We start from the raw sequence: 120,698 nt of genomic DNA on the forward strand, positions 1-120,698 counted from the left end.
TTTCGGCCCACTTGAGTATTGGATCTGGCTTTTTTTTTTTTCCTTCAATTACTTAAATAATCTCACAAAACGGTTGGACGCGGTGGATTTCTCACAAGCATCACAGTGAGCCACCTGGGTTCCGAGGGCAGGAAGAAATCCGCGTCCGAGAAATTGAAAATAAAAAGCGTTCGGTGCATTGGTAGAGTATGGGAATCCATACACATTCATTGAAATTCTGTGCACTTGGAACAAATATTTATCAATCTAAACCGTCCATATTGTGGTTCCCACTTATTTTTTGGATAGAAAAGAAATGGTATGTCTCAAATATTGGTTGATTTGGTTTTATACAACTGAATGTCAGTTACACACTGGCTGTCGGCAATAGTATGGATTATCATACTAATCTAGCGTATAGAAAACTCGTCAGATAGATTCTAGCCACGTGAGATGCCGGATCTCTACTCCGTTGAATAATATTATTATAGCATTATTGAGGGGCCCACCACGGTGTCGGTATGGGACGCGGATTGGGTACTCCCCCGCCTATCTCGAGCTGGGGACAGGCTGACTGAGGGGCCACCATGATGTACGGTTTTATCCACACTGTCTATCCATTTTTTTCATGTCAATTTAGGTTACAAGCCCAAAAACGAGGCAGATTCAAGACTCAGGTGGACCTCAAAATGAGGATTAAATGCTTACCACTGAAAACTTCCCAAGGGATACACAAGTTTTTGATCACGCTGGTATTTTTGTTTTCCCTTTATCCATATCTCCGGGACCATACTAATAGGTTTGATGGAAAATAAATATTACTGTCGTCCCGGGAAGGTTTCAATGACAGACATGTTTAGCCCCCTCCCCTTATATGGTGTGGCCCACTTAAACATTGGATTTGCCTAATTTTTGGCTTATAGTTTAAAATGACATGGAAAAGTATATGTACGTTGTGAATAAAATTTATACATCACAGTGGACCCTTAGTTTTTAATCCTAAAAGGAGCTAATCTACTTCAAATAGATGCTTTCAAACCACTCTCGAACTTCTGTGCTTTGCGGGTTTCGTCAGACACCAGAAAAATTGCAAAACGTGACAACTCTGTGAACTTGGTGTTATACTGACGTACTGTCATATTGCCTTGCTTCAAACTCATGAATTCTTCAGTCTTTTGATTTTGTACGTAAAGAGGATAGTATTTTTCATCGAATTCCTTACAGAATGAGGTCTAGGTCTATACTTCAACTCCTGGATTCGCTCTAACGATTGAATCCCACTATTGGTCTGCTTCTCCTAATATATAAATGGCTAGTTCCACTTTATGGTATTCGTCACACTTCATAGCCGTAAAGATCTTTTCAATCTACTTCTTTCAACCTTTTGCCTCGCTTAAATCAGACCCGCCCTTGAATATAGGCAGCCTCTACCTTTTGAATATTTTGAATAAGGCCCCAATCCCTTCATAGGTAACAGGCGCCACTGGGTTCAAACTTTGCGCCTGATTTTGCCTGACCTGATGTCCTACGATGGTTGTAAGTTATCCTATAACCCTGAGGATCTCACCAATAAGTGGTCCATTTTCAGTAACGTCAGGTCCAATTGTTCCTAACGAGATTCCAGCATTCATATTGGGTTCCGCCATGACCTATAATTATTTAGACAAATAAGCTTTAGTATACTAACATGTAAGCGAGACACGACACCTTAAGCTTTTTTTTTTAAAAAGGATATTGTTATGAGAATGCATCCTAAGTTAAAGTTTATATGTTAAAATCTCTCATAGGTCTTCATTTTGATCTTTAACATGGTCTTTAATACCAACTTGTCATTCCCTCGAAATTTAGGTACCCGAGTACGACCTGAATCCCAAGTTCGTGAGTTTTAATACATTGATATTTATTACAATTCACGTACTTTCTTCAAATTTAATAGATTTTCAAAGTCATTTAAAAGTAAAATACTATTGAAATATAATGTTTACTAAATTCAACTCCGTTAATAGTTTTTTTTTTATGATTAGAGGTCGTGATGGCAGGGCTTAACCTTTTGTAATTAGCATTTTTGTGTTTTTTATTTTTTTGTGATCACGTAGGCTTGCCCAGTTCTTTTTTCTGGGCATGCCCGAATGTAACCCGGTTAGTTTTGTGAATGAATAGAAACATCTTTCTTAAAAAAAAGTATGTGTATACGCGCACTCTCTTTATTCATACACCTGAGATTAATCGTTCATTCAATAACCAGCTCAAATCTAACAGTGAAATACATACTAAACCCAACTGTATAGGATATGCGGTCACCCACTCATTCATCCATTTTTAGAATTATAGTTTAATCATTTAAGTCGTTTATCTGATGATCTGCCGATTTGATCAACTAAAAAACACATCTTGTACCTATTTTAACATGAAAGTAACCGTACATAACTTGTATAGTGAATTAGACTTTTAATCATTTGATTATTTCACATATATCTTATCATCCAACTGTACATTATACATGTATCCGACAATTGGGACACCCATAAATCAAATAAAAATCATTATGATGATTCTTACATTTCTTCGGATAAATTTATTGAAGTACTTCTTATATTAGAATATGATTTAATAAGTTTTAGAGGTCCACAAGCCATATACATATTTTGATGGAAAACTTATAATTTTTAAAAGAGGAGAAAGCCACACATGTATCCATACATACAACCGTATATCTGACACCCCATATCTCACAACTGGGTAACACATTCATAAAATTAACTATACATCTTCCTCTCTTCTCATTGAGGTATCACATAGTCCACTTAAATCTTATTTTCAATACATCCAACCATCTATTCAATACGCCACTTCGAGCGCAACGTGTTATGATTACAGATATGCCCCGATTCCCGTGCACGCCGCCTTATCTGGCATTGATGACAAATAGACTCGACGCCCTAGGCACAAGATAGCCCAACTTGACTAAGACCGACCTAATTCTTAAGCCTACTATGCGTACCCAAAAGTAGGGGGCTTACTATTATGAGAAAAATGGATCGACTAATAAGGTAAGGTAAGGTTGAGACTCTGTGTACTTTGCCTGGTCAGTCAGGCTTAACTTTCGGCTCCAAACCAAGTAAGAAATGAGATCAGTCTCGACCTTTCGACATCCTCGAGAACAAGTCGAAAATCCCATTAATTTGCCAGATGTCAAGAGGAACTCGATGAAGATCTAGGAACATGACCACAACACGGATCTGCCCGAGATCTTAGTCGAAGATCTCGGAAGATCCTCACGACATGTACGTGATCCAAATCTATCTACAATACCCATCTACCAAACAGGGAGATGCATTTTTTGTAGTAAATGAAACTAATGGTGGTGGGTGTTTCACTTACACGAGATGCCATTTATAAGGAAGTCTTTTTTTTTTTTTTTTTTTCACATGTGTGTACTACGTATGGTGGAACTCCTCTGTTATAAATAGGGCCATGGGTATAGGCATGAGAAGTGAAAGTATAAGAAAATGGTAATAGAGAAAAATAAAAATAAGAGAAAATAATAAGATGTTTTGTAAAGTTTTTGTCAAGGTGGGTGATCCATCCTTGATCTAAAATTTTTATAGTCGTTTTTATTTAAAATTATTATTTATTATTATAGTTAATTGATTTTAGATTTAAATTTTATAAGAAATTATTGTTTATCATTGATATTTTTATTGCTGAAATATGTAGAATTTTTTTTCTTAATAAAATCAAAGAAAAATCTAAATTGAATTTTTAAATTATTGAATTTAATACGAAATAATTTTAAATTATTTAAATTATATAGGAATTAAATTAGAAATTATTCTAAATCCTACTTAAGTTATATTTTAAATTAATTCCGCAGATGTAAATTTGTAAATCGACTAAAGTTATTAATTTTAAATTTTTTTATTCAATACTAATTAGAAATAATATATCAAAATAATTCATACTAATTAAAAATAATGATATTTATAATATTAGGTAAATTTTAATAATAATTAAAGTTCAAACTTAATAATTTTAAATAGATTATTTCAGATTTTATTAATATATTACTAAATTAATTAAATTAGAATGGTTAAATCTAAATAATATATTAATTTATTTGAATTTGAGATTTAACATGGGTTACTTTTAGGAGGAGTGCCTATGTTTTACTAATTTACAATTTCATAAAGAAATTTTAATTCGAATTTAAATAAAATTTAAATTTTGATAAATTAATCATTAACTTATATTTTTTTAAAAAAAATTAATTCTGAATTTATAATAGAGGATTTTAATTATCTAATTAAAATAATTACTGAGTTAATAGCTATCGAACCTTACGACTTACATGCATAATGTTATAATGATGAAAAATATGTGATGTAATAATATGTAGTTTGTAACTAATTGGTAGTAAGTTGCACATTTGATAATTAAGATTTGAATGGATTGTGGTCAATCATATCATGTACATATTTATTTTTAATTAAGAATGGATGTTGGAATGCAGGTGTGTAGCCCTAGGGATGTCCCTAAATGGTATAAGCAGGTAGGGCGATTGTGTCCCTTGGGTGAAAGTCCCTAAAGTCAGCTAGTAGGGCGATTGTGTCCCTTGGGTAGTAGACCCTAAAGCCAGCAGGTAGGGTGATCATGTCTCTTGGGTGAAAGACCTTAAAATCCACTGGATCCTTTGGGGTCTCCTTTGTGTACGACGTATGAGTACAATTGTGTGCGCGGACATACGCCAGATGTACAACTGGAGCAGTAGTCTGACCAGCTAACATATAAATGGGTCCCTCACCTCGAGTTACTATTTTGTGGGCGTTAATGCAATATGACCATCCACTTGGGTACGATGTTGTAAAAGATAATGGTTATTTAATTTTGTTATTTATATAACTCATGGAAAGTTTGGCATTCGGAGCATCTTTACAATTCCAGTATTGTATTCATCTCATCTTTTAAGATTCAGTACTTTAATTTGTATTTTAAAATTTAAACAAAGTATTTTCATTATTTGTATATTTTGTGTAATTATACAAAATTCGGATTTGGGTTGGATACGATCCCACGAGCTGTTATGCTCACCCCCACATTAACAGTGTATCAGGGCTCAGAGTTAGTTAAGGGTGAAATGGAGCGACGAACTAACCATTTATCTAGTGATAGCGATCTTTTCTATTTGTGTTAAAAAAAATGCATAGTGAAAAAAAAAAGAAGTGAGTCTAAACTTTGTATTAGATGAATATTTGATTTATTGTAATGTAGTTTTTGATTAAATTTGTGGTTGATAATGTTAATTTTTTATTTTTATTTTATTATTTATTATTATTATTATTATTTTAAATCACAACTTGAGATTTGGAGTTGGGTCTGTCCAACTCAAGCACCGAATTTTGGGGCGTGACAGGTTTAGAATCACATGTGTGTATTGCGTATGATGGGACCTCCATATTATAAATAGGGTGGTGTACGCACAAGAAGGGAAAATGTGAGAAAATGATAATAGAAAAAAATAAAATAAAATGGTTATCTTTAAATGACATTTTGTGTAATTGAAACACCCACCTTCTTTAGTTTCATTTATTACAAAAATATGTATCACGTGTGTGTATGGAGAGATGCATGTGGTGCGTGGTTGTGCACGTGCATGGTTGTGCATGTGCATAGCACCCATGTATGAGCAATGTATTACTCAAAAATTAAAATGTTAAAATTATATCAAATTTTTTTTATATAAACAATAGAGAAAAATATAATACGGATAATAAAAGAACATGAATTTAAGCGCTAGAATTGTAAATATGTTATGCACGTGATACATTCCATGAATTCTCATAAACAATTTTCCTCATCTGTTCGCCCACACAATTGTACTCATACGCCGTATACAAATGAGACTCGAAAGGATCTAAATGAGTTATATGGTCTTTCACCCAAAGGATACAATCATCTTATTTGCTGGCTTTATGGTCTTCCATTCAAGGGACACGATCGCCCTACTTGTTTACATTACACTCAATATATCAATCGCAATGCTCAATGAATGCTAGACATGTATGTAAGATGAATTATTACTTTACAATTAAAAATTCTAAATATAAACATAAAGCTATCATGGATTTATTCTCATGCTTTTGTTACTCTTAAAATAAGATTCCTAATTTATTATAATAATCAATAATTAATTGATTGAATTCTCAATATATCAATAATATAAATTTTTATTTCTAATTAATAATTCTATATATAATTTCATTGAAACTTTAATAATTAAAATTCTTAAATAAAATATTTTTAATTTACTATTATTAAATTTATGAATTTTTTTGATAATGTATAAGAAATTTTTTTATTAAATTTTAACTTTAATTAAATCAAAATTTTCACTTAAATCAAAATTTTCAAATATATATATATATATATATATATATATATATATATATATATATATATATATATACACACACACACTTTTAATATATATATATATATATATATTAACATAAAAGTAAATTATTTTTATTTTTATTCATTAAATTGTAAATTTTAAAATTTATTTAAATTATAATAAAAACTTAACAAATAAAATTTTCGATTATTCTGATATTAATTTAAAATTTCATGAATTTATACAAACCAATTATTTTAACAATTAAGGAATTAATTTATATTTAAATTTAACTTTGAATAAAATTCATTTAAATCAATCAAATTATAATCTAACAAATTTATTAAATAAATTCCAAATGTTGTGAATTCGATTAGTTTAAAAAGAAACAAATGTTAAATTATTAATTTATAAAAGGTTAAAATTAAAATCAGCTTTGGGAATCATAGAAATTACCAATAATTTGAATATTAAATTAAAATTTTACTATGAACCAAAATCGATTTAATTCAATAATTGTTTCAAGGTATATTTCAAATTTTGAACAATGAAGTAAAATAATTAAATAAAAAGATCAATCACATAAATAATTAATTTAAGGAATATTACTATTAAAATTTGGAATAAGATGACACAATAATAAGCTTAAATTTTAAACTTTAAGTTAAGATCACCTACTTGATTTGAAGTGTTGGACCAAACCTTGCGCAGTACAAACCCAACATATATACTCAATGTACACAATGTTAAAAATCAAGTCTTGAGTGACTCACACCTATGCACCATGCACGCACTGACTTTTTTTTTTAATGATTCTAAGGGTGGGCCCACACTCAAACTCTATTGGACCCACACTCATGCCGAAAGCTCATGGCTAAAGCCTATTTATAGGACCTATGTCATAAATGTGCGTGCACGTGCTTCATATGTGAAGCAAAATATGAGTCTTGGTGTCTTATGCATAAAAGAAAATGAATTTTTAAAGCTCCTATATTAATTACTAATTTCAATACTACATTCAATGCCAACACTACATAAGCACATCTCATGTTGAGGTTCACTCTAATACCTCAATTCCTTGCTAAAATATTTTGCACATAAGTGAGTTATGTAGTTAGAATATCGTTCATTAGATATATGCTTAGATGGTTTAAATCATGATTGGTTTAGATTTCTAAATAGGTAGTCCACATGGCATATTCAAACTCAGCAGTCCAGATGGTACAGTTCGTCACTGGATGGTTTTGATTGGTTGGACCATATATTGGAAAGTAAGCCAAGAACTGAACTCTTTGGACAGTTGTGATTAATGTGAGGATACATTGGCTAGTTGATGAAGGTGAGTACAATGAGATTTGAATGGTCCAGATTAGTAGAGTGCATCAAGTTCTAGCATTATCTGTGTCTCTCTAACGTAATCTCCATAAATTTTTATTATTTTTTTTAATAAATAGTGTAGGTTGTTGGATTTCCCATGTTTCTATTTATATTCATTTATTTATTCTCTTTTTCACATGTGTGTCACATGTATGCGTCATGTGAAGGGTATATGGTGTGTGTGGTTTGGTTTGCTATGTGCATACATGGTGGATTGGTTAAAATTTATCGAGGTCATTATAAAAAATCTCATCAGTATTTGTAATGTTAAAAGAGAATCATATGTTCTATTATGCAATTTCCTTGGTAGTATTAACACCTTAAGAAGAGGATTCATCATTGATCTTTGTCAAGGTTATATAGACAAAATGTTTATTGAAATTTATTTCGGCCAAAGTGAACTCATAATTTGGATAGTGACAAAAAGTGTCAACTGTCGAATACTTCCTTTAGTTTTCTTCACGTAGAAGCTATTCGTATCTAGTTACTCTATCAAATATATCGATCAAATCTTCGAAGTCCATTCTTCACATTTCTTTCAAAGGTCAATGTCTAAACCTTCTATAGCTAGTTTAACAAATTGTGCTTTTGGGAGAAATACATAACATTGTTCTTTGCTTTCGTGAATCAGGTTATATATCTATCTACTAATTCGTTGGGCAATTGTCTTAGGCACAATAAATCAACTAAAGAAAACTCAGGTTCAGTTCAGAAGAACTGTGCATGAAACATTTCCTCCATATCTTGCCAACTTTTGACTAAATTCGGCAGCAAGTTAATATACCATAAAAATGCAGTATCGGTCAATGAATTTGCGAACCATTTTAGCTTCACATATTCATTGGTCGAAAAGTTCCAATATTGAATAGTGAATTGGACAATGTGCTTAATAGTAAATTGGCCTATATTCTCAGGAAAAAAAAGTGTAAACTCCAAAATCTTACATCCTCTTGGCACCTTAGGAAGCCGGTCAACCCAATCTGGGTATAGCTTATAATAAACAGGCCGTTAGTACAACGACCATGACATTGGTTTACTTCATTTATTAGGTTAACTAGCTCATATTGGCCTATCGGTGGGGGTAAAGTTGCCACCCTTGGGTCTTAAGGATCTTGAATAAAACCACTATGTACAATTATATATATAATGACTATGACGGAGAAAAAAAAAAGAAGCAAGAACTTAAGGGCGTGTTTAGCCCACAAAATTATACGGGATTAGGAGGGATAGTATCGTAATATCCTTCCCACCCTTTTTCGCTACATGTTTGGGCGGGTAGATATCTGTCTATCCAGTGGATCGAGTTGGGGATTTTGGGCAGATTGCGAAATCCCTCCTTGGAGACAATGCTTGGATTGCTACCAGCATCGAGCCCATCCCACAAGACTTCCTCGATCCATCGTATGGATCGACGAGATGGGAGGATTCAGGTTGATGTGGCTGGGCGAGATGGCGGGAGTGGAAATGTTGGCACCAAATGAGGGTTTATTTATAGAGATCTTTCTATTTAGTTGTGGTCCTCGGAGGTGCTTCGGTGGAGGCGAGGTGAGCAACAACAACACCAAACCCTATTCCGGCCAAGGTGTCACTCCCCAAACCCGGAAATCGGACTCACAGGAATCTCGATTGCCAAATCCAGTGTGATTTTTAGTGCGATGCTTTCCTATAATCGGTTTTTGTGAAATTTTTGTTAGAAATTGGGGGTTTTCTTCCTACATGTTCTGATTGGTAGTTCAATTGATTTTCGGGACTATATGCATTTTTTCCTCTACAAAATTTGGAGGTTTGTGATTAAGTATAAGTAAGAAAAGTCACTTAGAGGTCGTTTGATACTATGGATTTTATTTTTTATTTTTTATTTTTTTTTTTTTTTGGGGGAGAGATTTGAGGGGATTTCAAATCTTTTCGGGATTCTATGGATTATTTTTGAAATAATGGAGGTTGGCTGCCTAGAAGATCTACATGGTAGTTCTTTTGAAGAAAGGGACTGACATGTTCTTGTAAATTTTGGTGGGATGATTTCTCGGACTATATTTTATACGTGTATCGAAATCATGAGCTTGCAAATGTGATATGGGTGGGTTTCATGCATGTGGTCATTGAAGCCAATATGTGTTACTTGCATGGTAATCATGAGCTTCTCTATATTTTTAATCTACATGTGTTAAAACCCATAGATTCCTGTAAATCTGGCAAGAGTTAGACATACAGAGATTGTTTCATCTCATTGTGGCCAGACTCATGTTACTATAGAATCATACTGTTGTTCATGTTCCATTCATCATGTTCATGCTTCATTGTGGCCAGACATATAAAGATTGTTTCATCTCCTTCATGTTCATGACTCAACTGTGTAGCATTGGTGATGCATTTTCTTTGCTTTGTATATTATAATTAAACTATAGGTATAAGTGGTAGTGTTTTAGATTCAAGAATAATATTTTTCAACTTTCTTTATGGTGGGTGATTTTATCACATGGGTATCATTTGGTGTGGTCAACTGGATATCTAGGCCTGCTTCAGGTAGATTGTGATTTTATAACTACTGCTCCATTTGGTGTGGTCCACTGGATATCTGGACCTGCTACACGTGTAGGTGATTTTAATTCCCCGAATCATTTGGTGTGGTCCACTGGATATCTGCACCATATTCATTTTTTGAATAATGTCATTTACACCATCTGTCAATTATATTGGACAGTGTGGATACTGCAGTCTTCATTTGGTGTGGTCCCCTCGAGACCATTTTTCTGAGAATTTCCGGTGTCCGGTGTACCACACGCAGCATGCATTTTGAGTTGGAAAATCAACCTTGGCACCTTAGGAAGCCGGTCAACCCAATCTGGGTATAGCTTATAATAAACAGGCCGTTAGTACAACGACCATGACATTGGTTTACTTCATTTATTAGGTTAACTAGCTCATATTGGCCTATCGGTGGGGGTAAAGTTGCCACCCTTGGGTCTTAAGGATCTAGGTTAACCATCTGATGAGGTTGCATACCTTAGGCAGGTTGCCCCATAGGAATCTACTCCTTAAGTGTTTCATTGTTCGGCATGAATTGTGCCTTTAAGGCCATGTCAAGATTCGTCTCATTTTTGTTCTGACTGTTGGGTTAGCCATTATATCCATTTCTTCTAATGCCTACTCGAGGTTACATATTTTGTCCCATCAGACCTAGATCCGGACGAATGTTGCATAGAGGGATAATCGGCAGTTCCGGATGAACATTTCCAAACTGGGATAAATCCACGTTATAATGACGGTAATCATGGAACTTGTCATTGAGAAATGTCAAAAGCTTATTGAAAGCTTTGACCTGAGCTCTTGCTTGCTCAGATTGCACCCTCCCTTATTATGTTAGTTGCTGTAAGCTAACATTAATAATACCTAAAATCCTATTGAACTATTCTACAGAGTTGTTTTGTAATGATGATCCTACCTCTGAGGGGAGGATTCAGAACTTCTAGATCGGACATCATTTGGAATGCTTCATGGGCTTGATTTAAGTTCTTAATCATCAATATTACCACTATTTTGAGTGGATCATCTACTCATATTGTTATAATATTCAATCAACAACTACATATTTGTCCCATCAGGCGTGATAGGAAGGTGTTGGTCTCAAATTCGGCCACACAGGACATTGTGAGGTTTGCAGGAGTGTCAGAACTGATTAGGTCCAATTCAAACCATGACCACTGACCCTGGCATTAAGATAGAGTGATGCTTGGTTGAGGTTCAAACAATTATCTATTTTACCAAATATCGGGTGCGCTATCAAACGACTTACGAAGGTTAGGGCTCTTCCTCCAATGGGTTATTTTTTTCCCTTTAAAATCAAGGACTTTCGAAGGTACAACAATTGTATACTTGAATAAATGAAAAATAGATGGAAGATGAGTACAGAAATGGGCGATACTTACCACTACAACGAGATTACCTACTTGACCGAGAGCAACATGGTGCTTTATGGAGTAGCATACTGATGAGCAAGATTAAATTTGGTCGACCCAACAAACGAGCATAGGTGAACGATTCTTAAAACTAAGATATTCCTTTAGATTTGGCACACAGGTGCAGATGGAGGGAATTACAACTATTGGCTACAACTAAAGTCAGTCCGGCGTATGTGTAAGGACGGACTGAACTACTCATAGAAACTAAACATCTTACGGTTGATGAGTGGTAAGAATGATAAGCTAAGTTAAGATAAATAGCATTGCGTTGGTTGATAGTTAATTGAATTTTTTGAATTTGATCGTGAATTCTTTTCTTCGTATATGCCTTCGATATTTATAATCTTCTTTGATAAAGCACGAGGATAACCGGTTGTCCAATTAGTAGCACTTTCATGTGTAATTAGTTGTAAAAGAGCGATTATCCTTTATCAATCGTGTTTTACTTTCGTCAAATACCAGTAATGTACTTTAACTCTAATGTAGCCTTAACGGTTTATCGTACTTACCCAGAGATTACGTAGACGTCAAAGTGCTTCAAAGATATGACTAATCCTCTTGTATTTCTAGCACGTGCCGAAGAAAATATCTAAAGAGACATGTGGCTTATTCTACGTCGTTAATCTAATTTTGCCATATCTTAGTGCAAATACTATGTATGACTTGGAACCAGTTGAGAAGGGTTGCCCCACACTACGAATAAAGCCTTTCACAGGAAGTCTTATGTTGGGATGCTTGGTGAGGCCCACAGTGATGTTTGTGAGAAATCTACACCATCCAGAGATCATTTTAAGACATGGGGCCAAAAATGAAGTGGATCCAAAACTCAGGTGGGCCATACAATAGGAAACAGTGTAGATTCAATGACCACCTTTTGAAACATTCATATGGCCACAAAGTTTCATATCTAGCGAAGTTTTTAGAGTTTTCATTTCATCCTAGTGAAATGAACTTATAAACGGTTTGATGGCATATAAATATCAAGGTAGATCCCAAGAAGGTTTCAACATAGAAAACTGTTTCCTCGTTTTCCCTCTCGTCCGGCCCACTTGAGTTTTGGATTCAAATCATTTTTGTTAGATGCCCTAAAATGCATCCCCACAATGGTTGGACTGTGTGGATCACAAACATCACGGCCTCACCTAGCACCCAGGGCAGGAAATCCGTGTCCCAAGTTCGTTGGATCTCATCGTAAGGTATGTGTTAAATCCAAACCGTCCATCCATTTGGTGAGATAGTCTTAAGGCATGATTCAAAAAATAAGATAGATGCAATGATCAAGTGGACCACACAGTGGGGCATTGAACGTCTACCATTGAAACCTTTTGGGGTCACAGAAGTTTTGGATCAATATGATATTTTTTTCCTCTTCATCCATATCTTTGTGACCCTACGAACAGATTGGATGGAAATTAAACGTTATGGTAGGCCCTACAAATGTTTTAACGGTGAGAATCATTGTCCCAATGTTATTTGTAGTGTGGTCCACTTGAGCTTTGGATATGAATCATTTTTTAGATCATGCCCTAAAATGATCTCTCCAAATGGATGAACAGTGTGGATATTAATAAATACATCATTTTGGAGCCACGTCACTTTGATCAACCATACATCACGGTGGATATTAATACTAGAGATTGAGTGGCGTCAGCGTGCGTCTTCGCGGACGCGGATTGCGTCCTAGCCCCGTCCGTCTCCAGCTGGGAACGGGCAGGAGATTTTAGCGGCCACCATGATGTATGAGTTTTATCCACACCGTCCATTCATTCTTTTAATATATTATTTTAGTGTTTAAGTCCAAAATTAAGGCAGATACTGTTGGAAATTATACAGATTAATGTATTTCTGTATAATATGGAAACCGAAAAGTGCAAAATAATCAGAAATTAGGACAAGCTTATTCGTAAAGTTACATATATAGGTGGATGAAGAGAAAAAATAAATATCAGCTCCATCCAAAACTTCGGTGGCCCCAATAAGTTTTCAATGGTAAGAGTTTAATCCCCATTTTATAATCCAGTTGAGCTTTGGATTTGTCTCATGTTTTGTTTTATACGAAAAAATGGATGAACGATGTAGATAAGACCTATACATAACAGGTGGCTAGTCAAAGCTCTTAACCGTTCCCAACTGTAGGCGGCGGGGTAGGACGTAATCCGTCCCGCCTTCGCACGACACCAGCCAATCCACTTTCGATCCTTACGTATAAGAACATCAGCATGACTATGACTGTTAGTACGATAAGATTTCATTGGACGGCATGCATTGACATGACTTTTTTATCCCTACGTATAACAACGTAAACAAATAGCTTCTATTCCTTCCACATGAAGTGTGTAATCTGACCTCACGAACAGGTTGGATATTAAATAAATATCATGGTTGGCTCATTAAGGTTTCAACAATGGATTTTACTGTACTCATTGTTTTCTTCGGCGTGGTCAAATTGAGGTTTAGATCCATATCATTTTTAGGTTCATGCACTAAAATGATCTCACAAAATGAATGGACGGTATGGATATAACAAATACATAATAAAAGGTCCACAAAACTTTGCCACGTCAACGCATGCAAACCTTTTCAAGAGGCAATATATTCTGCCGCTACTCAATCCACGTCCATTTGGGAGGCATCTCAATCTCATGGTGGGCCACCCTTATGTAAAGATTGGATGCCATGAGAACATCAGATGGGCCCCACTTGCAAGAGTTGTACGATACAATTACTGTAAAAGGAAGCGGATTGCGTCATATCCTACCCGGACGGATTATCCATTCCGTCCATCTAAATTTATAGATAATTATATAGGATAAGATAAAAACATGAGGCAGAACCAAGACTTAAGTGGGCCACAAAGTGGGGATTAAAGGACCACCATTAAAAGCTTCTTGGGAGCTGCAGAAGTTTCGGATCAAGCTGATATTTGTTTTTTTCACTTCATGCAGGTCTAAATGACCTTATGAATAGGTTGGATTGTAATAAAACATCACAGTGCCCCTTAGATAGGTTTCAATGGTAGGTGTGATTATCACCACTGCTTCCTTTAGTGTGGTCCACTGGAGATATGGACCTGCTTCATTTTTTGTATGATGCCATAAAATAATCTGTTAATAGGTATGGACAGCGTGGATAAGAATTTTAAATCATGGCGGACCCCACAGAGCTCTGTCCGGACGGGTTAGCGTCCAGCCGGGTAGGACGGAAGCCGCTTCTACTGTCAAAACGCTGTAAGAGATTCTGCCCCTTAATTAAATTTGTACCTTTCTTCTACAAACGTGCTGCTATTATTCTTCCAACTACCACAAAAAAAGGGGGGCGTTTTCAGCTAAAAGTAGGTGTATGATGGTGGGGCCCACATGTAGATATGATACTGCCAAATGCAACAACCACGCTCCAAGCTGACCATCTCAGGAAGGCCCACCCATGTGCCGAAAAATACCCATGTGGGGTTAGTCCACCCACACGTGTCGAGGCCTACAACCGCACGATAATAAGGGTCATCGGCATGCAGCGCTTCATGGGGGCTGCATGTAGAGATGGCAGGATAATTGGAACCGTCCATTATTTCAATGTCCAATGGTTGTGCGGTAAGGATGATGTTGATCAACGATTTGTGCATTTGATGTTTTTGTTGGGAATTTCCTTTCATTGGTCCACATTTAGGGACAAAGATCAATGGTCAAGATCATCAGTTTGGGACTTTTTTTAATCTTTTCTAGGACCCACTTACATAGAACCCAACATGTGAAGCATTACTATCATTGGCTCAGATCGTGGACCACAATGGTGCGAGAGAACCTACTCATCAGGTCAGCCCCAATGTCCAGATTCTGTGGGTAGAAAAGCAGCCCAATTCGTATATGTGGTGGGCCACACAAGTAAATTGAATCTGGACCATCAATCTTTTTTTATAAACCATCGGTTTCTTGCTTAGTAGCAGTAGCCTTTTGTGAGATTGGAGCTGACCATCGGGTGGGCCCCACAATGTAGTTTCCCCTGAAATGAAATCGTGCCTCTCTGCTGTTCTGGGGCCTCCCATGATGTCTGTGACATCCACTCCATTTAACAATTGCGTCAATTCAGGTTAGGCCGTGATCTAATAAAAATAGGCATATCTAAATGTGAAGTGGGCCACACAAAAAACAAAGGAATGGGGGATAGAAATGCCAACCATTAAAACCTTCCTGGAGCCCACCAAGGTTTTGAATTATGCTTTTTTTTTTCTTTTTTCTTTTTTTTCTTGATCTGGGTGTTACTTATCTTATGAAAGGATTGGATAAAGAACATGATGAATCCTAAAAAGGCTTAAGTGGATATCTGATTTGTCTCTATTCTTTCTTATTGTATGGTTAGAATTGCACACGAGTGGCATCGACCAGCTCGGTTGGAGTTGGCCAGCAAGCGATCCCAGCTCGAACTCAACTCAGCTCGGTCCTTGTATCTTGCTTAGTTTGATCAACAGCTCAAGTCATCACATGCTGAGTTTGAGTTGAGCTTGAGCTCAATCTCTCAATTCGAGTTCAAGCTTACGAGCTGAGTTTGAGTTTAGATTTTAAGATTCTTAATATATATAATATATAATATATAATTTATTTAAATATAAATATTTACAAAATATTTATATTAAGTGAACCCGTTCCGAGTCGAATCAATTTGAACCGAGTTGAGTCGAATCAAGCTCAATTTAGCTCGAACTCGGCTCAAAATTCTTTCGAGCAAAACAAAATCAACTCAACTCACTTGAACTCAACTCCAAACAGAGTCGAATCCAGCTTTTCGAGTCAAGCAAGTTAATTGAGCTAACTCAATTTGTGTACCGCTCTATCGTATAGTATTAAAATTTAAAATTTAGAGCAACATCTTAACATAGGCATATACAATGAGAAAATGCCACAAGCTTATAATGGACCGCACAAAGCCTTTTGTTGAAGCATGGCATATATTGAATGCACTTACATGGCTGACCAAGCAAGACAACCAGCATGATTTTTGGCCCCAAGACTATATGGTGAAGCCTTCCTGATTTGTGAGGCCCACTGAGTTTTTGGATCGAGCTGATATTTGTGTTTATGCTTCAGCCGGCAGGACTTACCTAATGAAGCTAATACATAAAAATCACACTAAATTTGGAAAGGTTTCAATGGCAGACCTCATAGTTTACTACTCTATAGATAGTATGAGTTTTAAATTTTAGACTAACATCCTAAGCATATATAAACAGCATTCACAGAACAAGCATCACAGGCATCACACTGGCCCACATATCTTTTTTTTTTTTTCGTGACCCATTGGTATTGGAAAAGCTCTATGAGCCCTACCATAATGTGTTTTTTATTCATGCCATCCATCTACGTTGTCTGAACCCAAAAATGAGGCCAATCTAAAGCTTAAGTGGACCACACCATAGGAAGCAAGGGGGATAGTGACACTCACTGTTGTTTTAGCGACGAAAATTTTCGTCGCTAAATTCGTCGCTAAAAGACCGAAGTCAAAGGGTTTTATCGGCGAAAAATTCGAATCGTCGCTAAAGGCAAGTTAAAAAAACTTTACAAGACTTTTAGCAGCGAAAATATTCACTGCTAAAAATATTCAATCCACTTTTAGCGACGAAAAATTTCGTCGCTAAAAAAACATTACAAGACTTTTAGCAGCGAAAATTTTCGCTACTAAAAATATTCGTTCCACTTTTAGCTACCAAAATTTTCGTAAATTTTGCAAATACTTTTAGCTACGAAAATTTTCGGTGTAAAAAATATTTGCAAAACTTTTAGCTACAAAACTTTTCGTCGCAAAAAATATTTTCTAAAGCTTTTAGCTACGAATATTTTCGTCGTTAAAAAATATTTGCAAAACGTTTAGCTACGAAAATTTTCGTTGCTAAAAAAATTTGCATAACTTTTAGCTACGAAAATATTCGTCGGCAAAAAAATTTGCATAACTTTTAGCTACGAAACTTTTCGTTGCTAAAAGTCTCTTTTTAAAAATAAAATTCCAGCACAAAATTCCTGATATACACCTGTTACAATATATTTCATCATATTCATCCTGATGTACAACTATTATAATATTTCATCATATTTACATTCACATCCATCTAAACCCAAACTAGTAAATCCATCCAAACATAAACTAAATTCATCCAAACACAAACAATCTCATCCACATCACATTTATTCACACATAAATACATATAAGCTTAACAGATGGATTTTTTATAAGAGAGAAGTACCAGATCCTGATGATCATGACATACATAATGTCCAGATGCGACTGTCCGTACAAGTTGGATCCATATGTTTCTGCGATCCAAACCACTGATTAGTTGCAAAGTGGATCGTCCATTATACAGGACCTCATTCGTCCGTGTGTATGGGAGATTGGAAAATGTGTATGGTGACAATGACAACCAGGGGTAACAAAAAAGTTTTACTAAGGCACCTTGCAATTCTCATAAGTAGCTTTGACAATCTCCTTATTCAGCAATCTTGATTTAACTTTCTCCAAGAACTTCAAGTGTAGCTCATGAAAATTAGCTTTAATCCATACACTTTCTTTTCATTTTTCTCTTCAATTTTGGTTCTTTCTTTCTTTTTTCTGGTTTTAGTGTTTTGGCTAATGTGAAACTAGAGTGGAAGTCTTTTGAAAATGTTATGGATTCATGTGTTCGTTCATGGAGCATTTGATCAGGCTCCTGAACCAAATAAAGTTTGAGACTGATATGGCTGCCTTTAATGAAGAGTTTCTTTTCTACATGATCTCATTACATACCATATGTTTTGATGGAATGCAGGTCGTATATATAAGAGCTATCATGCAAAGGCTCATCCCCATCCTTGGATGGCATGCATGCCAGACATCCAGACCATTCATTAGGTAGCCCACACTATATATGAACATGACTTGGACCAATATAAAAAAGATCACTCTTCTATGAGAAAAAGAAGCCCATTTCTCCAAACTCAATGTGCATGCCTTACTTTTCACTGCATGTTTTCCATTTTGATCATGCGCACATTACATAACATGTTCATCAAATTCAAGAACAAGGTTTATTATCTGATCAAGCTCAGTAACTTCGAGTGTCGATAACAAAATATGAGATAACAAAATATGAGCAGAGGATGAGCATTTGAAGCAAGAGTATGCTAAATCTTTTATGTACAACATTTGATTGATCAATATTTCCAGAGTTGTGAAATTTATACATTTATAATCTACTGGAGTAATCAGTTAATGAGTTGAGCACTTTACCAGGTGTGCATGGACATTCCCTCAACTAGAAAATGCACATTCCCTCAGCTAGGAAATATGAAGAGAAACATTAGAAAATCAAACAATTGCAATCATGAAGAGAGTTGTTGATGGTTCTTACAAAATGGGTCTTGAAAATCAAACAATTGCAACTGTCGGCAATTCTTACATAAATTTCAAAATGGGTTTTGACAGATCATGTCATCATACATAGCTCAAACTTCTCAATTAGATAAGCATCTAGGTATGAGACTAGCATTTTGTCCAACATGTCACGGGTAACTGCTCTAAGAGTTGTACTAATCTGGAAATTGTCATGGGTTACTGCTTTAAGAGTCACCAGATTGTGTCACGTGAGCTTGTGATATATCTGAAAATTGCCTATTGCCTGTAATCAATGGATGATACATCACTTATGATTTTGTTTCACCGATTGCTCTAATAGATCAACATCTAAAAGCTAGCTTATGAGTTCTCATATCTTACTGTTGAAAGCTAGTTGCATGAGACCATTAAATCAAGAGAAATACCATTAAACAAAACACGTGCCACCAGGAGTTAATTTTTCTGAGGCTTAAACCCCAATCAAGAGAAATACCTTTAAACCAGCAGAATTCTAGAACTGATTTTGCACCAGTTGGTTTCCACCTTTTAGTAGACTATACTACAATGATAGTTCACCACCTATTTCTAAGTTCCAAAAGAAACAATAGCCTCCATAGTAAACTAGCTCAAACTTGATGCCATGCCTCATAAAAGCCCTAAAATATTTAAAAACATAGTTTTAAAACTCGACTCAAAAATGAGATCACCTGTAGTTGGATAGGGCATGCAATCTATCTCATCCTTGATAGCAATTGGAACTCCGTCCAAAACTGAGATTGGTTTGCCTATAAAAGGCCATAATGAGCACTTACACAGGTAAGAGTACAACAAAAAATCTTACATCGTGAGTTGAATTTTCAGTGGATGATCCAACTTATGAGTGTTTATTTGTTAGCATTGATAGTAGAAAGTGCGTCCTATCATTTAAACAGTTTGTATCATTGGAAAACAAACCACTTTTCCCAAGTCCTAATACATTGGATTGTGATACATTGGGATGTACTCCAATAGACTTCTTGTTTGATTTTAGAATGGCATCCAAGGCACCTGAAATATTCTTTTCAATGTTTTAAGTTTATCTTTATAGAATCATTCCTCCAAAAAAGATGGCCTATATGAGCTTGATTACAGCTTTCAAAACAATTAATTTATTCACTATGAGACTAGAAAGTTTTTATGCTGCCATTTTCAAAAATTCCATTTTTTTCTCTAGTTGGTTGACACACTGGATTGTAACAAGGCTCTTGTTTGATCTTAGAGAAGTATGTGAGGCATCTTAAATATTCTTTTCAATATTTTAAATTCATCTACATAGAATAATCCCTCTAGAATTTTGTACAGCTACTGGAACACATTCTCAACCTCACGTAGGACCTCTCTTTATGAGAAACTAAACGACACATCAAAGAAAATTTAAGCTTGATACCAAAAAATGAGCTCGAAATAAATCTCGGGTGAACCACACCACAGGAAAACAATAGTGATTGAATGTCCCCCATTAAAAATCGGCCCTTCGGCCACAGATTAAACAGGAAAATTAACAACAACAACCAAAAAAAAAAAAAAGAGAAACAAGAAAAGGAAGAAAAGGAAGCTTAAACAGGAAAATTAGCATTAGTCAATGATAAAAGCATTTTTAAATAGTTAAATATAAGTACAAATGAAGTTTCTCAAATAGACAGCCATGATCTTAGTACTCGGCAGAATCCCCCATTGACACAGTTCAGATGCACAACAGAAACACAATACCAGCAAGAAGACGGATGAGCCCTGCTGTAAGCATTCCTGGTCCGAAAATCAAGGCAATCTAATTGCAAGGTGGGCCACGCTTGTACATTGAGTATAATTGTCGATCTTACTTTTCCAACCATCCATTTTCTCATACATGTGAGGCCGACTTGATGGCCAGATTTTTATGACTAGGGCATTCAAATGGTGCACCTGATCAATGGCCCAGATGTCAGACTATGTCCAAACTCTCCTCATGTGAATTTCCTTTACCAGTTCTCAAGCTCTAAGATAGAACCCAACACTTGTCAGTTAGGCCTTTTCCAACCATTCCTTTTCTCATACATGTGTGGGCCACTTATTATGATGTCATTGGAAACAAAATAAAGAATTACATGACAATTGCATTGGCATTTATATAAACAGCAATAACAAACATCTCACCATTAAATCCACGGACAGTTGCAACAACAATGTCTTTGGTTCGAGCTTTGGAAACTTCCGCAGTCTCGCAGTCTTCTCCAAAGATCTGATATGAGAATTCGAGAGATTGAGATAAGAGGATATAGTGGAAAGACACGCCTACTAACACAGGGCGCTTGTTCACAGTAATCGGGACCATTGATTTTGTGCGCCACCACATGAATGGGCCATATCCAATGAGTTTGGACTGACATTCAATAGGCAAAACTTATATGGCGACAGTTGTCTGATTGCTGCAATCTTCAAACTATGGCCCATCCAAGTTGTGGTCCACCAGATCAACAGCCCTAATCACCATACATGTTTGCATTGGGAGAAAGGAAGAGAAGATTCGACAGAGAGTGGGACGTACCAAAGTCAAATTTGGTGGAATGGTTGGAGATTCAGATGGAATTGCCGGAGATTCTCCTAGGGCTGGATTTTGCGTTCTCTGGGACAGGGGTCTTGCTTGAATTGGGGTTTGAGATGAGTTGATTTGGGGGTGTGTGAGGCCGAGGAGGATCAGGATGTTAGAGATTGATGGAAGAGAGGGAAAATGGAGGAAATTTGAGAGAGAGAGAGAGAGAGAGAGAGAGAGATTTGGGCATGAATTTTGGGTGGAATTTTTTTAGCTTCTGGGCGCGGGTTCTATACCCCACATGAATTTGGGGCGGGATTTCCTGGAAGTTCCAATGCAAGGATGCTGGGTGGGTCCCACTGAAATATATGTGAGAAATCCATTCTGTCCATCCGTTTCAAGAGCTCATTTTAGGATGTGCGACCAAAAATGAGGTGGTTACAAAACTCAAGTGAGTCACACAAGAGGGGAAATGAGGGAAAGAAATTCCTACCGTTAAACCTTCCTGGGCTCCACCTTGATGTTTATATGCTATCCAAACCTTCCTGACCCAAATGTCAGACTAAAATGATCTGTAAAAGAGAAGGGATGAACGGAGTGGACGAAGAACACATATCATTGTGGGGCCCACAGAGCACCCCGTCGCTGGTGGGAACGGATTGGCTACTCTCCCTGACATCAGCCAATGGCCGGTGGTCGGTGCTATGTGGGCCCCACCATGATGTATGTGTTTCATCTATGCCATCCATCTATTTTTAAAGATCATTTTACAGTATGAGTCCAAAAATGAGATATATCCAAATCTCAAGTGGACCACATTACAGGAAACAGTGTTGAATGAGGGTCGACCATTAAAAAAGTTTTGGGGGCCATAAAAGTTTTGGATCAATCTGATATTTTTTTTTCCCTTCATCTGGGCATGTATGACCTAATCAATAGATTTGATGTCAAATAAAAAGTACAATGGACCTTAGGAGGGTTTTAATGGTGGATATCCAATCACTATTGTTATCATGTGGTGTGGTCCACCTGAGATTTATATCCCTCTCATTTTTGGTATCAAGCCCTAATTTTTATTTTTTAAAAAAAAAAATTTATGTGAGGGAACACCAACACATCTCCCATGAATGTTGTTGCTCCACAAGGGCTCTTTTATTAATTTATTTAGAAATGCTCCGGTGCCTACGAACACAATTAGTTATAGTGCTCCCATTTTTATTCAGAACCTAGACGGTCCAAACCATTGATCAATATGGTTCATCAGGTCTAATCCATATTTCAAGAACTACCATGAAAATATCACACTGATTTAGTAAATTTGACCATTCGGTAAATGGAATTAAAAATGGACGATCAAGATCATTTACGCAAAAATAGGTCCAATCAACATTTTGATTCATCCATTTGTTAGGATTATCATGGTTTGCTTATAATTGTAAAGAATCACATTTATGCAAGTGACAATTAAAAACCCATGTAATTCCATTTTTTTATCATCAATTAAGCTATTTTTGAATTTACTAGAATTTATTTCTATTTTTTCTCGTGGATTCGAGGAATCTTTATGAAGAATATAGAAAAGCTCCGTGGAATTGGAATAATTATCCACTTTGAGGAAGACAGTGATCGACCTCATCACGTCCATACCTGTGTCAATCGCTATAAGGGTTTTAATAGAGAATGGTGCCCACCATACCATAGCCAACGAGAATGGGTTTAGAACTCGAAATACATCTTAGATGATGAAATAAACTGTTCATATTCTAGTCTATACTAAGAAGCATTCGCTGAACTAATGATTGTCTAGGACAGAAAATTTAGAACATTGAGAACTAAAGATCAAATGGCTCATATTCGAATCCAAGCATGATAGGTTAGGATCAACAATGAAGCATTGCTACCATAGCATCTATGGCATGATTATAACAAAAACAGGGGAGATCATAGTTTAGGAAGCAAAACGGATTGAAAACCCACCCCAGCAATGTATGCTGATAAGGGGCACCGTGAGTTGTCAAAATCCTCACTGCAAAAATGCATGCCAAGGGATGGATGACGAAATGCATCATGGGAAGTTCTTGTGACCAGAAGCTATGTGGGCCCACAGAAATGCAGTAACAAAACCACTTTGTTTATGATTTTCTCAATCTCGTAATATTGGGACAGGGTCTAAAAATTGGGCAGATTCAAAACTAAGCTAGGCCACTCCGAGTGAAATACTGAGAATGGAAACGTCCACCATTGAGACTTCCTAGAACCCATTATGATATTTATACACCATCTCAACCGTTAATAAGGTTATCACCACACGAATAAAACCATGGGCACAAATATCATCCCGATGTCCTACCAAGTTTCCAATGGTGGATTTTCCATCCCGGCTGTTTTGTCTGGCGTGTGGCCCACTGGAATTTTAGATCTGTCTGATTTTTGAACTCTTTTATGGGCCCATATAGCTTATTACCATTGAAGCGGATTGCATAGTGATAGCTCACTATGAGTAAACTCTGTGAGGTCCACCATAATTTATGTATTTTATCCTCTCCATCCGTTAATTTTAACAGATAAATTTTTGGATTGAGACTAAAAATGAGGCATATCCAATGTTCACAAGGACCACACACAGGATACAATTGAATTGAACATCTACAGTTGAAAAATTCTTGGGAGCCCTAGAAGTTTTGGATCAAGCTTATATTTGTGTTTTAACTTCATCTATGTCTGTATGATCTTATGAACAGGTTGGATGACAACTAAATATCACTGTGGGGCCTAGAAAGGTTTTTACGATGGAAATTATTATCCCCATTGTTTCCAGTGATATGATCCACTTGATCTTTTGGGCTCAGCTCCTTAAATTAGACAGAAAAACGGATGGATGACATGGATAGACCAAATAGATTCAGGGCTTGTTTGGCCAAGCAGATTAAGAGGGATTAGGAGGGATGGTAAAATCTCATGATATGCCAAACGAGCCAAACAAACCCGATGAATTTGTCCCGGGATATGGCAAACCCATGAATCACCATGATGTTTTATTATAATATATTTCAAAAAATAAAAATAAAAATACAAATTTTGAATTTTTATTTTCTAAATCTCAAAAATTTTCTCATATTTTAATTTTTTTCCTAAAAAATTTCAAAATGTTGATTTTTTTTTCCAAAAGCATCATTTTGTTTTCAAAGTTTTTCTCAAACATTGTCATATTTTTGCATTTTGCTCCATTATTTTGTTCAAATCGTACCAAATTAGTGCCAATGGGTGAGAAATGCTTGATTTTTCATGTTTTTCCAACAAAATCAAGGATTTGAACGTTCGATTTCAAAATTTGAGGGCAGGTGATCCAATTTGGGAGAAATTGGTGAATTTGATTTAAACATCTGAAGTTATCTACTGTTCAATCTGAACTCATTAAATTGTCCAAAAAGAGTTGATTAAAGGTTCAATTAGTGGATCTCCCTAATAATTTAGTAATTTTATTTTTCACAGATAAATTTCAATTTACATTTAAAAATAACATTTTTTCCAAAATGTATATTTTTTTACTCTTTTAATAAAATATCATTTTTATTATAAAATATTTCAAAAAAATTAGAATACAAATTTAGAATTTTTATTTTCAAAATCTCAAAAAATTTCTCATATTATAATTTTTTTCTCAAAAATTTCAAATTTCCTATTTTTTCTTCAAAAGCAACATTACTTTTAGCGACGAACATTTTCGTCACTAAAAATATTATTAGCGACGGTTTTGGTTTGTCGTTAAAAGTCAGGGCCAAGAGTAAACTAATCGAAATACACAACACTTTTAGCGACGAAAAAAGTAAATTTCTATTTTTTAGCGACGAAAATATTCGTTGCTAAAACTCTTAGAGGGAAATTTTTTTAAAAGCGAGAAATTACTTTTAGCGACGTAACTTTTCGTCGCTAAAAATCTGGTTCGTCGCTAAAAGTCAAGGCCAAGATTTCAAACCGAAATACACAACTCTTTTAGCGACGGAATTATTCGTTGCTAAAACTCTTAGCGGGAAAATTTGTTAAAAAGCAGGAAAATTATTAGCGACGGTCTTAGTTCGTCGCTAAAAGTAAAGGCCAAAATTTTCAAACTAGAATACACAACACTTTTAGCGACGAAAGTTTCGTCGCTAAAAGCACACCATTGTTTTTAGCTGTGAAAATATTTATCGCTAAAACTCTTCTGGAAATTACTTTTAGCGACGAAAATTTTCGTCGCTCAAAATATTAATAGCGACGGTCTTGGTTCGTCGCTAAAAGTCGGGGCCAAAAGATACACCACTTTTAGCTACGAAAGGGTTCGTCGCTAAAAGCAGACTTCTGATTTTTAGCGACTAAAATTTTCGTCGCTCAAAATATTAATAGCGACGGTCTTGGTTCGTCGCTAAAAGTCGGGGCCAAAATTTTCAAACTGAGATACACAACACTTTTAGTGACGAAAGGGTTCGTCGCTCAAAGCAGACTTCTGATTTTTTGGCCACGAAAATATTCGTCGCTAAAACTCTTTTGGAAATTACTTTTAACGATGAAAATGTTCGTCGTTAAAAAAATTATTAGCGACAGTTTTGGTTCGTCGCTAAAAGTCGGGCCAGAATTTTCCAAGTGGAATACACGACACTTTTAGCGACGACGAAAATATTCGTCGCTAAAACTCTTAGCTGGAAATTTTTTTAAAAAGCGGGAAATTACTTTTAGCGACGAACTGTTTCGTCGCTAAAAGTCCCATACATGATTTTTAGCTACAAAAAGTTTCGTAGCTAAAAGTAATCGTCCAAAAAATGTTTTGAGCCTGTAGCAACGAATATGTGGCCCACATATCTTCTTTTTTTTTGTTTTTTGTGAACCATTGGTATTGGAAAAGCTCTATGAGCCCTACCATAATGTGTTTTTTATTCATGCAACCCAAAAATGAGGCCAATCTAAAGCTTAAGTAGACCACACTATAGGAAGCAAGGGGGATACTGACACTCACTGTTGAAGCTTTTTTAGAGCCCACTGAGGTGTTTATTTGCATGAAGTCGCATAAACTTGGACGAAGGGAAAGAAAAAAAAAGTAGCTTGATCCAAAACTTCTCCAGCCCACAAGAAGTTTTCAAAGGTAGGCATTCAATCCTCATCATTTCCTGTGGTGTGGCCCACTTGTACTTTAGATCTTCTTCATATTTTGCATGATGCCCTAGAATGAACTGTAAAAATGGATGGACGGCTTGGATAAAACACATACATCATGGTGGGTCCCACAGAGCTTCAACCAGTACCAATCAGTATGGATGTCGGTAGAGTCACTATGGAATCCAAGTCCTGCATTTAGACGGTACTTAACATGGAAAATCAGGCTAGACGACCAACCTTAATTTTCGCACAGAGGGCCCACACGGTGGGGCCTTCCTGATGAACGGTTGGAACCAGCAATCTGTCACGGGCGGCACAGCGAATAGACTTGCAATGATTTCATGCTGGGGCTTGAAAGAGAGGCGGTGAAGTTATGACAGGTAGCTTTGCTAAGCTCACACGCGTCAACAAGTGAGACCATTTACATGCCACACATGTGCCAAAACAGCAAACGTGTGAGAAATCCAACCCATCCATGTCCATTAGATGGGCCCCACCATCCAGGCATACCTTTGATTAGAAATCAGTTCCATCCACAAAACACTTGAGACTAGAAACAATTGGACGGCTAAAAACCCGGCCAAAATTGTATTAACTTGTCCTTTTTTTTCTCACACCATGGCACACTTGATGAGAAGACTGGCATGACTGTGGGCAGTGCCATTTACCAGGTTGGACCCACCTGATGGACAGCTTGGTATCCCACACACGTATGACACATTGGCACGTGTGATGGCAGGTGTAGATAGGGTCTCTTATAAACGCGTGTGGGGTTAGCAAGCCGCCCGACACGCTGGGGCACCGAAAAAAATGCATTCCCACGTTTGTCATCTCAAAGTATCATTTTCCACTAAGAAAATGATATGGTTATGGAGGCCGGATCCTTGCAACGTTTCTAGAATAACGTCGTGTTTGGGACCCATCGTGATATGTGGATCATATCCACTCTGTCCATCATGTGGGCCCCCTCATTTTATATTTAAATCCCAAAAATTACTATGATATAATTCTTATATCGGCCACACCATGTAAAATCATGCCTAAACCTCTAAAACCACGTTGCATGGCCCACTAGTTTTGGGAACAGTCTGATTTTTGGGCTTCTCATTCATCCTCATGCGTTGAATCTTATGAATGTAATGGATGAAGTATAAAAAACAAAGTGGGTCCCACAAAAATTCTAGAACTTTTCAGTGGTGGGCATTTCCATCCCAACTCTCCCTTGTGGTGTGACCCACCTAGATGTTCGATCTACATAATTTTTAGGTAGTATTTTGGAATTGAATGGGTACACCTTATGGACGGGGTGGATTTGGGAAATAAATCACACTGGGCCCCACATATAGATTGTAGATAAGCTTATTCTACAGCAGCTATTCCAAAGATAGCCTTGGATCCTTCCACGAGAATAATCAGACGAGATTTACAGCAACAACATAAAAGATTACCGACAGTTGCTATTTCTCAATGGGCGTTTGGATTCAAGTGAAGTTGCATTGGCAGATCTTCGGCAGAAAGGTTTCCAGTCTCTGAAATCAGTACGCGTGTCAAGCTCGATTTGGCATCGTCCATCAACATAACTGTTTTATCGGCTCTTTTCATCGTAATATAGGGGAGTGGATTAGGTGTTATCCTAACCGTGTGGGGCCTACTTTGATGAATGTGTTGTATATCCATGCCGTCCATCTGTTGTTTCAGCTTATTTTAGGGTGTCATCCCAAAATTTAAGTAGATCCAAATCTCTGGTGGACTATACTGTTGGAAAAGATGGGAAATGGCTATTTAAAACTTTTTGTAGGCCAAAAAAGTTTTGGATCAAGCTGATCTTTTGTTTTTGTCTTCAACAAGGTCTGTTTGACCTTATCAACAGTTTGTATGGAAAATAAACATTATGGATCTGGTTCCGGTGGGCCCTGGGAAGTTTTTAAAGGCAGGCGTTCAATCACCACTGTTTCCTGTGGTGTGGTGCACATGAGATTTGTATCTTCTTAATTTTTGTAACTAAAATGGGCTAAAAAAAAAACAGATGTAGCGGATATTCAACACATCATCAAGGTCGGCCCACGGTAAGCACAACATGCACTTCCCTTACTGTGGGGCCCACCTTGATGATGTGATGTACATCCATGCCATACATCCGCTTCTCCAACCTAGTTTAAGATGTGTTCACAAAATTAAAACAGATCCAAATCTCATGTGGACCACACCACAGAAGCAGCGGTGATTGAACGTCCACCATTAAAAACTTACTAGGGCCCACAGCAATGCCCACCATAACATTTCCTTTCCATCCAACCCGTTGATAAGGTCAAACAAGCCTGGATGAAGGTAAATTATAAGCTTGATACAAAACTTTTGTAGCCCCACGAAAGGCTTTTAATGGTCCACTATTTTTAGTTGTGTGGTCCACCTGAGATATAGATTAGTTTAATTCTTTAGAAAAATATCCTAAAATGATATGGGAAAACGGATGGAAGTGTTCTATGATGAGTTATATATATATCCACACCATCCATCAAAAACTCAGGTAACACCTAATACACTTCCCATGCAACATGAGGTTTACTACATATGGTGAACAATATGATTAGTCAAAACGAATTTTGATGAGCAAAGATATTTTATCATTAATTTGTCAAATTCATTTATACATGAAAAACTTGAAAAATATGTGAGAATGTCCGAACACTCTTTTTAAGGCTCCTTGAAAGAGTGCATGATCGCTCATTGACCAAGCATTTTTTTGCCTGTAGAAGGTGGTTGTATCATTAATTGTCCTAAGGTAGCAAAATTCATTGTAGGGTAAATTTCAACTTGCATAAAAGGCATAGCGATCCAAATACTGTGCATGCAAGCATATAAGGAACACAACATTTCATGTCGCATGCGCATGCATCACGTGTTGATTATGAACAATCTATGGCCATCCGAGTTCGATCACCTTATGTTTGCATTTCACACCATCAATCTTTTGTGTGCAGAATATATTGTTGTCAGACGTTAAAGCCTACGCTAAGGTTACCGTACGTGTCACAATCAATTCTTTACTATAAATGTCACTTGCACCAACATCAACATTTATATTGTTGTTGGCTAAATTTGGACAAGTGCCACACTTATAGCCGTCAATATACCTGTATTCAAGATATGCAAAGGACAATGGGGGTGCTGGAGGTGGCCAGGGACCCTTTGATGCCTAAGTCAGGTGAGCAGTTTGAAAGTAAAAGTGGGACATGAGTAAGGGTTTTTGGTACTTACATTTCTCCAATAAAAGTGGGTGTATTTATAAGATTCTTAGGCTACTTGTAAACTTGTGTGTCTTAGTGGGATACGTTAGATTCGTCAGAGGGTCCTTATTTGGATGGAGATCTACTTTCAAAAGTATTGTCGAGCCCGCCCCTGTTAGCATGTTCTTCAGTTAGAATCTTGTCAAATATTTCATTCATTGGTTTGAGGCGAAATTCTCTTCGGGTTTTCCGCCTCTCAGGACGATCTGCTCAACTCGAGAGGTGAGTCCTGTTACTAAACTCTGCCTTTAACTAGGTCAACTCGATGGTCAACCCAGGGCTCGTCTCACTATTGGTGCCTCACCAGTTCAGGAAGTTCGAGTTGGTATTTTAATCAACCCAGCTTTAAGATACTCCTTTTATGATTGGTTGCATTTCTCGTACAATAGGCCAGTTCGATTTTCCCCACAACATATATTAAGCTCCCAACAGGTGCCATAGGATATCCTTACTTCTAAGGTATCTGACAAACAAATACAGAATAAAAACCACAAATTCGGTTTATACAGAGATGGAAAGAGTATATTTTGAAAACCTAAACACTGACTCGACTAAATACTCACCTTGTCAAGTCGACCCCGGGACTCAGACTAAATATTTAATAATTATATAAAAAAGTGTTTGGGCTAATTATAGGTGTTTGAAACAGTACAAGCATAAAAAAGATGGTGGTGGACTTCTTTACCTCCCACTTCCATTTTTTAAAATTAAAAATCCTATAAATAATACCTCCCTTTTTAAAGTTGATAAATAAATATTAGTTACTACTCTAAGAATCAATCCTTAGACCTCTCACTCAACTAAGAATGTCTTTACCATCTCAACTATTGACTTATTTTTATTTTTTATTTAAAAATAAAATATTTATATATTTATTTTAGTTTTTTTAATGCACATGTGGGTCATTTATCATTATGGGCTGACCTTTGATGTGGATCGTCCATTATGTGGGGCCCACCTTCATATGATTCATTCATCATGTGGGGGAGCTCACCAACATTGTTAATTGTCCATCATGAAACCCCACCTTCACTGTCCAATGCACATTATGTTGAGTGAACCTTTGATGTAGTCCGTCCATCAAATGGGCCCTACCTTCAAAGTGGAGCATCCAAAAAGCAGGCTGCCTTTGATGTAGGCCACTCATCATTTATGTCAACCATCCATTATGTGGGCTCACCATGATGTTGGTGATCCATCATGTGGACCCACCATCAATATTAACTCCCATCATATGGGACCTATCTTCAATGCCCACTACCCATCATGTAGAGCCTAATTTGATGTGGACCGTCCATCATGTGGGCCCCACCTTAGAAGTCCACTGTCCATTTTTGGGGCCACCTTGGATGTGGGTAATTCAACACTAGGGGCTAACCTTTGATGCCGATTGGCATTGCGGGCCCAGCTTATGGGATGCGGAATTCCTGGAAAGCCTTTTGCTGGAAGTTCCTGTGTTGGGATACTATGTGGGGCCCACCGTGATGTTTGTGAGAAATCCAACCATCCATCTGTTTTGTGAGCTCATCAGAGGATATGCGACCAAAAATGAGGCAGATCCAAAACTCAAGTGGGCCACACGAGAGCAAAAACTGGGGAAAGAGTTTCCCACCGTTGAAACCTTCCTAGGCTCCACCTTATGTTTATATGCATCCAAACCGTTTATAAGGCCATTCCCACTGGGATGAAGTGAAATAAAAAAGCATTTGGCCTCATACGAAACTTGTGGCCATACAAATGTTCCAAAACAGTGGTCAATGAATCCCCACTTTTTCCTCTTGTATGGCCCACTTGAGTTTTGGATCCGCCTCATTTTTTGTCACATATCCTTAGATGAGCTCGCAAAATAAATGAATGGACATGTTGGATTTCTCACACACATCATAGTGGGCCCCACATAGCATCCAAGCGCAGGAACTTTCTGCGAATGCCAGCGTGTCCTACCTTATGTGGGTCATCCATCACATGGGACCATGAATGTTAATTGTCCATCATGTAAAGTTCACCTTTAATATCCACTACCCATCATGTGAACCCCACCATCAATGTTAATTGTCTATCATGTGGGGCTACCATCAAGGTGGGCCAGCAGACCCGTGGTCAGGATCATTGAACAATAGATCCCAAGCAACCAAAATGGAAACTCAGAAGTCTTTGAGAAACTACTGGTCCCATACCCATTCTTCAATTTGTACAGGAGAAGCCCATGGCTCAGTGATCCAGAGCGTCGGTTACTTGGGCCTTCTATTCATTGATCATAACAAACAATATCAAGCCCAATGTTCGGTTGAAATACCTTGTCAAAGCTCTCTAATCCATCCACCTGTTTTTAATGTTGCGGCCCACTTGCTAAGTGGACCAGCTTCATTTATTGGCAAGATCATCTAAATGGCACGTACCCACCCCCCCTCGTTATAGATATATTGCCCGTCTGACACGCTGGCACATATGAGTTCCTAGATGCTTGTACACATGACATGCGTGGGTTTTGCAAAGCTCCCCATAGATATATATATATATACAATACATGAATCCCAGAAATGGACAGTCAGTCTACTGAGGTTTTCAACTCACATAAATGTTGGCACCAAGGCTCCATGACCCAGGCCATCCATATGATAGGCCCATTTATGGATGGAGATTTCCTGACCACTTGATTGATGGGGCCATTGGGATGAAAATTGCAGCAATTATCTGCATTAAAGTTGAGCTGTTGAAATGGACCCATCAGATTAACGGCTTGGATCAGAGAACCATGGGGGCCAGAATGCATAAAATCGATAGCCTCAGGTGACTGTCCATCCAGCTGAGGCTCAGGACTCTCCATCAGTAATATTACCCGCGCCACAGTATTTACTGTCCATACAACAATGCCATGAAAGAGTCTTTTCTCAACCTTTTCTGTTTTTTTCTCCCTCCCTCTTTCTTGAGTCCGTAAAAAACAAAGGGGATTCAAATCACATTATCTCAATACAGACCCTGAGCTGCAAGAAAATCAGCACTATCAGCTATAACATGATGGAAATCTACAAGAAAAGAACATCCAACCTCATCTGTAGGAGAAGCTTCCGTTTCACCATCTCTGTTTTTCTAGTGCTTGTGAGAATGTTTCCGTCCACTGTAGCTAAAATAAGGATCTCCCTTTTCTCGGTTCTGTCTCTCAATGACTCTGGAAATGAAGGAGATGGCACCGACAGCGGCCATTGCGTAAAATGAACAGTAGGGAGCCAGCGCAAGGGCAGAGAGATAACAGTAATATCCAGCGAGGAGGTAGATTAAGCTCAAGCCAGCTTCCCCGCCACGGATGCCTGGGAAGGAGAATGAGAAGGCGTCGATACCGGGCTTCTGAGTGCAGAGGCCGTGTAGGATGACGCCCATGGAGAGTGCCGAGTCTGCAAACCAGGGGAAACTCTGGCCCATCCCGATTCTCTGCAAGGAAGGTGTTTGAAAGTCAGCAGTGCACTAACAAGAGATGCTGTTGCACAGAGAAAATTTAAAACGAGGGGCACACCGCACATTCCGGTAGTACTGAGAAGATGTGGGGCCCAGTGATGCATTCATGGAATTCAACCCAACCACAAGTTGGCTCACCTCAAGCAAACCCCATAGGCCAAGAATCATCCCAATCCAAAACTCAAGTGGGCCACAACACAGAGAACATCCACCGTTCATTAGCATAGGGAGACCACATATAATCAAGGCTGTTCATACCCTTCATCCAGTCCAGATTAAGGGTACGGGCATAATTTAGGCTGTTTGGAGATCAGCTGGGCCACCGTGAAATTCAAGGGTGGGCATCTCTACCAGCTCGTTCCATTTCCAGTAGCCTGCCTTAGTTTTGGATTGGGCTGAGTTTTGGGTCCTAGAGGTTTTCTGAGGTGATGCCTCTGATAGACAGGTCGGATGTTGTGAATACATCACGTGGGCCCCACATCTTCCCAATGGTACCTTAAGCTTATGGTGGCACCCATACCACGGGAGTGCACCCCTTAAAATGATTGGATATGATCCAGTGGAGCCATCTTGGATGAGTACAAGCCCAAAATTGGGGGGCCGAAAGTAACCAAAAAATGGCTGAGTCACGATGCAACTGACTCATCTCATTTAAGACTAAACTAAATGAACTCGGACCGTCCGGTCTTTAAAGCAACGTGCACCCTTGTGCTTGTTCAATCGACAAATGAGGAAAAAAAAAAGAAAAGAAGAAGAAATAAAAGAAAAGAAAACGGAAATCATAATTTAGAAAATAGAAACAGAAACATTCCATCGATTGAGAAGAGTCGATTGGCAGTGAAACCTTCCCAAATAGCCAAGGGAATTAATTAAAATAATAATTCACCAGAAATTTTGGGAGGCTGATCTGAATATCCTTACCTGTAACCACGCCACAAGTGACGGAACAAACATGAGGGACGCAAGGAGATGCAATATCAATATGCCGTGCCGGTAGTTGAATATTTCTAATTGGGTTTCACCAAAGCTCCTTGTCGAGTCTGCATCATTGTCATTGGAATTGTTCTTGCCTAGAGGCAGGCGCTGGTCGAACGCTTCACCTGATTTGTGCCTCGATTGCCGGGATAGGTCGTCCCTGGCTTGGTATTCGTACGACTCCTTCCTTTGTACATGGCTGCGAAATGAAGCCGCCAAAAAACTGTTACAAAAACGGGGACGAACCTTTTAGGACCACAGACACATCTGAAGGAATCAACTTTTCAAAGAAATTGTAAAGCGATTGGCAGTGTCAAAGGATGGTAGCAAGTCAGTCGCGAGCAAAGGAATGGCGTGTAATATGGACTCAAACTGTGCTGATAAGAAAAAAAATGAATAGATGGTGATGATCAAATGATGATGAGTCCAACAGGAAAATCTTATTTTCCATAGCTCGTAAAGACAGATCAAGGCATTTTTCTGTGAGTTAAAAAATAATTAAAAAATTTTTTAAAAAAAGAAGAAGAAGAAGAAGAAGAAGAAGAAGAAGAAGAAAGATTTTAAAAAACAAAAAGAAAAAGAAAACAAAGGGGCTCCAAACATTGGAAAAAGAACAAAGATGGAACGAAATCCATTGCAAGCAAAAGGTTACTTTACATGTGCACTAGCAGAAAAGCAGTGGAAGCGATGGGGTGAGAAAGAAAAATAAGCCCTTGAAAGAACTGAAAAACAAGATGGGAAAAAAAAAAAAAAAACAGTAATCTTAAGGATGGGAAGGTAAAATCTCGTGGAAAACAAAAGGCAACTGACAACTGGCAACTACAAGCAAACAAAATTACGAGCAGATAAAACAATTGCAGGAAGGGAATGCTGACGTCCTACATGTGGACACATGTTAGCAACATCCCTGAAGCTACTAGATGACACATGCAACAGAAAATCCTCAATCTCGCCTGTCCATTTGTTTCATGCCGCTATTGGCAGGCCATGACGCAAATATCATGCCAAGCAGATGGTCTTGAAATGAACAATTGTGGTCAAGAGGAGAAACAAAATGGGTCCAATCATCATCTTAAAGGATCTAGTCAATGGTCCACCCTGCATTGTTTATTATTTCGAAGAAGCACTTCGGATGGATGATGCAAACCATCCAATATATATGGCTTAGAAAAATAGATAGTAATAACAAAATGGCCAACATCAAAAGGAGTGGGAATCAACCTATCAGCGTGACTTTTGCATCAGAAGGAATGGATAGTCTATATATTGATGATAAACTGTCCCATTTATTTATCTAAAACTTTGGGGACACTGCTAATGACCCTGTGAAGGTGGGGGGTGTTGGCATTTGCCATGAAACACACACAAGCTCACATGCATGAGCAAATATCAACAGAGCATTGAAAGATGAGTTCGTACCATGAAATGTTAACATGAAAAAGCTAAATGATGCACTCTTTACTAATAAGTTCCCCAAAATATATTTCTAAAACACAAACTATTCTAAGGTGGTTCAAGCAGCATGCAATAACAGAAAGACAATGAAACATGGGCTGAGAATTTTAGTCTTGACTTCAAAAAAAAAAAGAAAAGATCATAGGTTTCAATAAGGGCATTTAGTTATTGTCATTGGTAAAACGAAAATCAGTTAACAGAATCTCAAAACTCAGCAATCAACCAAAAAGACATCTTGAAGAACAGATGGGGTTTGGGTCTACAGTTTTGTTCCTGTTGCTTGAGATAAGCAGCGCAATATGAGGAAGAGAGTTGATGGAGAGGGAATGGAAAATTAATGGGAGAGATTGGAGTTGGATGTCCCCCCCTTTTTATTTTATTAAGTTATAAAAGACCAAAAATACCAAAAAGGGTCCCTCATTAGGGGCTATGATGATGAAGAACAGAGAGAAGATGGACCACATGCATTTCCGCCAGATAACTGTCACCTGGTGGGCCATACAGTTGTACAGCCCACAACTTTTAACTGTTATCGATTCTACATCACTGCCCCATAAGCATTTATTTGCAGATTAGTTGTGGATGATGCACAAAAAAGAGAAGATTACAGAGTCATGGAAATAAGAAAAATTATGTTTAGAGAAAGGAGTAGGCATGAATGTAAAGGATACCTGCAGAGAGCAGAATGGCATGATAAAGCATGAAATAGGACCAGTACGATCAGACCAAGAGCTGGATGAACAAAACAGACCAAAGAAACCATGACTAGAGCTATGAGTAGTATTGGATTGCCTCTAAGAATATGCACCACCTGCAATGTTAACAAATAAAGTCAGATAAGAAGAAAATTTCAGCTTGGAGTGATACAGGCAAGCAATAGGAACACAAACTAAATTGCAGACAGCGGTGACAATAGTAGACATTTCGACCATGTTTAGAAACTCAAGAATTGAAAATCCACCATTTATTCTTCCATGTCTGACTCAGCGAAAGTACGCAGTTGATCATTGAGGCAGCCATATATATAAGAGATACTCCAATGCTCTCAGAGCTCTATAAGTCATAGTGATCCTAGTTCCCTTGGGGCACTTAAACAGTCCAGATGATTGATCAAGACTGCTCGATATGGAGTCCAATGATCTTAACCATATGATCAATGGCATTGATATGGAGGGTCAAGGTCATTTGTACAAAATATCGCCCTCCCTCCTTGAGAAATGATCTCCTGGAAACTGGTCCGCAAATATTTTCTGTAAGAACTCATCCTTCGTGATGTGTACACAGCAGCCAACCCGTTCATCAGATGTGTGACATATGTCACCTCATGAAACCCTTCAGGCCAAAAATCAACCTGATCCAAAACTCAGGCTGGGCAAACAGCAAAGGGAACAAGGTGCATGGGGACACCTACCCTTGATAATCACCAGGGCCACATGAGTTGCACAAGAGCCTGATTTTTTGCCTAACCCATAGTTCTAAATCTTGGTAGCTCGACCAAAAATCGAGCCGACTCACAGTAAAACTCACTGAGTGTGACTCGGTTTAGACTCTACTTGACTCGTCGAGTCAACCTGCCTGTTCGGTTGACTTGACATGACTGAGCATGACTCAGAACAAGTCACCCACTTAGTGTCAAATGATTTTTTATTTTTTATTTATAAAAATAAAAATAAAAAAGGTGCAGGCTTTGCGACTCAAAACTCACTGCCTCAAGTAAACCACAAAACAGCATTTACCACCTGATCAACAAGCGGTACTGTGTTTTAAGTTGCAGAATTCCATTATTAGTGTAATTAAATTCCTAGTTTAACAACCAGATATTAAGTCAAATTGAGTCTTCGAGTCACCCAACCTGGCTGGCTATCGGATCGAGTCAAGTTTGTAAACTATGCCCAGGCCCACCCTTCGTCCCAATCAGATTGCATATGCACAGCACGGTGGGATGGTTCTCGAAAGGTTTGGGGTTCTCATAAGAACCAGTTGTCATGTCACAAACACACACACACACACACACACACACACACACACACAATCCGAGCCAGTGGAGTTTCCAAACATGGCTTCCCGGAGAAATATAATGTCAAACAGGGACAAGATACTGCCAAGTTAAAAAAAGATCTAGCTCCAATAATGCATCATAACCTTACACAGTTAGTACCACTCCAGATATCAGAGAAGAGTTTACCTTAAATGACGTGAAGACAGAGAAAAGATTAAGGAACTGACGTAGAAATCGGAATCTTTCTTCCCATGCTTGCCACCTGTAAAACATTGCAGTAATTTGTAGAGTTTCATAAAATGGATTTGGAGTAACACAAAGTAAGGTATCCCTGATTTTAATTTATTTCTTTATTCATTTTTTAGAGATAACCAAGACTATATATATATATATATATATAGAGAGAGAGAGAGAGAGAGAGAGAGAGAGAGAGATTCATAAAATGGATTTGGAGTAACACAAAGTATGGTATCCCTGATTTTAATTTATTTCTTTATTCATTTTTTAGAGATTACCAAGATTTCTCTCTCTCTCTCTCTCTCTCTCTCTCTCTCTCTCTCTCTCTCTCTCTCTCTATATGTGTATATATATACACATATATATCTATATATGTATATGTATATGTGATGTACACTGACCCATTGACAAGTAACCCTCTTGTCACTCCCTCTCTAGTGAGCCAATAGTCCTTCTCATTGGCTCTCATAACAAAAGGGCACTTTGATCCGAAAAGCAACCAAAGATTTGAACTTTTTCAATACATCCAACGAGCCTCCAAAGCACTGCTGCATCATACAAAACCCATTGGTTAAGCATATGAGCACACCCTTCAACAATAAGCTTCCGGAAGAAAGAACAGATGTGCCACCCTTCTCTATGCGAAAGAACATTGGCCACGACCCACGAGCGAACCACTCTCACACAAAAAGAACACCATCATCACCATCCCACTATCATTTCTCAACACATCCGATCCTCAAGAGGCCTAGGTAACTCAAAGGGCACACAACAAAATTAAACTTTACAAAACTGGACATAGGATAAATCCACTAGACCATTTCACACTCCTTAGCTACCCTCTATAAATTCTGAACTTCTAGTCACCATACAGATTCGGAAAAGAAAACTCCCGGAAATCAGGACTTGAAAGAACCTAACAGGATCCTGTGGAATCGATCCTTTAATTGGTCAAATCAATTGATGCTTTTTTATTGTCAAAGATTCTTCCACTCCTTTGGGGCCCCACACAACTGCACATAGAACAATCTTCCATGTGGCATTCCCATTACGATGAAACAGGAGAGAGAACCATCTAACAATCAAATCCTTCAAGGACCTGTTGAGAATCTAGTGCACCTCGAACAGATCAAGTGGATATCGACCACCAATTCCTCATCTTTCCAACATGGGATGCTGATGTTATGAATCACGAAATTCTGCCCACAGAGATTCTGGACAATGAGAATCTTATTACCCGTGGCTAACTAGGCCAAGGCTTGAGCACTAGGCGGAGTGTTGTATACAACGATAAAGCCCCATCTCTTGCACAAATTCCCCAGAAAAAGGATCTTGAATTAAAATTGCCATTCGACATCCATTTCTAGACCTTCCAATGGCCAAGGTATCGATGAACACCTCATGGAGCTTACCCAGGAACCTACCATAAGAACTCATCTCCTTGTTGAGATTTCTCTAAGCTCAATGTTCCACACTTCTGCTCAAAGAACCCCCTATCCATAGCAATTATTCATCTTTTCTTCAAATGAAATAGGGATAGGACAATGAATTATCACTGCCAAGCAACTTAAAAAAAGCAGCACCTCATTTGCTTCCTTTGTTGTTTCTGTTTTTCCTTTCGGGTTTTGCCTTAATAAAATTTGCATCACCTTTACAAAAAAAAAAAAATGGATTCCATAATCAAACAAGCTACCCCACCTTATGAGAGTGATTCATCTCCCTTGAGACTTCAGACTAATTGATCTCTCCACACATCCAAACCGCTGTTCTCAGGGGTTTCCAGGGAACCAACCACCTCCAGACTTTGCAATACTTCCAACAGATTTCCTCTCTCCACAATGCATCTGCTATTACCATATATCCAGCAATTGCCTCAAAGCACCCAATTTTCTACCTAATTCTTCCCACCCCAATACCCCCTTCTAGCTTCAGCTTCTTGAAATTCAAAATCCCCTCCTTTCCCCTCCCACAGGAAATTTTGCTTTTTTTTTAACTTGTAATTCCTTTGCATTTTTAAAGAAACATAGATCTACATATTGTGATTGACCTATCATAATGCAGCTAAAGTTTTTTTTATCATTCAGCTTAGTAAGTGAAATGAGAAGCAAAGTAGAAGAGAAGAACTTACCGTAATTTGATAAAAACTTGTACCGTAGCAGCCACATAGAAGACAAATTGGGAGCACAGGATCAAAATAATCACCGACCCATTTGCGAAAGAATAGCAAATTATGGAGACAATGATGAAGCTAGCAAATGGAGGAAATGGCTGGGTTGTCAGCAAGGAAATGACCAAAGAAACAAGAAGGGGTACTACAGCTAGGAGCAGAAAGGATAGAGGCATTCTCAAATTGGCTTCCACAGCTGCTAGCAAGGATGGCAGAGGCTGATTAAGTTCCCATGCACGTGCTTGCCGCATCAATGCGAAAAATATCACAGCTATTAAGAAACCAATTATCTGCAAGGTGGCAATTTTATGATGTGAGAGATCAGAAAAACCAGACAAACATGCAAAACTAAACATCCAAAATTGAATATCAACCTGCATTATGCACACTAACATGGATCAACATTTAGCAGAAAATATTTTAATAGTTACAAGTTATAACACTTTCAAACCTATGTATGTCATAAATATCTCCAGTTATGTGCCAATTTGCAAAATTGTACAGAAAATGTTTTTTTTTTTAATGCAAAGAGAAAGGGAAACAAGACACTGAATAAACACCTATTTCCCATCCAAAATCACAAGTCAACACTATTGCACAATAGTGATAGAGTCAATTGCCTCATTAATCATGGACTAAAAGAAGAAAACAACTGCTGCAACATTTCGATGTGAAAACATCAACTATCATGAAAATCAATATCAACATCCTCAGTACTACGATCTTGATCATTGTCTCTGTCAACATAAGCTAGACTACAATGAGGTTTCATTTTTTTTTTTCCTTTTAAATACATGATGATTCAGTGATCCCAAGTAATACCAATTTCCCAAACATTTCTTCCTCAGACAGAAGGAAATTACTAAGAAACAATTAAAAGAACAACGCAATGAGATATGTTTGTCAGGACTACAAGCTTTCAGATTATCATACATGACTGCTTGTGTACACGACAGGTAGTGGAAGTTTGCTACTAAAGGTATGCACAGTCATATATAAACTACATGCAACAATATCGACAATTATTTTACATATTTATCTCTATATCCAATAGTATTCAGAGTCATTTAGCAGAAACCATACACTACAACAGCAATAATGTGTTATAAAAATTTATGTCGCATATCGTAAATGCAAAGATATGATATTTTCCAGAATGAACCATGCTATTAGTTTCCAACTATTGGAAGGACATACATGCATGTCTGTATCAGCATTCAAGTCTTAAGGAAACCATATACAAACACAGTATAACGGTTTATGAGAAACAGAAGCAAAACTTTTGCAAGACATGTCAAGACAATCCTCCATTGAAGCGAAAACGTGTTGGACGTGACAGATTTGCAATCTCTTGAATGGAAAAGAAGATTTTGAGATTTCATTTTGCAAAGTTTAGTTTTTGGAGAAACCACAAAAACAGTATCCCTCTCACAAGACAAAGTAAATGCAGGTGGGGGAGAGGTTATCTGGAGCTTAAAGGAGTTGCAAGTGAATTATAAGAGTCAAATTGTAAAACATAAGATTCACATAAAGATTGTAAGATAGAACTAGGATCTAGTGTTCGAAATATCAGTATCGAGTTACGTATCACATACTTGGGATACAGATACGTATCAGTCATCGCACAGGATATATTGTTTGTATCGGGTAATTTATCGCACTTTTTAGGAACATGGGGAAAATGGTTGAATTTTTCAATAAAACTTCAGAGATTGTTTAAAGAAAGACCTTAATACACACTTTTAAATCATAACATCTCAAAAAAGTACACATCATAGGTTTCCTTCATATATGGTTCTAAGTGATGCGTTGTCTGACTGAACTAATGCAACTTTATTCAAATTGAATGTATGTGTATTAGATGATCATTTCATCAAACACTCCTAAATACTTTGAAATTAGTCTCAATTGACAGCTGGCTGAAGAACCAATGGATATTGACAGCTGGCTGAAGAACCAATGGATACTTCAAAATTAGTCTCAATTGACAGCTAGTAGAAGAAAATTTTCAATAATAATAAAAAAACATGGAAAACATGAAGAACCAATGGATATTGAAATCAAAGCTCCTACTCCATGATTTTTCATGCAAAACATGAAGAACCAATGGATTTATAACCAATTGACATTGATTTAATATAATTTCAAAAAAAAAAGGATCGGAAATTGAAAGTGCTCACCGGATAAAACATATGAGATATGTCAGCACTACCTGTACGTTTCGTATCGCACAGGTGGGATGCAAGATATATCACGGGGTATAACGGCTGATATCGTCAATATTTAAAACATTGCTATGATCAAGAAATTTCTTTAAACAAACACTATATTCAAATTTCCCATGAGATATGAAACGGATCGTAAGAGTCAACTCATAAATTAGAAGATTTCTAAATGACTTTTACTAGGTAGGGAACACCTTAAGAAAGATAAATCTGAACAAGAGCGCACATGCAAATCTTCAGCATTCAAACAGGAGATATAATTCAGGCAAGATTTTTTTTTATTTTTTATTTTTAAGATAACAAAAACTTTCATTGAAAAAGCACTGAGATAGCGCCAAAAGGAGCAGCAACAAAAGCAAAAGAGAACAGCGAAAGGAAAAGGAGAGAGAGAGAGAGAGAGAGAGTGAGTAAGTGTGTGAGTGTGTGTGTGTGTGTGTGTGTGTGTGTGTCGTTCAGATGCTTATATTTTGGTGGAATTCTTTTTTTAAAAAAAACTTGCTTTTAAATTTTTTCCTAAAACTAGCCTAAGTTTTTGAAATACAGCCAAAAAAACACTTTGACTAACGACGGTTCTAAAATTTTGTTTGTTGTATTTGAAAAAGACAATCATGCCCTCTTTCATTCCTTGTGTAAGCTCCTGAAATTCACTTCGGAGGTAGACTGCATCGTGGGCCCCCACAATGATGGGTTTGTTTGATCCACACCGTCCATTCTTCGTTAATCAAGATTTCAGGTCATAAGCCCAAAAATGAAAAAGATCCAAATCTCAGGTGGACTCCGCAAGAATTAACAGTGCCAATTAAATTCTATGATTAAAAAACGCTAGGGCCCACTGTAATTGTTTTTTTTGCCATTCGACCTATTGATTAGGTAACATGGACCTAAATTAACAGCCATTATAATTCTGTTTTTGTCAATCCAACATGTTTGACCCCCAAGAAGTTATTAAGGGTAGGCGTTTAATCATTTTCCCTTTCCTATGATGTGGTCCACTTGAGATTTGGATCTACTTCATATTTGGGCCCATGCCCTAAAATGAGAAAATGGCCTCGCAAAATGAATGGGCAAGGTGGATGTACCACATATATCATAATGGGGCCTACAAGTTATGAAACTGCAATTGAAAGGTGGTGTTGGAGGAGCGCCATGTGGCTGCAACCCCCGAATGAGCCGAGGCGGAGTTCCTACCAAAAGAACTATCTTTGCGAGCAGATTAAGTGAGACCCCAGACTCACCCAAGATGGCGTGGCCTTACCATGGGGCGCACCTTGATGTACGTATTCTGTATCCACGATATCCATCCATGTTTTCATATCATTTTAGGCATTATCCAAAAAATGAAGCAGATCCAATTATCAGGCAAACCATACCATAGGAAACAATGGTGTTTGTCCATTAATTGGCCACAAGTTTGGATGAAGCTGATATAAATTTTTTCACCTCCATCTAGGCTAATATGAACTTATCGACAGATTGGATGGCAAATAAACACTATGGAAACATTAAGGTGCGCCCTAAGAAATTTTTAATGGTAGGATGTTCAATAACCACTGTTTCCTAGGATATGGCCCACCTAATTATTAGATCTGCTTCATTTTTGGGATAATGCCCCAAAATAATTCTTAAAAACGGATGGACGGCATGAATACATAATACATGCATCATGGTGGGCCCCACTGTAAGGGCCTCGCCATCTTGGGTGAGTCCAGGGTCTCACCTAATCCGCTGCAAGCAAGCAAATTGCGTGGTGTGCCACACGCCACCGTCTGTGGTGTGTTGGCGTCACCAAGTTCTGCTGGCCTCACCATGATGTATGTGTTATATCCAAACTGTTTGTCAATTTGGTGAGATCGTTACTAGGCTTGCCCAAAAATGAGACTGATCTAAAGCTCAAATGACCACACCACATAAACCGATGGGGATTGAAAGTCTACCACTGAAAACTTCTTGCAGATGACAAAAGTTTTGGATCAATCTGATATTTGCTTTTTTTTCCCTTCGTCCAGGTATTGTGTGGCCTTATGAACAAGTTGGATGGCAAATAAACATCATGGTGGGCCCTAAGAAGGTTTCAACGGTGGAAATCATTGTCCTCACAGCTTTCTATGGTGTGGTCCACCTGAGCCTTGGATCTGCCTCATTTTTTAATTCTACCCTAAAACAATCTCGCCAAATCAGCAAATGGTTTAGAGACATCAACACACAAGGGAGGTCGGTAGTGTGTGGCACACCATGCTATCCGCTTCCCCATAGCAAATGGATGATTCGGACACCGGGGGAGGGGAGGGGGTTTGCAACGTTTGACCGTTCGGGAGGGACAGAGGAGCAAGTTGCGACGTTTGGCCGTTGGTGGAGAGAGAGAGGGGCGTGTTTTGTTGCAAGGGTGTTCCGAGGGTTTTCTTCGAGGGTTGCATTGTCTTTTTTTTTTTTTTAATGGTATTGAATACGTGACGGTGTTAGACAGCGAGTTTTTTTTTTTCTAACGATCAAAATTTTAGGCGAGTTTTAGGAAACAGTTTAAAAGCAAGCTTGTTTTTGGAATTCAACCAAAATCTAAGCATCTGTACAGCATTGTCTCAAAAAACAAAAAAAAAAAAACAAAACAAGTTACATGTTTCCGATCCAACCCTTTCCCACAGAAGGGTTGCGCTTTTTTCCTTTCTTGTTTTTTCTTTCCTTTTTATCAATATATTCCTCTGCGTTAATTCTCAAAAAAAAAAAAAAAAAAAAAATGTTACATGTTTCCCATCCAACCCTTTCCCACAACCCATTCGACAAAAGAATCCCAAACAAGGGTAGCTACCCACACAGCATTCCAACTAACATTGCAGAAGTATTTCCAATGTCAGAGCTGCACTTTTTTCCTTTCTTGTTTTTTCTTTCCTTTTTATCAATATATTCCTCTGCGTTAGTTCTCAAAAAAAAAAAGTTACATGTTTCCCATCCAACCCTTTCCCACAACCCATTCGACAAAAGAATCCCGAGCAAAGGTAGCTACCCACACAGCATTCCAACTAACATTGCGGAAGTATTTGCCATTCCTCTCTCCCCAAATAGACCAAAGAATAGGAAGGACCGAGTTTCCAAACCGTGTGACTAGTCTTGAGAAGGGCAACCCCATGCCAAGCTAAAAGGAGGTCGCCAATATTATAAGTCATCGACCAAGCCATCTTGAATCTAGCGAGAATGGAATGCCACACTTGGGATGCATAGGAGCAATGAATGAAAAGATGGTTAACTGATTCCGCATTGGACATACATAGGAGGTAAATATTTGGGATCCCCAAGCCACACCAAACTATCACACTCCTCAATCGACGGATTACAAGGAATCAACCACTCCAATAGAGCAAGTCACCCCTCCACACATCTTTCCAAAAACGAATCATCACTCTGTTTCCCAAGGAGGAGGCCAAGGCCCAAACCTTCCAAGAACCTAGCTCTTGTACTTGAGATTCCTTTCCAGCACGCTGAAGCTTTATAGTCTGAACTCTCCTTGGTCCACCATCCATAAGACGAGCACCCATATTTGCTAGCAACAACCTTCCTCAACAAAGCTCCCTTATTCATTTCGAAACGCCGCCGCCACTTGCCTAAAAGGGCAAAATTCATTACATTGAGAGAGCAGATGTTGGCACCTCCTTCATCGAAAGGTTTGCATACCTCGCCCCAATCCAAAAGATGGAATTTTTGTTGACGACCGAATCTCCCCACAGAAAATCCCTCCTAAGCTAGTCCAGGTGAGAAAGGATCATTGTCGGGCATTTGAATAGGGACATGAAGTAAATGGGAAGACTAGTTAAGGTTGTGATGCTAGACACATAGACAAGGATAAACGGTGAAGTGAAATCAATCAACAAATTAAGTTAGATAATCAAAATCACAAATCACGCCAAAATCATCAAATATCTCAAGCATCCAACATGAAACTATGAATAGTCTAAGGAGGACCCCACCGTCGATCTGGATTGATAACGACGTCCAAGGAGGGCCTCTTAATTAGGAGACGAAGTTTGGATTCAAAAGGGTGGGCCCGACAATCAAGAAAAGCCCACCATGGGATCTCATGTCATAGCCCACTAGTCGGATTGATTTCATATTTTAGGTTTTGCTTATTGTTATTATTTAGAACATCATGAACACTTTGGATTTCTTTGTTTGGTTTTTATTTTAGTTTACTTCATTGCCAAGTTACTCTCTGAGTTGTAAAGCCTAATTGGGTGCGAAGCCCTCTCTTTTTCGAAAGGTTAACTACCATGGTGCGAAGCCACATCTATCCCGATTCACCTCCATCCATCGCCATCTCTATTACCCGTCTTATAACATCCACCATTCTCATCTCCCATAATCATCTGTGCTACAAATCTATCCCTTATTGCATCAAATTCCCTCTCTTCAACAGATTTGCAGAATCTGGCCCTGCAAAAGGGCTAAAACTTCGACGGAGCACTACGCCCAGGCCGTAGCTCGGATCGACGTGAAATTTGGGAATTTTGAAGCCCAAGCCTAGCCAACCAACCTCAAGGAGACGATTTTCGGGTACGTGGGCCCCACACACGTGCGGCCGATCACCAGCGCACGTGCGTCAGGTCCCACTCATGGTCCGCACGTGACAGCTATCTTCTGGTTCAAGGTTCCCTCTCCTTTACTCTCTCATATTTGTTTTTTTTTATAAAACCTAACCCTAGATGATCCTAAATCCTCAAATTCTATCCCTATTCTCACCCTAGGATTCCCTGAATTGAAATTTGTGAACCCCTTGGATCGGGGAATTATTTCTGTGCATGTGTGGATGAATTTCTTATCTTTGAGCATCATTTGGTTCATAAATTTTATTGATCCAACCCTATCATGTGTAGGCCCGGACTCGCATAGATTCCCCTTAATTGAATGTTTAGACTTTTGTGTGGGATGTGGAATTTTTTAGGTTATTGTTTCTGAATTAGTATGATCTAAGCCTGAAATCTTGCATATCATCTTTAAATTTCATGTCCTGCATCAAATTTGGTATCAAAGCATAGGATTTTTATAGAGGAATGCATTACATGTTTAGGGTTTAGTTGTTTATTTTCATTACGCATCAATTCTCATCATATATGATTGTTTAGAGGTCCATAAACTCTGACATAAGCTGCTGAAATTTTATGTTATCCCCTTATTGGAATTATTTTAGAAATTAACTTAGCGGGCGTGTTTTGTTGCAAGGGTGTTCCGTGGGTTTTCTTCGAGGGTTGCATTGTCTTTTTTTTTTTTTTTTAATGGTATTGAATACGTGACGGTGTTAGATAGCGAGTTTTTTTTCCTAACGATCAAAATTTTAGGCGAGTTTTAGGAAACAGTTTAAAAGCAAGCTTGTTTTTGGAATTCAACCAAAATCTAAGCATCTGTACAGCATTGTCTCAAAAAACAAAAAAAAAAAAACAAAACAAGTTACATGTTTCCGATCCAACCCTTTCCCACAGTAGGGTTGCGCTTTTTTCCTTTCTTGTTTTTTCTTTCCTTTTTATCAATATATTCCTCTGCGTTAATTCTCAAAAAAAAAAAAAAAAGTTACATGTTTCCCATCCAACCCTTTCCCACAACCCATTCGACAAAAGAATCCCAAACAAGGGTAGCTACCCACACAGCATTCCAACTAACATTGCGGAAGTATTTCCAATGTCAGAGCTGCACTTTTTTCCTTTCTTGTTTTTTCTTTCCTTTTTATCAATATATTCCTCTGCATTAATTCTCAAAAAAAAAAAAAAAAGTTACATGTTTCCCATCCAACCCTTTCCCACAGCCCATTCGACAAAAGAATCCCGAGCAAAGGTAGCTACCCACACAGCATTCCAACTAACATTGCGGAAGTATTTGCCATTCCTCTCTCCCCAAATAGACCAAAGAATAGGAAGGATTGAGTTTCCAAACCGCGTGACTAGTCTTCGAAGGGCAACCCCATGCCAAGCTAAAAGGAGGTCGCCAATATTATAAGTCATCGACCAAGCCATCTTGAATCTAGCGAGAATGGAATGCCACACTTGGGATGCATAAGAGCAATGAATGAAAAGATGGTTAACTGATTCCGCATTGGACATACATAGGAGGTAAATATTTGGGATCCCCAAGCCACACCAAACTGTCACACTCCTCAATCGACGGATTACAAGGAATCAACCACTCCAATAGAGCAAGTCACCCCTCCACACATCTTTCCAAAAACGAATCATCACTCTGTTTCCCAAGGAGGAGGCCAAGGCCCAAACCTTCCAAGAACCTAGCTCTTGTACTTGAGATTCCTTTCCAGCACGCTGAAGCTTTATAGTCTGAACTCTCCTTGGTCCACCATCCATAAGACGAGCACCCATATTTGCTAGCAACAACCTTCCTCAACAAAGCTCCCTTATTCATTTCGAAACGCCGCCGCCACTTGCCTAAAAGGGCAAAATTCATTACATTGAGAGAGCAGATGTTGGCACCTCCTTCATCGAAAGGTTTGCATACCTCGCCCCAATCCAAAAGATGGAATTTTTGTTGTCGACCGAATCTCCCCACAGAAAATCCCTCCTAAGCTAGTCCAGGTGAGAAAGGATCGTTGTCGGGCATTTGAATAGGGACATGAAGTAAATGGGAAGACTAGTTAAGGTTGTGATGCTAGACGCATACACGAGGATAAACGGTGAAGTGAGATCAATCAACAAATTAAGTTAGATAATCAAAATCACAAATCACGCCAAAATCATCAAATATCTCAAGTATCCAACATGAAACTATAAATAGTCTAGGCCACAATCAAGAAACTAAGCCATGCATGATCATTGAATACTAGAAATTAGGATGTAATGGGTGTAAGAACACCCAACTAGCATAGGTATAAGTCTATTTCAAAACAGAAGGACTATTACTACCTAGGGTTTGCTCGATTATAATGTAGGCTAACCTAGGGTTTGAGGAATTTAGGGGGGGAATGTGGAATTAGGGTTTAGATGGTTTAATTGGCTAAGGGATTTTGGGGCATGAGTATTACTTTAAGTAGGGATTCAAGATAAATTGGGATTCTAGGGTTAGGTGATTTTGGAATTAGGGTTTTTTTAGAAATTGAAAAATAGGAAATTGGGGATCTAGGGTTTAGGGTAGGGTAAGGGATGTAGGATCAAGGGGTTTTGATGAGGGAAGCAATGGGAAATCAAGGGACTGAGAGGTTGTTCGTATGGTCAGCCTAGGGGCTTGCATGTGTGGTCGTACGGTCACACGTGTGTGTCGTTGGATAGGGTTTTGGGGTCCTCAATGGTTGGGGTTGAAGTTGAATGATGAAAAGCTGGGGGGATGCGAATGGAAGAAGAAAGATGAAGTTTTGAGAAAATACATTTTTTGGATAGAAAGGAGGAGAGAAGGACAATAAGGACTTGTTTGATTTTCCGATGATCTGGTAAATATCGTGTAAAAAAGTAATAATTATTCCCCCATACATTTACAACATACCTGATTTGACTGCTTACTTTTTGACACGAAAACCAAGAATATTACAAAATATCTGTGGGTCCCACAGTAATGCATTTCGCTTATCCACACCGTTCATCCATTATTCCAGTTGAATTTATAGCATGAGTAAAAAAATGAGGCATATCCAATACTCAAGTGGACCACGTCATACGAAAAAAGGCAATCGAATACTTACCATTAAAAACTTTGTGGGGCCACTGTTTCTTTTAGAGTGGGCCACTTGAGTGTTGGATCTACTTCATTTTTTGTCTCATGCTTCAAAATATTGTAATAAAACAAATAGACGAAATGGATATATCATATGCATTACCTTGCAGTTCGAAAATTAAAATTAACTCTTTTGAACCAATTTGAAAGGCACAAATTCCTATACATTTACAAACACGGTGCAATCGTAATAATTACTATTTACTGTGTATTTCCTATTGCTTTGAAAAAACAAACAGGGCCTAATAGTTGGGAAGCCTCGCACCTCCGTTGAATGGGGAATGGAATTACAGCACACCTAAGCTCCAAATCACATCATGAAAAGGAGAGAACGCAAAGTTCTTTTAAAACCACCCCCCCCCCCCCCCCCCGACTTTTATAAATAAATAAATAACCTCTCTCAGGAAACAATTCTCATTTAAATAAAATTAAAAAAAAAAAAAAAAACATATTCAAGTAAAACATAAAATAGTCCAAAAATAATAAAATAAATGACAAAAATTGCTCAAAACAAATAAATTTAAACTATCTTACACCATGCGTGGCCAATGGGGTGGTCCACGATCAAGATTGATCCAAAGGCCCATCGTGCGCGATCCAACAGTTCGATCGATGTGGGCATTAAATCCAAAGGTCCAGAATCCTTAAGAATGCAGCCCACCTGCATCTTCCTAGTGGAGGGTCTTCGAAGATGCATCAAATGCATGTGAGGTCTTCAAAATAGGCCACTCAGCCCACTTGGGCCCACGTAGTGATCATCCATTCAGAGAGGAACTAGTGATGATCTCCTCCTCTGATAGACCCTGAATGGTGCTCTAATGTCCTTGTCAGGCTGCTTTGGTGAGGGTAATTCTCCTGCCTAAAGACAAGTAACGCCCTCTCCACCTTGATAATTTTCTTTCAAATCTTTCGACCACCTTGTCCCAAAGATGCATGGGTGGCTTTCCCAATTCCCACGCAAAGAGGAAGACCCAAATATGAGGAAGGAAAGAAGCCCGCCTTGCACCCAAGTGAACCAGCCAATTCCTCAATTTCAACCTTGTCCATATGAATTCCAAGGATTACACATTTAGCTAAGTTAACCTTTTGCCCCGATGCTGCTTCAAAGCAACGGACAATCATGCTAAGATTGTCAATTTATGCAACGTCCGCCTTGTAAAACAAAAGCATATCATCTGCAAACTGAATATGGAAAATCGGGGGGAATCGACCCACTTGGAAACCTTGAAACAAGCCCACTTCATATCCCCTAAAAAGCATCCTACTAAGCGCTTCAACTATAACAACTAAAAGGAATGGAGATGGCAAATCGCCTGGTCTAATACCTCTCGAGCTTTTCAAAAACCCTTTGGGGGAGGCGTTCACCAAAACCGAGACTTTAGCCAAACCAATATATTCCAAAATCCATTTTCCCCAAAAAACTTGGCTGCCCAAAGAGAAAACTGCTTCCTTGACTTCCTCCAAAAACAGCCGCTCGAGAGAGGACGAATCCTCATTGGATAGCATACTAAGACAAGGTTGTCCGAAGAAGGCCTAATCCAATCTTCCTGTTTTTTAAAGAGCTTGATAGAATTTAACCACCTTCGAGCAAACCATATCTTTGTCGACTAATCTTTCCCCATCCACCACAATGCTACTAAGCTTATTGTTTCTAGCATGCACATTCGCGCAACACTATGGAAAACTCTTGTATTTTTGTCCCCCTCTTTGAGCCAAGTAGCACACAATCTTTGCCTCCATTTAATCTCCTCCTCTTTGAGCTGATTAGTGTAGTCAGAAGCTAATTTGGACCGCAAAGCCAGCTCCATCTCCGACAGCTCTTCCCCTTCCGCTTTCAAATCTAGCACGGCAAGATTAGAAATAGACGGAAGAAAAAGAAAGGGCAAGGAATCTAAATTATGGCATTTTAGCTTCTAATTCAGAATTTCACATCCATACGAGAGATATATACCACATGCATAAGGCATAATGTATTGCAACAGTTATATACAACCCTGAGTGTAAGTCACGTGTTTGATGTTTCACTTAACCCAAAAGTAACTCAACAGTATACAAGAGTGGCAGATTTAAAAAATTACACAGAAAAAAAAAAAAAAAGATTATCCATATCAAGGCTGTTAAAAACATCACCTGTGAACAATATAAAAGCAAAAATCTGCCTGCAGCAGCAGTGAGAGAGACAGAAGCACTGATCTTGTATGAACAGTGTGGATCTACCTGCAAAGGGGGAGTAAAACTATTCAATTTCACATAGCAAAGGGAAAATAAATAAGTTTGCTAGAGTCCCAGTTGGTTTTCATGGAAAATATTGCACTGTGGAGTTTTCCAAGCTCAGCAAGCAATAATCATGAACTAGAAATTTTCCACAGGTGGTGAGGGCCTCAATGTTGCAATCCAGGTTGCGAGTTGATGCAGAAACAAACATTCAGAAAAATCAATTGTTGCAAAAAGATTTGAGGCAAAATTGTTAAAAACATTCAAACAGTTTCTGCTTATCAAATTTGAAATAGAAACTGCTAAAACTGAAGTCATTCTAAACAATCAATGGATAAAACTGCTAATCAGCTAAATCCATGTGTTATGGAAAAAAACATAACAAGAAAAAGAAAGCACCAAACCCAAAATGCAATTTAAAGAGTGCTTGGAACTGTGCATTCCCTCCCTCCTTCCCATGCAATATCTAAGCAACAAAAGCCAAAACAGAAACCAGGGGAACCACCATGACCAGAACAAAGACCCCAGCATGCCACAATGGGCATCTCGAAGCAACAAAAGCCAAAGCAGAAACCAGGGGAACCACCATGACCAGAATAAAGACCCTAGCGCTGCCACAATAGGCAGTAGGGTCCACACACATAAGCCGGGGCAGTAAACCCAGTAACATGACTATAGCCACATAGAATGCACTATTTGAGACACTTTTTCAAGAATCGCATATGAGAGTTCAGTACTGTCATTTTTCTTGTTATGCTTTTGTTATGATATTTATAGGGATCTAGCTGATTAGCAGTTTCATGCATTAACCAATTAGAATTATTTCAGTTTTAGCAATTTTGTATCAAACTTGATTAGCAGAAATTGATTTGAGTATTTGTTTAGCAATTTTGTACTGAATTTCTTGCAACAATCAATTTGTCAAAATATTTGTTTCTGGATCAATCTGCAACCTGATTCAAATGAATTGTGAAGCTTTAACCTGTGGTTTAAGCATTGCATTTCAAGGCTTGATAACTTCGATCTTCAAGTAAGTTTTCCATGAAAAAATCCAGTTTGTCGAGCAACAGATTCGGGAACAGAGGAATATTTTCAAGAAAATCTTGTTGAAAAACAGTAAGGGAAATAGCTTTTTCTTTCTCACAATTTCCCGTAAGCATTCTTTCGTAGAAAACATCTTTTCCACCATTTTCGTTTCAACAAATCGAAACAGGCCCAGGGATGTTTGGGAAGATGGAAATCATTGGCAATGAAATCAATTTCCATGCGTGTAGTGTTTTCCCTTGTTTGTGTTACAAAATAGATGTGAAAATAGATTGTCATTATTACAGTTTCCTCTGAAAACAAGTGGAATTGATTTCTCCCAAAAAAAGTTCAGCCATGAGCATATCCCCTCTTTATGGGGGACACCAATTGACCATTGAGGGTTCTTTATACTTTCCACACTAAAAATAAATTCTATCCAACGATGTTGAAGGAAAAATAAATCTATTTCCCTGGAAAATTGAATTACAAAACAAACAATGGAGGCTACTGAATCTTTTCCACGTTTTAAGTTTTCCGTTGAGGTTTTCGATATTCTACCATTTGGATTCTTCCTATCCAAACAAGCCTGCAGAAACTGATTTGAATGTTTGTTTAGCAGTTTCTGTATCAAATTTATTGCAACGATATTCCTCTGAATGTTTGTTTTACCAAATATATGAAGAGAAACGAACAATAATTTTTGCTAATTAAAGAACTTCATACCATTAACAAAACAGTGGTCTTCTCAGACCCTCGAGTTGAACCCCAAAATGCCGGGAATGAATCCACAACAATTGTCTCAGAATACAAATTTGGAATGATGTGTAGACCCGATGTTGAATCCCAAGCTAGTGCTACAGGTGGGAAGCAACGCAATTTGCAAAGGCCTGCAGTACTAACATAGAGCCATCATTAAAATGAGTTTCCACAACCTTAATTGAAACATTCCATTAACTTGAGGAAAGCATGTAATATCATATCTCAATACTGGTGAACACATCTTTCTTCATGCACATGCAATCATTAAATGTAAGCACAAAATTGTGTGAATCCACGAGAAGAAGGATATTGCAGAAGGAAATGCTTTGAGCCGGAGTGACCGTTGACTGAAATTATTGAAGAGATGTACCAGGAATTATTTGGCACTTCTACATTTGAAGATACATGACATCACATGCCCATATCGAAGTAATCAGTGAGAAGGTCATTCAGCTATCAGATAACTAGGATTGAGAATGTCTATCAGCAATCTTGGAAAGCATAGCAGATGCAATCTAGATGATGGAAGTGGGATCAACCTTTGGTTGGATGTTTGGTGCAGGCGTGCAGCACATCCCTCGGCTACAGGATATCCTGATTTTTTTCATACAGTGTTTTAAATAGCGGTAGCGTGTTGCGTAGCGTTCAACCCTCCATAGCGTGTAGCGAAATAGCGTAGCGTGTAGCGTAAGCTACACAATACTTCTATTTTTAAATTTATATATATATATATATGATAAATATTAAATAGTAAGAAGTTGATGGATAGGGTCTTATTATTTTTAAGTTAATACATGTCTCGTGTACAATTTTTTAAGGGCCCGAATTAGGCGGGACTCGGATTGTGAAGTGTAGCACACAAGTGTCAAAGTTTTTTGGGCCCCACCGTGATAAATGTGTTATATCCACACCATCCATCCATTTTGCCAAATAATTTTAGGGCATAAGCCCGAAAATGAGGCAAATCCAAAGCTCGGGTGGACCGCTCCATAAGAAACAACAATAATTAAACATCCACCATTAAAAATTTATTGGGGGCTACAAAAGTATTAGATCAAGCTGACATGTGTGTTTTCCCTTCATCCATGTCAATGTGACCTAATTAACAGGTTAGATGGAAAATGAACATTACAGGGAACCGTGTAACAAAATGGTGCAAGTGCACTGTTCAACGTGCACCGCAGAACACAAAAATAATAATAATAATAATAATTTCGATGCCGGAAATGAAAAAGGAGGGGGAAACCGAAAGAAGAGAGAGAGAGAGAGAGAGAGAGAGAGAGAGAGAGAGAGAGAGAGAAGAAGAAGAAGAAGAAGAATCCTTTACTATAATGACAGCAGTCCGAGAAGAAGAAGAAGAAGGGGAAGAAGAAGAAGAGGAAGAAGGAGAAGAAGGAAGAGGAGAAGAAGAAAAAAAGAAAAAGAAAAAAAGGAAGGAGCGTACCTATTTTTGTCTCAAGATGAGATTGAATCGCTGAAAACTGTAAATATTGAAGCTCCACAGCGATCGGTTTGCCTCTGGAAGTAGTTTTTCCAACTCACGATTGAAAAGTGGGGAGGAGCAACGTCAGCAGCGTCGGTTTGCGCCTGGCAGCTGACTTTCGACCACAACATTGAAGGGTGGGGAGAGAATCAGCGTCGGCAGCGTCGGATCTGCTCTGTGAGAAGATTTTGGGTCTCCAAATGCAAGGGTGGGGAGAGCAGCTGCGTCGGCTGCTGCGGTTTGGGGGTGGAAGCCCTTTAGAATTAGGTTTTTTAACTTAAGTTTGCTTGTGGTGTGAGTTCACCACTGTTTCCTGCACTGGAAAAACAAAAAAAAAAAAATACAAAACAGGTAGCGTACGCTACCTGCGCTACACGCTACATACCCGTAGCGTACGCTACGACCCCTGTAGCGCACGCTACAGGGGAAAAACGCTATTTCTGACGCTACGTAGCGAAATCGCTACGCAGGCGTGCAGCACATCCCTCGGCTACAGGATATCCTTATTTATTTCATATGAGTGAGGTCAGTACATGGATGCTAAACTGCCAAGGGAGCTTTCTAGGACAGCAGCAAAGAATTGTGGAATTGCAATTGTCGAGATGAAATTGAAAAGTCATCAAAATTACCCTTCTAGGGCTGCAGGATGGTGCAATTTGAACAAGGGAAGACAAGGATCAAAGGCATCTAAACAGGATTTGAGAATGGCTATTCTTGTTATTACAAGAACTCGTTGTTTGAAGGGGATCCAAGGAATCTTATGTCGAGGGCTTTTCACAGAATTCCAAGCCATGGTGATTATTTCTCATTTTGTGATTAGCACATGGAGGACACTGCATTTGCTTGTGCAGGAAGAGAGGCAAATGACACTCGAAGGTATTAGGAGATTTTCCCTTCCTATTGTGAATATTAACCCAATATTAGGACTTGCAATTGACAAAAACAATTTTTAACCTTTAAAGATGAGTGTTGAATATTAACCAGATATTTTCATCATGGCATAATCACTAAAACAGTTGGCTGTATTAGCAAATTCTTTACACAAATGAAAAAATAAAAATAAAAACAAAAGATTTATCACTGGTTCCTAGGAATATAGCAGAAAAATATGTAGAAAAATCCTTACTGCTATGTTCCACATCTCCAGCTTGTTCAATGGGAAGCCCCGAATTTTTTATTCCACAGCCTGCTGTCCTCACTGACAAAGTAACAGGCAAGAGGCCTAAACTCATAGAGAATGTAGCATTCAAAGCCAAAGGGTGATCCTCCTTCAAAAAGATTTCCTATGTGACAAAATCAACTAGTTACTCCACTGGAATATAAAACAAAATTAAAGTGACCTGATATTGACATGCGTACAAAAATAGTAAAAATCCAAACATACATGCTGATAATTTTTCTAAAATTACTAACCTCTTGAGCGTAGCTAGAAAGAAGCAGTGAACTAAGAGAGAACTCTCTCTTGCCTTCCTCTGGATTATAGAACTGTCCGACTGCCATGGAAGCTGCAGGGGGAGGCCTGCCTGAGACGCTCTGGATAATGAAAAGGGTGAGAAACACATCCATTGCTCATTCTAAGCTATTACAAACGAATACAACCATTTTCATCATGAATGGAACTTCAGCCAAATACTCGATGCGGTTAGGAAAAGTGTATATTTGACAAAATTTAGCATCTTGAGATGATTAAACCCCAATAATGGACTCCACATTGCCCATCAAATATATATATAGGTACTATGAGGTCGAGATGTGTGGGCCCCACCATGATTCATGTCGGGCATCCATCCCATTAATCAGATACACCTGTCCATGTTGGGCCATGGGCTTAAAAATCAGGCCAATCCATAACTTAGGTGGGCCACACCACAGATAACAATTGAGAGTGGATACCCAACATTGAAACATTCATGATCGTTTATAGGGCCCATTGAGATGTGGTTCAGACAACCAGCCCACTCATTATGTGTGTCCCACTTGGATGAGCAGTCACACCAAGTTTCAGCTGTATCCAAAACTCAGGTCGGCCCCACCAAGTGCTTTTAGATGTTTTAGGCATGATTTCACATGGTTTCAGATGGTGTGACCCACTTGAGTTTCAGATAAGGTTCATTTTTGGGATATCCCATAACCTAGAGGGGACCCACCAAATGCATGGTGTGGATGTCTGCCATAGATCACAGTGGGACCCACAGCTCGATCTCATGGGAAGCTCCCATGAGGTCGACCTCATAGCATCCCTTTCCACAAAGGATGCTTCATATATCAAAGGCTAGGTAACAGAGGGAGAAATCAAGGGGACAGTTTGAGAGTTCGGCAGAGACAAGGCACCGGGACCGGACGATTTTCCTTTAGCACTTTTTCAAGTGTTTTGGGAAAAAGTAAAATTGGATGTAATAGCTTTCATCAGGGATTTATTTTAAAGTAGTAGACTTGCAAAGGAATTTGGTGTGGATGTCTACCATAGATCACAGTGGGGCCGACACAGCTCGATCTCATGGGAAGCTCCCATGAGGTCAACCTCATAGCATCCCTTTCCACAAAGGATGCTTAATATATCAAAGGCTGGGCAACAGAGGGAGAAATCAAGGGGACAGTTTGAGAGTTCGGCAGAGACAAGGCACCGGGACTGGACGATTTTCCTTTAGGGGGTGTTTGTTTTCTTATTTCTAGCTGGAAATAAAAGTAAATAAGCAATCATTATTTTCCATAAGAAATGCACTGTAGCCGCCATACAAAGTAAGCTTTGATTTGACTTGACACTAATATCGAGAAAAAATTTCAAAATTTTGCAGGGCCCACCATGATATATTTGTCTGATCCAAGCCGTCCATTCATTGTAACAGTTCATTTTAGGGCATAAACTGAAAATCGAGGCAAATCCAAAGTGCAAGTGTACCACAACACTAGAAACATGGGGATTAAACACACCCCATTGAAAACTTCTTGTGGGCCATACGAGTTTTGTATCCAGCTGATATTTGTGTTTTTCCTTCATCCATGTCCATGTGATCATATGAACAGGTTGGATCACAGATACAAATCAGTGTGGGACCTACGGATGGCTTCACATTTCAACGATGGATGTCGATATCCCCTTGTTTGCTGCAGTGTGGTCCAATTGAGCTTATAATCTACCTAATTTTTTGACACAAGCGCAAAAATGATTTGATAAAATAGATAAACGGCATGGATCAATCACATACATCATGATAAGATCCAAAAATTTCACTCGGTCATTCTCACCCTTTTCTTCAAAAAGTAAATTCCGAAAATCGAGGTGTAATTTACCTTTCATATTTCATCTCTTCCAAACAATAGAAATAGGTTATAATTATCTATTTACCACCATTTACAATGGTAAATAGGAAAACAAACAGGCCCTTAGCATTTTTTCAAGTGTTTTGGGAAAAAGTAAAATTGGATGTAATAGCTTTCATCGGGGATTTATTTTAAAGAAGTAGACTTGCGAGCGAAGGAATTTGGTGCTTCATTTATAGCATTGATCCCTAAGGAAGGAGCTGATAGTTTGAAGGATTTCATGCCAATTAGCTTGATTGGGGCCACTTACAAGATACTAGCCAAAATATTATCAGGCTCAAGCAGATTCTTGGGAAGATTATCTCGAATTTCGAGCTTTCGTGTAAGGCAGAAAAATATTAGATAGTGCCCTGATAGATCACGAGCGTTGGGATGCACAGTTCAAAGGGGGTGGTGGTTTAGTATATAAACTTGATTTGGAAAATGCATGTGACCACATGGATTGGAAGTTTCTGGACTATACACTCAGGCAACTCGGTTTCAGGAAAAGTGGCGAAACCGGATATACACATGCGTTAGTTCAGCCAGGTTCTCAATCTTAGGAAATGGTTCAGGGAAGGTGTATCTTTTTCCATGGGAGATGGGTGGCTAGTCAAATTCTAAGAAGATATTTGGTCGGGGAGTCAGCCTCCAAACAAATTATTTCCTGCCTTAGCCTCAGTCTATGTATCAGACTATCTCAGTGGCAAGCTGTTTCGCTCGCTTAGGCCCCGCGGGTGTATAGACTCCGCCTTGCAAAAGAAACTTAAAAGGAGGATGAGGAAGCTGAGCTTCTTACGTTGCTAGAGCGACTCTCAGGAATCGAGCTCAAGTTTGGAAAAGGATTCGATGTGTTGGACTCTAGACAAGCCGGGTTCTTTTTCAGTCAAATCATTTTATTCGCTATTAACCAGTTCCTATCTGGGATCCGAACCGGTGCATTCTTATTTTATTTGGTCATACAGTTCCCCCAAGAAGGTTGCGCCCTTCATATGGTTGGCTAGTTGGAATAAGATTCTCACTTTGGATAACCTCCATAAGCAAGGCCTATTCCTAGTCAATGCTTGCCCTCTATGTTGGAAGGACAGTGAATCGGTAAATCACATTTTCTGCATTGTCAATTTGTACGGGAGATTTGGGATAACTTCCTGACGTTGTTTGGATCTCACTGGGTAATGCCAAAATCCCTACCTGACCTACTGTGGGCATGGCATGGTGGTGGTACAGGTAAGAGGGGAAAGCATGCATGGCGATTACTTTTGCCGGTGGTCTTTAGGGCAGTATAGCAGGAAAGGAATAACAGGTGTTTCAACAACTTTCTGGGAACAGCCGTGGGGGTATTTTCTACAGCAAAACACCATCTTATAGAGTGGGCAGCATCCATACCTGCGTTAAAGGACTGTTCCTTTGTCAGTCCATCTTGGAATGACCTGTAATTTCTGTTTTTTCTCTATTCTTGTAGCCTGAGGCCTTGGGCATAGATCTTCCACTTGTGTTAATCTCGTAACCTTTCAAAAGTTTGTGTGTGTGTGTGGCATACAGGATATTCAAAAGATGTTGCTACACTTGCCACTTAGCGTAACTCTCATAACTGTTTATTAGGAGGATCTCACAAGATACAGATAACTAAAATGGACATCCTTGGGAGTTGGGACAAAGTGATGAAAAACACAGGGTGGGAAAAGGAAAATGTCACGTAACTTGAAAAAACATCAGAGTACCCATGCAGTCCCAACAACTAATACTTACCACAAAAGTTTACAGTGGATGGCATAGTACGAAGTGCTCATCCACAAAAGGTGGGCTTGGAAATTTCTGTGTGGAGAATGCAGGATACAGTGAGCTACAGTCTAAACATCAGTATGTTCCACCTAAGAATATTAAAGGCCAAAAGTATGGGAAGCTGTTTGTGTGTGCGCGCGCACACCTCTAGCAGGGGTTAGCAAGAAACTCAGCAGGGAGTCAATCAAATACCTAAAAGCCTTTCATTGATAGGGGATAAAAACAGTATCACATAACAAGAATGGACAGTGAAAGGAGTAAAAGATAAATATACCGGACGAGGAGCAACTGAAATAGTCAAGAATCGGAAACCCTGCATATCTTTAGGATCCAGCCGAAGAACAGCAGATGGAGGTGCTTGTTCAGTTTGACTGCCTGGTTCGATCTGGTAAACAAACACCACTTCAGTATATAGTATAAAATAACGATAACAACAGAATGAGGAAGTTCCTGTTATCCTTTTCTAACAAGTCCATGTTGACATAATACAAAATTTGCTCATAAGATGATGCAGTGTACACTAATTCAACTGAAAAGGATAAAGCACAAAACTGGTATAAAGAATATCTGAAAAGAAATCTTGCAAAAGGATAATTTGCAGAAGCATCAACATCAGAACTATGGGCCTTAGTACCTGCCTTGGTGCAGGCCCTGCTGGGATGTGGACCATCTTCATGGTCACCTCAATAACTCTTCTGCTGGGAGGCACTTCCCCATCTGATGAAATTTCATGCTTTTCAGGCCAAAGATGCACTCTAACCCCAGAACATGGAGCAAGGTTTGTAGCGAATATGAAGTGGTCTTTGCCATTAGATCCCTGAGCAATGAGAGCATATAGGTGAAATTGTGACTTCTGAATATCAACTAAGAATGCATTGCAAAACCCATTTGTATTATTCACTAAGCAACATGGAGCGTATGAAATGAATAAGTTCAATATTATGCATTATCCCAAGGGAACTTATATCTACAAAATCCTGCCATCTCAACAACTCGTTGAGATGATGTGTGCATTTGTAATGTGTGCAGGTGCACAGAGGAGGTGGGGGGTAGCTTTAAGACCATCCATGCTTTATGAGACAGAATGTTGGGTGACCAAGGAACAACATGTTCATATCACGAATGTAGCTTAAATGAGGATGTTGAGATGGATGAGAAGAAAGGCAAGGATAGAATTAGACATGAATGTGTTCAACGAATTTAAGATTAGCACCAATAGGTAATAAAATGGGGAATAGTAAACGAGATGGTTTGGCCATGTGCAACAAAGACCAAGAACGGCACCTGTTAGGAGTAAGCCAGTTCAAGTTGGAGGCTCTAAAAGGCAAGGGGAAGGTCTAATAACCTTCAAAAAAATATTGGATAACCTATGGTTTAACTGAAGATATAGTCAAGTGGAATAGCGGGATAGGATTTGTGTAGCCGCCCCAAATCCAATTAGTTGGGATAAGGCTTAGATGGTGGTGGGGAGGGGGGTGAGTAAGTTGTATTTATATTGAGTTAGATAGTTTTATCACTCATATGAAGAGTTGTATTTATATTGAGTTAGATAGTTTTATCACTCATATGAAGCAATTGGTGTGCACAATAGTCAATTTGCACATATCCTATTTTGACATGCTTGCAAGATTCCCACCGACCATCTTTTAGTGGCAGGAGATAATGTGTGCAACACTCTCAGTGCTCACTGTGCACACTGAAGTTGTGCTCAAAAGAAATTTGTAATTCTTCTGTAGAAGTATAAACATATCATCTCGTCCTTCACAGCTCTTTTGTATGCTATTTGACCAAGTAACTATGTCTACGTATAAGTTACATAGGAATTTTCTAATCTAGTCATATCATGAACTCAAAAGTACAAGGTGCTTCCAAAATTCTCAATGGGCAAGAAAAGAGATCGCACTTCCCTGATTTGGTGGTGGAGGTTATTAGGAGGTTAAGCTAGAGGTTTTGGTATGGGCCTCATGCCTAAAGGCTTGTGATATTTGTATATTGTATAGTTTGTTTGGGTTGTAGTTTTGCACAGCTTTGGTGCTCTTTTTTAATAAAAATCCGTCATCTTTCAGAGAAAAAAAGAAAGAACTCAAGAAGCTTCAAGTACACAGGAATTTTCTAATCTAGTCATATCATGAACTCAAGAATCATTAAGTCTGAAGAATGAAACAACTAGTAGCCATACATGACGTAAGCAATGGCAGTGACAACTGGCAACATTTCCCAAGAAGCATGATTGAAGCAGATTTAGTCATATATGCTAGTATTTTCGTCCACCCAATGCAGATCTTTTGATTTCTGGTAATGTTTATGCAATAGCAATAGAGCTTCGCAGTTTTTATTCATACAAAATTTGTTCCCTCCTATTGCCTTTTTTCCTGTTAAATAACAATTCTTTCAATATTGTCAAACAGCTGTATGGGTGTATCAGCTAGCCAGATTTGCTAAAGTTGCCAGCCATGCCTGATACGGTGATACCTCATGTTTGTTTGGATGCTGATACATGTCTGTTTCATAGTTACACGGGTGGTAATTGATATAGTAATATTGCAAGCTTAGGAAGGTCACAATATAAGATTGAGAAGAAGACAGACTGCCAACTTGAGTATTGAACCCCATAGCATGAGCAGCACACCAAATACACTCTTTCAGTGACCTAAACATGCTTGGAAAGAAGACAGTTTCAACTGAGCTAACCATTTTCCCTATATCCAACCACCTCCTCCTCCCATCCATTGCTAAAACTGTCACAGTAGTCCCCTGAATGAATAAATCCTTCTCAAGGCCATCCTCTGCCCAGTGAACAGATCTTGGGCAACGAGAAAAGCTCTGCAATTCAGATCCTGTAAATGAAATATTCACTTCTTTCAGAATTTCCAGTTTGTAAAGGAAAGCAAAAGAAAATAAAACAAATAAATTCATTAGAAAAGAACGGTTGGAATCTGAATAATAGAAGTATGAACTTTACAATAGTTCAAGTTCCAACATCGCATAACCTATTTATCCACGTTATTCCAGAAACAGACAGTTCTCCATGCAGTAATAGCTAAATACCCATTTTGGGCTTAAAATTTGGAACATGCTTCAAATATAGAAATGTCAATAATAGAAAAGGATCATCACAGATTTGCAGAGGTATCCGGAACATGCAAGCAACATTTCTCAGGTTAGAATTTTCAAGTTCAATGTGAAGCATAAACCATAAAGAGAAACATGAATCATCATCTTTATCAATACATAGCCATAGGAACTTCCAGAAACTCCTGATTTCTATCCTAATAGCAAAGTTAATGGGCTATTACCTCAATCCTCAAAGAGACTGTTCACAAAATACAAAACCTCTGTAGGTTGACAGCATAGCCAATCTTCAACCATCTCCTGTCCACGGCCCTAATCTAAATATCATCATCTGCACTCAACCTATCTTGCTAGGTGTGGTAAGCATTATAGGCATGGTTTTGGATATTAGTTTTGGAGAGTGTCTCACCTGGAGATAGAAACCGGTATGACTCGCCCAACTCATTCCAGCTTGGCCAGAATCATTCGGCTGTCTGGTTCAAAGCATGACTCACCCAGGAACTCGTTCCATTGCCCACTGGAACCAAGTCAACTTGGAGTAACTAGGTTTGGATGACATTTAGAAACATGGTTGGGGCAATTGCTAGATATACCAATGAGCATGAAGCGTACCTGAGCATCAAATTCCTCATGTCAGGTAATAAAGATGGGCACGCAAGGTGGAATTGAGGAACACACATACCACCATTGGACAGAAAATGGAATGAACAACTATGATAGTCCAGTCCTTTAAAAAATTGAAGTGCCCAAATGGGATAATCTTTAAGGGTACAGGTTCCCCCTTTCCCAAAACTTGGAAACCCATATATGAATCCATTTAGAAGTCCAATCCCAATATCTTGATTTCCAGCGGCAATGCATCATGGACCCATTTAGTGGGATTTCGAACTCCAAAATTATCAGTTATCGAGAATTTGCACTGTATCATGCCAATAGGGCAACAAACTCAACTTGTTCATTGTGATATGTTAGGAAGTGTTTTGACATTTTTAATCTTATCGGCAGGAAGGAATGGCCAACACCTGTCATATTGGTACCCCAAGATTTTGGATTTTGAGGATCCACCAAATCTGATCTTTGTCGTACTCAATACCCATAGGCGTAGACCGGTAAAATGGGTGAAGATGCTCAAGTAGTCCCTAAATGAGTTATTGCATTATAGGAGACACTAAATCCTTCAGGATAAGGAGTTTGGATTGCCCATATCCCTTTTTATTTCTGTTTTTTTTTTAATCCCATATTTATTAACACATCTTTTTTTATTATTTATTAACAAGTCATTTTATTTGAAAAGTTGAAATTTCACACGCCTGAAGAGAGTAGCTAGAGAACTGAATATGGCATGAATCCATGCTGAAATACATAAATATTCAAGCACATTTGCCTTTTAGTCCGAGATTGCAAGTACATATATCATTTTAAAGAACCAATAGAAGACCTAAAAAACCCCACTTACCTACCAAAGAAATTGAAGATGTGTACTTGTAGAGTTGCGATGGGGACATCATGCGCACACGCACGCCGCCCACCCTACGCACGTACTCAAGGAGGAGGAAGGCCCCACGATCGATCTGGATCGACAACGACATCTATGGAGGATCACTTAACTAGGAAGTTATGCTATGGATCATTGGAGTGGACCCGATCATCATGTGGATCCCACCATTGGATCTCATGATCGGGACCCACTATCCTAGATGATCTAGGATTTTGAGTTTTGGTTATTATTACTATTAGATGAACGGTTTTGATTGCGTTGATTAGTTGTTATTTTTGTTACTTCGTCTCTAAGTCTTAGTGTGCACACATAGCGCGGCTTTTGGGGTTTAGGGTTTTCTTATAAATAGGCAACCCCATGTAGGTTTTTTTTCATTGAAGCTTATGAATAAAATTCTACATTTTTTCTTCTCTATCCCTCTGAGTTGAAGAAGCTAATTGGGTGCGAAACCCTCCCTTCCTCAAAGAGCTAACTACCGTGGTGCGAAGCCAGAACTATCCCAAATCATCCCTATCTCTTCCACCCCACATCCACTATCTTCCACAGCCCTCCCTTCTTCAGATTTATCCTTTTTTTGTGCCTGAGTTTTCCACTACAGCAGATTTCCAGATTCTGGAAACCAGAGGGGCTGAAACTTTGGCGGAACACCACACACACACCGGAAGGCGAATAGTCGCAAAACTTGGTGTGAGAATGGGCCTCCCCTAGCCAACCACACCCAAGGAGTCTGTTTCCAGTTTCATGGGCCCTACACACATACGGCTAGACAGCCACACACGTAAGTCCAGGTGGGCCTGCTATCCACACGCAGAATCCTTCTCAGGTTCTTCTTTCTCCTCTATTTATCTCCTCTCTCACCTTAAATCTCAAACCCTAACCCTAGAAAATCTCAAATTCTAAGTATTTCCAACTTTTGCAAACCCTAGGTTCTTCTCTATTTGAAACATGGTGAATCTCTTGGATTGGGGAACAGTCCTTTGCAGGATTGGATGAATCTAGACTCCATTGGGTATTGTTTGGTTTATAATTCTACTTGATTCAGCCCTAAACGTATGTAGGCTTGGACCCCCGTAGATTCCCCTTGTTAAATGTTTAAACGTATGTGGGACGTGATTTTTTTTGTGATTATTTAGAAATTGGTATGATCTAAAGCTTGAAATCTTGCACCTCATATTTAATTTCAGGCCCTGCATCAAATTTGGTATCAGAGCCTAAGTTTTTCATAGGGGAATGCATTGCATGTATAGGGTATAGTCTATTCATGTCTATTTTGCATCAAGTCTCATCATATAGGGCTGTTTAGGACCCATCATTCACAACACGGACTGCCGAATTTTCTGTTATCAGATTTTCCCAATTTTCATGGCTGAATTTTCTGTTAACAAACTATTTGGGCAATTATGTTGCTGGAATTTTAGTAGCGTTATGTAGTTTCCCTCCTATAAAGTCCTATAGGATCATTTAGTCCCATTTAGACGAATATAGTTGCATTTGAGGGTCTTTGAGTTGAGTGAGTGGATGTATGTCCACACGTAATAGTCGTGGTTTTGGTTTGCACCCCACGCTAAACATGAAGCAGTTACAAGAGTCAAATGGACAACATAACCCAGTAGTTTTGAGTTTTTGGGTAAACGCTTAGAACAACGTATTGACCAACGCTTGGATCAGAACAACATACGTGTTATCCAACTAGAGACTTCCGCCCAGACAAACCATGCCATGGGGGAAAGATGCCCAATCTCAAGCAGGTGGTCAGGAGAACCGATAAAGGAATGGGGGTAACCAAAGGAATGGTCATGGGCGAGCACCCCTGCACCCACACCGCGAGGGGCATCATGATCATTATGACCCAAATGCGCAACTCCTCAAGGGAGTTAGAGTAGATGCCCCTACGTTTGATGGCCACATGGACCCTAAAGCTTTTCTAGATTAGTTGGCGGATATGGACCACTATTTTGAGTGGTATGACATATCAGATGCTCGTCGAATCCAATTTGCCAAGATGAAGCTTGTGAGTCAAACAAAGAGGTATTGGGCTACTATGGAGCAAAAGAAAGAAAGGTCGAGGGAACTCTCAATAGTCTATTGGGGAGAAATGAAAAAAACTTTTAAGGAAAAATACTTCCCTTTCTTTTATCACTTGAGGTTGGTTGAACAATAGCAGTCTCTTCGACAAGGTTCCATGAGTGTGACTGAATACATTGAGATGTTCGAAGAGTACTTGTCCCAATGTGAAGTTGAAGAGGATCCTATACTCACTCTTGCTCGATTTAAGACGGGCCTCCGTTTTGACATTAGAAGAGAATTGCTCGCCAAGGACATAGACACTCTTGAACAGATGTATCAAGTAGTGTTGGAGGTCAAGCAATATCTCAAAGCATCTGTGGGAAGGCAGTTTGAGTCTCGTGATTCTGGCGCTAAGGCCAACCCTTCTGGGGATAAACCTGGCACCACATATCAGTATAAGCCTTCTAGTAGTTCTCAGTCTAAGCCCAAGGATGATAAGGGTAAAGAAGTTGTCGGATCTAGCTCGCGCATAAGCGATGCGACTACGTGTTTTAGATGTTAGGGATTTAGTCACTTTGCGCACCAGTGTGGCACGAAAGAAGGCACTAAGATGTTCCTTATTGAGGGGCAAGTAGAAGTAGTGCCCCCAGAAAGTGACGATGAGAATGAAGAATATGAGCCAGCAGAAACTCCTAGTGATGAGGAAGAGGGAGCGCAAGAGACCGCGACCCTTGCAGTTGTGCGTTGTGCCTTCGCACAAGCAAAGAATACCGATGATTGGCGCCGCAAAACGATTTCCGATACTTACACAAAATGTGGTGATAAGAGCTGCAAGATGATCGTGGATAGCGATAGTTGTGCCAACGTGGCATCAACTGGCACTGTGAGCCGTCTGGGCTTGAAGCTTGAAGCCCATCCTCAACCCTATAGAGTATCTTTGGTTGATGAAACTTTCATTCAAGTCTCGCGCCTTTGTCTTGTTCCTACTCAGTTTGGATCATATAAAGACACACTTTGGTGTGATATTATTCCTATTCAATTTGGGACATATAAACCTATGAAGCCTATTGATCTTGTCCCTATGTCCCTGTCCCATAGGCCATCGGAGTTTGCAAATTCCTTTGCACATCACATTCATTCATTACATCAAGAAATCAGGAAAAAAATAATACTAGTAATGACCATTACAAAATTTCTGCAGACCAACACAAACGATTCAAGGAATTCAATATAGGATGCTCTATGATGGTCCGCATCAGGCCAGAGCGATACACTCAAGGAGCCGTTTGTAAATTACACGCGCATAGCGCTGAACCATTCGAAATTATAAAACGAAATGGTCTCAATGCGTATGTGGTAGATCTTCCACCTTCCATGGGAATTAGTTCCACATTCAATGTGGAGGATTTAGTTGCATTTCAGGGGACTACTGATACATTGTCCAGCTTTTCACCGAACCATCCTGATTCCCCAGACTTTTCCTTTGATCCATGACCTCTTCCCGACCCATCTTCCCAGCCTCTACCTCTCATGCCTACTCTTCCCACACCCAGAAAAGAGATAAAGGATATTCTAGACCATCAGATAGTATCGACATTGGACAGCGGGTTTCAAAAGTTCCAGGTAAAGTGGAAGTCACGCCCAGCTTCAAACAGTACGTGGCTCACTGAGGAGGAGCTTCAGAGACTTGATCCTGACATTTTGAAGTGGTTTAGGAGTTTTGTTTCGCCAGTGGCGAAACTTTCGCAGCCGGGGGGAGTTGATGGGGACATCATGCGTACACACACGCCCCCCACCCTACGCACGTACTCAAGGAGGAATGCCTCACTATCGATCTAGATCGATGACGACATCTATGGAAGCCCTCTAAGCTAGGAGGTTGTGCTATGGATCATTGGAGTGGACCCAATCATCATGTGGATCCCACCATTAGATCTTATGATCGGGGCCCACTACCCTAGATGATCTAGGATTTTGAGTTTTGGTTATTATTGCTATTAGAAACATCATGAACAGTTTTGATTACGTTGATTAGTTGTTATTTTTGTTACTTCATCTCTAAGTCTTAGTGTTCGTACATGGCGCGGCTTTTGGGGTTTAGGGTTTTCTTATAAATAGGCAATCCTATGTAGGTTTTTTTTCATTGAAGCTTATGAATAAAATTCTGCATTTTTTCTTATCTATCCCTCTAAGTTGAAGAAGCTAATTGGGTGCGAAACCCTCCCTTCCTCGAAGGGCTAACTACCGTGGTGCGAAGCCAAAACTAACCCAAATCATCCCCATCTCTTCCACCCCACATCCACCATCTTCCACAACCCTCCCTTCTTCAAATTTATCCTTTTTTTGTGCTCAAGTTCTCCACTACAGCAGGTTTCCAGATTCTAACCTATCAGAGGGGCTGAAACTTCAGCGGAGCACTACACACACACACCGGAAGGCGGATCGTCGTGAGACTTGGCGTGAGAGTGGGCCTCCCCTGGCCGACCACACCCAAGGAGTCCGTTTCCAGTTTTGTGGGCCCCACACACGTGCGGCCAGACAGCCACGCACGTGCATCCAAGTGGACCTGCTGTCCACACGCAGAATCCTCTCAGGTTCTTCTCTCTCATCCATTTCTCTCCACTGTCGCCTTAAATCCCAAACCGTAACCCTAAAAAATCCCAGATTCTAAGTATTTCCAACTTTTGCAAACCCCAAGTTTTCCCCTATTTGAAACATGGTGAATCTCTTGGATTAGGGAACAGTCCTTTGCAGGATTGGATGAATCTAAACTCCATTGGGTATTGTTTGGTTTATAATTCTACTTGATCCAGCCCTAAACGTGTGTAGGCATGGACCCCCGTAGATTCTCCTTGTTGAATGTTTAAATGTATGTGGGACGTGATTTTTTTTGTGATTGTTTAGAAATTGGTATGATCTAAAGCTTGAAATTTTGCACCTCATATTTAATTTCAGGTCCTGAATCAAGTTGAATAGTATAAAATTTAAACTTTGGGGATCTAAACATGATGTTGGCAATTGGGAATTGGGATGTTCTTAGGGTGGTTCAACAATGAAGAGCATCACTAAGAATTTGTGCAGAAAATTCGTGATTACACAAATGGGAGTTGTGCGTGGAAGAAGTTATACAGTGGCACAACTGCAAATCTTTAAAATGGGACTGCTGTATGCATGAGAAGGCTCCTAACTTTCTTGGTTGCTCGTCTAATCATTGGTTCTGAGGGTCGGCACAGAACTGAGCTAGTGAGTCTCTAACTGTTGATTATGAGAAACCTGAGCATATGGATTTTACAGGTGTTCCAGTCTGGGTATATACTGTCTTCTCCACTGCTGGGTACGAGTCTTTGAAAACCATCCTTTTCATTGGAAGTGTTCCAATACCAAATTAGTAGTAAGCATCGCAAAGTAATAATAAAAAGTTATATCTCAAAGAAAATGTACTGATCGGAAGCAGTAAAAGATAAAAGATCTCCATAATCATAAAAGCAAAGTAACCTTCGCACATACGCATCCCTTGTTTCCACAACAACACCCAAAAAAAAAGTAACAAAATACTAATAATAATAATAAAATAATAAAATAAGATCACTTGAATCAGTAGAACCAGAGATGACCCAAAAAAGAAAAACCTTCAAATCTCTCAAAACAATAGAACAAGAGATGATCCATGCCATGCACAAAGGAAAACAGGGACATTGGACATACCAGGAACATTCTTTTCATTCTTGTTGGAAACATGCCCCGTCACCTGGGGCAACTGCACCTGCCTCATCCAATAAAAATTCTGTGGTATCCCACTACGAAGCATTTTGGAAAAGACAGCAAGTCTCTTCTGTGTGCTTAGATATGGTTGACCAGTCTCTGAATCTATCATACTCAGAAGTGTGTGTGAGATCTGCAATAAAATATAGTTCAGAGATGAATGCAACAAAAACTGGAATATGCATTGAAAGAAAGAGAGTTAACTGTGATATACCTGTACAACCAATTGATTACACCACAAAATAGATTGGTGCTCCATTGAAAGCCAAACATTCCTCATACCTGTGCTACCAATCATAAAACCATGACTGGAAGGCACAATCCCATCCAGTGAAGCCAACTTTGACCGAACCTGAAAAGGTAAAGACACAACCCTTATGTGCCACATTAAAATTGCAATGTTGAGAATGGGCATTCAAGTAAGAGAGTAGTTCAAGGGGGGAAATTACAAGTTGTCAAAGTACTGAAAAAGATGCTATATACAAAATATCCATGAACTCAGCAAAAGAAACCCCTAAACTTCAAAGAGGATCCAGAAATATGAGAAATTAGGCATAACTCATGTAAAGACGTCTAGTTTTGCATATGCAATATGAAGAAGTTTAATAAGGAATACGAATTAATGACCTCCACATATTCAAGGATAAACAAAAGGCATCCAACCAACGATTGTCAAAGTGGAGATTTGATGTCTGATAAACTTTGAATAATACCAACACCATCTCATCCTAGCTATCTCATGTCGGTTGGCTTTTAACAATAACCATACACTATACTTAAACATGTATGATAGCTATCCTGATAGAAGTTACCAAACAGTCATACATGAGAGTATACAGGGCTACAAGAGAAATGGAAAACTAACATCAGTAGTGTACGCTATTCCGGTAAAATACTTCTTTCAATTATATTTCTTTCCATGCAATCATCCTGCTAAATGCTTCTTCCGATTATATTTCTTTCCATGCAACCATCCTGCTATGATTAAGCAATCATTTCCACTGATGATCACGACTAGCTCCAACCAAGCTCATGCGAGGCTACAGGTTTTCGCAGCATCCACATCGCAACATATAACCATATACAAGATTGGAAACTTCATGAATATCAAATAAATAAAGCCCATGTTATATCGATTAACAAGCAGGTATCATCTGTAAAATCACATTTTCACTAGTTAAAACACAGAACATAGAATTGAAATGATAGATCAACAACGTTCCATGTGCAATCTCACCCAAACAAAAAAACATGCAGTCCACTAGAAGTACCAGAGTGCAAGGTCCAAGGATGAAACCTGGTAATCGCGAATACCACCAGAGACAGAGACGACAACAACATGAGAGAGTGTGGGACCTGACACCCGGCGGCCTGTATGAGTTCTCTGGACCTCATATCCCTTTTTCCATTCTCTATTGACTCGTGAAAAGAAATGACCCAAAGATGGCTGCAATGCCACAGGAGGTGACCTGTATAAGTTGTTCGAATTTGTCAGGCATGTAGTGACTGGAACAAGAAGATGCATAAGATTTGTAACTACAATGAAGAGAGTAAAAAGAAGCTAAGAAGGTTACTGGTGTGGGCTTGAAAGAGTGAGAACAGTCTCAACCGCTGACTTCCTTAAATGTGGGTGGACAACTGCAGCTCTGGCAACAAAACCACCCATAGAATGGCCGACCAAAATTACACTTCGGGGGAAGTTTCCAGACACTTCAGCACCTTCCTTGGATCGAGCATCACGTGACTCTTTATATTGATCCAAAATCTTCAGACATTCAAGCAGGATCAGACAACATGCTTAAAGTATACATCATAAGTGTAGAGAAAGAGATCAGAATACATGAATAGATTAGTGGAAGAAAATCTTCAACATGCATAAGAGCAAATATTGATGTGGAGTATGTGCCTCCAATAATATGAGTCCAATATATAACAGATACGAAAGGATTATTGCACATGCCTTAATGTTTATTCAAGCTAAAATTTCTTGTTTGAGAATGGGTAATTCATGTAAAACTGGCCATCTATTGCTGTAGTTGCCTTGAAGATTATAGGCAAAATGTGCTCCAAACATATTGCAAGTAAATTTCTTGTCCATGTTTAATAATATATATAATGCCGACACATCCCCCTCAGAAGTCCAAAAATTCATTCTGTGGAATCCAATTATCTTTCGAATTTTGTCAGGGACTAGTCATGTAAAAGGATTTTCAAAAAAAGAAAAGAAAAGAAGATGAGAGAAAAAGACTAGTCATCTAAAAGGCTAGTGAACATGAACTAGTGTGACTGGCCTGACCCAGTCAAACATCATTATACTTGAAGGTTACACATTTTTGTAAAGCATAAAAATAAACAAACCAAAAAAGGAAATGTACTTAGACTAATGCAAAAGCCTTTAATTTACACAAGAACAAAACCCAGAACAGAAAAGTGGTGCAGTTGAGAAAGCCAAGTACTCGAAAGTAACACTCCATGCAATTTGAATAACAAGCTAATCAATAAAGGCTTTTTAATTGCAATTTGAAGTATTTTGCTGATGCAACCATGATTTATTTCCTTTCACTTAAAATTTAAATTATGTACAAAATAAGAGGATGTAAGTGTTACCCTGTGGATGGCATATACAACATATTCAGCATGTTCTTCAAGTATCCTGCCATCCATAGCAGAATGTTCCTCTTCAAGATCTACAGCAAACCAGTCCAGCATGCAAGTGTACTGGTTAGGGGGTGCAAGGCCATTAGAGTCCTCCAATGCCATATCCCTTCCTCTTTCTTCAGGTGTGAGGGTTGCCTCCTGATAATATGTAAGCTCAAGTGGACCACCTTGATAAGCCCTATCAGATTCTGCTGCCAAGGAGCGCACCTGGAAACAGGAAAGGGAGCAAAAGAAATGGAAGGAGAAACAGCACCTGTTATAACTTATCGGCTACAAATGAAACAAGAACCACTTCCAATAGGAAAACAAGGGCTTAAACAAGCACAAGGGTAGAACTAATGGATTACGTTTGCCAGGACAAAGGGTTATAAAATCACTCTCAAACAAGAAATTGTAAATGGCAAAAAATAAAAATAAAAATGGAGAACCATGAAATAAATATGCCAATGCTTGGCCACAACTGGTTTATGGGCTAATTTAAAGATGCAAATATTTAACCGACATCTAAATTTTACCATCTAAAAAAAGCCTTATAAGACTTTTTTTTCCGTAAAAGCCTTTATATATATATATATATATATATATATATATATATATATATATATATATATTATATATATATATGTTTTGGGTATAGGACAATTCTATGCATGCTCAAATGCCCAATGTAGAAGAAATCAAGAAATCGACTTTCCCAAAGTACGCACGCAAGGAGGAGGAGAGCCCCACCATCATCTGGATCGATGACAACATCCATTGAGGGCCTCCTAGTTAGAGGACTGTGTCTTGGTTCCTTGGAGTGGACCCGATCATCATGTGGATCCCACCATTGGATCTCATGATCGTGGCCCACTACCCTAAATGATCTAGGACTTTAAGTTTTGCTTATTATTGTTATTAGGAACATTATGAACGGTTTAGATTACATTGATTAGTAGTTATTTCTGTTACTTCGTCTCTAAGTAATAGTGTGCGCACATGGCGCGGCTTTTGAGGTATAGGATTTTCTTATAAATAGGCAACCCCTTGTAGGTTTTTTCTCATTGAAGATTATTAATAAAATTCTGCGTTTTCCTGCTTCTCTAATTCTCTGAGTTGTGGAAATCCAATTGGGTGCGAAACTCTCCCTTCTTCGAAAGGCTAACTACTGTGATGCGAAGCCGCACCCATCCCAAATCGCTCTCATCTCCTACCCTCAATATTCATCATCTCCCACAATCATCCTATATCCAAATCCATCCCTTTTTGCAACCAATCCTCCTTCTACAGCAGATTTGTAGAACCAAGCCCTGCAGGATGGCTGAAACTTCGGCAGAGCACTGTGCACAAACCGAACATCCAATCGGCCTGAAACTTAACGTGAAGGTGGACCTCCCCTGGCCGACCAGACCCACGCTGGCTGATTTCAAAACCGTGGGCCCCGCGCACGTGCGTCAGGCCCGGGCCGCTGTCCACACATGTGGATCATCTCGGGTTCGTTTCTATCTTATATTTCACGCCTCTCTCGCCTTATTTCCCTAACCCTAACCCTAAATAATCCTAAATTTCAAGTTCTATTCCACTTTTGCAAACCCTAGGCTTTCCCAATTTGAAACATGTGAATCCCTTGGATTGGGAAATAATCTTTTGCATGTGTAGATGAATTTACTCTCCTTTGAGCATTGTTTAGTCTATAATTTTTAATTGATCCAGCCCTAACATGTGTAGGCTTGGACCCTCGTACATTCCCCTTGTTGAATGCTTAACTTTATGTGGGATGTGGAATTTTTGTGATTGTTTCTAAATTAGTATGATCTAAAGTCTGATATCTTGCATATCATATTTAATTTACATGTCCTGCATCAAATTTGGAAACAGAGCCTAGGTTTTAATAGGGGATTGCATTGCATGTTTAGGGTTTAGTCTATTCACATTTATTTTGCATTAATTCTCATCATATAGGGTTGTTTAGGACCCATCATTCACAACATGGACTGCTGAATTTTCTGTTGTCAAAAAATCCCCAATTTTCATGGCTGAATTTTCTGTTAACAAGTTATTTGGGCAGTTATATTGCTGGAATTTTAGTAGTGTTGTGTAATTTCCCTCATATAGAGTCTTATAGGATCATTTAGTCTCATTTAGGCACATATAGTTGCATTAGATAATCTTTGAGTGAGCGATTGTATGCCCACGCGTACTGGTCGTGGTTTTGGTTTACACCCTACAGTAAACATGGAGCAATTGCAAGAATCCGTAAACGACCTAACTTGACAGTTTGAGTCTTTGGGTAGGCGCTTGGAACAACGTATTGACCAACGCTTGGATCAGATTAATGTACGCATTACCCAACTAGAAACCACCATTGAGGTAGATGTCCAATCGCAAGTAGGTGGTCAAGAGGATAGACCAAGGAATGGAGGTGGCTAAAGAAACGGTCATGGGCATTAGAGTAGATGCCCCTACATTTGATGGTCACTTGGACCCTAAAGCTTTTTTAGATTGGCTGGTAGATATGGACCATTATTTTGAGTGGTATGACATGTCAGATGCTCATCAGGTCCGATTCGCCAAGATGAAGCTTGTGGGCCAAGCAAAGAGATTTTGGGCTACTGTTGAGTGAAAGAAAGAAAGGTCGAGGGAGCCCCTAATAGTCCATTGGGGAGAAATGAAAGAAACTCTTAAGGAGAAGTACATCCCTCTCTCTTATCACTTGAGGTTAGTTGAGGAATGGCAATCTCTTCGACAAGGTTCCATGAGTGTGGCAGAATACATTGAAAAGTTCGAAAAGTACTTGACCAGGTGTGAAGTTGATGAGAATCCCGTACTCACTCTTGCTCGATTTAAGACGGGCCTCCGTTCTGACATTAGGATAGAGTTGCTCGCCAAGGACAAAGACACTCTTGAACAGTTGTATCAAGTAGTGTTGGAGGTTGAGCAATACATCAAAGCATCTGTGGGAAGGCGGTTTGAGTTTCACGATTCTGGCGCTAAGGCCAACCCTTCTGGGGCTAAGCCTAGCATTGGATACCAAAACAAACCTTCAGTAATTCTCAGTCTAGACCCAAGGATGATAAAGGTAAAGGAATTGTCGGGTCTAGCTCACGCAGAAGTGATGCAACTAGCTGTTTTAGATGTCAGGAGTTTGGTTACTTTGCCCACCAAGGTGCTCCTTATTGATGGGCAAGTAGAAGTAGTGCCCCCAAAAAGTGACAATGAGGAGGAAGAGTATGAGCCAGCAAAGACCCCTAGTGATGAGGAAGAGGGAGCGCAAGAGTGTACAACCATGGCAGTTGTGCGTTGCACCTTTGCCCAAGCAAAGAATACCGATGATTGGCGCCGCAACACGATCTTCTATACCTGTGCAAAGTATGGTGATAAGAGTTGCAAGATGATCGTGGATAGTGGTAGTTGTGCCAATGTGGCATCAACTAGCACCGTGAGCCGTTTGGGCTTGAAGATCGAAGCCCATCCTTAACCCTATAGAGTGTCTTAGGTTGACGAAACTTTCATTCCAATCACGCACCGTTGTCTTATTCCTATTCAGTTTGGATCATATAAAGACACTTTGGTGTGATGTTGTTCCCACGGATGTTGGACATTATTTTGGGTAGGCCCTGGCTCTATGACAGAAACGTCACCATATTTGGTCGTTTAAATGTGTGTACATTCTAGTTTGAGGGCAAGAAAGTCAAGCTAAATCCACTTCCACCCAAGAACGCGACTGGAAAGGAGTCCACCACAAAGAGTGGTATGAGCGGCTCAAAGGAATTGAAGGCGTCGAAGTCCAAGTCTAAGCCTCTCCATATTCTAAATGCCAAAGACTTTGAGCAAGAAACTGAGTCGGACTCGGTGGTGTACGCCCTTATGGCTAGGGAGAGTGCACCAGAGGCTAGTATAGAATTACCCACTGAAGCCATTTCGGTAGTGGATGAGTTCCGTGATGTCTTTCCTGCGGATTTACTGAATGAGCTTCCTCCTATGAGGGATATACAGCATGTCATTGATTTAGTCTCTGGGGAGACTTTACCAAACCTCCCTCATTATAGAATGAACCCAAAGGAGTATGTAGAGTTGAAAAGACAGATTGATGAGCTCCTATAAAAGGGTTTCATTCGAGAGAGCACGGGCCCGTGTGCCGTGCCCGCCCTTCTTAAACCTAAGAAGGATGGCACATGGAGGATGTGTGCTGATAGTAGGGCCATCAACAAAATCATAGTCAAGTATCAATTTCCCATACCGCGTCTTGATGACATGTTGGATATGATGGCCAACACTAATATCTTCTCAAAAATTGACCTTAAAAGTGGATATCACTAAATTCGCGTATGCCCTGGTGATAAGTGAAAGATAGCCTTCAAGACGAAGGATGGGCTATACGAGTGGCTAGTCATGCCTTTTAGGCTGATTAATGCCCCAAGTACTTTCGTGCGTGTGATGACCCAAGTGTTGAGGCCCTTCATGGGGAAGTTCCTAGTCGTCTACTTTGACGATATCTTGATTTATAGCATGACCAAGGAACGACACCTTAATCATTTGAGGCAGGTTTGTGGGATCCTTAGAGCCGAGAAATTGTACACCAACCTAAAGAAGTGTGCGTTTATGTCTAGTAGTGTTATCTTCTTAGGTTTTGTTGTGTCAGCTGAGGGTGTATCGGCGGATCCCGAAAAGGTTAAAGTCATTGTCAATTGGCCTGAACCCCACAATATTCACGAGGTGCGCAGCTTTCACGGCTTAGCCACCTTCTATAGGTGGTTCATTTGAGGTTTCAGTTCCATTATAGCTCACATCACGGATTGCATAAAAAAATGAGAGTTTCAATGGACAAAGGCAGCCTCGAAAGCCTTCAAGGAGATAAAGGTCAGGATGACCGAAGCTCCAGTCACACAACTTCCGGATTTTTCAAAAGCTTTTAAAGTCGCATGCGACGCGTCAGGAGTCAGCATAGGAGGAGTACTTAATCAGGAAGGGTACCCTGTCACCTTTTTTAGTGAGAAACTGAATGAGACGAAGCAAAAATACTCCACCTATGACAAAGAATTCTATGCGGTAGTGTAATCGTTGCGCCACTGGCGTCATTATCTATTGCCGCAAGAATTCGTCTTATTCTCAGATCACGAGGCCTTGAGATATCTGAACTCTCAGAAGAAATTAATCCCTAGGCATGCCAAGTGGGTTCAATTCCTTCAAGAGTACATTTTTTTGCTTAAGCACAAGGCCGGTGTAGAGAATAAGCTTGCCAACGCATTGAGTCGTTGAGTCGCGTTACTCAATTCCATGAGTGTTGAAGTCACGGGCCTCGAGCGTGTCAAAGAAGATTATTCTGAGTGCCCAGATTTTGGAGTTGTGTACACGTCGTTGTTAGAGAATCCGTCAAGAGCTAGTAGTAAGTACTTGATTTTAGACGGATACTTGTTTAGGAGTGATCGCTTATGCATACCACGCACCTCCCTCCGCGATTTTCTTATCTAAGAGTTACATTTAGGAGAGGTCGCGGGTCATTTTGGTCGAGACAAGACCATTGCCCTAGTGGAGGATAGGTTCTATTGGCCAAGCCTCAAGCGAGACGTGGCCAAAACTATAGGGTAATGTCGTACTTGTCAACTGGCAAAGTAGAGAAAGCAAAATACAAGACTATACACACATTTGTCAGTTCCATTCATCCCTTGGCAGGACATCAGTATGGACTTCGTGCTTGGGCTCCCCAAGACTCTTTGGAAACACGATTCCATATTTATTGTCGTGGACCGTTTTTCTAAAATGGCCCACTTCATTCCTTGTTCTAAGACCTCCGACCCATCTCATGTTGCCAAGTTGTTCTTTAGTGAGGTCGTCAAACTTCATGGGTTACCAAAAACCATAGTGTCTGACTGTGACGTGAGATTCATGAGTTATTGTTAGAAGACACTATGGCACATGATGAATACTATGCTCCAATTTTCTTCTGTCTACCACCCTCACACCGATGGTTAGACTGAGGTGGTCAATAGGAGCCTAGGGAGTTTGCTCAGATATTTAGTGTGGGGGCACACTAAGACATAGGACACCGCACTACCTATAGCCGAGTTTGCATTTAATAGTTCTATCAATGGGTCCACAGGTTTAAGTCCTTTTAAAGTCGTTACTAGTTATAAACCTAGGAAGCCTATTGATCTTGTCCCTATGTCACTGTCCCATAGGCCATCAGAGTCTGCAGAGTCCTTTGCGCATCACATTCATTCATTGCATCAAGAAATCAGGCGAAAGATCACTACTAGTAATGAACATTACAAACTTTCTGCAAACCAACATAAACGTTGCAAGAAATTTAATGTAGGGGACTCTGTGATTTGCAGTCAATCCTCCTTTTTTGCAGCCAATCCATCCCTTTTTGCAGCCAATCCTCCTTCTATAGCAGATTTGCAGAATCAAGCCCTACGGGATGGCTGAAACTTCGGCAGAGCACCGTGCACAAACCGGACATCCAATCGGCCTGAAACTTGGCGTGAAGGTAGACCTCCCCTGGCCGACCAGACCCAGGCTACCCGATTTCAGATTCGTGGGCCCCACACACTTGTGGGCAGGATCTCACGCACGTGTGTCAGGCCCGAGCCGCTGTCCACACGTGTGGATCATCTCGGGCTCGTTTCTCTCTTCTATTTCACACCTCTCTCACCTTATTTCCCTAACCTTAACCCTAAATAATCTTAAATTCCAAGTTTTATTCCACTTTTGCAAACCCTAGGCTTTCCCGATTTGAAACATGTGAATCCCTTGGATTGGGAAATAATTTTTTGCATGTGTGGATGAATTTACTCTCCTTTGAGCATTGTTTAGTCTATAATTTTTAATTGATCCAGCGCTAATATGTGTAAGCTTGGACCCTCGTAGATACCCCTTGTTGAATGCTTAGCTTGTAGGTGCCTCCACTTGTACGGATCCTCCCCATCAATCAGATGTGCCATTACTTCACATAAGCAGATAAGCTACGTATGCCTCAAGTAGCTTATCTTGGTTTCCACTTATTCAGCAGATAAGTATGTTTGGTGAACAACATAGAACAACATACTTATCAGTCAAAAAGTAGAATAGTACATTTGGTTTCGAACATCACATAAGTACTTATCCTTCAACTTTGTTTAGTCCACCCTTAATATCCACCATTTGTCATGTGGGGCCAACCTTTAATGTGGACAATTTATGGTGGGGCCACCTTCTCCCTTTTTATGGTGTAATGATCAGCATACCCCAGCCCAATCCATTCTTAGATACAAAATTCCACATTTCTACTACATAATCATCCAAGCTTGGAAATAATCTTTTAGGCCCATAAAGTAAACTGGATGGGGTTGGGCCTGGTGACCTAGCATTCCGACATTCCTCAACTGCACTCATTTCGCTTGTAGAAAGTAGAAACTAGGCACACATGTATTTTATCTGAGCCACTCCTCATTGAAGCCCCACTGCTTAAATGCCATGTCTCAAGAGTTAGGTCCGTCATCTGGTGGGCTAATAAGGACACCATATATGGAATATTGAATGTTGGTTGACTTTCCTCAACCGTTCATTAGTTTTACACAACCACGGACCACCAGATTTTGATACTCGCATATTTTTAAGAACCCATGTCTACATAATGGGTTCTTCTTACCAAGGGCTCCCATATCACACGAGTGTGCCTCATCCCCCATGTGAGACCAGTGTAGAGCAATTTAGGGAAAAAGCCGCAAACTAGAAATCAGAAGTAGAAAAAGTGGGGCCCACATGGCAAGGCTAATAGACAGAAAACTTGGATTTTATTTATTTATTTATTTTTCTCAGTTGTAACTAGGGCTATCAACGGGTCGGACCTAGGGCTGGTCTTGGCCTGGAGTTTGAATTGTTTTGGCTGGGCTATCGAGTCAGCCCTATTCCAAATTTTGCTTTTGCCAGGCCCGAGCCCGGCCCATTGACACCCCTAGTTGTAACTTTTCCATCAAAGAAAAGGGGATACTCATTATGCAGGGCCCAACTTGGATGTAAGCCATTCATCTTAAGGGGCCGACCTTTGATGTTATTGTTAACCATCCATCACGTGGGGCCCACCATCAATGATTGTCCATCATGTGCAGTCCTCCTTCAATGTCCACCACCCATCATGTGGAGCCCACTTTTGATGTGGACCGTCCATCGTGTGGGCGCCACCTTCAAAGTGGGTTGTCCATCATGTAGGGCCTGCCTTTGATATGGGCCATTCATCATTAGGGGCTGACTTTTGATGTGGACCATCTATTATGTGAGGCCCACCTTAATGTGGGTCATCTATCATGTGGGGCCCACCATCAATGTCCACTAACCATCATGTGAAACTCACCTTTGATGTGGACCATCCATCGTGTGGGCCCCACCTTTTAAGTGGGTCGTTCATCATACAAGGCCCGCTTTGGAAGTGGTCCATTTATCGTTAAGGCCCGACCTTTAATGTGGATTGTCCATTATGTGGGCCCATGTTAATGTGGGGCGCACCTTCAATGTCCGCTACCCATCATGTGAAGCTCACTTTTGATGTAGACCGTCCATTGTGTGGGCCCCACCTTTGAAGTGGGTCGTCAATCATATGGGACCCGCTTTGGATGTGGGTCATTTATCATTAAGGGCCAAGCTTTGATGTGGACCATCCATTATGTGGGCCCACATTAATTGGGTCATCCATCATGTGGGCCCACCTTTTATGTGAACCGTCCATCATGTGGCCCCGACCTTCAATGTGGACCGTCCATCATGTGGGGCCTCCTTTGATATGGCTATCCATCAAATGGAGAGAGAGAGAGAGAGAGAGAGAGAGAGAGAGAGAGAGAGAGAGGTAGAAAAGTAATAAGTTAAAAAGCAAGAAAAAAAGCTATGGAGATAAATAACTTTTATCACATTAGTTACTTTTGCAATGACTCTTACCAAACTAACTTAAGTTAAAAAAGTAACTTATTGACTAACATAAGTTTAAAAGGTAACTTATTGGGTGGTATCCAGACAAGCCCTAAAAGAAAATATGTAGAGTTCCCCTTGACTTAAGTGCCAGCCTGGTCCATTTATCACAAAAAACATCGGACAACAAGCTCTCTCTGAGTCAAAATCAAATCATGCTGCTCTTCTCATGGTAAAACAGAGGACCATATCAGCACCACCATCATTGTCAAGGTCTTGTCCTAACTATTTGGGTCAGATTTACAAACGCTTGCCAAAAATTCCTATCTAAGGCCATACCTACGCCAAGTGAAAAATATAAATCATATCCCTCAATTCCCTTCTTTTTTTCTTTTTTCTTTTTCTTTTTTGTTTTTTTTCTTTTTTGATAGAAAACAATTTCAATAAAAGAAAAGGCAAAGCAACAAACTCCAACAAGGCAGTGGAAGGGTGTCCCCAAACTATAAAGAGCCCCATGTCACTCCTTCCTTGGTCAAACTATCAAGAAGTTAGTACCTGAACAAGTTTAAAGGAAACCAAGAAAGCAAAAGGTGATCCTTAAATCTCTTTTTCCTTCATATCCCCTCTCACCACCTCAATCCAAGTACATTGATCCTTGAAATAACTATGGACAGAAGTAACAGGTTTTTATCCTTGTGCTCGACATAGGGATGCCTTTCTGTTAGTTTTCTTGACTTACTGGTCCTGTTTTCTCTCATTTTATCCATAATCTTTATACATAATTTACTTCCATTTTCCTCTTTGTGAAGTTTTATTATTACCAATCAAAAACAAACAATCAAAGAAAGATTATGTGATAAAGAACCTTTAATGAAACACCAAGGGATGGAATAAAAAATTTTCAAGTTAGACAAGGAAACACCACAATTTTGGACCCCGCCAGGAATAATTTTTGCAATACCCTAAACATGAATCACATGAGAAACCCATGCAGAACTAGTGTTTCGGGCTGTATTTCCAATTTCCAGGACAAGAAAAACATGGAGAGGTATGAAGATGTAGTGGCCCATAGTTACGAACGTCATGAAGGAGTGGTGTAGAGTATAGCTGCACAAAGCATGAAGAGAATCGGCAACAGATTTGGGTGTGGGAGCGGGGAAGCTGTTTGTGTCAAAATGTCATCAAGTATAAAAATGCCAGGAAGCAGGAGCGGGGAAGCTGTTTTTTGTCAAAATGTCATCAAGTATAAAAATGCCAGGAAGCAGGAACGGGGAAGCTGTTTGTGTCAAAATGTCATCAAGTATAAAAATGCCAGGAAGCAGGAGCGGGGAAGCTGTTTGTGTCAAAATGTCATCAAGTATAAAAATGCCAGGAAGCAGGACGTGAGTCCAAAGCATGATTCGAAGCAGAAGCTGCACCTAGTTAGAAGGATCCTGCAACTAAGCGAGTTCGTCTGCACAGTATATTTTTTGCTTATCAAATACGACCTGAACCAAGCAGCGATAAAAATCCAGCAATCTAGAAAATGGAGTCAAGGCAATTGGCCTAGGCACCTATGTGATTGCTTGGGCAACTAGAGCTGGGTCTGTTGGCTAGGGTAAAGCTCTAGGCTTTCTATATGCCCAGGTGAGAGCACAAGGTGTTAGGTGATCACCTGTGCATCACATAAGGTCAAGCAACCACCCACAACACAAGGAAGAAACCAACTCATCACCCCTACCCTTTATAGATCTATTTCCAAACAAACAAACGACTTAGGATTTTCTTTATTTAATGACAAACTGCACTTACAATCATACTTGTGTGTACCAACGTTAAGGTAATATATGTGACAAAAGGTTATCTATGTTCTCATGTCTGGAAGCACCTTATTCCTAGCTAGGGCAATTGCATGGGTGCCCAGTCTACACTGATTGCAAAATGATATAAAAGAACAGATGTGTATGTGTAGCATATGCATATGACAACCCAAACTGTTCTTCCATCATGGACAATCATAAACAGGTCGTGGGCCTAAATTTATGGTGATTGGACAATCCTAGTCATTAAAATGGTAGAAAATTCAGTGAAGTATTTTTGAATTGTTCCATATTTGTGATTTTTATTTATATATGATAATGAACTCTTCAGATCATCATATACCACAAGTATGGTGTGAACAAGGACAAATTTTCCATTCACCCAGGTGGACTAGATCTCCTTCCTGTCAGGTGCATATTTGTGTATATATACATAGTACAACAGCAGTTTCTGACAGTTTCCTAGTTCTAAAATCACAGCAGAGCTTGCATATATCATAAGTAAGATGGATGAAAAGGACCTTGCCTGTTTGTAGCTACCACCATTGCCTGGAATGAAGAGAACCGGAACACCACTTAGCTTCTTAAGATGCTCCTTGAAATCTATCTTTTTCCAACCTTCATGGTACAAGAACAAGCCATACTTCTCAGAGGAAATGTTTGGGGGCGTAGAAATCGGTATATATGTCGGGTACATGTAGGTCATGATACAACCATTTGGAACGGGTTTTAGTAGACCGTATAGAGCAGCAAGACCTAGCCACACCGAAAAGATAACCAGAGCAACTACTCTGCATTTCTCTCTAAAACCCTGCATTGTCGGATCAAGCTTCTATTCCCAAGAAAAATCCATCCAAGAAAACACTCCTTCCCGAACAAAAGCCCAAATCTAGTGAAATTGGAAGGACTCTGAAGATATTTCAGACGGGATCTGACTCTAAGATCGAATTGCTGCGTTAAGAAAACTTCAATCAGGTCAATTTATGGAGAAATCCACCTCCAACCCTAACTACTGCAGGCGAAAGGGAATGAGAAAAACTCCGTATCAAAATCGTGTGACTGCAATTGATATTTACATGGAAATTCCTCTCAGATCATCATCTCCCGAGTAGAATATGAAGGTTCCGAATCCAGAGGAGAAATCTCTCGGTGTCGAGCTCGTTTCGAACAGAACTTCAGTTTCAAATCACAGGAGATCCGGAACTCTTCAGATAACTTGGATTTGGACGCCGGACTACTCGAATCGCAGCTTATTTGATATGAAATCACGTTTCGAGGCCGATTGAGAGCGTTCTTGAGTCCGATTCAGTTCCGTTTCTCAAAAATCTCGTGAAAACAAGACGCCGATCTTCGAAACAAAGCCGCGTCTGAGATTCGAGCTCGATCTTGAGTTCGTTATGAAGAGAAATCCATCCTCCGAGCGATAGAGATGTCGAGAAAAGGCAAAATCGCATAAAATCGAAGTAGAAATGGGTAGGAGAATCGGAAGGAGATGGACGAGCGGATTTCGGAGGGCGGAAAATGGCTGAGAGTAGATGGAAGCGGTTTACATCGTGGCGTCGCCGGTTTGGGGGTTACCGGCTGTATCCGGTCGTCGACTCAGCCGATCTGCGACCGAACGGGATTTTTACCGGGCAGTGGCGGTGACAGGGCTTGGATTGGGGATATGAATATTCATGCGACGGTCTTTATTTTGAATGTTTACAGGGATTGGCTCTTGTTAGGTTCGATTAACGTACTTGCCTAGGGCTGTAGACGAACCGAGTTAGCTCGGTTAGCTCTCTCGACTCCACTCGAAAAAGCTCGATTCGGCGCGGTTCAAAATTGAGTTCGAGCTGAGTTGAATTGAATTTTTGAGCTTGAAAAAATTTTGAACCGAGTTCAAGCTTGCTCGAGCTTCACTCGACTTACATCGAACCCAACTCAAATCGAACTCGGATCCAACCAGTTCAGTGACTCAGTTACTTTGATATTGATGTTGCTCACCAAGTATTTGATGAAATGACTCAACGAAGTGCCGGCTGGTGGCAAGAAAGGTATGTATATGAAACAAATACTTTTTTTTCTTGATTTTAATGTTGCATACAAAGTGTTTGATAAAATACCTGTAAATTCATTACTACTATTTTATATGCAACGATAATTTGAAGTGCAGGCTATGTACTTGTGAAAATGTTATATAGGCAAACACAACTTAATCTTAGCTCAAAATTGGCTCGAACTAGCCTGAGCTACTAACCGAGTTGAGCCGAGCTAGCCAGTTAAGCTCGAGGAGCGAGATGAGCTTAGTTCAAGCTAGGGTCAGCTAGTGGCCGAGCCAAGTCGAGTTGTGTCCAGCTCGACTCGGTTCGACTCGTGTACATTTCTATATGTAATAAAATTATATTATCCTGGTGGACATAATTCTGGGTGTGGGGCCCATTGTTAAATGATCCAGGCCGTTGATGTGATGTGGTTGACTGTTGATAAATTATGCCCAAAAATCTCTAAGATCTAAAGAACATCGATATCCATTTTTTTTTTTTATGTAGTTTCAGTTTAATGGCGATTGTTGGTGTGTTCTTTTGTGTCGTTTATTTTGTGGACAATTGATGGAAGCGTTTGGATTGCCTCATTGGATGAAAATTTGAGGACGCCCATTGCTGACAGCTGCAACTGAACAAAAAAAAAAAAAAATCTATTATCAGAAGCTAAATGGGCCACACTGATGTTTGTTAGAAATTCACATGTCCACCAATTTTCAGGCAAATCCAAAACTCAAGTGAGCAACATAATTGGAAATAATGGGATTGAATGCCCACCCACCATTGAAACATTTGTTAAGCCATTGAAATAGTATTATATTAGGCTAATATTTTTGTGTTTTTAATTCATCTCATTGAGAGCAGCTTTATTAATGGTTTGGATGGCGTATAAAAGGAAACTAATAAAGCTTACATTATCCTATCCACTTTTTCTTTTATCCACTCAAGTTTTGAATATGCCTCATTTGTAAGTACATATCCTAAGCATGAGCAGGAAAGATGAATGGACAGTGGATTTCTCACTGATATCACATTGAACCCTGTCAAGCATCCACCTTCGACTTAGCTAATGAACCAATACACCCAAATAAGTAATGTGGAAGATTTATGTACCCAACCATGATGTATATGTTTTATCCACACCATCTATCCATTTTAAGGCATGAGTTCAAAAAACAAGGCAAATCCAAATCTTAGGTGGACAACACCACGAGAAACCATGGGAATTGTTACTAGGATCATAGGAGTTTTGGATCAAGTTGATATATGTGTTTTTTCTTCATCCAAGTCTAGATAACCTTATTAATAAGTTGGATGGCAAATAAACATTACATTAGGCTATAAGAAAATTTTAATGGCAAAAATTCAATCAACATTGTTTCATATACTGTTGTCTGCACTAAATTTCAATCGGGTTCATTTTTTAGATCATGCCCTAAAATAAGCTAGAAGCGTAGATAAAAGAGATACATCATGGTTGGGACACGGAGCTTTGACTTGGGTTCACCAGCCAAACCGCGTCTTCCACGGGTCAACATCGTCTATCCAAGTGGGACCCCACGTTCCAATGATTCATGTAGGTCACTGAATGGACCCCACCGTTGAAAGACTGAAAGAAATAATTGTCCAGTTGCAAGAAGCAGATGACCAGGTTCTTCGGGGATTGGAATTTTGTTGGTGACCATGCCTCCACCGTGGGACCTATCAGATCGACGGTCTGTAATCTATAGTGTTGGACCGGGACACACGTGTGTAAACCGGGCACGCAAGATACAGAGCATTTCAGTACAGATTGCGAGCTGCTGAGCCCACGCGCTTTGGAGCAGTACCAATCTCCACATGGCAACGCTCGTGCCAAAGCTGCACACGTGTAAGGGATCATGAGATTCCCTGCAGGCCGGCCCTATAGTTATGATGCATCCGGTTCATTCGGAATCGGATTGCGTACTGAGTTACTCAGTACACTCTTATCGTACGGTGTAAACTTTGTTGGGCCCACCGTGAATGAATGTAGTTTATCCACGCCGTCCATCCGTTTTTCCAGATCATTTTAGGGGTTGAGACCAAAATTTAAATATATCAAAAGCTCAAGTGGATCATACCACAGGAAAAAGTGGAAATATTGATTTCCACCATTGAAACATTCCTAAGGCCCACAGTGGTGTTTATTTGTCATCCAACCAGTTAATAAGATCATACAGACATGGATGAAGAGAAAAAACAAATACAAGCTTGATTTAAAACTTCCACGGCCCCCAAGAACTTTTCATCGGTAGATGTTCAATTCAGACTGTTTCATGTGATGTGTTCCGTTTGAGTTTTTGATAACATCCATTTTTGGGATGAACCTCTAAAATTATCTGGTAAAATGGATGGACGGAACGGATGAAATGTATGAATGACGGTAAGCTCCACATGGTTTACTCAGTACGCTAAGTGTACTGAGTTAGTCAGTAGGCAGTCTGCTTCCGGTTCATTCATCTACTGGGAAGCGGATTGCATACCATGGGGCCACTGTGGATTTATGTCTCTTATACAAGCTGTCCGTTTATTTTACCAGCTTATTTTACGCACGATACTAAAATTGAAGTATATCAAAGCCCAAGTAGACCATATATCCAAAGTAGGGTAACGATGTCCACTGTTGAAGCCTTTATGGGGCTGAGGTAATGTTAATTTGTCATCGAACCTGCTAATGAGGTCACACAAATATAGATGAGTGTATCCAAAACTTCGGTGGTGCTCAAGAAATTTTCAACAGTAATGGATCAAAGCACACGGTTTCCTATGGTATCATATCCACTCGGGCATGGTATATGCTTCAATCTTAGGCTCATTGTGTAAAATGAGCTGGAAAAATAGATGGATGGTGTGGATATAAAGTGTGGATTGCCTTCTACTCCCACTAGGACCTAGCTAGATATGCATGGTGGTGACAGCCGGCCATGATTGATATGTTTTTATCCACTCCATCTATCTATTTTAACATATCAATTTAGAACATTAGATAAGAAAGAAGGTAGATCGGTGGCCAAAGTAGATCACACCTCGTGAAGTAGTGGGGATTTTGACATATCAACTTAGGGCGTGAGCTTAAAAAAGGAGGTAGATGGAAGGCTCAAGTCGACCACACCATATGAAGCAGTGCAGATTTAGAGTAAACGTTGAAAATTTCTTATGGGCATAAAAATTTTCGATCAAATTAATATTTATGTTTTGCTTTTATATAGGTACATGTGACGCTATGAACAGCTTGGATGACAAATAAACATCACATTGATAAAAGTTTAATCCCTGCTACTTCATGTAGTGTAGTCCACTTCAGCCCTCGGTCTATTTTTGGATAAGAAACGTACAGGATGCGGCTTGGATAGTGACGCTGCCATTACCCAGGTGGCTAGTGGTCGGTGCTATGTGGGCACCACCATGATCTCTGTGTTTTATCCACACCATCCATCCATTTTTACACATACTTTAATAATTTATCCCATAAATGGGGCAGATCAAAATCTCAAGTGGACCACACCATGGGAAAAGAGTTACGATTGAATGTCTATTATTAAAAACCTCCTAAGGCCCACTGTAATATTTATTTGACGTCCAACGTATAGATCGGGTCATAAAAACCTGGATGAAGGCAAAAAGACAAATATCAACTTGATCCAAAACTTTTGTAGCCCCAACAAGTTTTTAATGGTGAGAGTTCAACCAACAGTGTGGCCCACTTGAAATTTTGATCTACCTCAGTTTTAGGTATATAACATAAAATTATCTGGAAAAATGGATGGACGGCAGGGTTGGTACACATACATCATGTTGGGTCTCCACGGGAGTAGCCAATCCCTTTCCACACATACATCATACATCAGGGTAGGCCCTGCAAAGTACCGATGTACTCAGTACCTACCTATTGAATATCCACAAATTACAACAGAAGTGCATAGCGACATAAGACTCATTCGCAGCTCTGCATTTATTTATATATTGAAAGTCGTGTGATGAGGCTTGAATTCCACTATCTATAGAATATTACGATTGCAATGAGCTAGAATGAGGGTAATGTCATTAACTGTGCTACGTGTCATTAATTCAACAAGCAAAGACCACTTTTCAGAATCATCCATATATATGGCCGGCTTGCAAAACTAGCCAGATTTCCATACGTACGTCACATTAATGCATGCAAGCAAGGACCACTTTTCAGACTCATCCATGCATCCAATTAATGATTTAAATTTTGTCTATGACATTGACCCAACGGCTAAGATTACACCACACATGCTCAGGTATCAAAAGTTTCTAGAGAACACTGAAATTTCAGAAGATCTTTATGTTAGGAAAATTAAAAAAAAAGTTCCTGTGCATTCATCGCTGCATGCAACCCTCTCGCGTGTATAGGGAGCAGAAGAAGGACGCAGTCCTGTGCTCTGGGGGCCCCATGATAATGCATGTGTCCTATCCACGCCTTTCATCCATTTTTCCAAACTGTTTTATACAGCATAAACCAAAAAATAAGGCAGATATAAATCTCATATGGACAACATTACAGGAAAGAGTGGTGATTGAACACTAACTATTAAAAACTTTTTAGGAACCACAAAACTTTTGGATTAAGCTAATATTTGTGTTTTCTTTTCATTCCCCATCAACAGGTTGGATGACAAATAAACATTACAGTGAGCCCTAGTAAGTTTTTAATGGTGGGCATTCAATGTCCACTATTTCGTTGTGGTGTGATCCACTATATTTGGATCTCTTTCATTTTTTGGATCATGCTCTATAATAATTTAGAAAAAATTTTAAATTGATGGCTTGTATATATATAAACACACACACACACACACATATATCATGTGGGGCCCATAGAGCACTGTCAGTGTGAGCCGATTAGGTGAGACCCTGGACCAACCAAGGTAGGTGGGACCCCTGATTGTGGGTGTTAGGGGCAGTCCACCGGTATTGAAAGCTCATTTTAAGACATGATCCAAAAAACGTAGCTTACCCAAATCCCATATGGACCATAACACAGGAAGCAGTGGCGATTGGCCATTAAAAACTTCTTGGAGCTACAAAAGTTTTGGATTAAGATGGTATTTGTGTGTCCATTCATACAGGTGTTTGTGGCCTTATCAACAGTTTTGATGGCAAATTAACATAGGTAGAATCTATGAAGCTTTTAATGGTGAGGATTCAATCAACAATGTTTCATGTGGTGCGCTCTACCTAAGACTTGAGTCACCTTGATTTTTGGGATCATGCCCTAAAATGACCTTTGAAAATGATTGGCTGGTTTGACTTTAAGTCACATATATCAATGTGAGCCCCACACTCAAGGGTCTCACCCACCTTGTGGATCCGGGGTCTCACTTAATCCACTCCCAGAGAAGGGGATTGGGTATTACCCCCACTAGACGCCGACTGGGTATTGCACCCACTGGGACCTAGCTAGAGACTGACAATACTATCACAAGCTATGTGAGCCCCACGGTAATATTGTATATATTTGATTCACATTGTCCATCCATTTTGAAAGATCATTTTAAACTATGATCGAAAAAAGAAGGTATATTAAAGGCTCTAGTAAACCACACTATAGGAAGCAGTGGGATTGAAAGTTTACCATTGAAAACTTTTTAAGGGCACAAAAGTTTTGGATCAAATTGTGTAACGCCCTGAAAATTGGGGGTCGTGCATACACTCGACTCCAAAATTTTCGGGTATTACTTATAATTACTTTTACTGTTTTGTATTTAATTAAGCTTAATGCGCAATATGGAATTACTTGAAACATGAATTACAAACACAACTAGTCTACTGAAATAGAAGTCGCAAAATATATCTATACATGTCCAAAAATATGAGTGGGTCGCACAAGGCGTCGCCCAGCAAGAATATAAAAGAATAATAAGTTCAAAAGAATGTTGCGCTAAGTCCATCACTCAGCGATTCAAAATAGGCTGCTAATCTATGGTGAACCGCTCATCAACTGAAAGTAGGACAGCTCGTCCTCCTCGTCAATGTTAGCGCCGCTCGGCTCCTCGAACTCATCGCTACCTGCAGCTACTGAAGAGTCTGGTTGGTGTTTTAAAACACCGTCCTAAGGTGGGAGTGAGTGATCAACTCAGTAGGTGCTATTAGTCTTAAGTTACACAAACATCAATTATATTATGAATTTAATGAAAGGAAATACATTCACAAAATCTTAACTAATCTTATTAATGCATGTGCATGTATCATGATATGATGCATGCCCTCGCAACAACACTCACTCGAGCAACTCCATCTAACGATCGCGTATGACCAACCACCCTCATTGCGACCTTAACTACCGAGTCGCCAACCTAACTAGTGCGATGCGGTCATGATCGTGTTAGCCGGGTTTTTAATTAAGTCCATTCAAACAGCAGATTGGAAAAACTAGTACACCTCACAATATCAATGCCCTCAACTGGTTGCGAGGCCAAGGCCCCCCAACGTGTGAGGCTAAGACCCCGCGATCTTTGATCCCGTCAGGTCCCCCATCCCCGACTTCAAGCACATGTGGAGTGCTAAGCAAAGGGATCGTTCGTGGTTACTACGGGGAGGCTCGTCACCCGAGCGTAGGTCGACAGCTCAAACACAGTGTCTCATTCCATCATGTCCGGCTCTCGAGTCAGTGGATCGGTTTCAATTGGTTATCAATGGGCTTCAATGGATGAAATGTGTTCCAAGTTCCATACGGGCGTGAGCAGACAGGGTAAACAAACATGGTTGGTCAGTAAGTAGACTAGACCACACGAGTTCAGGCGAATACGTGACAGACGACATCGAGTACAAGCAACCTATGTAGTCCAATTACTGTCACCCATACACACCCGCCCAAATCCACAAGTTTAGCCTCAGGATAGTCCTACCAACGGAACCACCGTCTCTCACCTCAGATTCCTAACCAACCCAGGGGTTTAATGGTATTCAATAATACTTCAACAATCAGGGTTTATCTACTAACACAAGCAATATCGTGCATTCATATTTTCAAACATAAAAATTCAGATTTTTCTACAATGCAAATGCTAACAATATTATGAAATAGAGGTGCATGTGTGTTGTGTGGGTTAGTGAGGAAGCCAAGTATTTCATATATCTCATAGTACAAAAAAATACACAATGGTTAGAGCATCAAACTGTTATGAGGAAACATCATACAAGAATCGAGTAAGGAATGTACAATCAATCATCGAATTCATACCCAATCATGTTGAGAAACATCAAACATTCCATAATCATTCCATATTGATTTGGGAATGACCTAAAGTATAAGGTCTTATCTAGGTTTCTCTAGATTACCCAAATACATCACCCAACAAGCAAAATCATTAGATTCATATTAAATTTGGTGCAAGCCACCTAAGAATAATAGTCCACACCTAATTACGATCGGAGAGTGAAAAGGCGATCCTAACGGCGCCGGGTCCGTAGGCTTGAAGTGCCGGGGCCCTAAATTGTGTAGAATGCACAAGGATCAAAGATAAAGCTTAAATTCAGAAAAATTAAAGGGAGAATCACCACATTACCTTAATTAGGGTGAGATCACTCTTCCAATAACAAGAATTTTGAGAATTTTGAGGGAGAAGGGGAGAAAGAGGTCGGAATAGACGAGATCCGGTCGCTGAGGGTGCATGTAAGGTGGTGGCTCCCACTTTCTCTCTCACTTACTCTGTCTTTTTCTTCTCTTTCTCACTTTCTCTATTTCCTTTCTCTAGGGTAAATTCGTATGGGGAGAGGGGTGCCCCAAAGAAGCCCTTATATAGGGCCAGATTTGGTGTAAATGGCCCCAAGGACTAGGTTTTTACTATACTAGCCCTATGGGAAGGTCTTTCTAACCTCTAGAGCCCACTATGAGGCGTACATATTGATATACACCGTAGGATAGTTAGCCCTAATGATGATCTGCGTATGTATATGATCGACCCGCCATTTGGATGCGTCGATCGATAGATATGATTAGAAGTCTATTCAACGGTCACCGATGGTCGATCGGGGCTGCGGCTATACGGATATGAGCAGGAAAATATCTTTACTCCACGTGTGAGTTTGGTCGTAAATCGACGGTTCGAAATTCTCAACTTTGCATAAGAGTTGACAATCCAATTCACTTAAGTTTCAGCTTCTTTCTTTAGGGTATTTGCATTTCTCATGCACTCATACTTTAGCTCAAGTTGAGCGGTTCTGAACAGCACCCAGGTCCGACTCTCGCGATGGATGTCAAGCCCAGTAAGACGGACATTATTCTATAGTTTTGGAACTAGTGGCCCACCAACGAGCGGTTTAGAGCTTATTCGGAAAATCGAGGCATTTCTGAAATGAATTAGGTATTGAGATTTCTCACGAGCAATTATTAGGGTTTGTATTAATTATGTTCATAGTGTGGCCTATTTATAAGTAGTGAAAGTGGAGATTTGGTCATGTTTACTCTAAACCATCGGTTTTAGCCTAAAAGAGTAATAGGGTTGATTTGGTTTATTAGTCAAGATCCAGGCCTTATCTGACTTGACTTTGGTTAGATCTTTAATTTAGTTATGATTGTCTTAATTAGTTAGCGATGGGTCAGTTAGATTTGGTCCATACGTGAGTAAATCATGGGGCTAAACTTAATGTTCAAGTGATCGGGCGGATTCGTTGGCTTCCTACGGTTGATTAATCAGACTTGTGCGATTCTATACCGGTATCACCCGTATATAAACTAACATTGAGTGCCAATGGACAGTAAGTGATAATATAAGTTAATTACATTTTAAAAAAATTTAAGAATTTTTGGAGATCCAAAACAGTGAAAATTCAGGATGTTACAAACTGATATTTATGTTTTCCCTTCGTACAGGTCCAAGTAACCTTATGAGCTGTTGGATGGCAAATAAATATCATAGTTGGCCATAGGAAGTTTTCAACAGTAGGAATTCAATCCCCATTTCTCCCTTGGGTGTGGTCCATTTGAGCCTTCTATCTTACTCTTTTAGGGGCTCATGTCAAAAAATTATCTATCAAAATGATTAGACGGCAAACATATACATCATGAAGGGTCCGCAAATCTCTTGATAGGACTATCAGTCTCTAGCCAGGCCCTGGTGGGGTAAGTACCCAATCGGCGCCCTCAACCTCCATGCCAACCTCCATGCCCATGATAAGTACTGGCCCCTCAAGGAGAAAAGAAGAAGTTTCTTGACTTTTATATTTATATTGTTGGCCCACTTGATGGAAAGGCATGTATCTAAGGAACATATGCTGCAATGACGTGTGCTAATGTAGCAACAAGGCATGTGGGTTTGTTGGTGTCAAAGCTCCTAGCCCCACCATGATATATAGAGCTGGGCATCGGACCGAGTCAGATCAGATTGGGTCCAACTCGAACCGATCCAGGACTAAGTCCGGGTCACCTGACTCGAACTGATCCAAAATCTACATGGCCTAATCCGATCCGAGTTCGACTCAATCAGGAAAACTGAGTCGGATCGGATTGGGCACGATTCGGATAGGTCCAGATTTAAATTTTTATTTTTATTATTTTTGATTTTTTTTTTAAAAAACAAAAAGTACAAATGAACAGAGTGGATTTCGTACAAACATTACAATAAGCCCACTTAACTTCTCACAGGAGGGAATCACCTCCTTCCATCTAGAGTACGTTTTACCTTTGTTGCGGCTCAGGTTTCAGTGTTTATCGCTAGCTGCTTGGGCCCATAAGCTGAGAAAGATCAATGATTTCAACCATCCATATCACAGTTACAACTATAAATAAGCTATTTTCTCATTATTAACTTTCATTGATCATCTTAACCTTTGATTTTTAAAGTTCGGATTGGGCGCGACTGGACTGTTAGAGAAGAGGGTTAGGGTTCGGAGTTCAACATTACTTACCCGATTCGAGTTGGACAGGCAGAAACGGCCAGGTGAGAGGAATACCGTTGGGCAGGCAGCAGCTGGCGGGCTTCGAATCGACCTTTGAAGAAGAAGAGTAGAGAATTCTGGGTAGGCAACAACGCTCGTTGGTTCGTTCGGGTGGGAGAGGGTAGGGTAAGAAATGGGTAAAAACGATCAGGTAGGGTAATTTTTTAGGGTAAAAAACTAAAAATTATATATATACTACCCGACTCCGGATGGGTCTGGATCCACTATGATCCGAACTCGATCCGAAAATCATTTGAATCTGAATTGCCCAACTCGATCCGCACCGATCAAGGCCGTCGGTTCAATTCGGATCGGGTCGGATCCACCAGATCGGATCAGGCTTGCCCAGCTCTAATGATATATGTGTTTTCACACCCTTTATCCATTCTTCTGAAGCCTAAAAAAGAGGCAATCCAAAGCTCAAGTGGACCACACCATAGGAAATAATATGATTGACCGCCTGCCATTGAATACTTCTTGATGGCCATATAAGTTTTTTGAATCAAGCTGATATTTGTTTGTGTTTTCCCTTCACACAGGGTTATGTTACTATTATGGATAGGTTGGATGGTAAATAAACATTGCAAGGAGCTACAAATAAGTTTTCAACCATATATGGTGTGGCCTACTTAAGCTTTGAATCTAACTTCTTTTTTTTTTGCTTGTGAGAGGGCAAAATGGATGGACAACATAAATGAAACACATACATCATGGTGAGGCCTACAGAGTTTTGACACCAACTAGTTGGCTAGTGTTGAGGTCACCAGCTAAATCGCATTAGCCAACAAGCATGGCCACTCACATATTTGGATCCAAGAGTAAGAATTGAAAGCTCAGGTGATCCAAAAATAACCAAGACCACCATGGTTTGGTTCCAACCAATGACTTAGTAATTGATAGAGTGTGTTTCAACACTAATGGGCTCGAAGTGCTCGTTTGGGAGGCCTGTGCATATGTGTGTAAAAAATGATTTTGAAAAACAGCACCATTGTTATTGTCCTGCCCCCTAGGTCTCCAGCTGGGAACAGGCAGGAGCTTTAAATGGCCACCGTGAAATATGGGTCTTATCCACATTGTCCATCCATTTTTTCATATCATTTTAGGCTATTAGCTGAAAAATAAGACAGATCAAAGTCTCAAGTGGACCACACCACAGGAAGCAGTGGTAATAATGATTCTCACCGTTGAAACTTTTCTAGGGCCCACCTTGATGTATATTTGCCATCCAACCTATTCATAATTATATAGACCTGAAGGAAGAGAAAACACACATATCAGCTCCATCCAAAACTACTGTTGCCCAGAGAAGTTTTCAACCGTAAGAGTTTAACACCCATTATGTAGTCCACCTGAGCCTCGGATCTGCCTCATTTTTGAGCTTATAACCTGAAATGATAAAAAATGAATGGGCAGTGTGTATAAGACTCATACATCACGGTGACCACTCAAAGCTTCTACCCGTTACCAGCTGGAGATGGGTGGCGGAGGACACAATCCGTGTCCATTGTTTTTGTGCTAGCATGCATCTCATGGATCAAACATAACGTACGCCTAGTGATGGTAAATTAAAATGAGTTTAACTATTTTTTTTAGTGGCACCCAAATAGACTAAAATGATGAGGCCTGCTTATAAATCACATGCATTTGTGCGGTTGGCAGGTGGACCACACTAGTAGGGCTGTAAACGGGCCAGACCTTGGGTGCAGGTCTCGGCCTGGATTTTGAATTGTTTCAGGCTGAGAGGTTTGCCTGATCGTCTTCAAAATTCTGATTTTTCATGCCTAAGCCCGGTCAATTGACATCCCTAATTCTCTCAACAAAAGTAGGGTTCTATATCTCTTTTCTTTTCTTCTCCATTTGGATGTTGCCCTTTGTACTATTTGAGTGGCGTGCCACAAAAGATATAAGGGTCTTTTATGGGCGTTTGGATTGTAATTTACTTAAGACTTATGCTACCTGTAGCATATCTTAGTTTCTACTTATTAAGAAGTTGCATATGTTTCATAAACAACATAATTATTAGCTTCTCCAATCTTTCGTCTCTTTTGATGTTTCTCTTCAACAACTTAGGAAAAGTCAAAAAGTTAAAAAAAATTAACTAAAGTGATTAAATCATTTTAAATAAAAAAGTTACTTTTATATAATCATAAACCAAACTTACGTGAAATAAGTTACTTGTCTACTGTTGTAAGTTGAAAAATAACTTATTAATTTGGTGGTATCCAAATGAACCCTTGCTTTCTAAATTAGTTAAAATTTAAGAATTTTATTATGGAATACATGTTTATATTTAAAATTTATCTAACAGTTTAAAATAAAGCTTTTAAAATTTAAGAATTTTATTATGGAAGATCCATGAACCCAACCATAATGTATATGTTTTATCGACACTGTTCATCCATTTAAAGGCATGATTACAAAAACAAGGCAAATCCAAATCTTAGGTGGACAACACCACAGGAAACCATGGGAATTGAATATTTATCATTGGAAACTTAACAGGATCACAGGAGTTTTGGATCAAATTGATATTTGTGTTTTCCCTTCATCCAAGTCTATATAACCTTATTAATAAGTTGGATGGCAAATAAACATTATAATAGGCCATGAGATAATTTTAATGGTGAAAAATCAATTTACATTGTTGACCTATAGTGTTGTCTGCACTAGAATCCAATCCGTGTCATTTGGTAGATCATGCCCTTAAAAAGCGTAGATAAAAGAGATATATCATGGTGGGGGACATAGACCTTTGACTTGGGTTCACCAGCTAAACCGGGTATTCCAATGGTCGACCTCGTCTATCCAAGTGGGACCCACATTCCAATGATTCATGTAGGTCACTGAATGGACCCCACTGTTGAAATACTGAAAGAAATTATAATTGTCCAGTCGCTAGAAACAGATGACCAGGTTCTTTCAGGGATTGGAATTTTGTTGGTGACCATGCCTCCACCGTGGGACCCATCAGATCGACGGTATGTAATCTATAGTGTTGTGTTTTTAGAATAAAAAATAAATTTCAAAAATAAAAGTTATTTTTAGAAAGTAAATAAATATATTAATTATTTAAACTTTCCATAAATAGTGTGTATAGCCAGTCGGTAAGAGAAGGGGTTTTTGCTTATGCAACCAGGGTTCAAATCTCCTCGCACCGTCCGCATGCGTGGTGTGGGCTGTAGGGCTGCTTGGGCGCTTTATTAGGCGCACTTAGCACGTTCGCATCGTCGCAAGGAGCAATAAGAGCCTTAGTCTTTTTGACACACGGTTCAATTTTTTGAGCCATAGTACCATGATGTTTTATTACCTTTTTTGACTAATTGAGAGTAATGGTGACATGATTGTACATGTGGCACCTATGCCATGTGTCGCTTATGTGAATATAGTTTTTCCTGTTGGATGACTGCTCCTGTCTGAATGAGTACAGAAATATCTGTCATATGACATAGAGTCATGTCCTTTCATGGAAAGGCAATTATTTGTTGTAAATGGGTATGGATTTCTTGAAGAGGCTCTTTAGCACCTCTTCAAGAAGAAATTCATGACCCTTCAGTTGATATAAATCCTGGATACTATAATCCAGAAGGACAGACTCTTAATCCTTGAGTTTATATCATCTCCTGTGCAATTACTCTTGATCTAATCTCTTGTTGAGTATTTCTGAACGTTTTAAGGCATATCGGTGTCAAAACTAGAGATCTGTTCAACACTTAAATGTGCAAATTTTCGTGTTGAAAATCGGATTGAGAGTTCATTGTATCCTGACGACAATTTGTAGATTTCCTTCGTTTGCACTTGCTGGAACTTCCAGAAAAAGGACAGCAAATCTGTCTTGAGAAATTGACTATTCAAGTCGAGCCTTGAACCTGATAGATCTGATCATTTCGTTATCATTTTCTTCTATCTTCCGTTGTGTACAAGAAACTCTTAATCTATAGTGTTGGACAGTGGGACACACGTGTGCAAACCGAGCACACAAGATACACTGCATTTCAGTACAGATTGCGAGCTGCTGAGTCCACGCGCTTTGGAGCAGTACCAATCTCCACAGGCGAACGCGAATGCCAAAGCTGCACACGTGTGACGGATCATGAGATTCCCTGCAGGCCTGCCCCACAGTTATGATGCATCCGGTTCATTCATCTACGAGGAAGCGGATTGCGTACCATGGGGCCCACTGTGGATGTATGTCTCTTATATAGGCTGTCCATTTATTTCACCAGCTCATTTGAAGGCACGAGGCTAAAATTTAAGTATATCCAAAGCTCAAGTGGATCATACGTGTAAGAAAAGTGGGGGTGATGACGTCCACTGTTGAAACTTTTATAGGGCTGGTGGTGATGTTAAATTGTCATAAAACCTGTTAATGAGGTCACACAATTATAAAAGAGTGAAAATTTTAAATATTAACTAGATCCAAAACTTGTGTGCCCCCCAATAAATTTTAACCAGTTCACGCTGCTTCCCTTGCTATCATCCACTTAAGCATTGAATATGATTCCATCTTAGACTCGTTGAGTAAAATGAGGTGGAAAAATAGATGGATGGGGTGGATATAAAGTGTGGATTATCTACTACCCTACGAAGACCTAGCTAGATATAGATAGTCATGGTAGCCCACTATGGTTCATCTGTTTTTATCTATGTCATCTATCCATTTTGACATACCAATTTAGAACAATAGACAAAAAAGAAGATAGATCGAAGGCCAGAGTGGATCACATCAGATGTAGTGGGGATTTTGACAAATCAACTTAGGGCACCAGCTTTAAAAAGGAGGTACATGGAAGGCCCGAGCGAACCACATCACATGAAGCAGTGGAGATTTAAAGTATACTGTTGAAAACTTCTTACGGGCCATAAAGTTTTGGATCAAAGTAATATTTATGATTTCTGGGTATATATAACCTTAAGAATATGTCTGATGACAAATAAACATCACGGCAGGTCTTGAGATGTTCTCGACAGTGAGAATTTAATCCCCACCACTTCATGTAATGTGGTCCACTTCAGCTTTTAATATATCTTTTTTTTCTTCCTTTTTAGTCTCACATTCTAAAATGATATGTCAAAATACACGAACAGTATGAATGCTTGAACGAGAACTTATGAATCACGCAGGCCCTGACATCACCGGCAATCTCCAGCCGGTCCTAGTGGGGTAGTAGGCAATCGGCAGGGATAAGACACATACAGGACCCGTTTGGCTAGTTACGCTGCCACTACCTAGGTGGCTAGTAGTCGGTGCTATGTGAACCCCACCATGATCTATGTGTTTTATCCACACTGTCCATCCATTTTTACACATAATTTTAATAATTCATCCCATAATCTAGGCAGATCAAAATACCAGGTGGACCACACCATAGGAAAACAGTAATGATTGAATGTCTATCATTAAAAACCTCCTAGGGCCCACTATAACGTTTATTTGACATCCAACCTGTATATCAGGCCATACAAAAAACAAATATCAGCCTGATTCAAAACTTTTGTAGCCCCAAGAAGTTTTTAATGGTGAGAGTTCAATCAACACTGTGTGGCCCACTTGAGATTTTGATCTACCTCATTTTTGGGTTTATACCATAAGATTATCTGAAAAAATGGATGGACGGCATGGATGATACACATACATCATGTTGGGGTCTACAGTGAATTAGCCAATCTATTTCCACACATAAACATACATCAGGGTGGGCCCTGCAAAGTACCGATGTATGCAGTACCCATCTATTGAATATCCACATATTACAACAGAAGTGCATGGACACGTAAGACTCCTTTGCAGCTCTTCGTTTATTTATATATTGAAAGTCGTATGATTATGCTTGAATTCCACAATCTATAGAGTATGAAACAAACGGGCGCGGACTGGATACTGACAAGGTCAGTAGCCAAATCGCTACTGAAGTGACGTCACCAAGCTCTGTGGACCCCACCATGATACGTGTATTGTATCCATACCTTCCAACCATTTGGAGAGATAATTTTATGGCATTACAAAAGGAATGAGATAGATCTAAAGTTCAATTGGACCCCATCATAGAAAACAGTGAGGATAGTGACATCCACCGTTCAAAACTTCTTAGGGGCCACAGTAGTTTCTGTCAAGCTGATATATATATTTTTTTCACTTCATCTATCTCTATATTGACTTATGAATAGGTTGGATCTCAAAAATACATCATGGTCGGCCTTATAAATGTTTCAACGGTGGGTGTGACTGCTCCCACGGTATTCTGTGGTGGGTCCATTGGAAATTTAGATCTATCCTATTCTTTTTGTAATGCCATAAAACGATCTCTAAAAATGGTTGGACCGTATGGATACAACACATGCATCATGGTGGGGTCCACACAGCTTGGTGACGTCACTTCAGTAGCCATCTGGATACTGACCTTGTCAGTATCTAATCCGCTTCCGCGAATATATAGAATGAGGGTAATGTCATTAACTGTGCTACGTGTCATTAATTCAACAAGCAAAGGCCACTTTTCAGACTCATCCATATATGGCTGGCTTGCAAAACTAGCCAGATTTCCACACGTACGTCACATTAATGATTTAAATTTTGTCGTATGACATTGACCCAACGGCTAAGATTACACCACACATGCTTAGTCATCAAAAGTTTCCAGAGAACACTGAAATTTCAGAAGATCTTTATGATAGGAAAATTGAAAAAAGTTCCTGTGCAATCTTCCGCTGCATGCAAGCCTTTCGTGTGTACAGGGAGGAGAAGAAGGACGCAGTCTTGTTCTATGTGGGCCCCATGATAATTTGTGTCCTATCCACGCCTTCCATCCATTTTTCCAAACTACTTTATATGGCTTAAACCTGAAAATAAGGCAGATCTAAATCTCATATAGACAAAAGTTTAAGTGGACCCACCACTGTAAACAGTGGTATCAGTCACACCCACCGTTGAAACATTTATAGGGCTCACCATGATGTATTTTTTAGATCCAACCTATTTACAAGTTAACATAGAGATAGATGAAGTGAAAACAAAAATATAAGCTTTATCGGAAACTTCTGTGGCCCCTAAGAGGTTTTGAACGGTGGATGTCACTGTCCTCACTGTTTTCTGTGGTGGGGTCTATCTCATTATTTTTCTCATGCCATGAAACTATCTCTCCAAATGGGTGGACGTTATGGATACAACACATGCATCATGGTGGGGTCCACAGAGCTTGGTGAGGTCGCTTCAGTAGCGATTTGAATACTGACCTTGTCAGTATATAATCCGCGCCCAATCTGGCACATTCCAAGTCTAGATACGGAAACCTGAATTGTTGACATGGGGAACTTCTATGGACACATCATGATCTAAATCTCATATAGACAACATTACAGGAAAGAGTGGTGATTGAACACTCACTATTAAAAACTTCTTAGGAACCACAACAGTTTTGGATTAAGCTGATATTTGTGTTTTCTTTTCATCCCTGATTAACAGGTTGGATGACAAATAAACATTATGAGCCCTAGTAAGTTTTTAAGGGTGGGCATTCAATGTCCACTGTTTTGTTGTGGTGTGATCAACTCTATATTTTGGATCTCTTTCATTTTTGAGATCGTGCTCTATAATAATTTGAAAAAATAGATGGCTAACTTGGCTAAACACACACACACACACATATATCATGGGGGCCCATAGAGCACTGTGAGTATGAGTGGATTAGGTGAGACCCCGGACCAACCAAGTTAGGTGGGACACCTGATTGTGGGTGTTAGGGGCAGTCCATCGGTATTGAAAGTTCATTTGAAGACATGATCCAAAAAATGACGCTTACACAAATCCCATGTGGACCATAATACAGGAAGGAAGCAGTGGTGATTGGCCATTAAAAATTCTTGGAGCCACAAAAGCTTTGGATTAATATGATATTTGTGTTCTCTTCATATAGGTGTTTGTGGTCTTATCAATAGTTTTGATGGCAAATTAACATACAGGTGGAATCTATGAAGCTTTTAACGGTGAGGATTCAATCAACAATGTTTCATGTGGTGCATTCCACCTAAGACTTGAGTCACCTTGGTTTTTGGGATCACGCCCTAAAATGACCTTTGAAAATGGTTGGCCGGTTTGAATATAAGTCACATATATCTATGTGAGCCCCATACTCAAGGGTCTCACCCACCTTGTGGATCCGGGGTCTCACTTAATCCACTCTCAAAGAAGGGGATTAGGTATTAACCCACTCGGAGTGGATTCGGTATTGTACCCACCGGACCTAGCTAGAAACGGACAATACTATCACAAGCTATGTGAGCCCCACGGTAATGTATATATTTTATTCACACTGTCCATCCATTTTGAAAGATCATTCTAGACTATGATCGAAAAAAGGAGGCATATTAAAGGCTCAAGTGAACCATACTATAGGAAGCAGCGGGATTGAAAGCTTACCATTGAAAACTTTTTAGGGGCACAAAAGTTTTGGATCAAATTGATATTTATGTTTTCCCTTCATATAGGTCAAGTAACCTTATGAACTATTGGATGGCAAATAAATATCATAGTAGGCCATAGGAAGTTTTCAATAGTAGGAATTCAATCCCCACTACTTCCTTGGGTGTGGTCCACTTGAGCTATGAACCTGACTCTTTTGGAGGCTCATGTCAAAAAATGATCTATCAAAATGATTAGACGGCAAACATATACATCATGGAGGGTCTACATATCTCTTGATAGGAGTGTCCGTCTCTAGCCAGGTCCTGGTGGGGCTAGTAGCCAATCCGTGCCCTCAACCTCCATGCCCAAGATAAGTACTGGCCCATCAATGAGAAAAGAAGAAGTGACTTGACTTTTCGTACAAGAGAGATTTATATTATTGGCCCACTTGATAGAAAGACGTGTACCTAAGGCACATCTGCTGCAATGATGTGTGCTGACGCGGCAACAAGGCATGCAGGTTTGTTGGTGTCAAAGCTCCTAGGCCCAACCATGATATATGTGTTTTATCCACACCCTCTATCCATTCTTCCAAAGCCTAAAAAAGAAGCAATCCAAAACTCAAGTGGACCACACCATAGGAAACAATATGATTGACAGCCTGCCATTGAAAACTTCTTGACAGCCATATAAGTTTTGGATCAAGATGATATTTGTTTGTGTTTTCCCTTCACACAGGGTTATGTTACTATTATGAACAGGTTGGATGGTAAATAAACATTGCAATGAGCTACAAATAAGTTTTCAACCATATATAGTGTGGCATACCTAAGCTTTGAATTTACTTTTTTATTTTTTTGACTTGTGAGATGGCAAAATAGATCGACAACATAAATGAAACACATGCATCATGGTAAGGCTCACAAAGTTTTGACACCAACTAGTTGGCTGGTGTTGGGGTCACCAGCTAAATCACATCGTGTGACAAGCATGGCTACTCACATTGTGGATCCAAGAGCAAGAATTGAAAAGCTCAGGTGATCCAAAAATAACCAAGACCACCGGTTTGGTTCCAACCAATGACTTAGTAGTTGATAGAGTGTGTTTCAACACTAATGGTTTGAAGTGCTTGTGTGGGAGGCCTGTGCATATGTGTGTAAAAAATGATTTTGAAAAACAACACCATTGTGCGTGCCCGCCCATCTTCAGCCGGGAACGAGCAAGAGCTTTGAACGGCTACCATGATGTATGGGTGTTATCCATATTGTCCATCCATTTTTTTCGTATCATTTTAGGTTATTAGCTGAAAAATAAGACATATCAAAGTCTCAAGTGGACCACACCACAAGAAGCAGTGGTGATAATGATTCTCACCAATGAAACTTTTCTAGGGCCCACCGTGTTGTATATTTGCCATCCAACCTATTCATAAAGTTATATAGACCTGAATGAAGGGAAAACACAAATATCAGCTCCATCTAATACTATTATGGCTCCAGGTAATGAATTAATACCAACTGCTAACTTGATGTAATTTTTCTCCCCTATTAAAGCTTGGAACTAACAATGAAAGCACAAATTCTAACATATTCAAATGTAGTTTGGGTCCTACCCCCCACCCATTTCTTGCTGGAAACGGACAAGAGCTCTGAATGGCCACCGTAATGTATGGGTTTTATTCACACCGGCCATCCACTTCTCCGTGTCATTTTAGGTTATTAGCTTAAAAATAAGACATATCAAAGTCTCAAGTGGACCACACCACAAGAAGCAGTGGTGAGAATGATTCTCACCAATGAAGCTTTTCTAGGGCCCACCGTGTTGTATATTTGCCATCCAACCTATTCATAAAGTTATATAGACCTGAATGAAGGGAAAACACAAATATCAGCTCCATCTAATACTATTATGGCTCCAGGAAGTTTTCAACTGGAAGTTTAATACCCATTCCAGGAAGTTTTCAACTGGAAGAGTTTAATACCCATTGTGTAGTCCACTTGAGCCTTGGATCCGTCTCATTTTTTAGCTTATAATCTAAAATGATATGAAAAAAAAAAGAAAGAAAGGGCAGTGCATATGAGACTCATACATCACCGTGGCCACTCAAAGCTTATGCCCATTCCAATCTGGAGACAGGCTGCAGAGGACGCAATCTGTGTCCATTGTTTTTGTGCTAGTATGCATCTCATGGATCAAACATAACTAATGCCTAGTGATGGTAAATTAAAATGAGATTAACTAGTTTTTTTAGTGGCACCCAAACAGATTAAAATGATGAGGCCTACTTATAAATCACATGCATTTGTGCGGTCGGCAGGCGGACCCCACTAGTAGGGCTGTAAACAGGCCAGGCCTTGGGTGTAGGTCTCGACCCAAATTTTGAGTTGTTTCAGGCCGAGACATTTGGTTGACCCTATTCAAAATTCTGATTTTTCATGCCCAAGTCCGGCCAATTGGCATCTCTAGTTCTCTCACCTAAAGTATGGGTTCTTTTTCTCTTCTTCTCTTCTCTTCTCCATTTGGATGTTGCCCTTTGTACTGTTTGCACAGCATGCCCTTTTGTCAAAAGATATGAGGGTCTTTCACGAGCATTGGATTGTAATTTACTTAGCAACTTATGCTGCAAGTAACTTATCTTAGTTACTACTCACTAAGAAGTTGTGTATGTTTCAGAAACAACATGCTTATTAGCTTCTCCACTCTTTCGTCTCTCGTGATATTTCTCTTCAACAACACTTTGATAGCTTATGAAAAGTCAAAAAGTTAAAAAAAATTAATTAAAGTGATTAAATTATTTTAAATTAAAAAGTTACTTATACATAATCATAAACCAAACTTATCTTAAATAAGTTACTTATCTACTGTTGTAAGTAGGAAAAATAACTTATTAACTTGGCAGTATCCAAATGAACCTTGCCTTCTAAATTAGTTAAAATTTAAAAATTTTACTATGGAATACATGTTTATTTTAAAAATTTATCTAATAGTTTAAAATAAAGCTTTTTAATATTTTATTTACCGCTAGATTTTCATTGGCTACTTACAGGGTGACTAGCTGATCCATTTCCCGCACATTCTCCGTTGCCACGGAAAAGGGTAATTTACGACCGTACGACCCATTTATGGCCCATTTAGGAGACTAAGCCCACCTCATTTTCCCTTGCGAGAATACGCCCCAGCTGTACGGATGGCTTGCCAAAGGTCGAAAATGCCCCTGCTTGTTCCTTCAAGCGGATCGGTGGTGCTCGAAGACGAGCGCTGACACTCCTCGAACTCCGAGTTGTACGAACGGTTCAAAAGATATCAAAGTTACATGGGCCCCACAGTTACGTATTTATTATATCCACAACGTTCATCCATATTTCGAGATCATTTGGGAGCATTATCAAAAAAAAAAATCATATCCAAAGATCAACTGGACCACACCACAAAGAGCAACGGGAAAATTGATTTTCACCGTTAAAAATTTTGTAGGGCCCACCATAACATTTATTTTCCATCCAATCTATTCATAAGGTCACAAAAGTGGATGAAGAGGGAAAAAAAAAAATCATAATGATCCAAAACTTCTTTAACCCCTAAAAGGGTTTCAATGGTAGACGTTCAATCATCCGTGGCCTTTTACAGTGTGGTCCACTTGATATGTGTCGAAGATAATACGACCAATAGCTACGGATTATAACCGTAGCCATAACTGTAGTCTGTGCGAATTTTTTTTATTTTTTATTTTTTATTTTTTTACATAGATAAATTTATTCAACCTACAATTTTCTCTAATACATATTTATATAAATATGTATATATAAGCATATAAAAAAAAATTTCTCTCTTTTTTTCATTTATTTCTTTATTCATTTAACAAGAATATCTCCTAAACCAAAATTAGTTACTTGACGTACCCTATATGATTTTGGGGTAGGAGAAGCTACTTTAGCCAACCAACCTGGTTATTTTTCAAGATTCCATTAGATCTATGGTCGAAAATCCATTTCATTCACTTCGCGGTCAATTTCAATTAGTTCGCGGTCAATTTCATTCATTTCATTTACTTCGCGATCAATTCCATGCATTTCACGGTCAATCCCAGCGATTCCGTTTTGATTCACGGTCATTTCCATGCATTTCACGGTCAATTCCCTTCACTTCACGGTCATTTGCATGCATTTCACGGTCAATTCGCTTCAATTCATGATCATTCCCATGCATTTCACAGTCATCCCAAACTATTCCGTGTTGATTCACGGTCATTTCGAGGCATTTCACGGTCATGCCCCTTCACTTCACGATCATTTGCATGCATTTCACGGTCAATTCGCTTCAATTCATGATCATTCCCATGCATTTCACGGTCATCCCAAACTATTCCGTGTTGATTCACGGTCATTTCGAGGCATTTCACGGTCAATTCCCTTCACTTCATGGTCATTTGCATGCATTTCACGGTCAATTCGCTTCAATTCATGATCATTCTCATGCATTTCACGGTCATCCCAAACTATTCCGTGTTGATTCACGGTCATTTCGAGGCATTTCATGGTCAATTCCCTTCACTTCACGGTCATTTGCATGCATTTCACGGTCAATTCGCTTCAATTCATGATCATTCCCATGCATTTCACGGTCATCCCAAACTATTCCGTGTTGATTCACGGTCATTTCGAGGCATTTCATGGTCAATTCCCTTCACTTCACGGTCATTTGCATGCATTTCATGGTCAATTCACTTCAATTCATGATCATTCCCATGCATTTCACGGTCATCCCAAACTATTCCGTGTTGATTCACGGTCATTTCGAGGCATTTCACGGTCAATTCCCTTCACTTCACGATCATTTGCATGCATTTCACGGTCAATTCGCTTCAATTCATGATCATTCTCATGCATTTCACGGTCATCCCAAACTATTCCGTGTTGATTCACGGTCATTTCGAGGCATTTCACGATCAATTCCCTTCACTTCATGATCATTTGCATGCATTTCACGGTCAATTCGCTTCAATTCATGATCATTCCCATGCATTTCACGGTCATCCCAAACTATTCCGTGTTGATTCACAGTCATTTCGAGGCATTTCACGGTCAATTCCCTTCACTTCACGGTCATTTGCATGCATTTCATGGTCAATTCGCTTCAATTCATGATCATTCCCATGCATTTCACGGTCATCCCAAACTATTCTGTGTTGATTCACGGTCATTTCGAGGCATTTCACGGTCAATTCCCTTCACTTCACGATCATTTGCATGCATTTCACGGTCAATTCACTTCAATTCATGATCATTCCCATGCATTTCACGGTCATCCCAAACTATTCCGTGTTGATTCAGGTCATTTCGAGGCATTTCACGGTCAATTCCCTTCACTTCACGATCATTTGCATGCATTTCACGGTCAATTCGCTTCAATTCATGATCATTACCATGCATTTCACGATCATCCCAAACTATTCCGTGTTGATTCACGGTCATTTCGAGGCATTTCACGGTCAATTCCCTTCACTTCACGATCATTTGCATGCATTTCACGGTCAATTCGCTTCAATTCATGATCATTACCATGCATTTCACGATCATCCCAAACTATTCCGTGTTGATTCACGGTCATTTCGAGGCATTTCTAGGTTTAGATTCTGTTCACTCCCCAAGTATAGGGTTGTGATGTAGTAATAAACTCGGTGAGACCGAGGTCGAATCCCAAGGGACTGAAACCTGTACGTTATCTGAAACTAGGTAGAAATAGAAATAGCCTAAGATGGAATCGAAATCAAATATAAATTGATGAATAATGGTGAAATACTAATCTAAAACTTAAGGAATTCAGAGGAAGAAAACTAGGGATTCAGAGGATCCACTTGTAGAGATCAGGGAGATCTTATGCCTGCATCAAGAATCATGGAAATCAAACTGAACTTACTTGATTTAGTCTTCACGAGATGAAAGGTATATGAATTAGGATGGATTCCATCATCAAACCATGCCCAGGAGACAAAGCAAACAACAGAATTAAACTAATTACCAACCAATCAACAATGCCTGAAGGTTAGGAAGGGTACCGTCATCCAACCATGCCTAGGAGACGATGGTGAACAACAGGGCTTCCTGACATCATAAACATCAAAAGGAAAAAAGAAATATTCAAAGCCATTGCAGACCCATTGTAATTTCAGTCACAACAGACCATTAAAGACTAAGAAAAACATTCCTTTAATAATCAACTAAAATCAAATTCAGTTCATGAATTTAAATTAAAAGCATGAAATAGAATCTCCCATCTCGCTACAGGCTTCACCTCTTAGCCCTAGCTAAGAGGGTTAGCCGACCATGATTAGGCTAAAATCCTTAGGAGTCATAAGGAAAGAAAAAAATAACAGCAAAGAAAAATAAGGAAAGAAAAAGAAAATAAGGAAAGAATCCCCTTTCCTATTCCTGTCTTCTCGTTCTCCAAGCTAAGCTCCCCTCCTTCCTTTTCTTTCACGTTCTCTTCTCTTTCTTCTCTTTCCTTTATAGCAGGAGAGGGTGGTGGCTGGCTGTTTACGCACGGCAGCTTCCGCAGCGGAGTTGGTTGACGTTCTGCGCAGCTTTCTTTACGCAGCCAAGAGGATGAGCAGAACACGGCCCACTTCAATCGTTTCTTTCCGAAAAAACAACGTCCCTTGGGGTTTTTTTGGATGAGGTACACAATGGATGGTTTGTATTATCCGTCTGACCGAAGACATAGGGCTACAACCGCCCGAATTTCCCAGACGGTCTCGGACGTGCGTAACAGGGCTGACGCTGGTCTTCGGTGGGGTTCTCGATCAGCTTTTAATAAGAAATCTAAACCGTCCATTTGATTCCAACTGAAAAACCAATCAGGAGAGGTGGGTTTGTTTCAAGTTTGGCGTGGCCCACGGGACTTGTGCTTCTACCGTTTGTCCTGCGTTTGGACGGTTGAGATCCAATCTTTGTTGTCTTTTGAAACTCCGCCACCTAGGCTTGAGTTAGAGGGGCCGTGCAAGTCTTATGGACGGTCCGGATTGGTCCGTCGAATCATGGTGGTGGCCCACAAGAAAGGGCCGCAAGCTCTGTTACGAGCGCAGGAAGGAATTTGAATTGGAGCGGGAGAGCTCGATCAAACGCGTTGCCGTGCACGGCTAGTGCACCCATGCTGTACATGTGCAATGCACATGTGGGTCCCACGCTGATGTATATGAGAGATCAGCTCCGTCCAACCTGGTTGCCATATAATTTAAATGGTTGACACCAAAATTGAAGTATTTCAAGATATCAGGTGGGCCCCAGATTGATAATTTGTGGGCTGATCTGTCCGTTGGGACATTTCCACAAAGATCCAATGGCTGATTTTCGACATGTACAGTTAATTCATGGTCATCAGTCCATGTATGAATTTTCGAGTCGAGCAGATGGTAGAAACATTGTGATCTAGCATTTTGGCTGACTTTCAGGCCACTTGAGCTTCAATTTCTCGAATTTCTTAGATCACTAGCGTGTAAATCCTTGATCTTGGTCCCAGGAAGTCTCATCCACTGCCTTGGTGATGCGAGCAAGTTAAATCCATATTTTTAGTGTCCTTTTCACTCCATGCTCGTAGATTCACCTTGCATCACTACATGATTAAAAATAAAGCATTAAACAGTATCATGCTCGTAAATCCAGCTAAAAAATGGGGTCTAATATACAATATTTGACCCTCAACAATTCCCTTCACTTCACGATCATTTGCATGCATTTCACGGTCAATTCGATGCATTTCACGATCAATTCCCTTCACTTCACGGTCATTTTCATGCATGGAACGGTCAATGAAGGCGATTCCGCTTCACTTCACGGTCATTTCCATGCATTTCACAGTCAATTCCCTTCACTTCACGGTCATTTCCATGCATTTCACGGTCAATTCCCTTCACTTCATGGACAATTCCATGCATTTCACGGTCAATTCTCTTCACTTCATGGACAATTCCATGCATTTCACCCTCAATTCACTCAACTTCACTAAAAATTCCATGCATTCAAGTGTCCAACCTTTCCACACTTGAAAGAAATCGAAATTGTCTGTGATCGACTACCTCCTGTCATCCAATGCCTTTGTTGGTCAGATTGGGAACATTTCCTTGGCTGTGCTACCACACCGTTTGTGGTTGCTAAATGTGACCCAAGTTCTTCGATCTGCTGATGATGGCCCACCTTGTCAACTTCACTTCCTGTACTAGGCAACGGTTGGGATCCTTTCCCATTTGATGTATTGAATGATGCACTCTCTCGCCCATTGACATCTCTTGTACCCCCACCTGCATGTAAACCGGATTCCTTACTAGGCAGATGGTAGGGAACCTCCGCCACTTGGAATCCTTCACCAGAAGATGATGGCGGCCCTTTATCTATGAATCCATGGAGTAACATACCCTCCAGTGCATTACCATTTCCTTCTGCCCCTTCATGTAAATCAAGACCCTTGATTGGTGGATGGTGGCTTCCCTCCGCTTCAAATACTTTTTGAGATGATGATAGTGGTTCGTTCTCTATCGACCCATGGAATAACACACCCTCTAAATCACTACCATCTCCTTCTCCCCCTTCATGCAAATAGATATCCTCAATTTTAAGATGGTGGCCCACCTCCTTCACTTCAGATCCTCCACCAGATGATGAAACTGGCCCTCTCTCTATTGACTCATCAAATGATATATCCTCGCGTTTGTCATCATCTCATACCCCTTGTTCATGCAAATTAATCCTTTCGATCGGTGGATGGTGGTCCACTTCCACTTCAAATCCTTCACCTGATGATTTCTCTATTGACCGATGCAATATCACATCCTCCAGTCCATTATCATATCCTTCTTTGAGCACTTCGATCAATAGAGATTCTTTACCAGATGATGATGGACAATCATTCTCAATTGACCCATACAACAACATACCCTCGATTCCATCACCATCTCCTCCCCCTTCTTCATTTAAATCGAGCTTCTCGATCGGCGAATGGTGGCCCACCTCCTCCACTTGAAACCCTTCCCTAGTCAATAAGATTCTGGTTGCTGGACCATTGAGGTACATTTTCGATATATTGATATTTACTCGATATATACTTACATCGATATATCGAAATATCAGAGATATAATCGATAATTGCACTAAAAAAGCAGTTCGACGCTGAACATTTTCTAACAATTTCCGATATATCGAAATCTAGTTGATATATCGATACCCCGATATATCGACATTTACTCGATTATATCGATAATACAATTTAAAAAGCATTTTGTCGCTGGACAGTGTGTGACCATTTTCGATCAATCGAATAATAGTCGATATATCGGTCGGTTGTAAGGATGACTTACTACTATTATATCGACTAGATTTCGATATAATCGACAACTTACTCTACCATTAATCGATTAGGTTTCGATTATATCGAAGAGTTTCGATATATCGTGTTCTATTCGATATATCGAAGTGTAATTTTTCCATTTTTTTTTTCTAATGTGTTTATATATATATATATATATATATATATATTTGTTTTGCTTTTTTAGGTTAGCTTGTTAGTACACACCCATGTCGGTACACACTCCATGTTATCCAAGTTGTGTTCATAGTGTGCTTCTTCTAGTCTCTTAAGTTGCACGGTCATTTACATGCATTTCGCGGTCAAATCGCTTCAAACCATGATCATTCCCATGCATTTCACGGTCATCCCAAACAATTCCGTGTTGATTCACGGTCGTTTCGAGGCATTTCGCAGTCAATTCCCTTCACTTCACGGTCAGTTGCATGCATTTCGCGGTCAAATCGCTTCAAACCATGATCATTCCCATGCATTTCACGGTCATCCCAAACAATTCCGTGTTGATTCACGGTCGTTTCGAGGCATTTCGTGGTCAATTCCCTTCACTTCACGGTCATTTGCATGCATTTTGCGGTCAAATCGCTTCAAACCATGATCATTCCCATGCATTTCACGGTCATCCCAAACAATTCCGTGTTGATTCACGATCGTTTGGAGTCAATTTCGATCAATTCCCTTCACTTCACGGTCATTTGCATGCATTTCGCGGTCAAATCAAACCATGATCATTCCCATGCATTTCGCGGTCATCCCAAAACAATTCCGTCTTTGATTCACGGTCGTTTCGAGCATTTCGGATCAATTCCCCTCACTTCACGGTCACTTGCATGCATTTTGCGGTACAATTCCCTTCAAACCATGATCATTCCCATGCATATCACGATCGTCCCAAACAATTAGTGTTGATTCACGGTCGTTTCGAGCATTTCGCGGTCAATTCCCTTCACTCCATGGATAGTTGCATGCATTTCGCGGTCAATTAAGCTTAAACCATGATCATTCCCATGCATTTCATGGTCGTCCCAAACAATTCGTGTTGATTCACGGTCATTTTGAGCATTTCACGGTCGATTCCCTTCACTCTATGGTCATTTGCATGCATTTCACGGTAAATGCTTCAAACCATGATCATTCCCATGCATTTCATGGTCGTCCCAAAAATTACGTGTTGATTCACGGTCGTTTCGAGGCATTTCACGGTCAATTACGCTGATCATGGTCGATTGCATGCATTTCGCGGTTAATTCGCTCAAACCATAATCATTCCCATGCACTTCACGATCGTCCCAAACACAATTAGTGTTGATTCACGGTCGTTTTGAGGCATTTGGCAATTTCCTTTACTCCACGATCATTCGCATGCATTTCGCGGTCAAATTGCTTCAAACCATGATCATTCTCATGCATTTCACGGTCGTCCCAAACAATTAGTGTTGATTCACGATCGTTTGAGGCATTTCGCGGTCAATTCGCTTCACTTCACGGTCGGTTGTATGCATTTCGCGGTCAATTATCAAACCATGATCATTCCTATGCACTTCACGGTCGTCCCAAACAATTCTGTTGATTCACGGTCGTTTGAAGCATTTCGGTCAATTCCCTTCACTTTACGGTCAGTTGCATGCATTTCGCGGTCAATTCACTTCAAACCATGATCATTCCCATGCATTTCGCGGTCATCACAATCAATTCCTTGTTGATTCAAGGTCATTTCGAGGCATTTCGCGATCAATTCCCTTCACTTTACGGTCATTTGCATGCATTTCGCGGTCAATTCACTTCAAACCATGATCATTCCCATGCACTTCACGGTCATGCAACTGACCGTGAAGTGAAGGGAATTGACCGCGAAAGGCATCGAAACGACCGTGAATCAACAAGGAATTGTTTGGGACGACCGTGAAATGCATGGGAATGATCATGGTTTGAAGTGAATTGACCACGAAATGCATGCAAATGACCGTAAAGTGAAGGGAATTGACCGCAAATGCTTCAAACGACCGTGAATCAACACTAATTGTTTGGGACGACCGTGAAGTGCATAGAATGATCATGGTTTGATGACCGCGAAATGCATACAATCGACCGTGAAGTGAAGCGAATTGACCGCGAATGCCTCAAACGATCGTGAATCAACACAATTGTTGGGACGACGTGAAATGCATGAGAATGATCATGGTTTGAAGCAATTTGACCGCGAAATGCATGCAAATGATCGTGGAGTAAAGGGAATTGATCGCGAAATGCTTCGAAACGACGTGAATCAACACGGAATTGTTTGAGACGATCGTGAAGTGCATGGGAATGATTATGGTTTGAAGCGAATTACCGCGAAATGCATGCAATCGACCATGAAGTGACACCGAAATGCCTCGAAACGACCGTGAATCAACACTAATTGTTTGGGACGACCATGAAATGCATGAGAATGATCATGGTTTCAAGCAATTTGACCGTGAAATGCATGCAAATGACCATAAGTGAAGGAATTGACCGTGAAATGCCTCAAAATGACCGTGAATCAACACGGAATTGTTTGGGACGACCGTGAAATGCATGAGAATGATCATGGTTTGCGAATTGACCGCGAAATGCATGCAACTAACCATGAAGTGAAGGAATTGACCGTGAAATGCCTCGAAACGACCGTGAATCAACACGAATTGTTTGGGACGATCGTGAAATGCATGGGAATGATCATGGTTTGCGAATTGACTACGAAATGCATGCAACTCTGATCGTGAAGTGAAGCGAATTGATCGCGAAATGCCTTGAAACGACCGTGAATCAACTCAGAATCTCTAGGGCGATCGTGAAACGCATGGGAATGATCATGGTTTAAAGCAATTTGATCGCGAAATGCATGCAAATGACCATGGAGTGAAGGGAATTGACCGCGAAATGCCTCAAAACCACCGTGAATCAACACGGAATTGTTTGGGACGACCATGAAGTGCATGGGAATGATCATGGTTTGAAACAAATTGACCGCGAAATGCATGCCACTGACCGTGAAGTGAAGTGAATTGATGCGAAGTGCGTGGAAATGCGTGAATCAACACGAAATTATTTGGGACGACCGTGAAATGCATGACAATGATCATGGTTTGAAGCAATTTAACCACGAAATGCATACAAATGACCGTGGAGTGAAGGGAATTGACCGCGAAATGCCTCAAAACCACCGTGAATCAACACGGAATTGTTTGGGACGACCGTGAAGTGCATGGGAATGATCATGGTTTGAAGCGATTTGACCGCGAAATGCATGTGAATGACCATGAAGTGAGGGGAATTAACCGCAAAATGCCTCGAAATGACCATGAATCAACACGGAATTGTTTGGGACGACCGTGAAATGCATGGGAATGATCATGGTTTGAAGCAATTTGACCGCGAAATGCTTGCAAATGACCATGGAGTGAAGAGAATTGACCGCGAAATGCCTCGAAATGACCTTGCATCAACACAGAATTGTTTGGGACGACCGTGAAATGCATGGGAATGATCATGGTTTGAAGCGAATTGACCGTGAAATGCATGCAAATGACCATGGAGTGAAGGGAATTGACCGTGAAATGCCTCGAAACGACCGTGAATCAACACGGAATTGTTTGGGACGACCGTGAAATGCATGGGAATGATCATGGTTTGAAGCGAATTGACCGCGAAATGCATGCAACTGACCGTGAAGTGAAGGGAATTGACCGCGAAATGCCTCGAAATGACCGTGAATCAACACGGAATTGTTTGGGACGACCGTGAAATGCATGGGAATGATCATGGTTTGAAGCGAATTGACCGCGAAATGCATGCAAATGACCGTGAAGTGAAGGGAATTGATCGCGAAATGCCTCAAAACGACCGTGAATCAACACGGAATTGTTTGGGACGACCGTGAAATGCATGGGAATGATCATGGTTTGAAGTGAATTGACCGCAAAATGCATGCAAATGACCGTGAAGTGAAGGGAATTGACCGCGAAATACCTCGAAACGACCGTGAATCAACACGAAATTGTTTGGGATGACCGTGAAATGCATGGGAATGATCATGGTTTGAAGTGAATTGACCGCGAAATGCATGCAAATGACCGTGAAGTGAAGGGAATTGACCGTGAAATGCCTCGAAATGACCGTGAATCAACACGGAATAGTTTGGGATGACCGTGAAATGCATGGAATTGTCCGTGAAGTGGAGGGAATTGATGGTGAAATGCATGGAAATGACCACGAACTGATTGAAATTGACCGCAAAGTGAATGAAATGGATTTTCGACAATCGGCCTGATGGAATCTTGAAAAATAACTAGGTTAGTTGGCTAAAGTAGCTTCTTCTACCCCAAAATCATATAGGGTACATCAAGTAACTAATTTTGGTTTAGAAGATATTCTTGTTAAATGAATAGAGAAATAAATGAAAAAAAGAGAATTTTTTTTTATATGCTTATATATACATATTTATATAAATATGTATTAGAGAAAATTGTAAGTAGAATAAAGTTCTCCATGCAAAAATAAAAATAAAAATTTAAAAAAATTTGCATAGACTTTTATGGATTATAGTTATGGCTACGGTTATAATCTGTAGCTATATCTTCGATACATATCGAATACACTTCGATTAATCGAAAATTGCAGGATTTTTTATGCAAAGTTGCTGGACAGTTTTGGACCTTTTTCGATTAAGTGAAAGACATTCGATATATCGAAGTACATATCGAAAGACCTTTGATGCATAGTAGAGGACGTATTGAAAAAGCATTAGCTGCGGTTATCTCTACGGTTATAATCCGTAGCCATAGATTCCAGCTTCTTTATTTTTATTTTTTTTCTGTTGTAATCTCCACCGCCTTTGTGGGTCCTTTTATGAGGTATGTGTTATATCCAAACCGTCCATCTATTTGGTGAACTCGTACTAACGCTTGGGAAGAAAAATAAGATAGATTTAGCTATCAAGTGGACCACACTGTAAAAGGCAGTGGAAGATTGAACGTCTACCATTGAAACCCTTTTAGGGGTCCCAGAAGTTTTGGATCATTACGAAATTTGTTTTTCCTCTTCATCCAGGTCTTTGTGACATTATGAATAGATTGGATGGAAAATAAATGTTATGGTGGGCCCTACAAAAGTTTCGACGGTGAAAATCAATTTTCTGCTGCTCTTTGTGGTGTGGTCCAGTTGCTCTTTGGATATGATTTTTTTTGCTTGGATAATGCTCCGAAATGATCTCGAAATATGGATGAACGTTGTGGATATAATAAATACATAACTGTGGGGCCCATGTCACGTTGATCTCTTTTGAACCGTTCGTATAACCCGGAGTTCGAGGAGCGTCAGCGCTCGTCTTCGAGCAGCGGCCGATCCGCTTGAAGGAACAAGCAGGGGGCATTTTCGGCCTTTGGCAAGTCATCCGTACAGCTGGGGCGTATTCTCGCAAGGGAAAATACGGTCGGTTTGGTCCCGTAAATGGGCCATAAATGGGTCGTACAGAGAAATTGCCTAAAACAAGATTTGTCACTATGGTTAAGATGACTCTCGTATGCATAAGAGCCTGGTTAATGTCTGTTAATGTAGTCATTTCTTACCAGTAGGGCCATGGTTCTTTGATCCAGACCGTTGATCTTATCAGACCCACCGGGTAGGTAAAAAATTCTTCATAGTTGGGTGATTTTATCTTTGAAATCCTTTACCTTTATTCTAGACCCTTGCTGCATAGCTATATAAATTGAAGGGCTAGAAGCTTCCATCGTGGAGATTATTCCAGGATTCCTATATCCACGGCAAGGCCCATAAAATCAACAGCTTCGATCAACGAACCACGAGCTCTATTCAAGGTCGGATGTACGTGGACATTATAATTCCTCTTCATCATATGGATTCTCTTCTTTTCATATCATTGCATGTTACTTCGGAAAAGAGAGCTTTTGCTTTAGCCTTTCGGTATGATGTCGACTAGAAACGATCACCTATATTAGGCAAGCGACACCCTTTTTATCCCTAAAGTATCATATAAGTGGGAAATCTGAGCCGTTCAGAAGGTTGGGCCCACCATGGAAGTCATTTTTCATAAAAATACTCCTGATCTATTCATTACATGGGCCAAAGATGCAAGTGGAGTCTGAAAATTGGCAGAGCACTGATTTTCACGGCGTGGCCCGTTTGATCAGTGGACCTTCATAGAATTTGAAACAAATGATTCTAATAATAAGACCCACTGTTTAAGTGGACTGGATGTTCTGAAATTGTGATAAATCAGCGGAAAGATGGCATAGGTTATTTCTTGTGGGAGTGACACAATCCTATCATCAAATTCAGATGCGTTTTTTCCGTAGGCCTGTTTGGATTCATGGAAAGCAACCATGAAATCCACTGTTTGTAAGCTTTTCTCTTGGAAATGAGCCCAGCTTGGGATAGACCCTTCAACCAACTATGAGGGTGAGACCCTGACTGCAGAGACCCATCTTGATGCATGAATTGTATATCCACATCGTTTATCTGTTTTTCCAGCTTTATCGTATGCTATGGTCCAAAAATTAAAGTAAATATAAA

General features: G+C 39.6%; 1 protein-coding gene and 1 long non-coding RNA gene across 4 annotated transcripts; both read right to left on the minus strand.

Moving 5' to 3' along the window:
* Positions 1-19,438: 19,438 nt before the first annotated feature.
* On the minus strand, positions 19,439-21,885 carry LOC131257341 (uncharacterized). Its single transcript, XR_009177325.1, has 3 exons — positions 21,626-21,885; positions 21,235-21,319; positions 19,439-19,847 (listed from the first exon to the last, which is right to left on the minus strand). It is a non-coding gene; the product is annotated as an uncharacterized LOC131257341 (long non-coding RNA).
* Positions 21,886-32,898: 11,013 nt separating this feature from the next.
* LOC131257923 (GPI inositol-deacylase) lies at positions 32,899-86,053 on the minus strand. 3 transcript variants are annotated; one of them, XM_058258871.1, is made up of 18 exons: positions 84,973-86,053; positions 73,738-73,995; positions 72,705-72,895; positions 72,428-72,599; positions 71,345-71,482; positions 71,074-71,263; positions 63,483-63,628; positions 61,426-61,608; positions 61,066-61,176; positions 57,123-57,242; positions 56,836-56,992; positions 54,191-54,354; positions 52,358-52,444; positions 40,275-40,603; positions 38,096-38,171; positions 36,582-36,721; positions 34,402-34,654; positions 32,899-33,456 (listed from the first exon to the last, which is right to left on the minus strand). In XM_058258871.1, the coding sequence occupies exons 1-18, from the start codon at positions 85,261-85,263 to the stop codon at positions 33,118-33,120; spliced, it is 3,345 nt and encodes a 1,114-aa protein (XP_058114854.1). In that variant the 5' UTR covers positions 85,264-86,053; the 3' UTR covers positions 32,899-33,117. The 3 variants fall into 3 exon arrangements, with proteins under 3 accessions (XP_058114854.1, XP_058114853.1, XP_058114855.1); XM_058258870.1 differs by having other exon boundaries at positions 34,402-34,678; positions 84,973-86,050; XM_058258872.1 differs by having other exon boundaries at positions 34,402-34,678; positions 84,968-85,106.
* Between the last annotated feature and the right edge of the window lie 34,645 nt (positions 86,054-120,698).

The sequence above is a fragment of the Magnolia sinica genome, chromosome 10, assembly GCF_029962835.1.
Source record: "Magnolia sinica isolate HGM2019 chromosome 10, MsV1, whole genome shotgun sequence".
Taxonomy (NCBI): Eukaryota; Viridiplantae; Streptophyta; class Magnoliopsida; order Magnoliales; family Magnoliaceae; genus Magnolia; species Magnolia sinica.

What these genes read in the sequence shown, in the direction of transcription:
- LOC131257923 (XM_058258870.1), bottom strand. Translation starts at nt 85,263, where the DNA reads ATGCAGGGTTTTAGAGAGAAATGCAGAGTAGTTGCTCTGGTTATCTTT. An exon ending in GGTTGGATATAGGGAAAATG is followed by an intron (nt 61,609 to 63,482) that starts GTTAGCTCAGTT and finishes CTCATTGCTCAG; the next exon opens with GGATCTAATGGCAAAGACCA. An exon ending in TGCCATTCTGCTCTCTGCAG is followed by an intron (nt 34,679 to 36,581) that starts GTATCCTTTACA and finishes TTTTTGTAACAG; the next exon opens with TTTTTTGGCGGCTTCATTTC.